Genomic DNA, 144179 nt, shown 5'->3' on the forward strand with positions numbered 1-144179 from the left:
ATAGGGGTAGTGATATGCCATGCTTGACCATGTTCATGACCTAGGTTTTATACCTCCTGTATACCTTTGGATTGTTTTGGATTCGTTGACCTTTGATGCATTTATATATATATGTGGATTAGGTCAGGATATTCTTGTGGTTAGTGCCATGCACCATTTGCATGATTGCATGCTGTGCGATAGTCCGCTCCATTATTGTTGAGCACATCATCAGTTACATGGATCTGCACACACCACCACTCATGGGTTAGTGGTCGATTTAGGCTGAGTGTGTTGCAGCAGGGACTCTGTTAGGCACCGTTGGTCCGCTCATGGGTAGTGTGACACAACGTGTTATCCGGCAGGGATTCCTCCCGTCTTCGAGTACCGGAGTTGAGAGCATTGCGCTCCCCATCTATGATTTGGGGTAGGAGGATAGGTGTACTCGACAAGATCCCGTCCACTCGGTCACTCATCGTGGAGTAGTGACGACAGAGTGCACGGTTGTCACACCCTACCCACTCGGCCTCACTTTTGTATGAGATGATCGACTGGCGTGGGTGACCAGGACGCATCATTGGCATCATACGCATGATGCATTTATTGCTTGTGTTTGTGTTCACTGCATTTATATGCTGCGTATTGTTGGATACCTATGTTTGACATGCATACTGAAATTCCTTATCCCTGACTGTTTGACCTTATACTCGGGACTGGTTAGTACAGATTCTCTGTTTATTTCAGATGCATTCTTATCTTTCTTATCGGGATATGCATGATTAGTGCTAGGTGTTGTTTCTTTACTTTGCATATCAACTGTACTGAGTGTTGGACTCACCCGCCTCCATTGTTGTTATTTTCGGTTGATCTTTGTCGAGGGAGTTCGGTCGCTAGTTGCGCCTACGTGACTCCTTTGGTGTTGTTTCATTTTATCTTTTCGCTATCGGACTTTGTTTTAGTTTTGTTTTGGACTTACGTATGGATATTGTATGGAATCTTTCCGTTGGATGGACTTTTAGTATGATTTGGATTTACTCTACTGCCTGGACGGCGGAAGAGGTAAGAAAAATCGGTTGGGCTTTCTGAGTGTAGTTGAGTAGGGTTGATTTAGTCGAGTATTACTATGTTGTTTATTTTATTAGCTGCGTGGTTGTGATGAGGTGAATACATATATAATGCGTGGTGATTGATTTTATTCTATCGTTATTATTCCACCACTTTGTGGTGAGGTATTTATGAGATGTAGAAAAGTTTCGATTGTCCATAGGGAGATGCTGCCGAAATTTTCTCGGACAGGGACTCCTCTGGGGCGTGACAATTTAGTGGTATCAGAGCACAGTTATACGATCTTTTGTTTTCGTATTTTGGATGTTTGGGATAACCTGATACCAATTTATTTACTTGGTATCAGAGCGCCAAGTTTGGCGATACTTGTTGGATTTTTATATTATGGATTTTCGAGATTTATCTGATACCAATTTATTTGGTATCAGAGCGGGTTATGATACCTGTTTTTGGTGTTCTGGAGATTTATCGGATACCTGTTGTTGGTATTCTGGGTATTTGGTTAGCCAGGTTTGCGAGTCAAACTGGGCATTTTCAGATTTTCGATATGGTTATGTTTCGGATTTCCGTTTCGGATTTATATGGGTTTCCGGCGATTTTCTCGTTCGGAATTTTGAGGTCAGAAGTTGGGGACTGGACAGCGATGGAACATCTCCAGACGGCAAATAGGTATGATGTTTATTTTATGATAGTTATGACATCTATTAGCACTTTATCTTTATTACCTGTCTGGTTGTTGTAGCCATATTACATATGATGGGTTAGCCACTGATCATGGTCAACCCTAATAGAGATCAAGGATTATAGTCTCTGGTGATTTTTCATATCATACCACCGGTAGTTTTAATTTCTGTTACTACTAGTAGGAGATGGAGGCATATACCAGCCTCTGCTATTGTTAGCTGGATAGTGGATGATACCCATATATTCCTGTGGACTTAGCCAGAAGAGTTTTATACTCATATCTTTTGGATATTAGGGTACCAGGTACGATGGAAATTGGTCATTGGGGGTTACCATGTTTGATCATTGTTGAGAATGGTTTGAGGTTGAGGGATATTTTGTGAGATAAGATATTATGATATGTTGATTTCTAATGATTTATGAGAGTAAATGTTATGTGGTTGTTCGATGATCTATTAGTGGATAACTATTTTGATGATTTATTATTTGGGTTGTCGTTGATGGTGACATAGTGAGTGTCATGTTTGATGTTCACAGGTTTGATGATTATAGTTGGTGATCAGGTGGAAAGGACTGATTTAGCCATATACCATTGTCGGCTTGGATAGTTTATAGAGGATCGATATATCCAATTCCATGAAAACTTTGATCATGGACTGTATATACCCGGTTGGATGACTCAGAAAGTGCATTGGGATATGTGACCCCGCTGATGTCAGGAAGTGTAGAGCTAATTGCTTAACACTTATGGGATACAATCGTTACTAGTGTAAACTGGGAGAGTACATTTGGATTTATGATGATAAAATTTTTCCCATTGGATATAGTTTTGGTAGTGTATGACATTGACTGGCAATGTTATACCACGATGTGTATATTTTTCTTGTCTGATACCAGTTCCTTTGAACCTAGAGCAGGGTTGTTACTGGATGATTAGGCTGCTTTATTTTGGGTTGCCTTTGATTGATGTATTCATGCTTGATACATATGCATGAATTTTGTTTAGATATACCGGTAACCCATGAGTGTTGGTAGCATAAGGTTGGTCTCTTTGATTGAGCTGGTATGCTGATTTTGCGTGTATATCATGATTGTTTTGGGTTGTAGGAGTCCTGTGGTAGACTGTCCATTTGCAAGTAGTATATGTATCCATGTTCTGATATGGTTTGAAGGTTCCTTGTGGATCATAGATTTGTAGTTGGGTGTATGTATCTGGAGGTATTATTGAAGATATCTTGTTGATTAAATCCGAGATGTAGTATAAGTACGTCGGTGGTGTTTTGATGGAGGCATTTTGTCGATTTAATCTGAGTTGTGATATGTATATATGTGTTTGGTGTGGTATCTGAGGTATCTTTTTGATTATGTTGATATGTGAGTGCACCTGGATTTAGTATGCTTTATTGGAAGTATATGATGGTTATACTCTTGGCATAGGTGTATATATGCCATGTGAGGTTGTTTGAGGTGTATTGTCGATTTTACCTATGTTGATTTTGCACACGGGTTCGATATGTATTGTTGGAGATATCACGATGATTTATACCTATGTTATGTGTATGTTTGATGTGTACTAATTGGAGGATTATGTCGATTATACATATGTTGTGTGAGCACGTGTGCCAGATATATATTGGTAGCAGCATGATGATTCTACTTATGCGGAATGCAGAATGTGGAGTGACTGCATTATGTCATTTGTTGGATTAACTCATCAACTAATTTTCCTATTAGTGGATGACCCACTAGGATGCTGATAGAGTTGATGATGGATTTGATTAGTTTACTAGGTTGTTATAGCCTAGGCTAACCACAGTGATTTGTGGTAGAGAGATCTTGTACAGTCTCTAGCTGGATAGTTAGGTTCCTTGGGGTACTTATGTATTATTTTGTGGTGGAGAGTTGCTCCCACATATTACAGATTGCTTGTAGTGGAGCATTGCCCCTATATTTATTGCGATACATGTTATAGATTATTTGTAGTGGAGTGTTACTCCTACATATTGAGGATTTCTTGTGGTAGAGCGTTGCTCCCACATATGTGGTATTTTCTGTGATGGAGCGTTTCTCTCACACTGGAGGATCTATGCTTAGATGATTTATATCATTGGTGATCATATTTCAGATTTATTGTCGATGATCTTATGGATTGGGAATGTCTGTGATACGGACATTATGTGTATTGGTTTTACCATTAGGGCTTGCGGAGCCTTAGATGTTTTCATGGACTAGATGATTTGGGTGTCTCTAGGATGTTTGGATCGGTTTCCATTGTCTTGTTGACGATGTTGTGATCTATTCCTGATCTGAGGTGTATCACGTACACTATCTTTGCATAGTTCTAGAGATGTTTCGACTGAAACGTCTAGATGTGAAGATCAGTAGTGCGTATTTTGGTTGTCTTCTGTGAGATGTTTGAGACACACGGTCATCAGTAGGAGTATACCGTGGTTCCACAGGAGATCGAGGTTGTTACCGTTGGGAGTAGACGGAGTCTATAGAAGAGGCTCGCAACTTCCTTTGTTTGGCTCGATATTTCCGGAGATACGTTGAGAGTTTTTCTCGGATAGCTATGTCACTGACACGTTTGACCTGGAAAGGCGTGAAGTTCACTTGGGTTAAGGTTGACAAGACCAACTTCTAGGAGTTGAAGCGGAGACTAGTGTCGGCTCCGATTTTGGTGTTACCTTCTGGAGAGGATGGATATGTCCTCTACACCGACGCATCTATTCAGGGTTGAGCGCTGTTCTGATGCAGCACAATATGGTAGTCTTCTATGCTTCTTGTCGATTGAAGGAACATGAGAAGAACTACCCTGTATATGATCTGGAGCTAGTCGCCATTATTTTTGCCATGAAGATTTGGCGACAATGTTTATATGACGTTACATTTGAGATTCTCACTGACCATAAGAGTCTCAAATATCGGTTTACTTAGAAGGAACTTAATCTCCAACAGAGGAGATGGATGGAGTTCCTGAAGGATTTTGAAGTACCATTAACTATCACCCAGGAAAAGCTAATGTGGTTGTAGATGCACTTAGCCAGAAGTCTAGAGGGACTTTGGCTTGCCACCGAGTTGTGGTTGCAGATTTGATTCAGGGTTTCTCCGAGTTAGACCTTGAAGAGCCGGGACAGACAGAGCAGGGTATTCTGGTTACCATGGTTGCTCAGTCGTCGATCAGGACGAGGATCCGAGAGGCTCAGGCTGGTGATAAGCATTTGTAGTTCATTGGCAGTCAAATAGCTTCCGGGCAGCAGACCGAGTTTCCCAGAGATGAAGTGGGTATTATATACTTCCGAGGCAGATTATGCGTACCTCAGTCTCATCCGGTCTTACAGGAGCTACTTCAGGAGGCTCATCGCTCTCGATTTGCGATCCATCCAGGCGAGACCCGCATGTATCGAGATTTGAGGCGTTCCTATTGGTGGAACGGTATGAAGAAAGACATCGCGGAATTTGTAGCTAGATGTCTTGTCTGTCAGCAGGTGAAGGCTGAGCACCAGAGACCTGCAGGATTACTTCAGCGGATTCCTATTCCTGAGTGGAAGTGGGATCACATTACCATGGACTTTGTGGTAGGGTTGTCGAGGACACGACGAGGCCATGACGCGATTTGGGTAATCGTTGATCGATTAACCAAATCCGCGCACTTCTTAGCGATTCGGAGGACTGATTCCCTGGATCGATTGGTAGATCTGTATTGCCGAGAGATTATCAGACTACATGGTGTTCCATTGAGTATCATTTCGGATAGAGATCCACGGTTCACGTCTCGTTTCTGGCAGAGTCTGCAGCAGGCCTTGGGCACACAGCTCCGTTTCAGTACAGCTTTCCATCCACAGACAGATGGACAGTCAGAGCGGACCATTCAGACTTTAGAGGACCTGCTGAGGTCATGTGTTATGGATTTCGGAGGCAGTTGGGAGGACCATCTGCCGTTAGTAGAGTTTGCCTACAACAACAGCTTCCATTCGGCTATCCAGATGGCACCGTTTGAGGCGTTGTATGGTAGACCTTGTCGGACACCCGTCCTTTGGGATGAGGTTGGAGAGGCTCAGTTGTTGGGACCTCATAGAGTTCAGCAGGATGCAGAGTTGGTCCGTACTATCAGACGGAGGATGTCAGAGGCGTAGGATCGTCAGAAGAATTATGCTGATCGGAGACGTAGACCACTAGAGTTCTCTGTGGGCGACCATGTATTTCTACGAGTTTCACCCACGAAAGGGGTGAAGAGATTTGGCCTCAGAGGTAAGCTAGCTCCGCGGTACATTGGTCCTTTCGAGATCTTGGAGAGGATCGGAGCTGTAGCTTACCGACTGGCGCTACCATCGTCCCTGTCAGGTGTTCACGATGTATTTCACGTATCCATGCTGAGGAGATACGTGCCTGATCCGACACATGTGCTGGCAGATATTCCAGTTCCAGTTCAGCCTGACATTACCTATGAGGAGGTTCCGGTACGGATTCTAGACCGGAAAGAGCGTCAGTTGCGGAACAAGACTATCCGGCTGGTTAAAGTCGGATGGCAGCATCATTCGGACGAGGAGGCTACTTGGGAGCTCGAGGATACGATCCGAGCTCGATATCCCCATCTTATCACTTGAGGTATGTGAGTTTATTTACTGTTCAGCATTTATTATTATTATCTGTTATTAGTACTTGCTGATGGTAGATACTGAAATTTGGGGACCAAATTTTTATTAGTGGGGGAGAATGTAAAATACCGGAAATAGGCGGACATGAATAAGGGAATTTTTCAGAATTTTTGGATATTTTTCGGGAATTTTTCGGAGCTCGTACGGATAAGTTCACGGGGATAAAAACTGGGCCCGGAAAAGCTTGTTTAAGCTACCCGAATTAAGCGAGGAAAAGTTTATATTTATATATCTTTTTCCTTTTATTTTTCTTTATTTCCTTTGCAATTGTCGCCGAACCCGATCCGTTCCCGCACCTCTTCTTCCTTCTTCTCCCCGACGTCGCCGCGCACCTTCACCTTTGGTGCCCTAACCGCCGGCTGGCGGTTGCTTCTTCCCGAACGCCGGCAGTCGATCCCTTGCCGAAGCCCTAGCCGCCGGCGACGCAATCGGCCACTTTCTCTTCTCCTTTTCTTCTTCCCGAGCCGCACCCCTCGGTGCCCTAGCTACCCGATGCCGCCCGACTGCCTTTTTCTCTTAGCCTCTCCTCCTTCGCACACCGTTGAGCGTCGCCCGACATCTATTGGCGCCGCCCTTTCCCCTCTTCGGACCTGCACGCCGACGCTGAACCACCGGTCACAGGACCACCAGAGGCGATCGCTCTTCCTCTAGCCGGCACTTGAGTCATCGCCGGTGCCCTAGCACCCTGGTTACTGTCGTCTCTCAGTCCGAGCAGAGCCGACCCTTTCCTTCTGCCATAGCCGAGCCTCACCCCTTGCATGAGTTGCTGCCTCGGGTTCTACCGAGCCTTTGGTTTATGGTAAGTTGTTGGTTTAAAGACTGTGAATTTAATGTTAGGGTTTGATTCACAGAGGTGAATGTATTGACTATGAATTTTGGGTGTTTGATGTATAGGTCAGTGGTTAAATCTAGTACCAGCCATAGTTTTGGCAACGGGTGCATCCTCGACAAATTAACGACAAAGTATACGGATTTGGGTGAGTTTTGGAATTTGGTAAATTGCAGGCTTGTGATACGTTTTGTGGTGAATTAGGATTTACATGGTTAAATGTTGTTCACCTTGATCATTAGGGTTAATCTGAACGAAGGAAATATTTAGGGTTTTGCTCTGAATTGTTGTTAAGGATTTTATTTAGCTATTCGTTTGGAGTGTAGCTAAATAAAAAGATTTATTCGTTTGACACAGGACTTTGATTCGAGACGAGTATTTCGATTTGTCGGACTGGACCATTTCGATTTGGAGGCGGGTACTTTTGACTTATGTCATTTGATATGCTTAGTAATTAAATTAACATGTTGCATTAATTGTGTTTCTTATCTGTTTCGGTTAATCACTACCCAAATCTTACATGCTTGATTGATTGATTGGTTTTGCATCTCGGGTATATTTTACCTGTTATACATGCTTATAGGGGTAGTGATATGCCATGCTTGACCATGTTCAGGACCTAGGTTTTATACCTCCTGTATACCTTTGGATTGTTTTGGATTCGTTGACCTTTGATGCATTTTTATATATATGTGGATTAGGTCAGGATATTCTTGTGGTTAGTGTCATGCACCATTTGCATGATTGCATGCTGTGCGATAGTCCGATCCATTATTGTTGAGCACATCGCCAGTTACATGGATCTGCACACACCACCACTCATGGGTTAGTGGTCGATTTAGGTTGAGTGTGTTGCAGCAGGGACTCTATTAGGCACCGTTGGTCCGCTCATGGGTAGTGTGACACAACGTGTTATCCGGCAGGGATTCCTCCCCGTCTTTGAGTACCGGGAGTTGAGAGCATTGCGCTCCCCCATCTATGATTTGGGGTAGGAGGATAGGTGTACTCCGACAGCATCCCGTCCACTCGGTCACTCATCAGGAGTAGTGACGACAGAGTGCACGGTTGTCACAGCCCTACCCACTCGGCCTCACTATTCTGTGAGATGATCGACTGGCGTCAGGGGTGACCAGGACGCATCATTGGCATCATATGCATGATGCATTTATTGCTTGTGTTTGTGTTTGCTGCATTTATATGCTGCATATTGTTTGGATACCTATGTTTGACATGCATACAGGAATTCCTTATCCCTCGGACTGTTTGACCTTATACTCAGGACCTGGTTAGTACAGTATTCTCCTGTTTATTTCAGATGCATTCTTATCTTTCTTATCAAGAGACTGTACGCATGATTAGTGCTAGGTGTTGTTTCTTTACTTTGCATATCAACTGTACCTGCTGAGTGTTGGACTCACCCCGCCTCCATTGTTGTTATTTTCAGGTTGATGCTGTCAGGAGGGAGTTCCAGTCGCTAGTCCCCACTGCACGTAGTGCTACTCCACTGCTGGTTTTTGAGCTGTTGTTTCATTTTATCTTTTCGCTATCAGACTTTGTTTTAGTTTTGTTTTGGACTTACGTATGGATATTGTATGGAATCTTTCCGTTGGATGGACTTTTAGTATGATTTGGATTTACTCTACTACATGCCTGCCTGGACGGCAGAAGAGGTAAGAAAAATCGGATTTGGGCTTTACGAGTGTAGTTGAGTAGGGTTGATTTCGAGTCAGAGTATTACTATGTTGTTTATTTTATTAACTGCGTGGTTGTGACAGCCAGAGGCTGAATACATATATAAACTGCGTGGTGATTGATTTTTATTTACTGTTATTATTCCAGCCGCCTGTGGCTGAGGTATTTGTGAGATGTAGAAAAGTTTCAGATTGTCCACCGTACAGGGGAGATGCTGCCGAAATTTTCTCGGACAGGGACTCCTCTGGGGCGTGACACTAGTTCCTTACCTTCTTCATCCTTCGGTGGTGTGAAACCTTCCTTGACCGAGAACCACATGGAGATGTCGATCTTAAGATAATACTCCATACGGCTCTTCCAATATTGGAAGTCCGCTCCATCGAAGTAGGGTGGGCGATTGGTACTAAAACCTTCCTTCATAGCCATCTTCTTGCTCTTTAGGGTGTTAATCCGGATGAAGAGCGCCTTGCTCTGATACCACTTGTTAGGACCTTCGGATGGCTAGAGAGGGGGGTGTGAATAGCCTCCACTAGAAAGTCAATCAATTTCCTCACAAAACTTTATTAGCACAGCGGAAATAAACAAAACAAAAACTGATGCAAGGAAAGAAAACCAACCCACAGCTTACACAAGTATATACGAGGTTCGGGGATAACTTGCCGTACTCCTCGGCGTGTCCGTAAGGTGGACGATCCCTTGATCTTTCGGTAGATCACACCCCGGACAAATTCTGGCTAAGTATTTCTCCTTCTCGGTGGAGTAACCTCTCCACAAAAATCACAGAATAGATTTGTAAAATAAAGCACAATGACTTACAGAGTTCAGTGGCTAAAGGATTGAGCAAATGAACTTACAGCCATGAAGTGAAAAATGCAAAGACAGAAGGAAGCTTCAGCCAAGAGCTCAACAACACAACCTCTTGCTTGATCGACAGAGAGTTTTTCAGAACCTTAGCAAACCTCTCTTCTTCCTTCTTCTTATTCTGCTTTCTCACTGTCCCGAATCACTATCACCTGTGTCGAATCACTGCAATCAACTCAGGCGTCGCCAATCACTCTTCCTTCTCATCTGGTTCTCTGAACTCACACCAATACCATCCATGGTCTTCACTACTGTCTCTGAGCTCGAACCAATGAGCAAGAGTCCAACTGATCGCGGCCAGTGAATGTTGAAGCTCGAATTGCATCACTTGCAGTGAAATACAGCATAAAGGCCACTTGTTCTTATTCTTCTGATAGAGCTTCATTTGAAATTAACCAATGGCACGGTACCTGCAACCTGTAACTTAAAAATCTCACAGCAGATGATTTGATCAGGTGAATCAGAAGTGAATCAGAAATATCAGAGAAGCAGCAGAAACAAACGACATGTTGTGGATCGGTCAACAGACCGATCCATAGCTCTCTGGACCGATCAGGACTCATCCTGATCGGTCTGGGAAGAGTCTGATCGGTCTGTGGACCGATCAGCCTATGGGTGGATCGGTCCACAGACCGATGCCCCCTCTCGCTTTGAGTCCCAGCGTCTTTCTGATCGCTTCTTTCTGATCAGTCTGTAGACCGATCAGATAACCCACAAAATGCTTCTGCGTGGTTACTGATCGGTCTACAGAGACTTTCTGTGTGGTCACTGATCGGTCACGAGACCGATCAGGTGACTAATGTATCACTGGATCGGTCTGCCGACCGATCCAGACAACAAGAGTATCACTGGATCGGTCAACAGACCGATCCAATTTCCTTGTGTTAGTTTTAGAGCCTCCCAACCCTAAACCCTAACGTCTTCCTGGTCTAGAGAACGAGCTACCAAGCCCTCTATGACCTAGTTCGGAGAACGAGCTACCGAGCCCTCTCCGACTTCGTCCGGTCCAGAGAAGGAGCTACCGAGCCCTCTCTGACCTAGTCTGAAGAACGAGCTGCCGAGCCCTCTCCGACTTCGTCCGGTCCAGAGAACGAGCTACCGAGCCCTCTCTGACCTAGTCCGGGGAACGAGCTGCCGAGCCCTCTCCGACTTCGTCCGGTCCAGAGAACGAGCTACCGAGTCCTCTCTGACCTAGCCCGGAGAACGAGCTGCCGAGCCCTCTCCGACTTCGTCCGGTCCAGAGAACGAGCTACCGAGCCCTCTCTGACCTAGTCCGGAGAACGAGCTGCCGAGCCCTCTCCGACTTCGTCCGGTCCAGAGAACGAGCTACCGAGCCCTCTCTGACCTAGTCCGGAGAACGAGCTGCCGAGCCCTCTCCGACTTCGTCCGGTCCAGAGAACGAGCTACCGAGCCCTCTCTGACCTAGTCCGGAGAACGAGCTGCCGAGCCCTCTCCGACTTCGCGTGCCAAGTATCCGTACTTGGACTTTTCCTCTCCTCATGATAAACCTTGATCATTAATCAGTCTGAGTTTAATTAATATCTGATAGAAACTTAAATCAGTGTCAACATCAAAATAGCAGCCAGGTCAGACTGTATCAACAACAATGTCCTTCTATCATAGACATCTAGATTGATCAATGTGAGGCATAGACCGTGTCATCCTCTAATCAATCTAAATCTTGAATCCTAAGTAGACTCACTCAATCAAATGAGCTCAACATCTCATATTGACTCATTTGGGCATGACCATGCACTTAATGGTCTCACTCTATCAAGAATAATGATGTCACTCCCATCATATAGGAGGGATAGATCTCATCTACATCACTCACATCCCTCCGCATAATTTGTTACATACCCAGTAATCGCCTTTATAGTCCACCCAGTTACGGGTGACGTTTGACGAAGCCAAAGTATGTAACTCCTTATGTAGGGAACCATGGTGAGTTCAGGTCCAAGGACTAATAGTCATACTAATAGCCATATGAGAAAGTATATGACACTCATATAACGATCCATGATACTTTCTCATGGCGGGTCATTCAGTATACATTCTCCAATGCATACCCATGTGTCAACTTGATATCTCCATATTCATGACTTGTGAGATCAAGTCATCGAGTTGACTTACATGCTAGTCTCGTCGCATTAACATTGTCCCTGAATGTTAATACTGGACTAGGAATGATTAATGTTGGGACCAAATATGTAGCTAGAAGGGGGGGGTGAATAGCTCGGCGCGCTCCTCGTGCTCTTCGTTGATTGTTTCTTCAATGATATGCAGCGAAAATACAAGAAACAAAATATACAATGCTAACACGAAGGATTTACTTGGTATCCACCTCAAAAAGAGGTGACTAATCCAAGGATCCACACACTCACACACCCTCCACTAATAAAAACCTTCCTTTACGGTAACTACCGAAGGCGGAGAAGCCTTACAAGCTCTCAGTACAAGAATAAGGAAAGGGAAAACAAGATACAAGCAAAAGCTTACAAGTTTGCACACGAAACCCTAACCTAACTTCTTCCTCGCCTCTTGACTTGGACGTGCACCAGCACAAGCCTCCAAGAACCTTCAAGAACTGGTGATCTGAACCTGAGAGAGATGTTGTGGAGATGCTGTGAGGATCAGAGATGGAAGTCGTGAGTTCTGCCGAGAGAAGCGCTCGCCAACGGTCGGATCCCGATCGATTGGATTGCTCCCAATCGATCGAGGAGGCTTTGGATCGATCGGTCGATCGATCCAGAGCGCCTTTGTGCTCTCGGGAAACGCCTGGATCGATTCATAGATCGATCCAGGGCTTATTGCGCAGAATCACACCTCCCAATCGATCGCCCGATCGATTGGGAGCTCTGGATTGATCGGTTGATCGATCCAGCGCTGTTCTGTGCGATTTCGAGCCTCTCCCAATCAATCCACCGATCGATTGGGAGGAAGCTTGTCGCGGGGACTCACGTAATCGATCGGTCGATCGATTGGGCATGAGCCAATCGATAGGCTGATCGATCCAGCTCCTGGATTTTGCCCAAAATCAAGCCCAAAGCCCCCCTAAACCAACATCCGGTCACCTATGACCTGTTGGTACATCATGCCTAGCATCCGGTCACCCTTGACCTGCTAGAACTCGCTCACCAAGTGTCCGGTCAATCCCTTTGACCCACTTGGACTTTTCTTTGTGCCAAGTATCCGGTCAATCCCTTTGACCTACTTGGACTTCCTAACACCAGATGTCTGATCAAACTTGATCCATCTGGATTTCCTGTGCCTGGCTTCACTCACCAGGACTTTCACCTAGTTTCACTTACTAGGATTTTCCTTCTGCCTAGCTTCACTCACTAGGACTTCTCATTTGTCTGGCTTCACTCACTAGGACTTTCACCTAGTTTCACTTATTAGGATTTTCCTTCTGCCTAGCTTCACTCACTAGGTCTTTCACCTGGCTTCACTCACCAGGATTTCCCATACTGCCTAGCTTCACTCACTAGGTCTTTCACCTGGCTTCACTCACCAGGATTTTCCAGTCAAGTATCCAGTCAACCTTGATCTACTTGACTCTTCTTCACAATCTCCCCACATGAACAATTGCCCCTGCAATCTCCATGTGTTATTTACATGTATTGTCAAACATCGAAACCCAAACATCAAGACTCGAGCTTGACTTAGTCCAAGCTCAGTCAACTTGGTCAACCTTGACCTGAGGAATATTGCACCAACAATTAAGAGTAGTGTTCCCTATATCATCTCAATATCGATTCAACCAATCGATTGATATAGGTAAGAACTTTCTACTCAAGGACGCTATTATATTTAGTTATTTGGCACAAATACAAGTAAGCATAATAACCATAAACAAATGCATTTATACACATAAGAATATGATACAACGAGCCCATGCAACAATCATCAAATGATTGACTCTAGGGCTCTAACTAAAAATCTTTGCTCATAAGTTTCTTGAGCAAGAATGTAAAGATGCGACATTCAAAAGATCACTTATAAGTACCCGTGTGCTTTTACCTTGGGATGATAATTATTGATGTTAGCAGTCTCTTTAAATATACTACCTCATTAAACCTTAAACAGGGAGTTTTCATGAGTAGAGTTTTGGTTTCATCATTTGTCGAATGAAATTAGCGCCTTCACAACTACTCAACACATCATCTAGCCTTCCTAACATGATCCTTTGTTAGTGAGTCCCTTAAATTATGACCCAATCTAAGAAAAAAAAGATACTCATACCATCTTGAATTGAACTTCTCAGTAGCTTTCTTAAGCTTCTATACCAACATAAACCTCAAACTTCCTCTTCCTCACTCATTGAAAAGGTTAGGGAACGTTTGGTTTGTGCGTTTTTTATTTTTATTTTTTAAAAAATACATATTTTTTCTTTTCATAGAAAATGACTTTTAGACATTCTTTACCTTTTCATAAAATGTCGTCTCTTTTTTTAGAAAATAAATGTAAAAAATGTAAACTAAACACTATTTTTCAGAAAATACGTGTTTATCAAAAAATAAAAATAAAAAAATACAAACCAAACACTCTCTTAAAATCCTACTTTTATTTTCCTTTACTAGATCAAAAAAGCCATATCTGAAGTCATAGCTATACTGACTTCCAATGCCAACATTGGCACCCTTGGTAATATCATACTATTGAGATGAGCCAACATATTAGGAACCATGACACCTGAGATAGTTGCTTCCGACGTAGTCGAATTGGTACTTAGATGATAGAATTGTTATACAGGAGCAAAGTCCAAATTCTCTACGGTTCATTCCCCTAGGGAATAAGTTCCTCCCACTTAGAAGGCGGTTTGGTTTCGTAATTTACCAAACTTCCATATACCTTGGGATGGATCATGGAGGGACTTATGAGATGAGACTATGGGAATTGTTGGGGTTGCAAGGTTGCAAACATAGTCCCATATTGAAAACACATGGAAAAGATTATGGGTTTATAAGAGAAAGATATCTCCATTGGCATGAGGCCTTTTGGGTAGAGCCCAAGAGCAAAACCATGAGGGCTTAAGGCCCAAAGTGGACAATATCATGTCATTGTGGAGATATCTAAATTCTTTTCGATCTTACAATTGGTATCAGAGCCCGGACTGCCAGAAGGTTTAATCGCCGACTGTGCACAAGAGCTATGGTCTGATTGAACCATGTGAGTACAATATTGACCTCGAACAAAGAAAGTGGGGGCTCCTATGTTCGGATCAAGAGGACCAGATACCAGGCAGGAAGTCCTAGTAGGTCGGGTGGACCGAGGGGCAGGAAGTCCTAGTTGCGGCTAGGCAAGGAAGTCCTAGTAGGTCGGGTGGACCGAGGGGCAGGAAGTCCTAGTAGGTCGGGTAGACCGAGGGGCAGGAAGACCTGGTGGGTCAAGGATCGGACATGGGAAGCCCATGGTCCTTTGTTTGAGGGGGGATTGTTGGGGTTGCAAGGTTGCAAACATAGTCCCATATTGAAAACACATGGAAAAGATCATGGGTTTATAAGAAAAAGATATCTCCATTGGCATGAGGCCTTTTGGGTAGAGCCCAAGAGCAAAACCATGAGAATTTAAAGCCCAAAGTGGACAATATCATGTCATTGTGGAGATATCTAAATTCTTTTCGATCTTACACATTATTACATTTTACCACACACGTGACAGCGGAGATAGTTCCAAATTAGCTAAGAACTTTGTGATGACTCTAAAAGAGAATCATTTAATATGATTATACCAAAATAAAATTATGACATATTAATTATTCCTTTTATTTATTACTCTATCAATTAACGGACTCTTATAATATTTTCTTTATTTACTACTCTGTCAATTGTTAATTGTCAATTGACGGAGTCTTATAATATATATAAATTATCCTTCATGGATAAACCTAAACAATCAATAATTTTATTATTTCAATTTATTTTTATCCAATCAATTTTATCTTTCATGGTATCTTCTTCTTCCTTTGCCGCACACAACACCATGACACATAAAATCTTCTCTCTGCTATGCGACTCTTTGCTATGCGACGTCGCTTCCTCATCAACGCGCTGCACCTCTCCTTTCGGTGTCGCCATCATCGCTCGAAAGAGGAGGCCAGCGTCTTCTACGATGTCTCCCTCTTCAGTACCTGCTGCATTCCCTTAGCCTCCACCCATGCAACCTCTCACTCGCCGCCATCACCTTCTTTAGTACCTATTGCATCCCTTCAGCTATCGTCAAATCCTCTGTTGCTTCCTTCGTAGTCTCTTGATCCCTTGACTTGGAAGCAAAGTCACTCTCCAATTCGGTGTTGGTCAGGGAGTAGGAGGTCGCTTCCTCTGTGGCATCCACCACGAAGCCTTCGTCTTCCATCGTCATTTTCTCCATCTCCTCTGTGATTGGTGTTGGTGCAATCGACCTCTAAAGTTTCGATGTTTGACAATATACTTAAGTCTGGTTAGTTTGACCAAGGATTGATCCAAACAAGACTTGATGTTTGGAAGAGAGAAGTCGAGTCAGGATTAGATGACTAGCAAATGTAAGTCCTAACCAAAGGATAGGCAGGTGAGAAGTCTACTAAGTGAATAGTCCTAACTGGAGGTTAGGCAAGGTAGAAGTCCTAGTGAATGAAGCCAGACCTTAGTGAGTAAAGTTAGGGGTGGTGGAAGTTCTGGTAAGTGAAGCCGGACCCTAGAGAGTGAAGCTAGGTGGTGGAAGTCCCGGTGAGTGAAGTCAAGCCCTAGTGAGTGAAGCTAGGTGGAGGAAGTTAAAATAAAATTAAATTAAATTAAATTAAATTAAATTAAATTAAAATTAATTTTTTTTAAAAAAATAAGTTAAATTAAAATCAAAATTAAATTAAAATTAAACTAAATTAAAATTAAATTGAAAATTCAATTTCAAATTATTTTAAAATTATTCTCCTAAAATTATTCTTAAAAAAATTTATTTTAACTTAAAAATTATTTTAAAATTTAAAACTTAAACTTTAAAATTTAACTTTAAAAATTAAAGTTAAAAATTAGATTAAAAATAAAACTTAAATTTAAAATTAAAATTAAAATTAAAATTAAGTTAAGTTAAACCTAAAAACTTAAAATTAAAATTAATTCTAATCTATGTTACTTAACTTAAAATTCAACTTAATTTAACAACTTGAAATTAACAACTTATTTAATCTAAATCTACTTAATTCTTAACCTTAATTAGAACACAATTAACCTAACCTACTTATCTCCTAACTTATTTAGCAGATTAATTAATCGATTTATACTCTCAATCAAAATCCTTTTAATTTTTTTTCTTTTAAATATTTTAAAATCTTTAAAAAATATTTTTAAACTCTAATAAAAAATAATTTTTACAAATTATTTTAAAAATAATTTTAAAAACTTTTTTTCTTTTATAAAATCTTTTTTAAAAATTATTTTCAAAATCTTTTTAAAAGTTAGACACTTAACTTAAAACTTAAATCTTAATTAAATTAATTAAAATGCAATTAGACTTTAAACTTAATAATTAATAAAAATTAATTATTCCGTCTAACTTTATTTAAGAACTAAGATTGATCTAATTAGTATCTTGATTTAACCTAACCAACTTTACTCTAAATCATTTTAAATCAAACTTGATTTTACATTAAAACATTAATTAAAATTTTAACTACTTTATCTTAATTAAAGAACCTCAAAATTACTCAACTTGGTTTAATAATTTTAACTCTGAATTACTACTTAAGTTAAATCTAAAAACAAAAAAAAGTGAAATAAATGAAAAATTATATTATAACTAAAACTTTCATTAATTAACTCAATCAATTAATATAAAATTTAAAGTTATTTTAATCAAATAAGTATTAAATTGAGTTACTTGTTATTGCATTAGTAACAAATCAATTCTTAACTTAATCCTAGAATAATTGATTATTGACCAATTTAAATAACCTTATTTTATTCAAACTTATATAAACAAATATATAGAAATTCTTATGTACACTTGATGAACATAAATGTTACTAACACTAAAATCCCCTAAAAATATTTAGTATAAAAATGTGTTGATACCTTGAAATTTAACATACCCAAACTCCAGTGTTAACTTAAGAAGGAGTGTTGACTTTAGGAGGAGTGTTGATTTCAAGAAGAGTAATAAATTCAAGGGGAGAATTATTTTTCAACATATTTTGGAAAACTATGTTTAAATTTTTAACCTTTTCAAAAGTTCTTTTAAAATTAAAATAATAAATTTTAAAAATAGTTTTAAAACACCAGTTTTTTTAAGATTTTAAAAACTTACTTAAAGTTTTACCATTCGATTTCTGAAAACTTTCTTTTATATCTTTTTCAAAAATTCATCTTCGAAAAGGTTTCTAAAATTCTTTGAAAAGTTATACTTCAAAATATTATCATCTTATTTATGAAAACTTAGATTTTTGAAAAGACATTTTTAAAACATCTCATATATCTTTTTCAATGTTTTTTCAAAATATTTTTGAAAGTTAGATTCAATTTTCAAAATGTTTTCCAAACTTTTTATTTTGAAAATGTTGTTTCTTTAATCTTCTCACTCTGTTCTAGCATTTTCAAAATTTTAGAAATCTAATAAAAAATTGTAAATTATGAGAAATTAGTAGACTTTGAAAATTATTTCTAACTTCTTTATTGAAAATCTTTATTTTTGAACAAGTTATTAACTTATTTTTTAAAATTTCCCTCGTTACCAAATATTATTGTTGGTGCAAAGTCTAATTAATAGAGAGTAACCTTTAAGTTCATACCCTTTTGATGTGTGTCAAAGGGGGAGAGTGATCTTAAATTAGAAAAGTTAAAAAAAAAAAAGTTATCTTAAGTTAGAAAAGTTTAACACATTTTTAATCTCTCAAACTTTTTGAACTTTTTGAAATTCTCAAACTTTAAGAATCAACCCTTAAAGACCCAAGCAACCAATCTCTCAAACTTTTTGAAACTCTCAAACTTTAAGAATCAACCCTTAAAGACCCAAGTCTAACTTAAGAAAATTGTCAAACATCAAAAAGGGGGAGATTGTTGGTGCAATCGATCTCTAGGATTTTGATGTTTGACAATATACCTAAGTCTGGTCAGTTTGACCAAGGGTTGATCCAAATAAGACTTGATATTTGGAAGAGAGAAGTCTAGTCAGGACTAGATGACTAGTAAATGTAAGTTCTAACCAAAGGATAGGCATGTGAGAAGTCTACTAAGTGACTAGTTCTAACTGGAGGTTAGGCAAGGTGGAAGTCTTGGTGAGTGAAGTCAAGCCTTAGTGAGTGAAGCTAGGTGGTGGAAGTCCTGGTGAGTAAAGACAGACTCTAGTGAGTGAAGCTAGGTAGTGGAAGTCTTGGTGAGTGAAGCTAGGTGGAGGAAGTCTTGGTGAGTGAAGCTAGGTGGAGGAAGTCTTGGTGAGTGAAGTCAGGTAATGGAAGTCCTAGTGAGTGAAGCTAGGCAATCCTAGGGGGAGATGACCCTAGGTTATACTTAAATTCTGTTAACACTATTTTTCCTTATCTATTGTGTTAACTCAGTGTTGTAGAGGAATTCAGCTAGGTTGATAGGCTAACTAGGTAGCTGGCACGAAGTCCAGACAAGTTGACAGACTGACCGGATGTCTGGCAGGGAGTGACTTGGTGAGGACGCGTTCCTCGTTCGAGGGAACAGTAGGCGTTGATCCAATTTAGAACCATTTCGAGATTCTAAGTTGATATCGTGACTAGATTCTAGGCTCAATGAGACAGAATCTAATTACTATTCTTTTTACTATAATTATGCTAACACTTTGTTTTATAGGGTAGTATAAATTGTATTTTGCCACGGACTAACATTTTCTTGCAGGAAAATGATTTGCTGGAAAACGGTGGTCCAGGCACCCGGAATGTAAAATTCTATCCCGACGCAACGTGGAGCGCGCTGATTGGCCGGGCCGACGTCATGCTCCAGGCGTCCGGAGCTTCCTATATAAGGTGTCACACCCCGAAGGAGTCTCTGCCGATGAAAATCCGACAACATCTCTCCTGTATTGGTGACAATATGAATCCTAAATACATAACACTCAGGGCCTCTCAATCCTCAGCCAATACAGCCGGAATAATACAATAAAGAAAATACACATTCCACGTAGTTTATAGAGGTACAACCTCTGATTGACTATACTTCAAATCACAACCACACAGTTTAATAAAGACAGCCTCTGGCTAACAACATAAAATGAAAAGAACGCAATGATATTTAAAGCATCGCAAATATATATAATACCTACTCCACTACATCGAGGGAAAAAACCAACCCACCTAGAAAATCTTGCCAACGGAAAACGAGGGTAGCATACCCAAAACTCGATATAAAAATCCACGAGTGTAAGAACTACACATCACCAGTTTGTAGGTCACATAGCAAGGAAACAAAAGATCAAACATAGAAACCATCGTGACATGGAGAAGGGGACTAGCAGTTGGAACCTCCTGACGGCTTTAACCTGAAATAAGAATAAATCAACGGAGTGAGTTTAATGAACTCAACGGGTATCGAGCAGACATGCATAGTAAAATATAACTATCATTAATAATCATGCAGTACATTCTCCTGAATAATAAAAGGTAATGCAAAATTGAACAACGGAGAAAACTGTACTTACCAGGACCTCCTATCCTGACATAAGGGTGAGAACCATATAAACAGATGCAGGATCATCAGACCAAATACATAATGTCTCCTGTATACATGTCAATCATATGCAACCACCAAAATGCAGCATCCAAAGTGCAACAATCACACACAAATAAATGCAATCCATGCATATGGTACAAATGACATGGTCACCCCTGACGCCAGTCAACCACTGTCATCGCGATGATGAGGTCGAGTGGGTAGAGCTATGACAACTGTGCACTCTGTCATCACTACTCCTGAGTGACCAAGTGGATAGGATGCTGTCGGAGTACACCTATCCTCCTACCCTAACTAAATGGAAGAGCCGAAGCTCTCATCTCCCTGTGTTATAGTCAAGAGGAGGGATCCCTGTCTGCTACCATGCTGCGTCACCACTACCCATGAGCAGCTGAGCGGAGCCCTAACAGAGCAACTACGCACTCTGCCTGATGTACCACTAACCCATGAGTGGTTGTGTGTACAGATCATATAACTGACGACGTGCTCAACTACAAAGGAGCCGATAATCGCTCAGCATGCAATCATGCAAGATGGTGCATGACACTAAAGCATGTAACACCTGACAATATGCACCTCCATCTAATATGTACCAAAAAGAACAGTGAATCCATAACAATAAACTATATATTAAATGTTTAGGTACACATGTCAAGTATAACTAGTAGCTAGACCTGTACCCAGTAATGCATTGTATGCCACTACTTCTATGAACATAAATATACAGGGCAAGAATCAAGATGATATAGACCTAATCGTATATCAAATAAAATAAAGGCATACCTCAGGTATCAAGTAGTGGCATACCAAGGCAGATATAAACATAACAATTACTACTAGCTATAACATACTATCCATATCATAATGACCATATCAAAAGAAGATAAGTCAAAGGTACCCACCTCGATATGTCTCGTATCTAACAGAACCCACCTATGTCACGCTGCTCGTCACGGATCAAGGTCCTGCGTCACATATACAATTTATGTGTGTGTGTATATATATATATATATATATATATATATATATATATATAGGCGAATTCACCTATAAATAAATAACTAACTCCAACGTAATAGCTAACCATGGTTACTATTCCCCTCTATTGATAAGATCAGATTCATTTTCCGACCTAGCTTAAACCATCTAAGGACTAAATTCTCATTAGATCCTTAATTATCCTTAAACCTTCCGTAATTACCTAACACAATGCAACCCTAAACATTCCATAATCAATTTAGATTAGGCTTATACACACCTAAAACTTCTAGTTACCCAACATAATTGTTAATATCCAAATCTGTTATCAATTCCTTTTCAACGATACACATATACTCCTACCGATTAACCACTTACTATGCATCCACTGATCAGATCAAGAAGAAAGAAAAGGAAAACAACCAAACAATTTGTTAGCAACTCATATACAGATAACAAATTGCTCTTATTACCTCTTCTTCTTTAATAGCCTGTGGTGACCACGGATCCGACGAAGATGGCTTTCCCCTATTAACGATGTGGTGGCCGAAACAAAATGTAGCCACTGTCTCCCAAACAATCACCTCAAATCAATATTAGGTAAGAGATCAAATGCTCAAATCCAATACTCGATTTAATCACTTACCTCCAAGATCTCCAAATCCAATACTCGATTTAATTAGGTTATCAAGGACTTTGGTCAAACTAATTCTAGAAGTGGATGACCTTCTCCTGATTTATCCATAGAATAAATTCAAAAATATAGTGCCCTAATCGTCCTATTTAGTAGGATAAATCAAAGGATGAATAACTAAATTTAATAAAAAAATAATTTTATTATAACTTTTACCATCTCTTCACTTTTATTTAGTGTAACTTAATTTTTACATGATAATTTATAATTTATAAAAAAATATAATTAATATGTAGGATTGTAAATGAATGACCTTCGTGAAAAGCTTAGTGCACTAACAAACTTATTTAGTTAACCTTCTTTATAAAAAAATTTATAAATAAATGTATTTATTAATTTTTGTAAATTTTAATTATAAATTTATTTCTCAATTTTTTATTCAAATACATAAAAATATAGAAATTTATAAATTTTTATATTTTTATGTTATTTATAATATTCTAAAATAAAAAAAATATAAGTTTCAGATATCAAATAAATATTTAACCTAATTTATAAAGAAAACAACATTATTAATTGAGCTAAAAAGACATCGATAAATTTTTTTAATAAAAAAGGTTAAGCAAGATCGATAATTAAATAAATAATCTCATAACATAATTAAACTCAACTCAACTCATTTACACCCGTAATCAAAGAACTAAATACTAATGATATATTTTTAACGTGACAAGGAGATTGAAAACTCATCATCAAAAAGTTAATAATCACATACTTTTAAGTTTTAATATAGCCATGATGATTTAGAGTGCATTAGATAATAGAGGACTTTCAAGTATGCTTGGATCACTAACATAATTTTTAAAAATTAATTAAGCACATAATTAAATTTTAATCAAAATTTAGTTAAGTGCTAAAAATAAAAAAGAAAAAATCTTTTAAAAAAATAATGAATTATTTAGAATCTCTAATCTGATTTTAAAGAATTATATATCTGATGAACACTTTATCGACTAACAAAATGAGAATAATAGTACTTAAATTTTTAATAAGAGCCCCAAGTTATTATAATAGACACTAACAAGGGGGTGTTATAACACTCTTGGGTGTTAACACCCATCGCGTTCAATTACAATGTGGGGTGGGGGCTGGCCCATCCCACATGTGTTTTTATTTTTTAATTTTATTTATTAAAGAATTAAAATTTTAAAAAATTAATAATTAAAAAACAGTAAAATATATTTAAACAGTAAAATGTAATAAATATATTTAATTATTAAATATATTTTATTTAATAAATATATTTTTTGAAAATTAATATTATTTGTAAAAAAAATAGTAAAATTATTTTTAAAAGTAAGATTATTATTTAAAATAATATTAATAATTTAAATATTTTAAAATATATTTATTTAATATGATATAATTTTAAGATGTTTGAGTGGACGGTGGGACCCATAAATAATAAATGTTAATTTTAAAATGAATGTGAGTAAAAGAAATATGTTGTTATAATGAGTATATAGCAATAGGGAGGTGGATCCTCTGGTCTGCAAAAGCTGGAACAACTCATGGTCCAACCTTTGCATTGGTGGGAGACAATGACCCCCTACCTGTTAATAGGTGGGGGTCATGACCTCCCACCAATCTCCTTATCCCGGTCTAAGAGCGAACCAGGATAAGGGGACCAGAGGATCCGGTCCCATAGTAATAGACCCCATGTGTTTTTGATGAGATAGTAAATATTATAACGAGTTAGCATTGCAGATGCTCTAAATGCACAAGAGACATCACATATTAAAATGACACAAAAATAAGTTTTCATTTGACTCGATAATAATATGAGTTAGATTTTATTTTTCATTTATGTGTTAATTAGACGTAACTTTTCCAAAATAAAATAAAATTGGTTGTTCCAAAAACATTTTGGAGGCGTTTGGTTTAGGAGAATAAAAGTGGGAAATAAAAATAATAATCATTGATTGTCATTGTTACTATTTGGATTACAAGAATGGAAATATAAATAAGGGAATTAATCTTTATAATTAGGTAATGACTCATTCCCATGTCCACTATTCAATGAGTCATTACTCTATTTTCAACAATCAAAATATTCCTTTATTTCTAAAATACCCTTAACCTAAAATTAAAATTTCCCCCTTAATATCAAATATCAAAATATATTTGTTTAATTTTTCTTTCATATCACTTTCTCTCTCATTGTTCTCTCTCATCATATTTTCTCTCTCCTCCGGAGGTACTGGAGGTGAGCGTATTTGTCTTTTGCCACCATATTTTAACTCTCCTCATTTTATCACATACTTTCTCACTTCTTAATCTCTTTCATCACACTCTCTTTTCTCTTTTTTTTTTCTCATTACACTTTTTTTCTCATCACATTTTTCTCTCCTCAATCTCTCCCATCACACTCTCTTCCCTCTTTTTTTCTTGCACTTTCTCTCTCATCATCCTTTCTCTCTCATCATACTTTTTCTCTTATCATACTTTCTATTTCCTCAATCTCTCCATCACACTCTTTTTTTTCCTTATCACACTTTCTCTCTCCTCAATCTCTCCCATCATACTTTTTTTTTTCTTATCATGCTTTTTCTCTAATTACACTTTCTCTCTCATCAGTCTCTCCCATCACACACTCTCTTTTTTCTCAACACACTTTCTCTCTCATCATACTTTATCTCTCCTCAATCTATTTCATCCTACTCACTTTCTTTTTTTTTCTCATCATACTTTTTTTCTCATCAATTTCTCCTATCACACTCTCTCTTCTCATTTTTTCTCATTACACTTTCTCTCTCTTCATTATCTCCCATTATACTTTCTCTCTAATCATATTTTTTCTCTTATCTTCTCTTATTATGCTCTTTCCCATCACACTCTCTTTACTCATTTTCTCTTATCACATTTTCTCTCTCATCATATTTTCTCTCTTATCATATTTTTCTCTCACATTCAACTTTTTCTTACATTTAATTTTTTCCTTTTATTTTTTTAAAGGTAAAAAAGAAATTTTGATTTATTTCAATATAAAATATTCAACTAACCAAACATTATTTTTAAGAGTGATATCCATACTCATAATACAATATTATAATTTTCATTCCGATTCCTATTCTTAGAAAAGAATCAAATGCACTCTTATATTTCTAGAAAGTTCATTATTATTATTATTTAATAATTTAGATATTCAGTCTTCTAGAAGAGTTCACTATCTATTCATGACCCGATAACAATAAGGGTGCGTTTGGTTCGGGGTTATTCTTGATAACCTTGGCTATCCATCCAAGGTTATCAACAAAAACCTTGTTTGGTTTAGGTATTCAATGATTCCCAAGTAATGTTCCATGCCCGACACATCAGCAAAAGGGTCATGCAGCCCGGAATCGGAAAACCTCAGAAAACTAAGGTTTTTGTTGATTCCGGGGTTAACGAATTTTTTTTACCAAAAATACCCTCCGATAAGAAAAAACATGAAAAAAAGAGAAAAAATGTAAAAAAATATTTAAAAATGTAAAAAAATAAAAAAATGTTTTAAAAAATTTTAAAATTTAATTTTTTAAAAAATAAATAATTTAAAAAAATAAAAATTTTAAAAGTAAAAAATAAAAATTTTAAAAATAAAAAATAAAAATTTTAAAAAAGTTAAAAATGTAAAAATTTAAAAAATTTAAAAATTTTAAAAATTAAAAAAATAAAAAAAATTATAAAAATTTAAAATTTTTTAAAAATTTAAAAAAATTTAAAATAAAATAAATAAATTAAAATTAAAATTTTAAAAATGTAAAAAAATATAAATATAAATAATATAAAAATATAAATAATATAAAAATATAAAAACATTAAAAAATAAAAAAACACATAAAAAAGTAAAAAAATATACAGGAAAAAGAAAAGTAAAAAAACATTAAAAAATAAATAAATAAATAATAATAATAATAATATTAGATATAGTTGGTTTTGTAACTGAGGGTAATACGGTAAAATATTAAATTAGGGTATTTATTAAAACCTTCAAACAAATAAGTTTTTGTTGCATTACCTAAGTTGAACCAAACAACATTTGGTTATGTTTTATTCTCTATAATCTTGGTTATGTGATTATCTGGTAATCACATAACCAAAGTTATACATGATGACTTGAACTAAACGTACCCTAAAGGTTAACAATAAATATAAAATATTATTTTACTCATTTTCTAAATTCAAATTCATCAACGAATCAACGGCCGCCGTTAAAGTTTCAACCGCTTCAAAATTTTAACTGAACCCAAACATATTTCTGAAATCTCGTATAAGAAATAGAAATAGTTGTATCAAGAGGTCCTCTGGAGTGGAAATGAAAAAAATAAAAAAATCAAGGGTTTTATAGTTTTTTTAATTTTATTTAGGTATGAAAATGAAAAATAACCGGTATTTTAGGGCGTTGGGCGGAGCCGGCAATCCACAGTGGCTATTCTGTAATTTGATGCCTTTAAACTTTGGCGACGATTCCGAGGAAGGGGCGAAGGTCTTCCTCCTCCACTTTCCCTTCCAACCCTACTCATCGTACAATGTCAATGATAGAAAGGCAGTGCAGACTCCGCCGCTCTACTGATCGAACGCTGGAAGCCAAGCCGTCGGTTTCCGAGGGCCGCCACCGCATTCCGTCGCCGCCTCTGCCTGCTGAGGCAGCCGACGGCGGCAATGTCGACCGAGTCCTTTTCAAGAACCTCGTTGAGATGGTACCCCTCGTTGAATCGCTGATGGTAGGTGCTGAATGAGCAAAAGATTTGATTTTTATACTTCTCTCTACCTCTTTTTTCTCCTCCGTGGTGGAGGAAGGTGCGATCACCCCCAGCTCCTTTGTTTTCCGGTGTAGGATAGGAGGGCGCGCTCGTCCTTCACGCGGAGGGCTTCTGTGATCTACACACCGGCACCATCCCACCCGAAGAAGGTGAGGAAGATCTGCTATATTTAAAGGTTGGACCTTGAAGAGCAGTTTCATGTTTTTGTGATGTTCAAATTTGTTTTTTTTTCTGTTCGCTTTCCTTCTGTTTTCTTACTTGTGGATTTAGGGAAATTACAGCGGATTCAGTTGGAAAAACTATACCTTCATTGTTTTTGATCGAGATTTGGTTTAGGTAGTAATACTACTTATTATGATTACTGATTTTGATTTGGATCTATCCATTTCCATTTTGTGATTAGAGTTTCTGGAGAGGCTTTTCTGATACGTTTCCCAGAACAGTTTGCTTTCTATACACGAGACCTTTAGCAGTTTTTTATGCTGCATTCTTAGTAGAAGAAATTTCTTAACGCGTGTCCATATAGTAATGAAGTCACTACTCCCTATAGCCTCCTCGATATAATATTCGTGGTTGATGTAAGAACCCAATCACATGTAAGTTCTTGTTGTTGGTTCGTTAGAAATTTGCCCTTGATTTTGTTTGGAATAAATGTGTCCATGCGAGTTTCATTAGTTTGTGAGTGCCACTTTCAGGCATCAGCTTGTGTGGAATGATCTTTATGTACTTGAAATTCTATTTTCTTATGTTATGACAGATTCCTAGGAAGAGAAAAAAGTAGGAGCTAGAATTTTATTCTCTCAAAAATTTAGGATTTGAAAATTGTGATTTTGAGCTGTTGGATTTATGTTATTTTATTATGAATCTAAATAAATATATAATACAATATCAAAAATAACTCTAACTTAAAGATTTTAATAATAAGAAATGAAATTCCAAATCTCATTTTCTTGTGTAACTTGAAACTTCTTTTCTAATATAGAATTAGATCTTTTCTATTAAGGATGAGTTAGAAACATCAATAGGATAGTTTTTCCTAGTAGATCTAGCAGTGCTATGAATCTCAATTCTTAAGCATCTTGGGTCCCAGAACTAATCTCTCTGTAGGTATATCTCTCCAAAAATTTTGGTGAACACTTGATCCATGCAAACTGTTGCTCTATCAGAATTGAACCTTGATATAATATGTTTGTTAAAGGCAGCGTGTATGATCAGTACTTTTAACAAATGAACAGAGTTAAATGAGAAACTTGCAATAAAAGTGAGGACTTTGCTAATTCATTGAATAACAGAATAGGAAATGCAAGTCTCTTCTCACCATTTCCCATTTTATTCTGAAATTTCAAACTCAGTTTCTAAATTGTAACATTATTTTGTTTACTTTCAGAATGAGCGTGATTAGCCAAAAGCTTCACCTTTTCTGTAAATGAGTTAAAAAGTGACTCATTTAATTCTTAATTACTTTGGATTCACAATTTGGAACTTTTAGAATAAGAGGGTTCATGTCATTCAGTATTTCTTTGTAATTCTGGATCTTCTTCTTTTTCCATTTATGAGCACAATCTTGTCTTTTTGATTGTCTTAAAAAGGAACTGATGACCATTTTTACATGTTATGAATTTCAGACCACTGAGGCAAAAGGTGCAAGAGAAACTCCAACTTTTTCTGCAAAGAAACAAAGGGATTTAGACAATACACAAAGAAACAAGCAAAGTGATTCGTGTAATGGGTTTACTATAGAAACTGAAAAAATCCTGAGAGCTCAGGAAGAGTTAAATGTATTAAGGGAACAGATTAATGATCTACAAAGGAAAATACTAGAGAAAGATGAAGCTCTGAAATCAGCTGAAAGTGAAATTAACCAAATGAAAGCAGCTTATATCTCTATTGATGAGTTGAGGATTCAGATTGCAGAGAAAGATTCTATGGTTAAATCAATTAACTCACAGTTAAGCAATGCCAAGGTAGAAACAAAGGTCAATAATGTTCTATAGTTTTTTGCTCGATGATTCAGTACTTATTTTGGTTCTTGTGGCCTAGTTAGTCTTTAAAAAACCTCATGTATTTCATGGTGCTACTTTGGTATTTTGATTGAATCCATATGCAAGTAGCTTTTACTACTTTAGCTTGGATTATAAGATCATCAGATCCTAATTATTCTAACTAGAAGGGAGCAGCTTGACATGGAAAGGTGGATATCTTATTGCTGAAACTGGAGGTCAGCATTTCAAAGTATTGACACAAAAATAGTAAAAAATTTTAGTTATTGGTCGTAATGATCTCAAATCCTCGACTAAATATCCTCTCCCACCTGTGATGTTCTCAAATCTCCAACTTCTCAACTTCTTTCACTTACAGTGCTAAGGGTGTGATGAAAGGTTATTGTGTTTAAAAGTAGAGTATAATGAGATAAGGGGAACCTCTTCTCTCTTGTTATTTCAATCTTCCATTCAAAAATTATGTTCATGGAAAAAGGGATAGCTATGGTTTGAGAAAAACAAAAACACGGCAAGAGTGTAAAATAGAGTACTCGTTATATTACTAAAAAGGAAAAGCGTAGATGTTATTGATGAAAAGAGGTAGGTTTCTTAAGAAAAGAACATGGGCTAATTTTGAAAAGGGCAAAAAAATATTCTAGTTCCAAAAAGAAAGTGGTGGTATCAAATAAAAAGAATAACAAAATCTGAAGCATTTATTTATTTTATCTTTTTCAACTTATGTGGCAAAAGGTAACTCGCTCATCCCAAGCGCCCCTCACTGTGGCCCCACAACGAGATGAAGGGAGTAAATCACGGTAACCGAGTGACCTTTCTAGGTAGAAGGGATTTTATTCCCCAAGGGATTGTTCCCCCGGGATCTTTTTCATCTTAATTCTTCCTCTCTCCTGGTATTTGCTTCTAATTGATGCACTGTTGATTTTTATTTCACCATCAACTTTTGTTTTCCCTTTGTCTTCCGATATATTGTTTGTGCGATTAAATATAAGATTAATCATTGTTTGTCTTTTTCTAGATGCCAAGACTTTTATGCATCTGTCCTACATCTTCTCCCTTTGAATAAAATGATTGAAAACTCAATTCTCTCCAGACATTTCTCCTATCCTAGAGTAGATTTTGGAATGTTAATGTCACTTTTGTCTACAGTACTTTGTCTATGTCAGCTGTATTGGCATGCTAATGTCAATCTCATCTTACAACTTCTCATTCTTTGACTAATATAGGATTTCATTCAAGCTTTTCTTGTATTAACTCCTTGTCATAGCATTAGATTTTTTTCTTTTTTTTTTACCATTAATATAGTTTTTTTTTGGTCAAACTTCAGTATCTTATAGTATTTTGTGTTTAAGGAGGGTTAAAAAGAAGAATATCAACTTTTTGGAATAACAAATTGACTTGGTTAAATCTTTGAAGATTATGACCAATGTGTCAGTCCAAAACATTGCTTTGCCAAAGTTCATAAACATTGATATTGTATCTTCGTCATCTTCATTACATGAATTATTGGTTTTTCTTTATTTGTGAACCTTTTCTATTCTGTGTATCAAGCCAACCTAGGTTAATATTTATGCTCCCAACTTTGAGGGGGGTGTTAACAGTTGTCTGTTAGAGTTCCTACATTGGTATCGTGTCATTAGGTGCACACAATACAATTGTATTCCACTGCTAAATTTTTCATGGGAGAGTTATGTATCTTGAAGTGCATGAACATAATGAGCACATTCTCATACATTTCTCATCTGAAATATTTAAAGTCAAAGCTTAATGTATATAATGATCATAGTCAAAGATCACAGTTCCTTGATAAGTCTGAGACCTTCACATTTGCTTTCAATCTTTTTGTGTTGTTGGAGTCGTGCACTTAGGTAATTGTTAATGCACTGAACAACAAGCTGTATTAGTTGCCAAGTAGGAATCATGCACACTATTATTTACAATTTCTTTATGCGACTTTTCTGGACAACAACAACAAGCTGTATTAGTTCTCAAATAGTAATTGCATACACTAGTATTGCAAAATTATCTTTATGACAACATCTATAGAACTAGATGAGGCTTGGAATTGTAGTTGGAAAGTCCATTATTGTTTTGTCATTATTCATAAAAAACCTTCTTTTCTTTTTTGATTCTTTGTTGCTTGCTATGATTTCTCCTACTGCAATTTCCACTCTTTTTTCCCTGGTTTATGGACATCTCTTGGGTCTCTATGATGCTATTGGTAGTTCCCCAGAACTTGACAAATTGACCTATAACTTCACTCTTCTAACATTTATTATGCAAACTTGGCTGGTGCATCTCTACTATCAGTTCCTGTGATTGCCAAATGCTAGTAGGAGCTTTCTCTTGAGATACTGTCGCATATTTTCTATTGCTTAATATCTTAAGAAATAGTCACTTGTTGAACTAGTATGAGGGCATTCTTCATTTAATCTACAGAACAGTCTGGCAGACAAGCAAGCAACTTTGGAGAGACTGACTTGGGAAGCTCAAATGTCTAACAAGAAAATTGAGGAACTTCAAGGAGAGAGAGTCTCTATGGACTATGAGATTACCAAATTGATGCAAATTTTTGAGGAATTATTTGCAAATCATTCATCTATACACCCTGATGCAAGTTTATATTCGTACAGTTTGGAACCTCTTCCAGTTTTAGTGAGTTTTCCTCTCCTTTAATTGATGGTTGTTTGGCTGTTTCCTTCTTGTGTCGTTATTAATTTATGTATGTTCCATGGAGCACAATTTGGTCTTACCAACTGAAGAAAGTAGAAAATGACTGTTTGGAATTTCATTTGCTAAACTTATGATAAGAAACTGTAAATTAGGGGTGAGCTCATAGGAATTATTTGTATAAAGCCGCACTTGCTTGTTGCTTATACACATAAACACATAGTATGGTTAAATTTAACTTGGTTTTCCTTCAGTAGTAGGTGACCATTCTATCCCCTGTTTAGGAGTGTCTTTGATTATCATTGTGATTATGTTCTTGGGAAGGTTGAGTCAAAGAAACAATTGAGAAAGGTGGTGCAATGGGCCATTTGCTACTTTTACCTGACGATTAGAGGGACTTCAATTTTAGTCACTTATCTTTCAGTTTTTTGGCTTGACAGTGAGACTTATGGGAATTTGCTCGAATAATTCTTTGTATGGTTTGCAAAGATCTGTTCATAAAATTTTCACATAAGGTTTCCTTTTCGAAGGTATAAAATAAACTAGTTATCTGTACACTTGAGAAACTATTGAACCGATTAGTTCAGAATAACAGTATAGCAAAGTTGTGACGTTTAAAATAAACAACGTAGTTTGTTCATTAATAAATTTTGTGACTGTTAATGTAGCTTGCAATAATCCGTATGGAAACACTTGCTTGCAACAGATAACAAATGAAATTTTGTAGCAGGCAAAAAATGAAATTGATAAATGCCTAAACGCTTTGCTTCACTATAACACTTTGTCTCTATTTGTCGGTTGTTGAATGACGATGAGCATAAATTTCATTGATGCACAAACAGAGTGACATGGATGATATCGCGTCGGAGAAACTGGAAGAGACGAGAGCAGCCTATGTTGCAGCAGTTGCTGCTGCAAAAGAGAACCCAACTGAGGAGTTGCTAGCTAGAGCAGCTGAGGCTAGACTACATCTTCAAGCCCTTGTAATCTAACAGTTTCATATTTGGATCAGTATGAATGTGATGGTGATTGATTGTAATGTCTTTTGCAGTAATTTATGACATGATCGATGCTTTAATGTTAATATCCAATCCACTAGTGAAAGGCATGTTTTCGTCTAGGTTTTCTTTACTCGAGCTCATGAAACACTGTCGATGTTTGCCTTACAACCCGATGTTTCACTTGAATATATATTTAGGAGAAGTTATGCAGTTTGCTGGTAACTCATTGATGTTTCATGTGTATTTTTTGGACTTGTCATTTTGTCCACAACACTAACTGTATGCAAGGATTTCAATTGTACTCTGGATTTGAATGGGCAGTTGAACTGATCAAGGAGTCAGTTGGTGTGTCGCAGGCCTCTAGGAATGGCTGGTGGAATAAGAACTCGAAGACATCATGTTGTCACTTTGCTTAAAGAATCCTGCTCTCTTCCAACTTCCAGTTATTGTGATTTGAGGTTCTTTAGCCATGCCTATCACAAGGAGAGCAGTCTCATTGCAAGTTTGGCCCTTGCTGGAAAATTGTGGATGTTGATGTAATCACTCATATGCATATTGCATATTTTAGTAGGTTATTGATATAATCCAAACTAAGAGCAGATGTGGCTTGAGGGAGGAACCTCCCTCTCATAGCGACGAGCGGTTCTGCAAACATGGAGCTGCTCCTTCGTCAATTTTTTATTTTTTATTTTTTTATTTATATTTGTTATTAAAAAAAAACAAGAGATAAGGAAAATATATGAAAAAAATGTGGGACCCCTACGTAGAAGTTTGTGAGAGTTTTTTTTTTTTATAGTGGAGAGAAATGGAGAGGTTTTTACTTTTGACGTGGTATTCAAAGAGCTTCTTGAGAGTATCCACGACTATGGATGCGCTAAGTATGTATGTTATATGATTTTGATGTTTGGATCATGTTTATGTATTTGTTATGATTTAATATTACATGTCAATAGGGGTGAGTATTTGGTTAAAACAGAATCGAACCAAACCGAATTAACTGAACTGCACCGATTTTTTTTTTCAAACAAACTGAACCGAATTGATTTTTGATAAAAACCGAACCGAACCGAATTTTCAATAAAACCAAACAAATCGAACCGAACAAACCGAATAAACCGATTTTTTCTAAAAATTTGATTTGACTTAATAAAATTTTGGTTCGATCTAAACTTTATGGTGTAAAAAACTGAATTGGTTAAAAAATTCGGTCTATTCGATCAATTCGGTTTAACCGAATAAAAAAATTTAAAATCGAACCTGAACCAAATTAGCCGATTTTTTGGAGAAAAAAAACCGAATTTCCGAATAAACCGAACCGAATTTTTAAATTCGGTCGGTTTGATCGGTTTATTCGGTTTAACCCAACTTTTGCTCACCCCTACATGTCAATTGATGAACATGGTAAAAATCCTAGTAAGTATGAGATGTAGTATTAAAATTCAGTCAGTTTGATCGGTTTATTCGGTTTAACCCAACTTTTGCTCATCCCTACATGTCAAATGATGAACATGGTAAAAATCCTAGTAAGTATGAGATGTTGAATACTAGATAGATGGACAAGTGCAAGTGATTTGATAGACGAATACATGGTAAAAGTTCTAGTAGGTATGGAATGTCAGATGTTAGATAAATGGTCGTGGTGAAAATCGGATATTAGATAGATGGGCATGGTAAAAGGTATGGAATGTCAGATGTTAGACAGATGGCTGTGGTGAAATCGAATATTAAATAGATGGACATGGTAAGATGATAGTCGGATATTAGATAGATGTATATGGTAAAAGTCCTAATGGGAACTTCATTATTTGACATAGAATGAAACATAAACTTAACAATTGACTGAGAAAGTCGACTAATGAATTTCAGAATGAAACAAAAGAAGCTTGGTAGTGATTGAGGGATTTGATGGATGAATTTTAAAATGGAACAAAATCTTCAACAGTCAACTCATAAATTTCAAAAAAAGCATAGAAGGATGAATAGTCGATTACTGATTAGCGAACATAGGAAGCCATGGTTGAGACAAAATTAGAAGATGATTTGATCGATCTTGAAGATTCATACATACTATAAATCAGACACGAGGTGATCAATTGATAAGAAGTTGCATTCACGCAGATACGATTCTGAGAAAAGAAAAAAGGAAATCTTATTGAAGGTAGAAAATTCCTCTGTGGGAAGATGTTCATCTAACTAGATCTCTGTCAAGTATTTCTTCATTTACATTTTTAGTCTTTGTATTTAAATTTATATATCTTTTAAACTAGTAAAATTACTATACTGCAAGAGGTTTCTTCTTCTACTACCTGACTGAGATTAGGACCGTGAAATAGCAGTCATCCAATTGTGATGTATTTGGATATGTGGTGCTTATTTTAAATTGCTTAATTTGTTTTTCGCTGCATTAACTCTAATAATAATGCATTAACAATGAAAATTGTTATCAGTGCTATTCATCCGTTCCCTCTAGGATACCTAAGATGATTTCGGTCGCCTTTGTGGGCATGGTTCAATTGTAAATACTTGGGATAAGACTATAGTGGTTCGAAGACCAAAACTCAGTAGAGAGTTTCATCATCTCTGTAGACCCCTTGCTCAAACACTTGCCACTTGGGTTTCCCTGCTTTATCTCCCTTCCAATAGTAGTGGGAGCTCAGGGGCCGCTAATGTGCCGGTTCCATATTTTTTCTAAAATGATTTTACTGACCCCAAGCTAGGGGTATCAATTCGGATAAGTTAGATTTAAGTAAGGATTTTATAAAAAAAAAATTCAACCCAAATCCAATCAAACATCCTAAACCCGGATAATCCAACCAATCTGAATAATTGATAACGAGTATTTCGACTCATTATTTTGACTCTTATACTTAGTTTTTTTTACTTTCTCGTATGTTAATTTCGTATTTATATTATGTTTTTCTAGTAGGAACCTAGTCTAGACTTAATTGTAATTTTTTTATAATTATACTGTTATTTCTTATATTTTGAATTTGATTTTTTTTTTAAAAATCCAAAAAGCCATGGATTGGAGTAAGTTCGGCTTGATTTGAAGGGAAAAAAGGAGGAGATTAATTTGGAGCATTTAAGCGGTTGATTAAGATCAAGGTTCATCCAAGAAGTAAAGCTTCAATTCAATTTGGATCAAAGGAAGCGAGGAGTCCAACCTTAAAACCCCTAATTCATCAACTCAATCTAAAACTCAATTTCAAACCAATAGTTCGTTTCCACTTAATGGATTCGGATCTCACACCACACAAAACCAAAAACCCAAAACCCAAAACCCATAAAGAAATCCTCTCATCTCTCACTCCACACAAAATCCAAAACCCAAAACCCCTGATGCTGTATCTCCTCATGCCAACTTCCTCTTCTTCTCTTCGCCACGACCAAGGGTCGGCAGCTTCCACCTCTCCACAGCCGCCGTTCGGCCAACCCCTCACCTTATCCTCATCCACCAAGGTCGGTCGTCTTCTCCTTGCCATCCAGCCACGCCGCACGTCACCGACGCCATCTCAACCCGACGCACGCCAACCTTCATTCAGACGCCATCTCTCCACCGCCGTCGCATCCTTCTTCGTCCAGTACCACTGTTGCTGCCGGAGGGAACATCTCCTCCACCTCCTCCCTTCGAGTTAGAAGGGAGGAGAGCTAGGGGTCTCTTCTTCGGGATTAGAAGGGGAGGCTCCACGTCTCCACAGATTGCAACAGCCTCCCTTCCACTCCGACAGCCTAATGATAATAATAAAAATATTCTCTAATTGATTTTAATCAATTGAGATTTATTATATTAGACACAATCAAGATCGACATGAATCAAATAGGAAACATAATATTTCCAAGTCTATTATATTACTATGTTTATAATTATTATGATTGTATGTCTTATTTAATCTTTCCATTATTATTTTGGGCAATTTATATAAATAAGTCTATTGATTTTAGTAATAAGATTATCAAAAAGCTTTATATTATTTCTTTCATCTACCTATTAATTTCTTCATGGTATCAGAATGAAAATCCTTCGCTTCTTTCTTATTTTTATCTCTTTCCCCACAACGGTTTTTTTCCTTCTCTGTTTTTTTTCCCATGCAACCAATCGCTTATCTCCCATGTTTGTTTCCCTCTCGTTTCTTAGAAGCACGAGAGGACTTCTTCTCTCCCTTCTTTGCTTTTTGTTTTTTTTGGAAACGAGACAACTTTTTCTCTCTCCATCTCTCCCTTTAGTTTTCATCCGCACAAAGTTTCTACCGAAGCTTCACGCCTCCTCCTCCTTGGTTTTTCTTCTTCCTCCCTGCGTCGCTGATCAGCCTTGTGCATCGGCCATGTTACCGCCTCCAGTGTCCCTCCGGCCTCCGAAGCCCTCAAGAGCTCTTCGCCGACCTCAACGAATTTGGGGCATCTTATTTCCCGCGATCGCCACCACCGATGGCTGCTTTCGACCACAGCAAGGAGTTGCTCACATAGGGAATCTGTTGTTTCTCCACCGCCGCTAGCTTTGCCGATGCCAGTCGTCGACAATAACTGCCTAACTACAAGAAAGCAACCTTGACAACCTAGAGTTCCCTCACATCTACTTTTCATCATTTTCGTTAGAGTCAATTATTTATTTTCAATGTCAGATACTCAACAATATCAAGGTTTAGACCGATGTCAAATTTGTCACATCGTTGGTCATACTGGTATTCATTGTTCTAGAAGATTTGATTGGTCTTATAGTCGGAGAAGATGTCAAATTTGTCTCAGAGTTGGACATATTAGTATTCAATGTCCTAAAAGATTTGACTCAAATTTTGCTGGTGGTCCTGCAGCATTGGGACAACCAACTATATCACAAGGAGAGCATGCATCTTCAAATCGATCACCATCTTCTTGGCATTCTACAGCTCGGTCATCTCATTCATCGACTCTTGAGAACCCAGGATGACATCCGGATTCTGGAGCAACTCATCATGTTACACCGAAATATAATATTCTCACAGAAACTTCGCCTTATGATGGACCCGATATGGTACAAATAGTTATGGCTCATGTTTACAAATTATTCACATTGGAAACACATCTTTTCACTCATGTGGCCGAACTTTTCGTATGCACAACATGCTTTATGTTCCTTCTATCATCAAAAATTTACTTTCGGTGCGTCAATTTGCTCTTGATAATAATGCGTTCTTTGAATTTCACCCTCATCATTGTCTTGTGAAGGATCCCACAATAGGAAATATTCTACTCCGAGGAAATATTAAAGATGGTCTTTATCATCTTCAACCCACCTATACTAATGCGTTTATTGGAGAACGCACTGATAAATTCTCTTGGTACGCACGTTTTGGTCATCCGTCTCTACGTGCTGTTCAGAATATCATTAACCAGTATAGCTTACCAATTTCTTTAGCCTCCTCTTCTCATTTATGTGAAGCTTGCATGAAAGCAAAATCTCATAAATTACCTTTTGTGTCTTCTTCTCACACTTCTAGTTTTCTTTTAAAAATTATTCACTCTGATGGGTGGGGTCCTACTCCTATTCTATCTAATTAAGGTTTTCTTTATTATGTTATTTTTATTGACAATTTTAGCAAGTTTACTTGGATTTTTCCTATAAAAAGAAAGTATGATCTCTTTGATATTTTTTGTTGCTTTCAAAAACAAGTTGAGCGTTATTTTGATCGTAAAATCCTCTCCCTTCATTCTAATTGGGGTGGAGAGTATCAAGCGCTTCATCGTCATCTTATTTCCTCTAGCATCATCCATCGAGTCTTTTGTCTCCACACTCCTGAACAAAATGGATCCGCTGAGAGAAAACATCGTCATATGGTTGAAATTGCCTTAGCTCTTCTTAATCATGCCTCGGTTCCACTTAAATTTTGGGATAATGTTATCTAAACCGCAATCTATCTTATTAATCGTTTACCCACTCTACTACTTCAAAATAAGTGTTCCTTGGAAAGACTTTATAATTGTCTTCCAGATTACTCCTTCTTTCGTATCTTTGGTTGCGCATGTTATCCTTGGCTACGACCTTACTCTAAGCACAAGTTAAACCCTCGCTCTTTACAATGTGTTTTCCTTGGTTATAGTAATTTGCATCATGGGTACCGTTGCCTCCATATTTCAACTGGTCGAATATATATTTCTCGACATGTTACTTTTGATGAATCTCTGTTTCCGTTTGCAGTTACTATCTCAGATCCTCCTTCAGATAATCAAGGCAACTATCTAATATCATCAAGCAATATACTAGAAGCCCCACATATTGATTCATCATGACATATTAAAAGTACAAGGGGGGATGATATCTTGGGTCCTGCTCCATCTCCACAAGTTCTTATAGACTCAGCGGCTAGTGGTGATCCACTCTCTAGTTCTGATTCTCATCCGTCTAACCACTCATCTCTGAGTAGCTCTGATGATGATATTTCTCGGTGGATGCTTCCTTTAAGCATCGTACTCTTCCACTCGCTATCCTCTTCCACGATGTCAACCAGTTTCCACTCGCTATCCTCTTCCACGTGCTCTTATTGCTTCTTTAAATTTTGTTGAACCTTCTAGTTTTACACAGACAGTCAAAGATCCAAATTGGCGTACTGCGATGACTATAGAATTTGATGTTCTTCTTCATAATACAACCTGGAGCTTAGTCCCTCGTACCCCATCTATGAATATTGTGGGCTCTAAATGAGTTTACCAAATTAAGTATCATGTAGATGGTTCTATTGAATGTTACAAAGCTCGCCTTGTTGCTAAAGGTTTTAATCAACAGTCAGGTATTGACTTCAATGATACTTTTAGTCTAGTTGTCAAAATTATAACTATCATATTGCTATTATCTATAGCTGTAAGCTCCAATTGGCCAATACGACAATTAGATGTTTCCAATATTTTTCTTCATAGACACCTTGGAGAAACTGTTTATATGAAGCAACCTCCTGGATTTATCCACCCGCAACTTTCAACACATGTGTGTCAACTTCAAAAATCTATATATGGTCTTCGACAAGAACCTCGTGCATGGTTTCATCGTCTATCTACCTGGCTTCATACTTAGGGATTTTCTGGCTCAAAAATAGACTCTTCCCTATTCTACAAATGTAATGAGGAATTTTCAATATTTATTCTGATTTATGTGGATGATATATTAATAACTGGTAGTGATCAAAACGACATTATTACTTTATTACATCTTCTCTGTCAAGAGTTTTCTATTCGGGATCTTGGCAATGCTTATTTTTTCCTTGGTATAGAGTTTCTCTCACATTCTGAAGGTTGTCTTCTCTCTCAGAGCAAATACATTACTAGGCTCCTACAACGAGCTAAAATGGATGGTGCACGTCCTATCTCCACACCAATCATTGAGGATGGTTTCACTGCACCTTCATCCTCCTCTTCGATATTTAACCCCCAGATCTACCGTAGTATTGTTGGTGTCCTACAATATGTCACAATTACATGACCCAATATTGCTTTCGTTGTGAATCGTGCCTGTCAATTTATGCATGCTCCTACTAAACATCATTGGGAGGTGTTAAGAGAATTCTTCGATATCTCAAAGGCACTATTCTACATGATCTTCTTTTATATCGCCAGTCTTCACGAGAGTTGATTGCCTACAGAGATAGACGTTCTACTAGTGGATATGCTATATTTCTTGGGCGAAATCTTATTTCCTGGCTTTCAAAGAAGCTGTTTGGACCAAAATGGAGCTAGAGGAGGGGGGAGGGGGGTGAATAGCTCGTCGTCGTGCTCGTGGCCGGCGTTGCTTGTTTCTTCAAAGATGTGTAGCGGAAATATACAAGAAATAACACACACAATGCTAACAAGTAGATTTACTTGGTATCCACTTCCAAAGGAGGTGACTAGTCCAAGGATCCACACACTCACACACACCTCCACTAAGAAAACCCTCCTTTATGGTAACTACCAAAGGCGGAGAAGCCCTACAAGTTCACACTACAAGAAGAAAAGGAAAGGGAAACAAAATATAGCATAAGCTTACAAGAAAACTCTAACCCTAGCTTTCTTCTTCAGCTGTAGATCCGCCTCTTGACTTGGAAAACCTCCAAGAACCTTCAAGAACTGGCGATCTGAACTTTTTGGAGAAGCTGTGGGAGCACAGTGAAGATCTGAGATGAATCGGTGAAGTTCTACTGAAGAAGACGCACGCCAACGACCTTTATCTGTGCCAACGGTCGGATCCCGATCGATTGGATTGCTCCCAATCGATCGGGGAGGCTTTGGATCGATCAACTGATCGATCCAGAGCGCCTCTGTGCTCTGGGAATTTGCCTGGATCGATCGGCCGATCGATCCAGGGCTTATCGTGACACATCGCAGCTTCCCAATCGATCCACTAATCGATTGGGACCTCTGGATCGATCAGCTGATCGATCCAACAGGCTTCTGTGCGCTCGCGACTGCCTCCCAATCGATCCACTGATCGATTGGGACGAAGGCTTCTCGCGGGGACTCCCCAATTGATCGGTCGATCGATTGGGCTCCAGTCAATCGATCGATTGATCGATCCAACTGCTGTTTTTTGCCCAAAATCAAGTCTCAAGCCCCCCAAATCAACATCCGGTCAACCTTAACCTGTTAGTACATTATGCCTAGCATCCGGTCACCCTTGACCTGCTAGGACTCCCTCACCAAGTGTCTGGTCAATCCCTTTGACCCACTTGGACTTTCCTCCTCGTGCCAAGTATCCGGTCAATCTCTTTGACCTACTTAGACTTTCCATTGCCCGACTTCACTCACCGGGACTTCCCTTCTGCCTAGCTTCACTCATCAGGTCTTTCACCTAGCTCCACTCACTAGGATTTTCACCTGGCTTCACTCACCAGGATTTTCCTCTGCCTGATTTCACTCACCAGGACTTTCACCTAGCTTCACTCACTAGGATTTCCTCACTGCCTAGCTTCATTCACTAGGTCTTTCACCTGGCTTCACTCACCAGGATTTTCCTCTGCCTGGCTTCACTCACCAGGACTTTCACATAGCTTCACTCACTAGGATTTCCTCACTGCCTAGCTTCACTCACTAGGTCTTTCACCTGGCTTCACTCACCAGGATTTTCGTCTGCCTGGCTTCACTCACCAGGACTTTCATCTAGCTTCACTCACCAGGACTTTCACCTAGCTTCACTCACTAGGATTTTCTCACTGCCTAGCTTCACTCACTAGGTCTTTCACCTGGCTTCACTCACCAGGATTTTCCTCTGCCTGGCTTCACTCACAAGGACTTTCACCTAGCTTCACTCACCAGGACCTTCCAGTCAAGTATCCGGTCAACCTTGACCTACTTGACTCTCCTTCACATCTCAACTGGTCAACCTTGACCAAACGGGAATTGTATCAACAATCTCCCCAAATGAACAACTGCACCTGCATTGTCCATATCATCTAAACCCAATATATTGTCAAACATCGAAATCCAAACCAAAACTCAAGCTTGGTTAACCAGGTCAACCTTGACCTAAGGGATATTGCACCAACAATCTCCCCCTTTTTGATGTTTGACAATACCTTTAAGTTAGGACACCTTTGAGTTAAGCTAATCTCATAGTCTTAACTCTCTTCATGCCAAAGTATGAATGATGGTTCCCTTCATTCTCCTCCTTTCCTAGAGGGTAACCTTCCTCTTCAGGAAATGAAGGTCTAACTTAAACCACACATTCTCCCCTTATTGGCACACATCAAACAGAACCTCTCCCCCTAAAGAGTTGCTTATCGCTGTTCACAACTTCACTCGTTGTGATCAACACGATAATGAAGATCTCATACCCTTCATTATCATCACTGCTCACCCTTGAGCATTAACTACGTGAATAATCCAAATGAAGGTCCCATACCCTTCATTTTTATCGAATGCGCATCCATGAGCAAACACCACTTAAACAATGAGGATATCCACTCCCCATTAATTTTAAATGCTCAACCTTGAGCATTTGCACGCTAGAAGGTTAACCACCTTCCAAGGTTTATGAAAAATAATTCTCATGTCCTTAAAGAGTAACTCCCCCTAAAGACATGGTCGGGAACTTCTATCATTGCACCAACAATGACTTGGAATCCCTAAACCTTTAGGAAACCCAAATTTTGAAGTTTTGAGGTTCAAAAATTCAAAATTGAAACCAAACCTCAACCTAAACTTCAATTTAGTCTTCCTCAACCAATCCATCCTTGTTTTCAACATGAAAACACCCCTTTTATGTATACACATGTATTTTGAGAGGTTAGGAATGGTTTCCTAGACTAAACTTGGTTTGGAATGCTGAAATCAGGCTTTCCCAGCCAAAATCAGCTTCCTCAATCGATTGGAGTTGGGTCCCAATCGATTGAACCAGTTTGAATCGATTCACTGATCGATTCAGGAGGGCTGGATCGATCGGTGGATCGATCTAGGAAGCTTCTGTTCGCAAGAAGCTTGCTCTCAATCGATCGCCTGATCGATTGAGACCCTTCAATCGATCGGGTGATCGATTGAATGCCTGATAGTTCTGAAATTCACTTGCAGTGAATTTCAGAAACTCCCCAAAAATTCTCTAAAATTCTAAAAATCATGAAAATTTGTGTAGACACTATTTAAGGCATATATTACCATGGAAAAATAGTTTTATAAGAAAATACTTCATATTTTCCAAGATTGATACAAACTTAAAAACTTGCAAAAATTTTAGTATTTTCTTCCAAGTTTGTGCTTAACTTTTTAATGGCGATTACTATCAAAAGATGACCTTCACCAAGGTTTCCAAAAATATTTTAAAAAGATTTTCAAAACGAATATCCCACCATGTTCCTTGGGCTTAATGCACATGATTTGTACATTAGTTTTTCCAATGATGGGAAAACACATAACTATGTGTTTTGATGAACTTAAAACTCAAAAGAATGCACTACATCAACATCTTGAGTTTTGTTCATCATCCTAACATCTCACTTGTATCTAATGTGCACTCAAGCACATACAAGTCACCTCATGGGTCTTTGTGAGATGTAAAGTTTGGTTTTACCCTAATCTAGGGATCATGCATATCTATCTAGGCATTTTTGAATTATAAACATTCACCAAGGATGTTACTTGTTAATTAATGTCATTAGTCCTTAATAAATAAGGAATTAAAATGATGCATGATGATGTTATGGCATACATCAACAAGAAATAATTCTCAAAAGAAAACTTCCTATAATTATATGATGTATGGATGACATGACATGATATTTTTGTGTTTTTCATAATAAGGCATGAGTGTAAACACAAATAAGTAAATATGATGTCATGGCATTTTATGGGCAAGCAAAGCATGGCAAGTTAGCATAGATAAAATACCTAGATTACCTACCTAAGTATCCTTACCCCTTAGCTAACTTAAAAACTTAAACCCTAGATTGCCCACTATTTCCCATGAAGATGTCAAAAACCAAATTTGACATTTTGTTTGCTTTTCCTAATTTGTGTCAATTTAAATTAAGCATATTCCTCAAATTTTGGCACAATTTACTCTTTTAAAGAGTAATCAATTGAGTTAAGGCTTAAATTTGTCTTTTACTTTCTAAGAATATACCAAAATCCCAACTTGATAGTTCTTATTATTTTCTTAAATTGTGTCATTTAAAATTTCATCCAATTTCTCAAAATATGACACATTTTACTCTTTCCAAGAGTAAACCCTTTATCCTTTCATTTTCAAAAGTTAATAATAATCTTGAAAATGCTCCTTGAGTGTCGACTTCATCATGATTGGGTTAACTACCCTTCCACTTAAAGTTGACACTCTCTAACCCATCTATGAGGTAGAGAAGATGCTCCTAGGAACCCAAAACCTATTGGTGCTCCTTAGATGCTCTAGGTACTCACTAGGGATAACTTCCCTAGATACCTTTCTAGTGACCTTGTTTGACTTCTTAGAAGCTTTGGTTACATTTTCTAGGTCAACCCTAGGGATTGCTTCCCTTGTGACATTCTTAGTGACTTTCTTAGACTTCTTAGAAGTCTTAGTCACATTTGTCGCAACAATACTCTTAGGGATGACCTCTCTAATATTTTTGGCTTGTCCACTAGGCCTAGGGTTGGTTCCATAACTATATGGAACCCTATGGTAAGAAATTACATCCTTCTTGGTTTTAGGTTTGTATCTCAAACCCTTATGACCATTGGATGACTTTGATACTTCTAGACCTAGGTTTTGACTCTTGGACCCTTGTGTCATATTTGTGATTTTTCTAAGAGTCCTCTCTAATTTGTCAAGTCTTGACCTTAAGACTTGATTTTCCTTGCATAATTATTCGACCTTAGGTTTGTCACTAACACCTTGATTTTTCTTCTTCTTAGGCAAATACCTAGAATCCTTAGGGTTCTTGTCTAAATTCCTATCTACCTTTCTAAACCTAGGTTGAGAGGTTTTAACATGATAAGCTACATGATTTTCCTTAACTTTATCATGTCTCCTATTTTCATGGTAAATAGCATTGAAATGATATAAATTAGAATTATCATGCTTTTTACCATTATTTAAGGAGATAGGTTCAATGAATGATACCTTCCTTTTTACCTTGGAGGCTCCCCCTTGAGTTGAGCTTCCTCCTTGAGCCTTGACTGCTTTCTTCCCCTTAGGACATTGACTCCGGTAATGTCCCTTTTGATTACACAAAAAGCACACAATGTGCTCCTTGCTCCTTTTTGTTCCGGGAGCGGTCTCCTTGGGCTTCTCCTTGCCCTTTTGTGCCACTTGACCCTTCTTCTTGGCCAATTTAGGACATTTACTTTTGTAATGCCCTTTTTCCCTACACTCAAAGTAAATGATATGATTTTTGTTATTTTCTATTGAAATTGTTATACCTTTGCTTGTAGGGGTGACATCTTCTCCTTTTGATCTGGAGGTAGAAGCTTCCTCTTGATCCGAACTTGATACTCCTCCAATAGATTTGTCTTGACTTGTGGAGGTGGAGGCTTCTTCATCCTCTTCTTCTCTTGACCCGGATGTGAGGACTTCTCCTTCTTCTTGATCCGGCGTCATCAAAAATTGCTCTCCCTCAATCCTAGAGGTGGAGGCTTCCTCATCCTCATCTTGTACATGAAATAAGGAGTATGCTCCCTCCTTGCCTTCTTCATTGCATTCTTTTAAAGATGAAGCTTCTTGGACTTCCTCTTCTTCGGAAGTTGAGCATTTCTCAACTTCGGAATTCTCCTCCTCTTGGTCTTGCTCTAATGAGTCACCCTCTTTGGATTCCTCTTGATTCGGTACAGTGGAGGGTTCTTCATGAAGCTTAGCCAACTTGTTCCAAAGCTCTTTGGCATCTTCATATTGTCCAATTTTGCATAGAATTGTGCTAGGCAATAAATTAACCAATAATTTGGTTACCTTGTCATTTGCTTCGCACCTTTGGACTTTCTCCGGGCTCCATTTGCTCCTCTTGAGAACTTTGTCCTTTGAATTCGTTGGAGATTCGAAGCCTTACATAAGAGCAAACCATTGCTCTATCTCCACCATTAAGAAGTTTTCGATCCTTGATTTCCAAAGATCGAAGCTTGTAGATGTGTACGGTGGAGCCACCCTTGTGTCAAATCCAAGTCCATCTTAGAATTACATCTTGAAGTTGAGCTTCTTGAATTCTTTGACTTTGATAATTTTGCTCCAACGTCTTCACCCTCTAGCTCTTCTTGTTATGTTTGCCCCTTCCGGCGATAATTCCGGTGAAGAGCGACCTCGCTCTGATACCACTTGTTTGGACCAAAATGTAGCTAGAGGGGGGGGGGGGGTGAATAGCTCGTCGTCGTGCTCGTGGTCGGCGTTGCTTGTTTCTTCAAAGATGTGCAGCGGAAATATACAAGAAACAACACACACAATGCTAACAAGTAGATTTACTTGGTATCCACCTCCAAAGGAGGTGACTAGTCCAAGGATCCACACACTCACACACACCTCCACTAAGAAAACCCTCCTTTATGGTAACTACCAAAGGCGGAGAAGCCCTACAAGTTCACACTACAAGAAGAAAAGGAAAGGGAAACAAAATATAGTATAAGCTTACAAGAAAACCCTAACCTTAGCTTTCTTCTTCAGTTGTAGATCCGCCTCTTGACTTGGAAAACCTCCAAGAACCTTCAAGAACTGGCGATCTGAACTTTTTGGAGAAGCTGTGGGAGCACAGTGAAGATCTGAGATGAATCAGTGAAGTTCTACCGAAGAAGACGCACGCCAACGACCTTTATCTGCGCCAACGGTCGGATCCCGATCGATTGGATTGCTCCCAATCGATCAGGGAGGCTTTGGATCGATCAACTGATCGATCCAGAGTGCCTCTGTGCTCTGGGAATTTGCCTGGATCGATCGGCCGATCGATCCAGGGCTTATCGTGACACATCGCAGCTTCCCAATCGATCCATTGATCGATTGGGACCTCTGGATCGATCAGCTGATCGATCAGCTGATCGATCCAGCAGGCTTCTGTGTGCTCGCGACTGCCTCCCAATCGATTCACTGATCGATTGGGACGAAGGCTTCTCGCGGGGACCCCCCAATTGATTGGTCGATCGATTGGGCTCCAGCCAATCGATCGGCTGATCGATCCAGCTGCTGGTTTTTGCCCAAAACCAAGTCCCAAGCCCCCCAAATCAACATCCGATCAACCTTGACCTGTTGGTACACTATGCCTAGCATTCGGTCACCCTTGACCTGCTAGGACTCCCTCACCAAGTGTCCGGTCAATCCCTTTGACCCACTTGGACTTTTCTCCTCATGCCAAGTATCCGGTCAATCCCTTTGACCTACTTAGACTTTCCATTGCCAAACTTCACTCACCGGGACTTCCCTTTTGCCTAGCTTCACTCACCAGGTCTTTCACCTAGCTCCACTCACTAGGATTTTCACCTGGCTTCACTCACCAGGATTTTCCTCTGCCTGACTTCACTCACCAGGACTTTCACCTAGCTTCACTCACTATGATTTCCTCACTGCCTAGCTTCACTCACTAGGTCTTTCACCTGGCTTCACTCACCAGGATTTTCCTCTGCCTGACTTCACTCACCAGGACTTTCACTTAGCTTCACTCACTAGGATTTCCTCACTGCCTAGCTTCACTCACTAGGTCTTTCACCTGGCTTCACTCACCAGGATTTTCGTCTTCCTGGCTTCACTCACGAGGACTTTCACCTAGCTTCACTCACCAAGACCTTCTAGTCAAGTATCCGGTCAACCTTGACCTACTTAACTCTCCTTCACATCTCAACTGGTCAACCTTGACCAAACGGGAATTGTATCAACAATCTCCCCAAATGAACAACTGCACCTGCATTGTCCATATCATCTAAACACAATATATTGTCAAACATCGAAACTCAAACCAAGATTCAAGCTTGGTCAACCAGGTCAACCTTGACCTAAGAGATATTGCACCAACAGAAGCAACCTACCGTCTCTTGCTCGAGTACTGAAGCTGAATATAAAGTTATCGCTAATGTAACGTCAGAAATTATTTGGCTACAATCTCTTCTTTCAGAATTACACTTTTTTCCAATTGCTACGCCTAAAATATGGTGTGATTATATTGGAGCAACTTATCTTATGGAAAATCCTGTTTTTCATGCTCGTACCAAACATGTAGAGATTGATTTTCATTTTGTTCGCGAGCGTGTGACGACTCGATAACTTTCAATTTCTTATATCTTTATGGAAGATCAAATTACTGATATATTTACCAAGTCATTATTTAGATAACGTTTCACCAAGTTAGCACTCAAACTCAACGTTTAGGCACTCCCGTTGAGTTTGTCGGGGATAATGACAATAATGAAAATAATCTCTAATTGATTTCAATCAATTGAGATTTATTATATTTGGCACGCAATCAAGATCGATATGAATCAAATAGGAAAAATAATATTTTCAAATATATTATATTACTATGTTTATAATTATTATGATTGTATGCCTTATTTAATCTTTCCATTATTATTTTGGATAATTTGTATAAATAAGTCTATTGGCTTTAGTAATAAGATTATCAAAAAGCTTTATATTATTTCTTTCCTCTACCTATTAATTTCTTCTCAACCCCTCTTTACTTCTGACAGTCCTCTTCCACTCTCCTCTTCGGATTATTTTGTGTTTATTGTTGGTTGGTTAGCGTTGATTATGATGTTGAATGCTCCTATCAAATTGACCTCCCAAATTTCAAATTGCATGCATTTGTTTCACTTTGATTTATCTTAGAATGTGTTTGATGAATTATCTCCTCTATTGAATAGATTTAGTTGATACAATTTCTTTAGCTTAATTTTTGCAATGCTTTGTTAGTAAGTTTTATGTTTCCATGATATTTATTCTTTGTTTGAATGTAATTAGATTAGGGTTTGTTAATTGTTTTAGGATTCTTTACATGCTTAGTTGTTTAATGCTGGTTTTGCGTTGTCTTTAATTCCTTTGCAATTATAATTTAAGTTAAGTTTTCATTACCTGTATTACTATTTTAATTCGTAGTTTTAACACTCAAATTCAAACTCCTCCATTTTCATGTCAAAAATCCAAAGCAACAATCAAGCCTAAGAACTATCATATATCATTACATTCGTTGAGAGATAACCCGAGTTATCCTTATTCTACGTAAAGATGTTCAATAATTTAATTGTAATTTGATACACCCGAATCATCCATATTCTACACATGTGTGCTCATATCAATAATCCAAATAAAAATATTTTTTTTATATTTTTCTATAATTCTTTATTTTTATTTCAATACTTTATTATTATCATATTAGTTTTAATTTATCATATTAGTCTTAATATTGATATAAAAAACATATTAATTTTAAAATAAATTTTTATTTAATTCTAAAAAATCTACTAACCCCTAAATTTAGGTCAACTAGGATCAACTTGGTCCTAACATAACCTAAATACTTCCCAATCTGCATTCGGCTTGAACTCAAAAACTCCTAATCTGAACTCAATATTTTTCGAACCCGTGCCCAAGGAAACAATTTTTCCTCCTGGGAACCAGCTGTACTACGCCCTAGGGGCTCCCTCTAGTACACCTAAGATCCAATAGTTGATGACTCTAATTAACTTGAATTTCTCACCCCCAATCATCATCTTCAACTCTCTTCCTCTCTTGCGAGCTAGTTTTGCCCTAGCAAACTTCTGCAATTTATTTTTGCTCTTAAATGCTCTAACCATTCAATTTAATAGTGTTAACTACTAAGCTAGTCCAGCTATTAGCTCTATCCGGAGCTCATTCTTGAATTAAGGCCGCATCAACTGTCTAAATACTTTGTGACCTCTCCTCAATCAGTTCTGCCCAGTTCCCTGCTTCAGCCTTTGTTGAAGCACTCGTCGATCAACTTCCCGTTCTTCACCCTTGTTCATCACATTGAAACCCTTGCCTATTGATTTGAGATTACATCTAGCAAATGCTTTCTTCCAAATGCTGGAGCACAGATCCTGCAACAAGCTCCTTAGTACAGTTCAATAAGTGGTAATTAACCCAAGTATCAAACAACAATCAAACATCTGCACATGACAAGTATTTCCAATGCACCATATCTCTAAATGATAGAAAAACAAAATCATCTTGTTTCTAAAATTCACCGCTCAAAAGGGCAAGGCACGCAATAGGCTATTGCGACAAGTACTCGATATCACATCATAAACATTACATCTCATCAGAACTCTGAAATGGAGCATTGAGAAACAAACACAGAATTTGGTGCTAGAGCACTCTCTAGCTTGACATCATCACTGAATCACAAGACTGAAGTGCTTGGTTGGCAAAATACCTCACATCGACGTCTGGGTCCTCGCTAAGTTCAACAAGACATGGGCGGACAGTCTGCTCCACCACCTGTGATCAGTTACCAGAATTGACTGATCAAAACATATTGAGAGATAACTGATACAGAAGCTCAGCTGACATTCTATTAATGCTTACAGAGTAGTCAAATATAGGTATGAGCAACTGGAGGATCTTCGCCACATTGAATTTAATGTTTGGAACCCTGGATTCGCCAAGGAATGGAACAAGTGATGATCAGTAAATTTTGAAAAATAAGAAATAAGCTACTTTATTTGTTAGTTTACCCGTCCTTTGAGGCAGTAATGATTACAGGCAAAAGCTTTTGCCAAGTTATACTAGAACCCAAGACAGGAGCTAGAAGAGAGATTGCTTGTAGAATGGTCATGCGATGCAGATAATGTTGGTTGTTTATTTTATCCAGCAACTAGTAAAAGCGACAGAGAATGTTAGATTCTTGAATAAATAAAATAATCAAATAAGAGCAACCAACCTTGAATTTTATATGAAAGTACTGTGTAAGATATTATTAATCATGAAACTAATTTGCATGACAAGTATCAACACCTTTTAGGGTAGAGAGAATGCCGAAGAGAAAAATCTCATCCCTTAAGAGGGCAAATTGATCAAAATGGTTAGTGTTGATACACCAAGATGAAATAGGGAAATGATACATAGGCATAGTGGTAAAATAGAATTGGGGATAGTGTTAAATTTTAGTGCTCGCTAAACAAAATCGCATAGGGAAATGGAAACGGTGCCAGGAGCATACTGTAGATACCAATTCTATGGTTCTTTTGCAGATTTACAGAAGACTGTAAATTCTATGGTGCCAGGAGAACTGGCAATTTTTTTGTGAGAAATAAGAGATGTCAGAAAAATAGGATGCAAATCTTGAACAAAGTTTTATGTGGTTGGTTCATGGAAAAGCAAAAAGATTTAAGCAATTTAACAAGAGGGCAGTAGAAAGCTTCTAATGACATCTAATGTGGTGTTTACTTGAATGAAAAGGAGAATAGATCAAAGGAATTAGACAAACAGGGAAATAGGAATATGAGATCCATTGACCATCTAGTATACATGACATAAGTCGCATTAATTTGCTTTCACCTTTGGTTCCATTAAAGTAAACAGGATAGGTAGATGGAATATGATACATTTTTTTCTTCTCTCATTAAATACTACTCCTATTGATATCAGAACTGATATGGAACAAGAAATTGGAGTAAATGATGGACACAAAGGAAGGACCAGCTGATGAACCTTTTTTCTGCCAGTACCAACATGTTGGACTAAATGCCAGGCATCGACATAGAGCAGCTTATACTAAATGCCAGGCATCGACATAGAGCAGCTTATACTAAATGCCAGGCATTGACAAACAGCAGCTTATAAGCCTTCTACTTCCACGCTATTGCATGTTACCCACAGCAGGAATGATAATTAACTATGCATTTTTTTTTTTCCTTCCTACAGGTTCAGAAGGACTAGAGATGGTACTAAAACAAAAGATGTGATTTGACAAGGATATTTTACAATTGCGTGCACAAGGCATGAAGACGGCATAAAAGCTCACGGCATTTATACACCCATCTTAGTTGTGTTGTCCAATGGATTGCCACTAGAACAAATTGATAAACCCTTGTCATATATACCAGTGCAACAAGGCCTCTACTGAACCAGTAGGATATAGTATGTCAATGTTTAAATTGTAAAAATAAACACTTATGAACTATGTGAACCTCTAAAAAATGCAAAAGCAGTGTACTTAACAAAATCTGTTAGGTTATATGCAGCAAATTGGTCAATGCTGCCATTTTACCATTATAGCCAATGACCAACTCCTCTATGAGTCACCAAGCTTGACAATCAGGAAGAAATTTATGATTGCACAGCTATAAGAATTGAGTTTACAGATTAGTTTAGAACAGATAACTGCAGCAATCATACACTTGGATAGGCGGAAGACAACAGAAACATGGAAGGAGGAAATGTATTGTGTAATTAAATACCTGTGGCACTATGTGTTGCATTGCCCATTCTGGGCCAAATTCCTCAGCGAGACGCTTTAAGTTATTAGCAGCTGCCTCTCGAATAGAGAAGACCTGTGAGAATTTAATGAAGTTACGAGGTGATTAAACAGAAGTCTATGAACACATGATGGCTCATCTGATACAAAAAAGAGGCATCGATAGATGATCTTCCATAGCACTTCTGTTCATTTTATTCCACAGTTTACAGGTTAAGTGTCACAGCAATCCATTTCCTTGATTAAGTAGGCAATCAAGTGTCTTGTGAGAAAAAAAGATTGCTTAGTTTTCCTGTAGTGCCTTGGTAAACAAGCATAAAGATAGTGGAACTAGAGATTGCAAGAGGTACCAAGACAAACCATACTCTGTGTAATGTTGAAAGCACACAGACTTGCAAATCAAATTCAGACGTATGTACAACACTTTAAACCCAATAAAAATAGACAGATAGATCATTTTGAAAAGTTAATTTAAATTACATGCACACTTCAACTTTATGAACATTTTGAAATTAATAAAACAAGAACGTCAACCCCAAAGCAAAAAAGGCAGTTTAGGATATCATATCAGCAACTTATAACCAAAATCTTTTATAGACATCAAATATGCAGAAATATCACATGCATATTATCATCAAATCATGTTTATGTGAATAATTTGGGATGAGTCTTATCCCTCCATTGGACTCTACAAGGCTAAATCACCATTAAGTGATCACATGCACATTTATCTATGGGATGGAATGTAGGAGCTCAGGGGCAATAGCGAAGATGAAACAATGTGAAACATGGCAATTTTCGAACAAGGGTATTTAGTCAAAACAAGAATAAAATCATTCCTACAAATAGACATGATACTGCCCATTGCCAGAAACAAAAGCAGAGAGTCAAAGGCCCAATGGAATTTGAGTCACATAAAATAGGATACCTTATCTTCAAGCCACTGCATGCAAAGAGCACCAAGTTTATCATTGAAAAAACCAATTCCCAACTGACTCGCCAACAGAGGGATATACTCAATTATGGCAAGCCGAACTCGCCAGTGTCTATCTTCTGCAAGCTCAACAATAGCTGGCAGCAAAGACTGGGAAAGCAGATCAATTCCAATTACCTGCATAACATACCTACCTAGTGGTCAGATGAAGTTTTCAGAAACAATTTTTTCAGCATTAAGCAGCCAAGCAATAGATACAGCATTTTCAAGCATAACTAGAAAGTAGTAAAAACTATCTTAACAATCATTTTAGTGGTTCAAATATAATAATCGTCCCATGGACCCATGGTTTATGTTAAATACATGGAATAATAGCCCCTTTGCCAACCAAAACTCATTACTAGATGAACTCCAAACTAGGGGGAAAAGCCAGTCTAACAATTACAATAAAGAAAAGAGTGCACCAGATGGAGTAGATTGAGTAGAGTGCTGTGCAGTGAAGGAGCAACAAGTGCTGGTTAAGATCCACCAACAACAGATGTAGGTCACAGAAGAGGACCTTATCTAAAAGATGATCCTGCAATTTGAATTGAAGAGACAAAATATTTAATAACTAATTAGGTGGAACTCAAATTTTACCCAACCCAAACAGCATCTAGACAAGTTTACATAGTATGAGTTGATAAATAATCCAAAGGTTTTGTTATCGCATAACTGCCTATGCTAGAACAGCAAATTCCACTTATTCACAAGTGTTGGACCAACTCTTTCCAAGCTTTTTTTTCTTATACACCATGAAGCAAGAAGCAATTCACACAGGATATCCACAAAAGCATGCAAACAATTCTGCAACTTGAAACAAGAAGAAACATAGAAGAAAAAATTTCCCAAAGATTATTTTGGGTTGAAAAATCGAAGAGATTAGCATTGAAGAAACATAGAAGAAAAAATTTCCCAAAGATTATTTTGGGTTGAAAAATCTGAAGGAAGAGATTAGCATTGAAGCCTAGATATCCTCAACACAAACAATAAAGCAATACAAATTAATTATCACATAGAAATTAATCAATTAATTATAAAGGGCAGCCAGTACACCAAACTCTCGTCAATGTGGTCCCGGGGAAGGATCGGACTACATTGAATCAATTGTACACAACGTTACCTTGCATTTTGCAAGAGACTGTTTTTGTGACTCGAACCCATGACCTCAGGTCATATGACAACAACTTTATCGTTGTGTCAAGACTCCCCTTCAAACAATCAATTAATTATCAATTTAATTAAGTTAAAAGTCCTAGAAATTGTAACTTGATAACTTTAGTACATTATATTTACAAGTCAAAAAAATTATAATTTAATAATTCATAAATTATAATTTAATAATTCATAAATTATAATTCAATCAAATAATAATATAACTAATAAAGTCAAGATTTTCAAATCCTGTTTAAAAGAAAAGCTCAATGTTGTCTAAGTCATTCAATTTTTTATAGATAATTTTATTTCTTAGAAAATAGTTGGAATTTTTTTAAAAGTTGTTTAATTTTTAGAAAAATTTAATAAGAGGTTTTATTCTGATGTTTTCTTTTATGAAGAATAAGTCTTAGTCAATCTATAAAGAGTTTAGGATTCCACATAAGAAGACAAATTTAGAATTAATAAATTCTGCTTTTGATTCTCTTGATGAGAGTTTTTCCTCTGGGTCTCTGGGTGAAATTTTATTTCTCTTCATGTTATGGGTGATTTAAGGGTTTAAATTTAGGTGGCATTTGGTTCTCTCCTAGGAATCAGAATGAGTATCATAGTATAGTGGAATGAGAATGGGTATGAGCTTGGGTATCATTCTTAAAAATAATGTTTGATTAGTTGAATATTTTCAATCGGAATGAATCTAAATTTCCTTTTTTACCCTTAGAGGAAAATAAGAAAAAAAATTAGATGGAAGAGAAAGTTGAATGTGAGAGAAACATATGATGAGAGAGAATGATGAGAGAGAAAGTGTGATGGGAAAAAATGGAGAGAGAGAAAGTGTGATGAGAGAAAATGAGGAGAGAGAATGCGATAGGAGAGATTGAGAAGAGAAAAAGTATGATGAGAGAGAAAGTGTGATGAGACAGAAAGAGTGATAGGAAAAAATGAAGAGAGAGAAAGTGTGATGAGAGAAAATGAGAGATTGAGAGAAAGTATGATGAGAAATGTGATGAGAGAGAAAGTGTGATGGGAAAAAATGAAGAGAGGGAAAGTGTGATGAGAGAAAATGAGGAGAGAGAGTGTGATGGAAGAGAGAGAAAGTGTGATGAGAGAAAATAGTAATAGAGATTGAGGAGAGAGAAAGTATGATGAAAAAATAAGGAGAGAATGAAGAGAGAGAAAATAATGAGAGTGTATGATGAGAGAGAATACAGAGAGAAAATCGTAGAGAATCTGTGATGAGAGAAAATGAGGAGAGAGTGTGATGAAAGAGAATGAAGAGAGAGAAAGTATGATGAGAGAAAATGAGGAGAGAGAGTGTGATGGAAGAGAATGAAGAGAGAGAAAGTGTGGTGAGAGAAAATGAGGAGAGAGAGTGTGATGGAAGAGAATGAAGAGAGAGAAAGTGTGGTGAGAGAAAATAGTAATAGAGATTGAGGAGAGAGAAAGTATGATGAAAAAATAAGGAGAGAATGAAGAGAGAGAAAATAATGAGAGAGTGTATGATGAGAGAGAATATAGAGAGAAAATCGTAGAGAATCTGTGATGAGAGAAAATGAGGAGAGAGTGTGATGAAAGAGAATGAAGAGAGAGAAAGTGTGATGAGAGGAAATATGGGGAGAGAGTATGGTATGAAAGATTGAGGAGAGAGAAAGTAAGATGAAAGAGAAAGTATGATGAGAAAATGAGAAGAGAATGAAGAGAGAAAATACTGAGAGAGTGGGTGATGAGAGAGAATATAAAGAGAAAATAATAGAGAATGCGTGATGAGAGAGAATGATGAGAGAGAAAGTATGATGAGAGAGAATGAGGAGAGAGAGTGAAATGAAAGAAAAATTGAACAAATATACTAAGGGTATTTTCGTCCAAACTTAATTCTTATTCTCATTCCATCAAAACCCAAGGGAGGAGGTGGGTTTCATCCATACCCAAATTTTTGGGATTCATTCCAAAATCTTGATTCCATTCCTATCAACCAAACACAAGATTTGGGAATGAATTCATTCCCTCATTCCCAAACCTCTAAACCAAACGCCACCTTAGTGATGCATCAATGGGTATAAGGGTTAATGTTGCATCAATAATACCCCACTCACCTTCACAGCAATTGATATGTCAAATCCTGTAGCAGTGAGAGTTATAGTTGATGTGGATACAAAGATAATGAAGTCAAATCTTAGTAAAAGGAAGAGGGTAGCAATGGTGGAGAAAATGGATGAGGTTGGGCTCTGATTTTAATGGGTATGAATCATGCACTTCGGTCACTGATCTTGCTGTGAGATTAGATAAGTATAGGAGAAAACTTATTATTTCATAGACTCCAAGAGCAATGTAAAGCAATCTCTTTTTAGGCTTTTACAATAGGCTTTTGGGCATAATATATTGTGTATTAAGAATAGTCAAATAGAAACAAAATAAAATTGTGTTACATACCAATGAACAAATTTATTTTTAAAAAGGTCATTTTGTTTATGCCATCCCATTCTCCACAGGCAAACTACCTTGAGGTATAAAACAGCCTATATATTTTGTCCTAATGAAGTCTTCGTGTTAAAAATGATTTCTCTAATCTAATAAAACCTCCTCTTTGTATGAATTTGTATTTTATATGCAGATCCACATAGGATATATGCAGATAAGAATACAAAATGGTAATGTGGAATACTATTGTTCCGATAGGAAATTCCATGCAGTAGTGAGGACTTCTTGCAAAGGGAATGCATATAAAACAGGAGGAAAGAATGCCAACCAAAATGTTCGCCCACCTGATTAACTTGCTCAAGTTTGCTAATGATATTGAGTCGAACATCTGGGAATTCGTCTTTGAGCATAGACAGAAAAATAGGAAGAAGTTGTTCAATAGTAGCATCCTACACAAATGCATCAAATGTTAGATATCTGAAACAATCATATTACAAGAACATATGACAAATGACACTAACACATAAATATCAAGTAAAAAAAGGAAACCATGAAATCATTCAACTGGCGCTATTCAAATTTTACATGATAGCCATCATATGAAAGTGTATATTGGTAGATATAGAGGTATGGAAGGCACAATTGGGCAAAAATACCAACATGAAGAGAAAAAGTTGGTCAAGAAATAGTTTGACAGAAGACTTATTCTACAGATGATGACAATAGAGCTTAATGTATTTGGTTATCATCAAACAAAAAGTTTGTCAGACAAAAGACAATCTACTATAAATGAGATTAAATTGTTAATTGATATATTCATATTAAAACATGCCAAAAGCCAGCAAGAAGAAGAAATAATAATCCCATCATTAAAACCTACATCTGGAAGGCAACAATGTGCACCATACGTGGAAAGCCTTGACCAAATTAACAATTCAATCCATTCAATTTCACAAATTTAAGCATAAGAGAAAAGACAAACATTTAAATATAGATTAACAATTCAATCCATTTGGTTTCACAAACATAGGCAGAACAGAAAAGCCAAACACTTAATGATAAATCAACAACCATATGATTACACAAACTTAAAGAGCAGAAGAACAGCCCAACACTTAGTTATGACTATATAAATGTGGTACTGAACCATAAAAGTAACATGAAACAAATTAAGACAAAGTACCAATCATGAAATAGCAAACACATGCATTCGAAAGGCTATTTGTGGCCTTTTTCAATTTAAACAAATAGTATCAATACCTTCCCCAAGACTGGAGCCATTCCCATAATAACCGAAGCCAAAGCCGAGCGTACATGCTGGGAAGAATCAGATGATAATTCCTGCAGAAGGCACACAGAAAGCTTACAAAACATAGCCAGCCGAACAAACAATAGTTTCTAGGCAGGTAACCATGAAACCTCACATAGATCAAATGAATCCACCATGCTAGGCATACCTTCACACAAGGGAGAATATGCTGGATTGCAAGTTGAGAGTTCAAGATCCAGCAAAATTTAGTCACATTTCCAGCAGCAGCTATACGCACTTCAGCCTCGTTATCTCGAAGAAGCCGTACATAAGCAGGCACCAAATAAGAGCTTCAATAGATAAGATATAATCTCAGATGGAGCATAAAAAAAAGGTAATCTTTTGATATACAAAATTCCCTTTACCTTGTAGGTTCAGATCCAACAGCTTCACAAAGTTCATATAACTGATTAGCAACCATATAGCGCACACGCCATGATTTATCCTATTCAAAAGGTGTACTTATTACAGTATCTGGAAATGTGCTAAAAAATAGCTAAGAACTATACAAAGAACATGCAATAAGAACAAGAACCACAAACCAAAACAGTCACCAAATTGCATAAGTTATAAAATGAAGCATATGTATAGGCATGCAACCATACGGCATATATCTTATCTATTTCGAGTTGGTTAAAAGGAATATCTACCTGGGAGAAATTAACAATGACTGGAAGAATGTGCGCAACACAATCTTGTGGTTCCAATAACTTCCCAAGGGCAGCACAGCCCTCAACAGCCAACAGGCGGACTGAATCTTGATCTGACACAAAATGTACTTGTTGGAATAAAGAGTTTTTTAATATTCATGATATTTCAGGAGAATTACATATGCTTATATAACCACACAACCCTAAGCATCAACTTATTAACAAAAGATAAAAAGACTTATCTACCCTTGCTTCTCACAACACTCCCCCTCAAGTTGAACATATATATCAAACATGTTTAACTTGCTAAGAGAAGAGTCAAACACAACTTGGGGTATAGCTTTTGTAAACATATCAGCAAGTTGATCCTCAGACTTAACATAAGGCAGACATAGCTCTCCAGAATCAAGTCTCTCCCGAATAAAGTGACGGTCAATCTCAATGTGTTTAGTCCGGTCATGTTGTACTGGATTATTTGCAATATTGATTGCTGCCTTGTTATCGCAATACAACCTGAGAGGTAATTCAACCTTTAATCCTATGTCTGTCAACAGAAAACTCAGCCACAACATCTCTGCAAGACCATGTGCCATGGCTCGATATTCAGCTTCAGCACTGGACCGTGCACAAACATTTTGTTTCTTACTCCTCCAAGTTACCAAGTTTCCTCCCAAAAAAGTGCAATAGCCAGAAGTGGACCTTCTATCATCTCGAGAACCAGCCCAGTCTGCATCAGAATAACATTCCACCTTCAAATCACCACCTCCTTTAAACAGCAAGCCTTTTCCAGGACATGATTTCAAGTACCTTAGAATCCTGTCAACAGCCTTCATGTGGATAGTTTTAGGAGCATGCATGTACTGGCTTACTACACTAACAGCATAGGTGATGTCAGGCCTAGTCATAGATAAATAGAGTAATTTTCCAACCAGCCTTTGATACGTTCCCTTTTCCAGACTTGTAAGATCTTCCCCACTAGAACTAGTAAGATCATGATTTACTTCTATAGGAGTAGACGCTGGCCGAGAACCCAGCTTCCCTGTCTCCTTGAGTAAGTCCAACACATATTTTCTCTGACATACATAGATTCCTTTCTTTGATCGAGCGACTTCAATACCCAGGAAGTACTTCAATGATCCAAGGTCTTTAATTTCAAATTCTGATGTTAACTTGGACTTAAGAGCTTGGATTTCTACCTCATCATCCCCTGTAACTATCATATCATCCACATAAACCAAAAGAATGGTAGTGCTGTCCTTTTTCCTTTTTATAAAGAGTGTATGATCAGCATTCCCTTGTTTAAAACCAAACAATATCATGACTTTGCAAAACCTATCAAACCATGCTCTGGGAGATTGTTTAAGCCCATACAAAGCTTTTCTTAGCTTGCAAACCTTTCCTTTTGTTTCAATTCCAGGCGGTGGCAACATGTATACTTCTTCATAAAGGTCACCATTCAAGAAGGCATTTTTAACATCTAACTGAAATAGAGGCCAATCATATTGAGCAGCAAGAGAAAGAATTACCCTGACCGAGTTCAGCTTTGCAACTGGTGCGAAAGTTTCCAAGTAATCTACCCCATATGTTTGGGTGAATCCCTTGGCAACAAGTCTGGCTTTATATCTAATCACTTCACCCTCTGAGTTATACTTGATAGCATAGACCCATTTAGAACCAACCAAGTTCTTCCCCTTTGGGGGATCAACTAATTCCCAAGTACCATTTCTGTTAAGAGCCTCCATTTCTTCGTTCATTGCTTCCTGCCACCTTAAATCCCTTACAGCTTCATAATAGGAAGAAGGTATAGCATGGTTTGATAATTGTGAAACAAATGCATGATATGAAGGAGACAAACGAGAGTATGAAACATGGTTGGAGATAGGATGTTGAGTACATGACCTGACACCTTTTCTAACAGCAACCGGAAGGTCCAGCTCGTTCATATTTAGAGGTGCGGTTGACTCAACTGATGAGGATAAATGCTTCACAGGATCAGGAGCCAGAGCATCCGATTCAGCCAGCCGATCAATAGTAGGGTCTTGCTTGTGTCTTCGTCGTTTATAAGTAATAATATTTGGTGAAGACTGTGCTCCCAGTGATGGAGCATCTTTTCCCAGTGATGGGGCATCTTTTCTATTTTCTATGACATCCAGTGGAATAGGAGAAGAAACCACTTGAGGAACGACCACTTGAGGCACAAAGGAAGAGGTAATATTCTCCCCCTGAGGATGTGACTGAGGAGAATAATAAGACTCAGACTCAAAGAAAGTAACATCCTTCAAGATATATCTCGTCCTAGTAATAGGATCAAAGCACTTGTAGCCTTTCTGACAAGTGGAATACCCTATAAAAACTCCTCGTATAGAACGAGGATCAAGTTTAGAAGATTTGGGACCAAGAACATGTATAAAACAAAGTGAACCAAAAACCCGAGGTGTAAGGGAGAACAACTCTACGCTAGGATGAAGAATAGTGAGAGGACACCGGTTCCCGAGACCTTTAGATGGCAATCGATTGATGAGATAAGCAGCGGCAAGAACAGCATCCGCCCAGAAATATTTGGGTAAGTGACGTTGAAATAAAAGTGCACGGGTTGTTTCAAGAATATGACGATTCTCTCTCGGCCACTCCATTTTGTTGTGGTGTGTAGGGACAAGATGACTCGTGAAGAATTCTTGAGTCTTCAGGAAAAGTATTTAGAGACTGTGCAAAGTACTCACGGGCATTGTCAGAACGAAGAATCTTCACCTTTGAGTTAAATTGGGTTTCAACCATTCTACAAAAATTTTGAATGAGACGAGGAAGTTCTTCCCTGGTTTTCATCAAATAAAGTCATGTACAATGGGTGTAATCATCAATAAAAGATAGAAAATATCGATAGTCATCCAAAGAAGTCACAGGAGAGGGCCCCCACACATCCGAATGAACAAGATCAAATGGAGACAAATTCTTCTTTAAAGACTCAGAAAAATGTGTTCTACAATGTTTGGATAACTGACAGATTTCACATTGAAATGACTGAAGAGAAACAGAAAGGAACAGACTAGGGAATAAAATTTTCAAAGACTGAAAAGACAAATGTCCCAACCGAGAATGCCATAAAAGAATTTCTTGATGCTTAGTTCCCAAACACTTGGCTGCAGATTTCAGAGCAGATGTTGTTTCAAGCTGATAATAATAAAGACCCCCTACTTCACGGCCAGTCCCAATCGTCTGCTTGGTCTCGAGATCCTGGAAGACACAATGATCAGGGAAAAAGGTTACGGAGCAGTGTAGTTGTTTAGTAATGCTACTAACAGAAAGTAAATTAATAGAGACGGAAGGAACGTGAAGTGCAGAGGATAGGAAAAAATGATCTGTAAGTTTTATGGAACCTTTGCCAGCAACAGTGGCTTTGGTTCCATCTGCAATGATCACTTTCTCCTGCCCAGAGGATAAAGAATAAGAAATAAAGGAGTTAGCAGCATTTGTCATGTGATCCGTAGCTCCTGAATCAATGACCCAGGGGCTGTAACACTTAATCCCAGGCCACGGATACCTGTGTGCGCTTGAAATGGAGTAGAATCTGCAGGAGTAGAGGCCGAAGATGAAGCCTGAAGCCAAGAGAGAAGATGCTGGAGGTTAACAATATCAGTAGAAGACAATCCCGTGATAGAGGACACAGAGGAACCAATAGTCTCTTCACTTTCTAACTTTTGGATAGCAATATTACTACTATTAGGAGTCTTCTTAGCATTGTGCTTAAATTTTTCAGGTTTCTTTTCTGGATATTTTTCCCAACAGAAATCTGAATCATGATTAGTTCTCTTGCAGTGCCGACAAAATCTGTCCCCTTGTCTTTTAGTTCCCCCAGGCCGAAACTTGTTTGCAGAACCAATAAAGACAGAGGTCTCCCCAATCGGAGGACCTCCCGTGGAAATCCCCTTGTTGTTCATGGTCCTTTTTCTACCTTCTTCACTTAGAATTTTGTAGTAAACCTGTTCTAGAGAAGGAGTAGGATCAAGACCAAGAATTTGCCCTTTTAAACTCTCAAACTCTGCAGTAAGTCCATCTAAAAATTTAATAATTCTATCTTTTTCCAGAAGCTTTAAATATCTCTGATGATCATCAGTGGAACTCCAATTTTCCATCCGGTAGTAGTCAAACTCATCCCACAGTCCCTTCAGAGTAGCAAAATAGTTGGTGACTGACATAGAACCTTGTTCAAGTTTGAAAATTTGACTACTGATCTGATAAGTACGCAACATATCATGTCGACGTCCATACATCTGCTCTAGTGTCTTCCACATGTCGTACGCTGTTTTGTTATGAAGAATGACTTGTTTGATGTCAGAATTAACAGAGTCAAGCATCCAAGTCATTAATTGAATATTGTCACGCCGCCAAGTGCGAAAACTAGGATCCTTTTCATCTGGTTTCACTTTAGTGCCATGAAGAATATCAAGTTTATCATGGCCTTCGACATAAAGTTCAACAGCAACTGCCCAAGATGCATAATTTGTCTCAGACAATTTTTCTGATACTATCTGAAGATCGGACCCTCCAGTGCCTGCCATTGTGAAAACCGGTTGTACCTGTCCTGAAGAAGACATAGGGTTCGCAGAAATCCCCGAGGTTTCGCTAGCGTTGTCCGCCATTAAAATTTTTCTAGAAGGGGCGGCGGCAATAGACTGGGCTGAAGAAAAAGAATTCGAGAGAAGGTGAAGTACAGGAATTCACAGTCGTTTGAAGAAGTTGCTGCTCTCCGGTGACCAGCAGATCACTACAGTTTGCCGGTGAAGTTGGGGCGGTGGCAACCTTGTGGGCACCTTCGGGAAGGAGATCTGCACGTGGCAGAGAGAAGGGAAGAAAGCTTGGTCGGCGCCAGGAGATCGCGATGAAGAAAGGAAGAGGAAAGCTTGGTCGGCGCTAGGGCAAAGAGGAAGAAGATGCGTCGACAGCTAGGGTTAGGGTTAGGGATCGGAACTTTGCTCTGATACCAGGTTGGAATAAAGAGTTTTTTAATATTCATGATATTTTAGGAGAATTACATATGCTTATATAACCACACAACCCTAAGCATCAACTTATTAACAAAAGATAAAAAGACTTATCTACCCTTGCTTCTCACAAGGGTACTCAACAAGCATTATACATACATGACATACAAGAAAAGGAAACCAACAGCACCAGGTAACATTAGTATGGTTTCCATTAAAGAAATTGGCCAATACTAAAGATAGCCACCAGAATCATGCAATTTACAAATAATCAACGAGGAGGGGTGTAAAAATCCAAGGCGCGGAGAGAAATCAACACCCAAAATCACAGGAACAGTGTCATAAATAAGCCTTCATTCTATCAAAGTTGAAGTTACTTTGTGATAAGCAAATAAGATACCCTAGGTTTACATTGCAAAGCATTAGGGAATAAGAAATCAGTTAGGATTACTTAAGTATGTCAGACCTTATTTAAAAGATATTGGTAAAATCAATGGCCCTTTATATAATAAAACATCTTAAACAAGACAGAGATATTTTAACCAACAAAATATAGGTCTAGTTAAACAAATCAAGAATATGGTCCAATACTTACCTATGTTAACACTCCCTCTAGACTCAGACTATTTAGTCATAGAAACTGATGGCTGTGAAATAGGATGGGGTGGAGCATTATTTAACCAATCTTCTAAGTACAACCCAAAAACTTCAGAATCTCTTTGTAGATATGCTTTTGGCAAATATAAGGAAAAGGGGCATCTTACTTCTTTAGATTATGAATTCTAGCAATAATCTATTGTCTAGAAGCTTTTATGTTATTCATCTATAGTAAACCTGAGATTACACTTAGAACAGACTGTGAAGCTATAGTAAAATATAGCCAGCAAACTAAAGAAACTCGAAAAGGACTTGGCTCTAAAAGATGGATAAAATTTATAGATGTTATTCTCAATAAAGGGTTAAAAATTAAATGGGAACATATAAAAGGAACTAATAATTCCTTAGCTTATACTTTATCCCGCTTGTTAACTTGATGTGTTTCATTTCAGGAATGGACAAACAAAAGAAAGTTCGAACTTATGGTATTAAAACCATGAAATTTGGTATACATGAACTTCCTCAATACTCCAGAAAAGAAGATACTTTTCAGTTCTCCATAAGAACTCAACTTGATCCAGTACAACAATGTCTGGAACATACTAACTTCTCCAGGAATAGCTAATCAGAAAATAGCTATTAGTAATGTCCTTTCTAATTACTTCTTGACTATCTTACAAAAACCTTTGGGCAAAAAATTTTCTTGTTATGCTATTCTTTCAAGTCCTTATGCCGGACTGTATGCCAACTGGGATGAAGTTAAGGTACTTTTACCTGAAGAAAATAAACCTTCATATAAAGGCTTCTACTCAGTCAATGAAGCCTATGACTTACTGAGAACTACTTTGGGCCTAAACTTTACCATTAGCCCAGTACTGTAGACCGATGGAAAGATACAAGAAGATAAGTCTTACTTAATGGCAACAACACTTCCTACCCCTACCCGACTTGGTACTGATTTATTATCGGTTCCACAAAAACCGATAATTTATCAATCACTTAAAATACTTCAAGCCAACAAAGGAAGAAAAGATACTTTATTTTCTGTCAATACTTTGCCAGAAGATATACGTACTTACATCCAAAGTATGGGTGATACTTCTACTTTCAAACACTTCCTAGAATCGGAAGAAGCACTTAACTGGTCCCATCAAAATCCTCCACCAGGAATCACTATTACTTACGGGAAAGAATATACTTACAAAATTACTTGTACCAAGGCTTTCCCTCGATGTTCTAAACCAGACATGACAGACTTTGGATTGTAGATGTCAGTTACTTTACTCTTTCAGAAAAGCTAATATCCATTATGAACAATTTAAATAGAAGAATTATAGAGGAAGACTTATTACTCCCTTTACTTTAATGACCTATAAACTTCTACAACAACTTTGGGTTCACAATTTGGACTCCATACAAATTTTTCCTAAACTACTTGGGAGAATTGTTCAACATATACTTGAAGAAAAAGAAGCTCTAGTTTTGTGCACTTTTGATAGTTCTCCGCCTGAATGGAGAAACTTACAAACTGAGCCAGCTAGACATTTAATCAAACTTGATGTACAAGGACTTAATATTCAATTACTGCCATTTGAAAGAGAATGGACTTCTCCAAAAGCACTTGAAGAACAACTTAAGCATTGGAGAGCTTCTATTCAAGGAAGTTCTTGGCTCTGGGATCCTTATCAAGATCCATTAGAGTATACTTTGGTCGGAGAAACCTTCACGGGAAAAAATTTATTGACCTAAAAACTTTAGCACGGTGTTTTTTTCGTTTGACTACTCCACTCAACATTCAATCCTTTGCCAATTTTACTAGAAGAAAAATACGGCATGGTTCGAAAAATAGAAAACAAAAACACCATCAGCTACAATTTCTACATCTACATTACCACCCTCCATGGGCTCTATTGAAGAAGTCAATCTAATCAATATGATCGAATTATGACGACATACAATAAACGTAAAATGTAAACCATGACGATCAAAAGCACTCCTAACCAGCATGAGTCAGCATCCAGAACCTTCTCATCCTCTCTATAAAAGCCCCTTTCTCCTCTCCTCCAAGCAAGCAAGAGACACATGAGAAGCAGACGCACCTCCAAAGCAAACTCTCTCCTCTAGTCTCTGTAAGCTTGTAATGCCCCACTAAACCTGTAAGTCTTCATATAATTTTCTTTCTGCAATTTGTACATTATGCTTGTATATTAGTATTGTATATTTTCATGGCTGAGCAAAAATGTTGTCTCTAAGCCTCAGGGCTTTGCTTTCTTCATCTCTAAGTCAAAAGTCCTCAGTCCTTATCGGAGTATATCTTTGTAGAAATGTAACTAGCTAAGAGAGACGACGGAATTATAGCCCTTCAGTTTTGTAAATCTTGTGTTGGCTAGGTAAGGCAATCAGCAAAGTGCTACCGTAAGACCTGAAGATAGCCAGGATAAGAAACCAAAGGACTACTAACCATTCTAGAGGCTCTCTACTAGGTGAGGTTGACTAGTGAGATTTAGAGAGAAGAAGCAAAAAAAAAAAAAACTAAGATTTAGAGCCATTATACAGTCAAGAAAAACCCAATAGCATCCCACAACAAAATTGAAGCTTAGCCGAAACCCAAATTGAAGCTTTAAACTTGGTATTAGAGCAACAAGAACTTGGACTGTCAGTGGTAGACCAGACTTTGTATGAATACAATTTCAAGTTAGACTATCTAGATCTTGCCTTAAAATACTGGTGCATACTTTACATTCTGATAAGGCACACTTAAACTCGTTAACTGATTTACTTTTAAATCTAGGATTGTCTTTAGAAACTCATTGTCAACTTTTAGAACAAAAGGTGGAAAACTTGGTTGCACACCAACTTCAACAACAAAATCTTTTATCAGAAGTATTAAAAAATCTTGATTACTTAAAAGTATCTCAAAATTTAGTAACACAAATGGTACAAACGAAATTATCTCCTTTACATAAGGAAACCCAAAACTTAGATACAGACTCGAAACAACTATTACTTCAATCAAAAGATTTGATTGTAAGCAACAAAATTCAACTTTATGAAAAACTCGATACTTTACAACATTTACTAGAATAAATCAAATATAAATGAACAAATTGAAATATGAAAATTCAAATTATGATGAAGTTGTAGACTACACAAACCAATTTTCTACTATAGTGTTATTTTGTTGTATTTGTATTTGATCCCCTTTTCCAGTAAGTTCTATTTGGCAATAACTGTCTTCCTTGGTAGTAGAAAATTGTTTTGTGTAGTTTACAGCTTCATCATAATGTGAATTTTCATATTTCAATTTGTTCATTTATATTTGATTTCTTCTAGTAGATGATGTAAAGTTTCGAGTTTTTCATAAAGTTGAGTTTTGTTGCTTACAATCAAATCTTTTGATTGAAGCAATAGTTGTTTTGAGTCTGTATCTATGTTTTGGGTTTTCTTATGTAAAGGAGATAGTTTCGTTTGTACCGTTTGTGTTACTAAATTTTGAGATACTTTTAAGTAATCAAGATTTCTTAATACTTCTGATAAAAGTTTTTGTTATTGAAGTTGATGTACAACTAGGTTTTCCACCTTTTGTTCTAAAAGTTGACAATGAATTTATAAAGACAGTCCTAGACTTAAAAGTAAATTAGTTAACGAGTTTAAGTGTGCCTAATCAAAATGTAAAGTATGCACCAGTATCTTAAGGCAAGATCTAGATAGTCTAACTTCCTTGAAATTGTATTCGTACAAAGTCTGGTCTACTACTGACAGTCCAAGTTCTTGTTGCTCTGATACCAAGTTTAAAGCTTCAATTTAGGTTTCGGCTAGAAAAGTTTAAGGCTTCAATTTGGGCTTCGGCTAGGTTTCAATTTTGTGGTTTTTGTGGTTTGCTATTGGATTTTTGTTGACTGTGTAATGGCTCTAAACCTTAGTTTTTTTTTTTGGCTTCTTCTCACTAAATCTCACCAGTGAGCCTCACCTAGTAGAGAGCCTCTAGAATGGTTAGTAGTCCTTTGGTTTCTTACCACGGCTATCTTCAAGTCTTACGATAGCACTATGCTAATTGCCTTAGCCAACACAGGATTTACAGAATTGAAGGGTTACAATTTCGTCTTCTCTCTTAGCTAGTTACGTTTCTATAAAGGTATACTCCGATAAGGACCGAGGGCTTTTGACTTAGAAATGAAGAAAGCAAAGCCCTAAGGCTTAGAGACAATATTTTACTCGGCCATGAAAATACAATACTAATATACAAGCATAATGTACAGATTGTGAAAAGAAAACTATATGAAGACTTACAGGTATAGTAGGGCATTACAAGCTTAGAGAGAGTAGTGAGGAGAGGAGAGGAAAGAAGAGGAGAGAGTTTGCTTTGGAGGTGTGTCTGCTTCTCTTGCGTCTCTTGCTTGCTTGGAGGAGAGGAGAAAGGGGCTTTTATAGAGAGGATGAGAGGGTTTTGGATGCTAACTCATGCTGGTTAGGAGTGCTTTTCATCGTCATGGCTGACGTTTCCAAAGCATAAGTGTTGATTGACGTCACTGCTTACATTTATTGTATGTCATCATGGCTGTCGTCATAATTCCATCATATTAATTAGATTGGCTTCTTCAATAGAGCCCATGGAGGGTGGTAATGTAGATGTAGAAATTGTAGTTGATGGTGTTTTTGTTTTTTATTTTTCGAACCATGCCATATTTTTCTTCTGGTAAAATTGGCAAAGGATTAAATGTTGAGTGGAGTAGTCAAACGAAAAAAACGTGCTGAAGTTTTTAGGCCAATAATTTTTTTCCGTGAAGGTTTCTCCGGCCAAAGTATACACTAATAGATCTTGATAAGGATCCCAGAGCCAAGAACTTCCTTGAATAGAAGCTCTCCAATGCTTAAGTTGTTCTTCAAGTGCTTTTGGAGAAGTCCATTCTCTTTCAAATGGCAGTAATTGAATATTAAGTCCTTGTACATCAAGTTTGATTAAATGTCTAGCTGGCTCAGTTTGTAAGTTTCTCCATTCAGGCGGAGAACTATCAAAAGTGCACAAAACTAGAGTTTCTTTTTCTTCAAGTATATGTTGAACAATTCTCCCAAGTAGTTTAGGAAAAGTTTGTATGGAGTCCAAATCTTGAATCCAAAATTGTTGTAGAAGTCCATAGTTCATTAAAGTAAAGGGAGTAATAAGTCTTCCTTTATAATTCTTCTGTTTAAATTGTTCATAATGGATATTAGCTTTTATGAAAGAGTAAAGTAACTGACATCTACAGCCCAAGTCTGTCATGTCTGGTTTAGAACATTGAGGGAAAGCCTTGGTACAAGTAATTTTGTAAGTATATTTTTTCCCATAAGTAATAGCGATTCCTGATGTAGGATTTTGATGAAACCAGTTAAGTGCTTCTTCCAGTTCTAGGAAGTGGTATCACCCATACTTTGGATGTAAGTACGTATATCTTCTAGCAAAGTATTGATAGAAAATAAAGTATCTTTTCTTCCTTTGTTGGCTTGAAGTATTTAAAGTGATTGATAAGTTATCGATTTTTGTGGAACCGATAATAAATCAGTATTAAGTCTGGCAGGAGTAGGAAGTGTTGCTGCCATTAAGTAAGACTTATCTTCTTACATCTTTCCATCGGTTTGCAGTAATGGGCTAATGATAAAGTTTGAGCCTAAAGTAGTTCTCAGTAAGTTATAGGCTTCATCTATTGAGTAGAAGCCTTTATATGAAGGTTTATTTTCTTCAGGTAAAAGTACCTTAACTTCCTCCCAGTTGGTATATAGTCCGACATAAGGACCTGAAAGAATAGCAAAACAAGAAAACTTTTTGCCCAAAGGTTTTTGTAAGATAGTCAAGAAGTAATTAGAAAGGGCATTAATAATAGCTATTTTCTGATTAGCTATTCCTGGTTAAGTTGGTATATTCCAGACATTGTCAATCAGACATTAATATACTGGATCAAGTTGAGTTCTTATAGAGAACTGAAAAGTATCTTCTTTTCTGGAGTATTGAGAAAGTTCATGTATACCAAATTTCATGGTTTTAAAACCATAAGTTCGAACTTTCTTTTGTTTGTCCATTCCTGAAATGAAACACATTAAGTTAAGAAGTGGAATAAAGTATCAGCTAAGGAATTATTAGTTCCTTTTATATGTTCCCATTTAATTTTAACCCTTTATTGAGAATAGCATCTGTAAATTTTATCCATCTTTTAGAGCCAAGTCCTTTTCGAGTTTCTTTAGTTTGCTGGCTATATTTACTATAGCTTCACAGTCTGTTCTGAGTGTAATCTCAGGTTTACTACATATGAATAGTACAAAAGCTTCTAGACAATAGATTACTGCTAGAATTTTATAATCTAAAGAAGTAAGATGCTCCTTTTCCTTATATTTGCCAAAAGCATATCTACAAAGAGATTTTGAAGTTTTTAGGTCGTACTTAGAAGGTTTGCTAAATAATGCTCTACTCCATCCGGTTTCACAGTCATCAGTTTCTATGACTAAATAGTCTGAGTCTAGGGGGTGTGTTAACATAGGTAAGTGTTGGACCATATTCTTGATTTGTTTAACTAGATATATATCTTGTTGGTTATAATATCTCTACCCTGTTTGAGATGTTTTATTATATAAAGGGCCACTGATTTTACCAATATCTTTTAAATAAGGTCTGACATAATTAAGTAATCCTAAAAATGATCTAAGTGTTTTAATGTATTCCATTTTATCTGGAAGAGTTAAAAGTTTACTAGTTATGTGAGCTTGGAGTGTTATTTTTCCTTGTCCAATAATGCTTCCTAAGAATTCAATGTGTGTGATGGCTAATTTCATTTTCTTTCTAGAAACAATTAAGCCATGTTTTTCAAATAAGTTGAAAACTCTATGTAAATGAGCATAATGTTCCTCTTTTGTTTTAGAGAAAACCATAATATCATCTATATATACACAAGTGAAAGTCGTTACTTCCCAAAAAAATATCATCCATTTTTCTTTGAAAAACCTGGGGAGCTATTTTTAGGCCAAATGACATAACTAGTCATTTAAAGTGTCCTTCAGGAAAGGAGAATGCAGTCCAACGAATAGAGTCTGGGTGCATTTTGACTTGTCAAAATCCAGATTTCATGTCAAATTTAGAATACCATTTTCACCTCTGAATTTTATTAAGTAGTTGCTCCTTATCAGAAATTTTGTATTCGTCTTCATGACAATTGTCATTAAGACATTTATAGTTAAACACCATTCGAGATTGTCCTCGTTTTTGTTTTGCTCCTTTGTTTACAATAAAAGCAGGACTTCTATATCTAGAATCTGATCTTTGTATAGCTTTTAGTGTTAGGAGTTGAGTAATACGCATTTTACGTTCTTCAACTTCCCAATTGGTGTATTTTAAGTCTTGTGCCTTAATGATTAAGTCGGGATTGATAATATTTAATTTACAATATATTTTATCTTTTTCCCCATATTTGATAGGATTTTCTCTTATGATTTATATTTTCTCAAGCCTAGAGATAACAGTGTCTAGATTGTCTTGTTGGCTTAGTAAAGTATATAAGTAAGAAGGCTTGAAACAATCTTGATAAAGTATCTGTGCCGGAGTCAAGATTTCTAAAATACTGAGTAACCAAGTCATCTAGTTCTTCAGGTCTGTTATCGCCAAGTATACTTAGTTTTCCTGTAAGGCAATATTAACGGTGGGTTTCTTTTTACGATTGTTGGGTATAAGACAAGGACAAGAACCGGAAGATGTAAGATTGCAAGTTTCAGCAGGAGGGGTGTCATCACGCTTACTAGCGCTAACTTTGGATGGGTAGGCGCATAGGATAGGCGAGAGAATAGGGGTGGACAAGAAAACAATATAGTCCTTGATCTATAAGAGGGCACACGATCGGGTGAAATAAGAAAATTAAGACCAAGAATGAGAGGAATAGATTTGTGAGGCATAGGACGAGTCCACGGTTGAGAAAGTGAAGGAGGGCTAAAAACGCCACAATTTATATAAAACCGGATGTGGACATTTTTCACAAATTTACTACAACTCAGTTGTTGTCCGTCAAATTGTGTACTCAACAGGGGAGTATAAGTAGTTTTAATAAGAGAAGTAGGGATAAAAGACGTGAGCAATGTTTCATCAATAGTGGAAGTAGTTGCACCACTATCCAAGAAAGCATGTAAAGTAAGTTCATGACCTTGAATATTCAAGGTGCACTGTACTCTAATATCAATAGTAAGACCAGTATTACAAATGCTCGGAATTTGAATAAAAACAAAGTCAGTGTTTGCTGGGTCTTCAGAAATAACAAGGTGTTTGCCTTTTTCATGAGTAATATCTTGAGTAAGAGGATGGACTAGGTTGAGTAAAAGACTGGGGAGTCCCTTCCCTAAGCATAGCAAGTTCGGTTTCTAATAAGTTCAGGCAGGTTTCTAGGATAGAAACTTGAAATTCCAATAAAGTATTTTGAGTATTACGTTTAACAGTATGGGTTTGTGGAATGGTAATTTGGAAGAGTGCATCAAGACATAAATTATAACATTGGCGTTTACAGAGTTTACAAATACCACGATTAATAATAGAAGAATAATAGCCACAGGTAAAACAAGGAATATTGTCCAAACCATCCTTTAAGATCCAGTCATGTGGACAAGTTCGTTGATCAGAACGTAAATCTGTTAAGTTTTGAGGGATAAACTGATGATACATTAAAGTCAAATGCTGAAAGTCATTTAGTGTGTCATCAAAAATAGGATCAGTCAGTGGATCTTTGTCATAAAGATCATCATAAGAAGGATCAAGAGGATTCTTGATCAAATGGAGTTGAATTGTCAAATTTCCAAGTGAATTTATAAAAAACATGTAAAAGCCATAAAGTTTCCAAGTGAATAAGATCCATATAGTCATTCCTAAAAGTGGAATTGAATTAGGCTTTGACAGCCAGTGTAAAAACCTATTAGTATAATTATTAATCATATCAAGGGATGAAACGCAAGTAGCCAACCAAAACAATTAAGACTAACTCGAGTTGATTACAATGATGATGAAGCAGTATGACTTACAAAGTTAAAGCAAACTTATCTACACCAAACACAGACATGGAAGGCATATAACTTCCTGCTGAATTAAACAACAGGGAGGGATCTGGGTTTCTCACGTCAGAAGGTATTGCATAAGCATAAAACATGGGCCAAAAATATAAGAGACTAATTTCTTGTTCAACCAGCTGGCTCAAAAGGAAGCTCAAATTAAGTATCAAGTAGCTATAAATCGAACAACACAGAGATGTTTACCATCTTGAGTTAGGTCATCGAATACACACATGATATCTGTCTTCAGATTGTTTGGTTCAACCATAGCAGCAAATTTTCCAAGATTTGATGCAGCAGATCTTCTAACCATAGGCATATCATCTTGACATAATTGCCCATATATAGACCGCAATTCTGCCTTGAGTAACTCAGTCGCACTTGGATAAGCAATGTGAAACAATCCACAACAAGAAACCCTGGCAGTGAACCACTCACCAGAAGCTAGTCTCTGGAAGAAAAAAATGGCATGATTAAGAAATCAAGAGAGAAACCTGTGTCAGATAAGGAGCTTATAAATGCTATGGAATACAAGTTATAAGCGTTGAGGATCAAATTGTAAATCGAATAAGGCTAATTGTAAATGTACCAATTTGCAGGGTATAAATGTAAAAGGAACAATAATAGTAATCTATATCAAGGTGGAGGGGACCACATAGGATAAGATGAACGCTAATATATATATATATATATACACACACACACATTACATATAGTAGCAAGTTATCATCAATTTGCTCTCTTCCCATTTGCCAAGTAATCTCATTCCATGTTCATCATCAGTGGATTCCTGGTTTGTGAGTTCTCTCTGTTTTGAGCTACCTGTGGAACCACACAAAAAAGTGCATGTGATCTTGATTGAAACCATCAAGTATGACTCCAGTGAGTAATAGTTCCACCTTTACTGGCTCCTGCAGACGATAGCCTCTGCCACTTGATAGCTGGTCTAGTGATTGAAATATCATTCCGTGCCGAGTGGCACGAATAGTTTTTACCCTTCCGACATGGCAGTGAAACCAGCACCATACTCATGACAATTTCTCGTGCGTCATAACGTGTGTCACACGCACACGTCATCTCATGCGTCACACGCGCGCATCGCGCGACAGAAGGTGGGTCGAAGGAATCCCAAAGGTGAAGCCGAAAGCGTCCCACAACACCTCCTGCGGCGAGGCGTCACAAGATGCCTCTGGCGCCGCTAACAGCATCCGGCGCTGCCAAGAGCGTCAAGCGACACGCGATGCCTCTTGTTCCGAAGAAAATTAAAACCGATTTAATTAATTCAAACAATTCTCACTCAAGTGTGATATTTTGAAGAGACTTTCATAAACTCTAATTAAATTATCCTAATAAAATATATATCTAAAATTTAAAAAAAATAAAATAAATTTTATTAATTGATATTCTGAATTTTTTTACTATTTTAAATTTTATTTAAAAATTCTAAAAAAATCTAATAAATTAAATTTACATTCTGATTTTTTTTACTTTTTAATGTTTAATTGATATTCTGAATTTTTTTACTATTTTAAATATATATTATTTAAATTAATAATTAATTAAATGAATAAATAGTTAATTTATATAATTATTATATATAAAACAACATCTTTGTATTAATTTATATAATTATAATTATTTAATCTGGGCGTTGGAGAACTATGGGTTGACCTAAGCAAAATGTTACAAGAATCAATGCTTCCATTTGATTCGCATCACTCTTTTTGGCATTAATAAGATAGTATATTATGATGTAGCAATTTTAATTTGAGTTATTGATAGATCAATTTTCTTTAAAGAAAATTATATTTAATTATTTTTTCTAACAATATTAAGTTGTTTAATAATGGAGAACTTATATAAAACAATATACAACTTTTTCTAACAATCACTATATATAAGAAAATGTATCGGCATAACACGATATGATACTGAAACCGTATCATTCCAGTTTAGAACCGAAACTTTGGCACGGGTTGAGATTTTAAACCTTGGGAAAACTATCCAATTAACAATATCAAGTATAAACACCACTTGAGTTTTCTACTCTTCTCTTCTAAACATAATATAAATAATAATTAAATTAATTGGTCTATGAAATTAATAGCAGATCCAATATTTGGTTCCTCTTTATAATTCATTGATCTAGCTGACTCTTCACAAAATTGTCATTGCATGCAAGATAGTAATCATAATGCTATTTTGTCCAGTTATAACCATAATAAACAGAAAGAACAAGTAGCTTGGGAACCAAAAATCAAACATACCAATTTTCCATAAAATGGATGTGCATAAAACAACATAAAATACAATGTAAGAAAACACAGAATCATCAATATGTAAGAAAAAGGTTCGAAATAGATTTGATGAATCCATACAAGGCTGTAATGGTCAAGTAAACAACAATGATAATAATAGTTAAACAATTGGAATAAAGAAAGGACCACTTTGGTTGACCTTTACTAAGGCAATGAACCACTCCACCACATCACTTTCCTTCATCTGAGCCCCAATCCTACAAAGAGATTTAATTGCTTTGTCTCTAACACAAGCTTCCTCCACCGTGCATAATGTTTCCAGAGGAGGGAGCAAAACATGAGCATATTCTATACCACCCACATATGGAATGAACACCCCCAACTCTTCAGCCATGGCAAGAAGCACCTCATCATCATCATCATTGTTTTCACTTAGAAAGGGTATCAGTTCTTTTCTAGTTCTTTCTTCCCCAAGTGCACGTGCAATGGTAGATAACCTGCGAATGGAATTTAAGCGCAGCTGTATGTCTTCATTTTTCAACTCATCTATCAAGATGGCAATTGGATACAATGGCTCCTCAATCATAGCCATTGTGATTGGATTTTGATGTGCTTAAAAGCTGCAAAACAAAAGAATTAACCGTAACAATGGTATTGCTGGACATGAACAAAAGGAACTTAGTTCATATACTTTCTTAAGAAAATTTTCATGGCAAGATTAGCTTATGATGCTTCCTGCTTGGTCTAAAATCATGTGCAAGTAAATAATATAAGATGCTTTAAAAAATATCTTTGAGTACTTATCATCTAAGAAAGAAATTTTATAGCTCAATATTCAAAGTAGAATACTCTTATCTGCAAGACATTTCTAATTTCCTTATCACATTAGGGTTCATATAAAACAACAAAGAATTCATATGTGATAACAATGATTTTTCTTCCGAGTATTTCATTCCATTACAATTCACAGGAAGCAAGCACCTGACATTAGTGTTTGAATAATTCCAATTTTACTTGAGGCATATGAAAATTTGTATTTTCAGCTTTTTGCAATAACAACTGAAGTTCATACTCACGAGGAAGTTTGCATGAGTTGATGCATTGTTTGTTTGTTTATAAACTTTTTCTTAAAGCAACAAAAGGTGGATAATCAAATCCTCATATCTGAAGGCTGAAGCACCCTGTCCTCTAACGCAGATCAAGCAAAGTTAGCTTTTCAGAAAAAAAAAAAAATCAATTTGCAGCCACTTATTAAGTAAAACACATTAACCAGTGTAAGTGTTGAACTTTCAAGGAGATTGGATGCTTTTCACAGCATTAATTAGTATATAACTTCTATTTCATAAGGGGAGGAGAGGAATAAACAAAAAAAATAAAGGAAGCTAAGAAAGAAAAACAACATTACAAGCTAAAATGATCTTCCTACCAATATTCTTAAAAGAACTGATCTCTTCATTCAGTGTTTCAGCTTGCTGGAATTAACAAGAATCTAATAAAACAATGAACTATCCTATAGAACCTCAATTTTTTACTGCAGAACAACCAAAAAAGGAAGAAAGTAGTGAAACGATTGCCATACTTCTCCTATAATACAATCCCCAAAATGCAACAAAAGGAGTGGGGAAAAAACAATCAGACACCTCTTTCTATGATTGGCCAACAGCTATAGCAACTCAACCGGATTTGAAATCTTATATAAACTACCTCGGATCATCCGTAGCTTCCCTCCCAAGAAATTGAATCAGAAATCGAGGTCTCAAATCCCTCAAATCATTGGGTGGAAACAGATTCTCTTTTCCACTTTGGCTTTATTTGCGAGTCATGACGAGAAATTGATCTATGTTGCAAAGTTATCTCAATGTTGGATCAGCACTACTGACATGGTATCATCTTGATTACCATTGTACAAAAGCTCAATTAAGGGTAGGACAACCCAATGGCTCAAGTACTACAAGAAATTGAAGAAATAATAAATAATTTAAGTGATGAAAAGAAATATATATATATATATATATATTATACTCCTATTCATTTTTATTATCTTATTTATTTGAATGAAATGGAAAGGAAGCAAATACTATTAAATAATTTAAGTGGGGAAAATAATATTTCACCATCTTATTACTTTAAAATAAAATTGAAACAAAATATACTATTAAATACTATTAGTTTCCAATTATAACTACATGTGCTACACTTACCATATTGATGAGGTTGGATTTTACTTTAAGAGATCATGAGTTAAATTCTCACTGAGTTTTAAGTCTTTAATAGACTTTGAACCTCAATGGTCAACTCTAACAAAGTTCAAGAGATTTTTTCCCTATAAAAGTCACTAAAATGGACTCTATTCATAGATTTTTGAAAGAAGAGACCTTGTTTGATTTTTGTTTTTCTGAGAAAAATAAGATCTTCTTGAGACTTTTGCTCAAAATTTTCTAGGGAAAAAATAAATGTATAAACTCTAATCACATTTAACAAATGTATTTAGCTTAAAAGTAACACAAAAACATTGTAAATGTATTCCATTGACTAGATAGAAAGATGTGAAATAGGAATGAGTTTGAAATTCGGTTTATTTTTTTATATTTTGTTTCCATTGAAATTAAGGTGACGTTTGGTTTAGGGGTTTGGGAATAGGGGAATGGATTCATTCCCAAACCTTGTGTTTGGTTGATGAGAATGGAATTAAAATTTTGGAATGAAACTCAAAAACTTGGGTATTGATGAAACTCACCTCATCCTTTGGACTTTGATGTGAATGAGAATGAAAATTAAGTTTTGGACGAAAATACCCTATATTTGTTCAATTTTCTTTCATATCACTTTCTCTCTCCTTATTCTCTCTCATAATACTTCCTCTCTCCTCATTTTATCATCACACTTTCTCTCTCATCGTATTTTCTCTCTCCTCATTTTTTCTCATCGCACTCTCTTTCTTTATTCTCTCCCATTACACTTTCTCTCTCCTCATCCTCTTTCATCATGCTTTCTCTCCCATCATACTCTTTTTCTTGATCTTTTCTCATCATATTTTCTCTCTCCTCAATCTCTCCCATCACACACTAGCTCTTCTCATTTTCTTTCATCACACTTTCTCTCTCCTCATCCTATCTCATCATGCTTTCTCTCTAATCACACTCTATTTCCTTTTTTTTCTCATTACACTTTCTCTCTCATCATACTTTCTCTTTCCTCAATCTCTCCTCAATCTCTCCCCTCGGGACAATCTAGTGGCTAGCACATGAGGTGTTGTCACCCTGAAGTCTGGGGTTCGAATCTCGGCAAAGCCGAGGTAAATGCCCCCTTTATGTGTTAGTTACCATTCCAAACGCTAGGACGGTCTAGTGGCTAGCACATGAGGTATTGTCATCATGAAGTCTGAGGTTCGAATCTCGGCGAAACTGAGGTAAATGTCTCCCTTATGTGTTAGTCACTATTCAAAAGGCTAGTAGCTGCTTGTGATTTACCTCCTCCGTGTTGACCCTGGGACGGGTTGGCGGGGGCGCTGGAAGCGAGCGTATACTATTCGCCTTTTTGCCACCATGTTTTCTCTCCAATCACACTCTCTTTCCTCTTTTTTTTTCTCATCACGCTTTCTCCCTCGTCATATTCTCTATCTCTTTATTCTCTCTCATCACATTCTCTCTCCTCACTTTCTCTATCTCTTTATTCTCTCTCATCACATTCTCTCTCTTCTCATTTTCTCTTATCACACTTTCTCTCTCTTCATTCTCTTCCATCACATTTTCTCTTTCATCATATTTTCTCTCTCCTCATCCTCTCTCATCATGGTCTCTCCCATCACACTCTCTTTCCTCATTTTCTTTCATCACACTTTCTCTCTTTTCATTCTTTCCCATCACATTTTCTCTCTCATCATATTTTTCTCTCACGTTCAACTTTCTCTCAAATCTAATTTTTTCTCTTATTTTCCTCTAAGTGTAAAAAAGAAAATTTTGGTTTATTCCAATAGAAAATATTCAACTAACCAAACATTATTTTCAAGAGTGATATCCATGCTCATACACATTCTCATTTCACAATACTATATTCCCATTCTCATTCCGATTCCTAGAAAAGAACCAAACGTTGCCTAAATGAAAAAGAAGTGAAAGAAAGTTTTGGCATATAATACAACAACAACCAAGCATTATTTCACTAGGTGGGGTCGGCTATATAGATCCTTCTACGCCATTAGGCTCTATGCCCTACGATATCATCATTTATATTTAAATAAATTTTATTGTGTTTTATTGTTACTAACCAAGTCTTTTTTGATTTTCCTCTTTCTTGTTTGATATGCACATTTATCATAGTTTCACATCGCTTAACCGGAGCATTTATTGGCCGTTTAAATATATGTCCGCACCATCTTAACGTGTCTTCCGAAGTTTTCCCTTAATAAGTGAAACCCTAACTTTCTCTTTAATATTTTCATTTCTTACCCTATCCATCTAGCATATAGAAAATTTTAAGTCATAAGTGATAACAATCGACACACTATGTTACACATTTCCGACCACCAAAACTTCCATGTAGGAGGCACAATTGCAACAACATGAGCTTCATCTAGTGCTACAATACAATCCTATTCATAGTGAAGCTAATATATCATTTTTCCAATAGTTTAAACTAATGCATGAAATATATAAATATATATATATAGTTTACCTTAAAATATGGATAAATCTTTCTTTTCTCGGTATTTGTACAAGTGTAGATTGGTTGGATTCTGTTTAACTTGCTTGTACAATTCAGAGTTGTTGCTAGAACAATCTTAAAGTAATGATGAACAATTTTAAATGATCTATAGAATATTCCACCAATAAGTCTAATCTTCTCCTTATGACCAACTATTATTATAAACATAAGTACTAGCTCTCTAACCAGACATGTTTACAGTTAGGTATATAAAGCCATCATTAATCAGTGTTTCACTTAATTTCTCAAAGACAATGGGTTTTCATCGAAATTTGTTGAACACAATATCACTTGCTTCTATTTGAAATATTCTTAATATAATCCCTCTCACTTGATGCTTCTATTTGTGAGACTCTGGCTAAAAAAGATTGCTTTTATATGTCTATCAAAGGATCCAAATAATAATGTGCATGTGTGAATAATAGTTGTTCAAGTTTTGTCATCCATCTACATTAAAATAGTTCGGTTGCCTTGCAAACTAATTGAAATCATTTATAGTTACAACAAACATAAAATCTAAGAAAAAAAGCACATGCCTGTAGAGGTTTGGTGTTCTCTTTACAATTATCACAATTCCTACAAAAAGAACATTCATGATCGACATCAAATCCTACTGAAACCCATGACTGTAGAGGTTTGGTGTTCTCTTTACAATTATCACAGTTCCTACAAAATAGAACATTCATGATCGACATCAAATCCTACTAAAACTATAATTAAATAACACAAATAATTGTATCATGAGTCACTGTTCAGTAAAATATACATTTGGAGTCTGCAACACCAAATCTGACCATCTTTAGCTAAGAAATGTACAAGATACCATAGTACAATAAGATCAAGAGGTTTTATTCCTTGTAGCTACTTGACCACAAAGAAATTATCAACTGAGCTAGATTCACAAAATATATCAATAAAAGGAAGAGGCACAAAAGGATCCTCCATCATAATCCCATTAGAGTTAGCAACAAAGATTTGTTGGAGCGTGCCCAATCGATGCCCGGTATAGTAGGAGGGGAATACTACTTTTCTACGATGTTAGGGTTCTAAAAATATATGCCGTAGAAATTAAAGAACACAAATAAAAAGCAAATCATACAACATGACTCTTTAACATGGTTCGGCAGCTTCCAAACTCCTAGTCCACAGCCTATGATCATTTAGGTGGATCACTAGAACACTACACTTTCTCCTTCATCCACAGTATATGATCCTTTAGGTGGATTACTCTCGAGGACACCTCTATGCTTTCTCCTTCTCAATAGCACTGAAGGTGGAAAAACCTCTTACAATTCAACACTCAAAAGAGTTACAAGATTGAGAAGAAGCATTACAATAAAGATTAAAGAAAATATAAAGTTTGGGCGTTAATAACACTTGATTGTTGTTGAATTTTTATAACCGCTCAGCTCTTTTTATAGCCTTAGCTTGAGTCTTGATGTTTAAGTTTCGATATTTGACAATACATGGAGATTGCAGATGCAATCGTCCTATTGGGAAGATTATTGATACAATTCCCCTCTGGTCAAGGGATGACCAGTTAGATGTGAAGAAGAGTCAAGTAGGTCAACGTTGACCGGATACTTGACTGGTAAAGTCCTAACTAGAGGTTAGGCAAGAGAAAACCTGGTGAGTGAAGTCAGGCGAAAGATCTAGTGAGTGAAGCTAGACAGTTGGAAAATCTTGGTGAGTGAAGCAGGTGAAAAACCTAGTAAGTGAAGCTAGGCAGGTGAAAGTCCCGATGAGTGAAGTCAGGTGAAAATCCTAGTGAGTGAAGCTAGGTGAAAGCCAGATGGAAAGCCTAGTGAGTGAAGTCAGACAGATGAAAAGTCCTAGTGAGTGAAGCTAGGTAGATAGAAAGACCTAGTGAGCGAAGCCAGACACGTAGAGATCAGGTGGGTCAAGGTTAACCGGATACCTGGTGTTGGGAAGCCCAAGTAGGTCAAAGGATTGATCGGATACTTGGCACAAGGAAATTAAGATGGGTTAAGGTTGACCGGACATCTAGTAGAAGTCCAAGTGGGTCATGGAGGACCGGACACTTGACCCAAGACGATAAGCCCAAGTAGGTCAAGGTTGACCGGATACTTGGCACGAGGAGAAAAGTCCAAATGGGTCAAAGGATTGACTGGACACTTGGTGAAAAAGTCCCGACAGGTTAAGGTTGACCGGATGCTAGGCATGAGTAGTTCCAACAGGTCACGATTGACCGGATGTTGGAATTTGGAACCTTGGACTTAAGTTTAGGCAAGTCAAGGTTGAGGCAATCGATCAGCTGATCGATTGACCTAAGCCCAATCGATCAGTCAATCGATTGGGAGAGTGCTGCGACAAACAGCAGCCTAATCGATCGGTCGATCAATTGAGAGCAATTGTCGCGAGCACAGAGAGCTGCCCAATCGATCAGCCGATCGATTGGGCAACGCTAATCGATCAGTCGATCGACTGGAGCTGATTTTCTCGCGCGATCGCGAGGAAGCTTGAATCGATTGGTCGATCGATTCAGGTTTCCAGCAGAACACAGAGGCACTCTGAATCGATCAGCCGATCGATTCAAACCTCCCCAATCGATTGGGATGTGACCGTTACGAAAGAAGCATCGGGATTAAAGCTTTCTTCCTCGCCGCAACTCGGCAGATCTCTCCACTGTTTTTCTCTCACGATTCTCACAGGTTCACGCCAGTTTCTTGAGTTTCTTAGAGCAAAGTGTTGCTGCACTTCCAAGGTCAAGAGGCGTTCCACACAAGAAGAAGAAGCTAGGGTTTCGGTTGTTTGTTGTAAATCTTGTAAGATTTTAATTGTATTTGTTTCGTTTTTCTTCTTGTTGTATTGTGAGCGTTGTACAAGTCTTCTCCGCCTTCGGTAGTTACCGAGAAGGAGTGTTTTTATAGTAGATGAGTGAGGGTCGGATCCTTGGATTAGTTACCTCTTCTTGAGGTGGATACCAAGTAAATCCTCATATTAGCGTTGTGAGTCTTGTTTCGAGTCTTTCCGCTGCATATCAACAATGAAGCAAACAAACGAAGTGCGACGAGCTATTCACCCTCCCCCCTCTACCTACAAATCGACCCTAACACGCATGCCGTCGCAACCGCTTCAATCGCTATGGTTGTTTTTGCCGCCGCCGCCACACCTAGGGCCGCGCCAACAATGTTGTCGCCGTCAACCCCCGCAAGAAACAAATGATAAAGAATCGTGAGTCGGCGCCCGATCCAGGACTTGGAAACAGGCACGCACTCTCCCCCTTCCCTCTCTTTGCCTTCCCTTGTTTCTTTTTGGCTTATTTAACAGGCTTACACAAACGAATTGGATAAGGAAGTGGATCATCTCGCAAAGGAACAGGAGGCTCAAGTTCAAGTATGAGATGATAAACAACTAACTATTCATGAAACTCCGTCACTTTTTGTTTCTAAACTACATAATGATCTACAACTGCTTAAGCAAACCCTCACTGCTGGACTTCCAAAGGTCAAGAAGAGGAAGATCCAAAGAACTGTATCTGCTCAATTCTGAAACAGAGACCTATGAGCAAAAGTTATCAAAGGTGAAGTCTACAAAAGTGCCTAGGATTGAACCAAGGGTAATACAGTAAAATGTTAAACTAGGTTATACACTAAAATCTCTAAACAAGCAAATTTCTGTTATATTACTTAGGATTGAACCAAACAACATTAAATTATGTTTTATTAGGTAATCACGTAACCAAAGTTATGTATGATAACTTGAACCAAACACGTGCTTTGATGTTCCTCGTTCTAGAGTCCCTCGAATGCCTGTAACCATTGTTCTATAACCTCTATTGGCCTTGAGCCATCAACCACCTTGTTCACGCGAGTTAATTTGTATATTTGGTAAATGCTACATAACTTCACACATACCAGATATAACAACTAACCTAACTTAAACGCTTTGCCCAACTCATCAAAACAACTATCTGCATAATTACAAATGTTCCACAATGATTTACACTTCTGTGATATTCCAAATAACCAAGAATAAGCTTATATGAACATGAGGCCAAAATTTTTTATGAGAACAGATACTGATTTTTATAATTAATCTGTTTCTTGATTGAAGTATCCAAGCAAAAAGTGGTCAAAGTTCCAAAGGCAGCAGTTGATTGAAGTCACAAACTTGATTTCCAAATTTTGGCTTAAAGCTTCTCTACAGATCCAGTCAATCCAGAAAAGGGAGAAGAGATATAAAGAAACAAACCTAATAATTCCAAAGAAGTGCACAAGCATAATCACACAAATAAATCTAGGTAGACAGATTGAAATGATTCGATCGTATACACTGATAGTTATTCGGGTGACACCGACAGATTGAAGACTGGAACTGAGAGGGGCCATAGAGGGGTCGAATGCAGATAGGAGGAAAGGGACCGAAAAAAAACTAGGCAACAGATGTTACCTAACAGGCGGATCAGACAACGAAGCAGCGGCAGAGGTCACTTAACAGGCGGATCAGGCAACGGAGCAGCGACGGCCGAAGGAGCAGGTGGCGGAGCAACAACCAAGCAGACGGCGGCGCGTTACGAAGAGAAACGGGAGAGGCGCGAGTCGGAGGGTTTGGGAGAGGAGCTCGGTCGCGTGGTCACCGGGAGAGAGAAGAGTTTCCTAGAAAACGTTTCCCTCCTCGTCCTTCGTTCTGTTTTTACCAAATTAAAACTTGGAAAATTTAGGAGGATGTATTCAATCCAGATATAGGATGATTTACTTTCTTTTAATGATAAATTTTTATGGAATTTGATTGATTTTTATTGATTTGTATAGAATCTTGTGTAGTTGTGAAGAAATTTTATGAAATTCTATAGACTTTTTTCTAACATTTATAAATTTTTTCATGAAAATTTATGAATTTATGAGAAAGAAAAATTCGTTTCGTTATTGTTAATATGATAAACATTGCTCCACATTCGATTTACTATTGTATCTCTCCATTCATTGATATATGCTCGTTGCTGTTCTTGAGTATCATATAATTGATCAAAACAATCGACACTATGAACTTGTTCTGGTAAGGATGATAAACTTTATTATCTGATTCAATTATAAATTCATCATAACGACATTCCTTGCAAAGAAAATTATATAATCCAGCACAAGCTAAATTTTTTATAATAAAAATTTTATTTTAAAAAAGACGGTAAACTTTATAAAAAATTTAAAAAAAAAAATAAAAATGGTAAACTAAAAAAATGATAAACTAAAAAAATCGTAAACTTTAGAAAAATTAAAGAAAAAAACATAAACTTTAAAAAAAACTTAAACTAAAAAAAACGTAAAGTAAAAAACGTAAAAGTTAAAAAAATCCATAAACTAAAAAAACGTAAAGTAAAAAAATTTTAAAAAAAACCTAAACTAAAAAAAACGTAAAATAAAAACATAAAAGTTAAAAAAACCATAAACTAAAAAAAAACGTAAAGTAAAATTTTTTAAAAAAACCCATAAATTTCAAAAAAAAAAAGTATACCGTAAAAACAAATATAAAAATTGAGAAAAGCATAAAATTCTAAAAAAAATAATAATAAAGTTCAAAAAAAACATGTATATTTTGTTTTATAACATAAAGTAACACACCCCTAAAGTAATCACTATGGTAGACCATCGATGTGATCAAAGTGGTGAAGGAATAACATCGAGAACAATGTTAAATTTGATCAATGTGATGAAGATTCTTTGTTGAATATGCGTCAAGTTGGATTGTGTACTATTATATTGGTAGGCTCTGGATGAGGCTCAAATAAATAATCAAAATCGAGGAGCGAAAAGAGAAAAGAGTTATTCATAAAAAATTAAAATGATTTGAAGTCTATAGAAATCTCAAGGTGAGGAGAAGACTTTTTATTTTATATTTAAACTTGTACCAAATATTTTGGAGAGCTCTCATTAGTTAAAATTTATATCCAAAGAATTTTAAAAGAATACATGAAAATCTATTAAAATTTTGGATACCAAAAGATTTTTATAGAGTTTTAAAAAGTCGAGTTTGAATACCACATGACTTTTTAAAACTCTATAAAAATCTAATTTGGATACCATTAGATTTCCATAGAGTTTATAAAAGTCTAGATTGAATACACCTAGACTTTTAAAATCCACAAAAATCATTCAAAGTAATTAAAAATCTAACATTAAATACACCCCCTTACAGTCCTCAATCATAAATCCAATTGTACACGTCGACTACTAAAAACCTTTATTTCCACAATTCCACTCCCTAATACTTTACCTAATTATTCCTAATATTTTTAGATAAAAAAATCAAAAAATAAATATAATTTTTTTAAATTCACCATATTAAATTAGAATTTAGTATATTTTCTATTAAATTAAGCACGACGTTTTTTTCCACTTCAATAAGATAGAAAATATACTAGATTTTCTTTAAATGATATTTAATTGAATATAAAATATACTAGATTTTCTTTAAATAGTATTGAATTTAAGAGAAACTATATTAAGTAGGAAAAAAGTTATGTTCAATTTGATAGAAAAAATACTGGAATCTAGTTTAAAGTGCTGAATTTAAGAGAAATTATACTTATTTTTAGACTTTTGTTATCTACAAATATGAGAGACAATTTTGATAGAAATATACTGAATTCTAGTTCAAAGTATTGAATTTATGAGAAATTATATTCATTTTTGGACTTTTTATATCTAAAACATTAGATAACGATATTTGTATGAGGGAGTTGAAACAAATAAAATTTTGCATACAAAAAGTGGAAATAAAATTTTTTCGACATGGAGATTACATGTAAAGTTAAAATTGTAATTTAGAATTTTTTTCTAATTTACAGTTAAAACTTTCTCTGGCAAAAGAAAGAAATGATACGCTACGTGAAACAAGAACATGAAAATTAACGTGAACGGCATGGACATCTATGTAAGCATATCTGGCTAGTCGATATGTTTCTTCTCTCTCCCATTTTTTTTTTCTTCGCCTTTCTTCTTTTCTTCGCCTTCAGCTTTCTTTCTTTCTTCTTTCTTCTTTCTTCTTTCTCCCTTTCTCCCTTTCTCCTCCCATCCGATATACAATCTCCACCCCAGCCCTGCCTCCCTTCCGACCTTTCTATCATGGATTTCAGTCTTGACCCAGCCCAGTCCAAGCTCCGTATCGTCAACCCAGCCCTCGTCTGAGCTTGGAAGCCTCGACCCAACCCCATCCTCCGTTCCTCTGAGGGGTTTTTTCTTCTTCTTGTTTTCTCCATTTTACTTTTGTCCCTCGTCTAATAAAAATCACAAGGTTTGTGCCCGGGTTTTCATTTTTTGTTCATTGATGGTCCTTCAAGAATGAGAGTATCTGATGTTTTTATACAAAATATAAAGGCAAAAAATCATAGACATCTATGCACTCAACTCACTGCTTATTTTCTAGTGTAGCTATTTTTGATTGGAATGAATTACAAGTAAATTATTGTTGGATTTGTTGAAGGTCGTCAATTGTATAGGACTCGAGAGTGTCTGTCAGAGTTGAATCATGAAAACATATGGTAAGTGCTTTCATTTCAGATCTTTTAAGAATTATGTGGTTGGATTGTTTATACATAATAGGATGATTCAAATTTTCAATTGTGTTTAGACCTAGAATTGTGTTATTGTTGTATCTATTTTTAATAAATTATGTGTTTTTTGTGAGGTATATATCTGAAATCAACCTGTTATATTGATTGGGTAAATTAGGAACCATTGTTGGTAAGAAAAGGACTAGGCCATTTATGTCACCAAAGTGTTTGATAAAATGACTGAACGAACTATAGTTCTTACTTGTGTCTTTTTTATGTGAATTGTACCCTTAATGATTTTGACCTAAGTGTTTGTTGCCCTAAACCCTAATGGTTTGATTGTTTCTTGAACTTGTATCATTGTCTTGGTCCAAGAACGTTCTACCTTACCTAATATTGGCATTAGATTTTGTATACAGAGGTTTTCAAAAGACTTAATAATGTCACTTAGATTTGTGTGATTTTAGCTTCTAAATTATACACCTAATGAAGCAAGAAAAAACCCTTTCATCTCCCAAAAAATAAGTAATATTGGCTTCTAGTCACACAGTATTTGATACTATGTCATTGTTTGCTAACAAATTCCATTTCAATTAGCAGGGCAGTATGAATGATTTGTGAAGTTGCAACAATTTTTAGAAGTGTTGCCTCTTAATTTATGGGGAATTTTCGTCCTTGCAGCTTAAAAAGGGAAGGTCGATCGGAGGAAGAGCACTGAAAAAAAGACTATGTTAAAAATGCCCAAGTACTACACCACCAATCTACTGAAATTTAGATGTGGATTAATGACGAAAATAATCACCTCATGGACTAATGATAACCCAGGGAGGAGATTTGCCATATGTTAGTTATTTGAGGTAGGGTAGGGTAGGGTAAACATAATTTGACACTTTTTTCGTGCATAACTTTAAACAACAAATCTCATAAATAACTTGGAATCACAGAGTTGAGGGTGTGATTTTCTGGGATTGGGTTGATGCTGAGATGTGCAGTAGATCGACACAAGTAATACCAGGATTGCGAAGAAGAATAAACAAGTTGGAGGTTGATGCTAGAAGTGCAAAGAATACTATGAAGGAGTTGAAGACCGACAATTGCAAGCTACTCCTTGAATCGAATACTACAAAGAGAAGAATTAGACAAATGCTCATGGTGGTGATTGGTTGGATAATATGGGTTGTCATGCGCGCGGCTTCCTCACCATCAAATAAGTAGTTAAGGAATGAACATCAAGCACTTGATAAGATGTGATGATAGTAATGTGTAGTATCTGTGTACTCTGTTTAGTACTTATAGAGCAATTTAGTGTTAATTGTGTGTTGGTGGGAAATTATAGAGCTTTTTCTATGAAACGTTGTTTGTCAAGGCTATGAATGTGTGTTGGCAAGGTACAATGAGTATGAATAGAATTGTAATGTTTTGTGTTTTTTTATCCCTAATTTAAAAAAAAAATGATAATCTCAGTTAGTTTCATTGACTATCTCTGGGATGACTGGCCCGATCCCACGGAAGTTTCCCACCGATCACCATGGTAAATCGAGAAGCGCACGCGGTGGTCAGCCCAGAAGTCCAGCATCCTTTGATTACGTCCCCCATTTGGAGGAAAAATTTCTACAAATACGCCGTAACTGGGGTTCGAACTGCGGGTGCTTGGGAAATAATCTAGATGTCCTACCGCGGCACCATGGCCCCGGGGACAATTCCTTCGGGGGTTTCTGATAAGGGATCATTTCGGCGATAGTGTCGATCACTATAAAAAATTTACCCATACAATTTTTAACCCTAATTCTAGAAGCACTTTCAGTTGGTGACAAAAGTGGCATTGTTCCGGTGTGGTTATTAGAGTGTGTTGAATTAGCCCCAAAATCTCAAGTTTTAAACTGCAACCCTTCCAAAGCAAGAGATACCAATTCATAAAAATGTATATTAAAGGTAAAGAGAGGTTACAATCATTCCATGAGGATGAAATGATAATATAAAAAATCATTCTTGCACATATCGTTGACAAACATCCATAACATAAAACATTACAATTCAGTTCTCAGGTTGCAGTATTGGCTTAAAATCATCCCTTTAGGGGCTGGTTTAGAACACTACAACCTGAGTTCTTAGGTTGCAGCGTTGGACATATCAACTTCTTGCAGGTAGTTATTGTTTAGATTGTCTCCTATTAGTACTATGCTATTGCTTGGATGTAATGTGTAATTGTCGACATATAAACACTTTCACTCTTTGTTCTCTCCTTATCAAGTTGGGCACTCTCTTAGGGAAACATAAAAAGTAAAAAAATGAAACAAGATCAACTCTTCAACTTGGATTAGATCATATCAAAGCACAAAAAGTGCACTCAAATAATGAACAATTTTCTCATTGGCAAGACTACATTAAAGTGTAAGGATGAGAAAAACATAACCAAGAATACATTCTATATACCATATTCAAAACAACGGAGTTAAATGAGAAAAATAGCTCATATCATTGTCACACATCATTGACAAACACACATCATTGTCACAAGTTTCTTTATGTGCCTCGTCAAAATGTTGAACATAATTCAGCTACAACCTAACCATAAAAAGGGAAATAAGGAGATTAGCAAAGAAAATAATAACTAAAATTCCATATCCATTATATGTAGACCGTAAAACTCGTAAACCGCAACTCTTAACAAAAGAGTACCAATTACATGTCAAAATTACCAACTCTTAAATACATATTCAAATGAAATTTAAAATGATAAATTATAAATTGAAAAAATTTAATGCATCAAACTCACATTTTGACTACATTGGTTAGTGATCATATTTGTATGCCCTAAATTTGGTAATTCTTCTTGCTTTCTACCAAACTCTCTCACCCTGTAGACAAAATAACTTACGTTCAATGTTAACAATAATAAAAAGTAAAATTAATTATATCCAAAACATAAAACAAAAGTATAATCAATTCAACCAAATCTTTTTTTCTACTCTTTACCGTTGTCTTTTTTCATAATTTACTCAATTTTGGATTGTTTTCTTTTCGTTGGTAGATGTCCATGAGATCTTATTTTCAGTGGAGTGTGAAACTTCTTGCTCTCAATTCTTGATTCCCCATGTATCCTGTTTCTATATTGATCACCATCCAACGAATCAACAATGTTAATATCCATAAGCTTTTGTTTTACTTCTTTCAATATCCCCATTAAAACAGAGAACCTCTCATTATCTTTAACCCAAGCTGATGCACTTCTTGTAACAAGGGTTGAAGATTATTATATCTTTGTCTTTCTTTTTTATGATAACAAAAATCATCATAAATATTGGTGATGCTTTGATATCCACATTTAATTTCTTTGCGTAATCGCTCCAAAATATAATTTTTTAGAACTCTAGTGACATTCTTTTTGACAAGAATAAAAATCAAATATCTACATAAAATTCCTCGAAACTCAAAGAGACGGCATAAACACTTCATCTCACATTCTACCTCACTATATTGTACCAATAATGAAATATTTTTTGGAGTTGCTCCCTCTTTTCCTAATATAGTTTCCACGACTTCATATAAGATAGTTGGCCCTTCTTGCTTCACAAACAAAGTGTTACAAATCATCAAACCTCTCATTTCATCCTGAAACAACTTGAATATCTTGCTATTATAGACACTTTGAAACTACTTTTCAATTGGATGACCACTAATGACAGGAATGATTGAATTGAAAGACGCAAAATCAGAATTATTTTTCTTTTCAATCTTGTTTTTCAAAGCGCTGTCATACTGTTCAACAAATTGCTTCAAAGTTGTTTTCAAATGAACATAAGCATAAAAAAAAGCATTCATACTCTCACTTCTTTGACTTGTCGACATCCCTGTCCAAAATTTATATTTCACATACATATGCATCCACTTATGACGACAATCCCATAAAGAACTCAACCAATCAATTTTCTCCAAATTAAAATCTTCAATCAATTTTTTCCAATTGCTATCACATTTTTCAGAAGTCAAAGAATTATAAACAATATTCTTCAAGTTTTTCTTAATCAACTTATAGTTGGCATGACTACCAAACTTGGCTGAATTTTTTTTTCATAATATGCCAAAGACATAAGCGATGATAAGAGTCTGAAAATACCTCAAGAATTATAATTTCCATGGCTTTACATTGATCCGTAATAATACCTCATGAAGCTCGTCCTTTCATGTATGCCAACCATGATTTAAATAGCCAAATGAAGGTTTCAAAGTCTTCTTTAGATATCAAACCACAACCAAGTAACACAGATTCATCATGATGATTTAATCCAACAAACGGAGCAAATAACATATCATAATTATTGGTTAGATATGTAGTATCAAATATAATGACATCAGAAAAATACTCATACGAAGCCCTACATCTTGCATCATCCCAAAATATATTTCTTATGCGACAATCTTCGCTACATCAATCGAATAAAAGAAAGTTGAATTTGTACTTTGCATACGACAAAAGTAATTATTGAAGGCTTCTGCATCACCATACCTAAGTCTTAATTTACATGCTTCAACCACATTATTTCTACACTTTCTCTCATCAAACGATAAATTTTCATAGCCACCAACTTTAATAACAAATGATTGAAAACTTTTACTCAAAGTTATTCCCGTTTGATCATTCAACTCTAATTTCTTCTTAGTTTGGGAATCTAACACTTTATTGCATCTAAAATATCTCGACTTTCTTGGACTTAATGCATGATTGTGTTCAAGGTGAATACTAGCAATGAAAAAATAATCCATCATTCCGAACTATAATATTTATCCTTGCTTTGCAATCTGTTTTGCTACAAGGTCTAGGATAAAAGGAATTTTTAACTTAGGAGCATTCTTACCATTTTTAGAGCATCCAAACGAAAAAATATTTCTACTAGCCATCATCTCCTTTTTTAGAACGTATTTTTGAAATATCAAAACCAAGACCTTGGACATAGGATTTGTAAAAATCACGAGCTTGATCCTCTTCAGATGAAAAATGCATCCCAACTTATGGAGTCTCATTTCACCGCGAGCTTGACAAATCACCCAATGCTTGCAAATCACTATCATTCAGTGGCACACATGATTCAATTATTTCTTCCTCCATGACAGTTTTAGGACCTAAATTCAAACAAAGAGAATTTTATTCATAAGGGTTATAACTTCCAATAATAATATAGTTCTGATAAATAAGTTGTCATTACACGTGAAGGAAGACCACTTCTCAAATTATTCATAATTGAGAACGAAGTCCCTTACGTTAACCCTTGGTATACTATAAAGACAACCATATATTATGTTATCAAAAGAAAGGGCATACTACATTAACGATTGGCCCACAATTGCACGTTATTAGTAATTGCCAAAACTGGTAAATGATCAAAAGAAAGGTCATTGGAGAAACAATCCATCACAAACAATAACTTTATTTATTGAGACATTTTATCAAACACCTTTGTCACCTAAGTGACCAAAGTTCATTCCTACCCAATTTTTATTTCAAACCGGCCAATCAACAAAACAGGTTGGGTTCACAATTTCTAAACCCATGGGCAACATTTTCAAACAACACACGACACATTTAAATTTGTTTGTACCATATTTTCAAACCACGGGCAGGGGGGTTATAACCTTGAGAGAAACCATAAGTCTATGATAAATAAAAACAACATCACTTACCGTGCGTGACGAACGGTGCAACAACAAAGCTGAGGGTCAGACGGTCGAATGGTGGAAGGCACGGATGGTCAGACCGAGTTGAAACTACATAGACGTCGGACGAGCACGAACACAATTGAAGGTCGGACGGACAGGAGAAAGGGAGGCAAAACGTAGGGCAAAAAGTAAGAGTAGAGGCCACGCGCGAGAGGGGAAGCTATGATCGTTGGGAAAATGGGAAAAAGGGAGAAGGGTCGTCGGGAAAAAGGTAGAAAGAAAGGAGGGAGGAGGAAGAAAGAAAGAAAGAAAGAAATCAATCTACGGGAAGAAGAAAAGAAAGAAGGAAATCAGCCAGCCAGCTATGCTTACATGGATATCCACGTCGTTCACGTTCCCATTTCACGGAAATATTTCACATAGCATATCATTTCTCATATAGACATCTTGTTTCTGATTAAAATCAAATGAACATCTTATTTAAAGTGATCTGTGCAAAATACTCTTACATTATCTAATTATTAAATCGTGTAGAAGCTAACAACTAATTTTTACAATTATAGAAACAAACATCTAGCTTCTGCAACATGTAGAAGTTGATAATTATCTTCTACAATACGTTATCTAATCATTCGATCGTATAAAAGCAGCAATTAGCTTATATAACAATGACTATATATCATTTTGATTTTATTTATTTGAGTGATAATCTAATTAAAACAATATTTCAATGAGTAAAATAAATACTTAGGACTACATGACATTTATTACATTTCAAACAAATATTATTTGTTCATGATCAATTGTGTAGAAGCTAGCATGTAGCTTCTACAACGTGCAAAAGCTAGTTGATAGCTTTTGCAACGTGTAGAAGATAGTTACTAGTTTTTACAATAGTCACTTTATATCATTTTGATTTTACTTTTTTGAATGATAACTTGATTAAAATTATATTTCAATGAGCAAACTAAACGATGAGAACTTCATAATACTCATTACATTTTAAATGAATATAATTTAATCATGGTTGAATATGTAGAAGCTCTATGCTAACTTCTACAATAAAACTAAATCTAAGGATATTTTCAGGATAAAATCATAAGAAAAACGTTTATTTGACTTTTTTTTAGGATAATATGATGTTTGTATTAAGTTGGAGCGTCATTCTAATTTTTGCCCATATAATTAAAGAAGTTATTTTTAAATTTAGATTATTTAATGTTATAGTCTCACTAAAATAATAATGAAAGAATTGAAAAATAATAAAAATGACAAGTATTATTAATTATAAAATATACAATTAGTTAATGATAATTAATCTTTGTTATATTATTCTTTCTAACTATGAGACTAATCTTAAGAATGACTAATGTAGAAATATTAGGAAGAATGCCACTCTTAAAGAAACTTTTGGTGAGCTTTGGAACCTCAAATACTCATTAGGTGAAACATTTATGCAATAAGATAAGTTTGGAGAAATTTTATAGATAATAATTTTCTTTTACATAAAAAAATGAGTATAGAGAGAAATTTAAAGTAAAAATAAAATCTAACTAAAGTGACATCACTTTATATTCGTAGAGCTAGTTTGTAAATAAAAAGTCAACTCAAATCACCTTGATCAATTGATTAAAGTATGCATCTAAAAATCTTATCTACAATAATTATTTCATATCACTTAAATAACATTTAGTCGACTTTAATATCAACTAAAAAAAATAATAAGAGATCAGGTAAGATTAAATTTAGGATGATCGATATGATTTTATGAAAGTTTTTTATTCGTTATTAGGATAAATCGAAAAATACTCATGATATGTAACTCAAAAGTCAGCATCTCTGGCTTATGAGTCTCATTTTGAGGAAAATTATTTATAAATGTGTCATATCTGAGAATCAAATTATAAGTGTCTGAGTGTCAACTGAGCGCCCTTCCACTGTATCATAGCCCTAGGGGCGACTTTAATATCAACTAGATATGGTAGCAAGATGAAATTTGCCACCTCAATAGCCTTACACGATCGACCCCACGATCATTTGTGAGGAGATAAATTAGGACGCTATAGTTGACCAGTGTGGGGAGAACTTTTTTTTCTCAACTTTGACAAGATTTGAACCATTGCCCTATGATAACAACTCTAATCCACACTAACCAACACAATTCAACCCTAAGGATTTTAATATCAACTAGATAGAAATTTGGTTCCGTCTTCTAATGATTATATCTTTAATTAACTGACATGCATCATTTTGTAACTTAGTCTATTTCCAATAGGTGTACATCTTAGGAAAAACTTCTTTCCACCTTTTAATCATTTAACGGTATGTTATAAACTGATTCCATAATTTAATCCTTATTTATAATATAGAGACAGACTGTGGGAATATAATTATTTTCCTTTTAATTTAATTATGGGCTCTAGGTATTATCAGTTGACTCATGTCTTATAACCGTGAACCTTATCATCATATACAAAATTAATAGGATTGTTTAGCCCGATCAAAGTTAAAATCATCCAATGGACGACTAAGTAATTGACTCATGCAACTTTAGTTGACTGATGTCTTATAGAAACTTTATGTTCATGAGCAGAATGCCAACAGTCAACCATGGAGTCACCTTGACTTTTCAAACAACTCAAAAATAGTTCAGTTGACCTAACTTGTTCGGCTTGAGCTATTTCATTAATTTTGACCTAAAGCACATGGTCTTAGGTGAAGTGCACTAGAAAAACTTCCTCCAAAGGATTTACTCATGAAGTTCTACGATGCCGTAGTAATAAATCTATTAAAGTTTATCTTATTCGATAATAACATGGGCTAGAAAGTGATAGTTTTATTATAATAGATTAAATCCATGATCTACTTCCTTTCACTTAATCTCGGAATGAATTCAAGGATTTTTAGGATGAGTGTCATATTTCGCTGCAATATATACATAATGATGGATAAAAAAAGAGCTATATATAGATCTACCCACGAGCTCGTAATCGGATCAACGGATTAGACTCATAACAAGATCAACTGATCGATTATCCATCGACCTGATTCATAGGGCCCAACTCATAATGACCCGTCTAGAGATGGACCAATTACAAGTTGGGTCCTCGGATTAACCGATGAACCGATGACTCATCTGTGGGTTTGAATCGACGATTAATTAAGTTTTTTAAAAATTTTATTTAGATATTTTTGTTTATATTTTTTCTTTAATATATTTATAATATTTTAATAATATTAATGATTAACTTAATATTAATTAACTGATTTTACCTATTTTAACTTGAATGAGACTAGTTTACCATTCTATTTAAATTAATGTTTTAACTAAATTTTTATGCAGCATTAATCTACTTTTCTATTAATATTAATTTTTACAACCTATTTACCATGAATTATTTAATGCGCAACTATTTTCCCTTTAACTTATTAAATTTATTAATCTTATTTATCTCTTAAGCTTACGTTATATATTTTATAAAAACTATCAATAACTTATGCCATATATATTATTTAACTTATAATAATTTGTATAAAAAAGGGAATATAATTTATTTAGTAAGAAAATTATACATATACAATTACTATATATATTTGATTGGGACTAGTAATCGGCTCAACAGATCGATTTTGGCCATTATTTTTTTTTATAAATTTAAAATATTTTTTAAAATTAATAATAAGCTTGAATCGTCGTGGACCATGAATCAAATCATGAATCGGTGGTTTCAAATCATGAACTGTAACTGTCTTCTATGGTTAAAGTTAAGGCACCCAAAATCAATTGTGTTAATCTTTGGAAGCTATAGCTCTCTATACCATGGTAGATCCAGAAATTCAATCATGGAGGGGTGGTCGCGATCTGAGCGTGACGAATTTTTTTTGAACAGTTAATAATTTCTATGTAATTAAAAAATATTTTTTAAATAACTTGGCATACAGGAGAAAAAAGTACAATATTATGAAAAAAACTCATACAATAATATTAAAATATTAAAGCAGTTTACTTACGTGACAATTGCATTCTTCGAGACTCCATGTTATGAAAATGGTGTAAAATTAGCTTATTGTCGACAGTATTAAAAACATCTTTCTCGATATAGACTACCAAACTATCATTCATCCATTAATCTCCAATCCTGTTTCGTAAATCTGTTTTGACAATATTCATTGCCGAAAACACTCTTTCAACAGTTGCAATAGTAACTGGAAGAAATAAGGCTAGCTCAATCATCCGATAAACCAAAAGAAACACACGGTTCTTCATTGTTTCGATCATTTTCTTTGCAAGAGCTCCCAAATCTAAAATGCTTTCAAACCGTTCATCTGATCTGACGTCATCAATATATGTTTCAAGCTCTTGTTCAACCAACATACGCTCATTCCAAGAAAAATCATCCTCATAAAAATGAGCCAAATGCACTAACTTCTGTACATCAATCTAGAGAACGAGTTCCTAGGATCAAGGCATGACATATAAATCAACAAATCTGTAATTGTTTCACAGGAACAACTATCTATCTCATGTAGAATAATATCGATAACCTACAATTTAAAAATCAAACAACAAAAGTAAAAATGAATAAATATGTTATTGTTTAAAAGAATTTAATTGACGGTAAACAAAAAAAGAATTATGAAGTTACCTCACAAAAGATTTCAACATGATAGTAGTGATAAAAATTAACATTTTTTCCATCTCTCTTCAAATGACTACGACTGTTGATGTTATTTGTCATATTAATTATTTCAATGGAATAAGTGTTACAAAACTTCTTCACATCCTCAAGTAAAATATCCTATCCAAAATCTCTCAACTTTTGCAATTTGCATTTCACATTATTGATCAAACGCATCGCATTCATAATATTTTGATCTTTCTATTGTAGAACGGTTGACAAATGAGTTGTGATTGCCAATATACATTTCATAAATAGTAGAATAAACACAAATTCATACCTCTCCATTCTTTCAACCAAAGTTCTACTTAAACCCTTAGAAGAATGATCACAATCATCAATCAAATTTTGAAGAACCTCTATAACAGATGGTCACATTTGTTCAATACGATATAAAGTTGAATGATGAGATCCCCATCGTGTATCTCCAGATCTAGCTAGACTAGTTTCTTGGTTTAGTCCTCTACCAGAACTAATCTCTCCTCTTTCAAGAAGTTTAACTTTTCTGTCATGTTCAAGTTGTCAAAATTTGTCGGCCATTTTGTAAGATGATGCAGATGTGTTCACAATCGAACCAACAATCCACATGAAATCACAAACATATTGATTTGCTTGAGCAACAACTACAACCACTAGCTGGAGTTAATGAGCAAAATAATGAACATACAATGCATATGAATTTTCTTTCATTATTAGTGACTTTAAGCCATTAAATTCTCCAGACATATTTGAAGTGTTAATACAGTCTGACCTGACTGTTGTTTTGATGTTGACATTGATTTAAGTTTGAATCAGCTATTAATTAAACTCAGACTGATTAATGATCAAGGTTGATCATGTGGAGAGGAAAAGTCCAAGTACGGATACTTGGCACGCGAAGTCGGAGAGGGCTCGGTAGCTCGTTCTCCGGACTAGGTCAAAGAGGGCTCGGTAGCTCGTTCTCTGGATCGGACGAAGTCAGAGAGGGCTCGGTAGCTCGTTCTCTGGACTGGACGAAGTCGGAGAGGGCTCGACAGCTCGTTCTCCGGACTAGGTCAGAGAGGGCTCGGTAGCTCGTTCTCTAGACCGGACGAAGTCGGAAAGGGCTCGGCAGCTCGTTCTCCAGACTAGGTCAGAGAGGGCTCGGTAGCTCGTTCTCCAGATTAGGTCAGAGAGGGCTCGGTAGCTCGTTCTCTGGACCAGGAAGACGTTAGGGTTTAGGGTCAGGAAATCAGAGGCTGGATCGATCCGTTGACCGATCCAGTATTGTACAGGCTTCTGGATCGGTCCGTCGACCGATCCAGACAGATACAGTATGCTACTGTATCCTCCTGGATCGGTCAGCCGACCGATCTAGCACGATACAGTAGCGATGTGATTAAGAATAGGGGATCGGTCCGTGGACCGATCCACCTATAGCCTGATCGGTTCACGGACCGATCAGAGCATCCCGCACCGATCGTGATGTGCCTGATCGGTCGAGCTATGGATCGGTCTGTTGACCGATCCACAACGATGTCGTTTGTCTTATGCTGTTTCTCTGCGATTTCTGATTCATCTGATCTAACCATCTGCTGTAAGCTTTTTGAGTTACAGGTTGCAGGTGTCGTGCCAATGCTTAAATTCAAATTAAGCTCCATTAAAAGAATAAGACCAAGTGCTCTTTCTGCTGTGTTTCGCTGCAAATGGTGCAATTGGAGCGTCAACGTTCACTGGTTGCGATCAGTTGGCAACAGCTTAACTCTTGCTTATTGGTTCGAGCTCAGAGACACCAGTGAAGACCATGGATGGTATTGGTGTAAGTTCAGAGAACCAGATGAGGAGGAAGAGTGATTGGCGACGCCTGATTTGGTCGCAGTGATTCGATACAGGTGACAGTGATTCGGCTCTGGCTGAAGACAGTGAGAAAGCAGAGGAATAAGAAGAAGGAAGAAGAGAGGTTTGAGGGAGGATTTTTCAAAAACTCTCTGTCGATCAAGCAAGAGTGCTGTGTTTTTGAGCTCTTGGCTGAGGAACTTCTTCTGTCTTTGCGCTTTGCTTTCATCGTGGCTGTAAGTTTATTGTTCATTCCTTTTAGCCACTAAACTCTGTAAGTCTTGTGCTTCATTTCAAATCTTTTCTGAGACTTTGTGGAGAGGTTACTCCACCGAGAAGGAGAAATACTTAGCCGGAATCTGTCTGGGGTGTGATCTACCGAAAGATCAAGGGATCGTCTACCTTACGGACACGCCGAGGAGTAGGGGCAAGTTATCCCCGAACCTCGTACACCCTTGTTGTGTTGGTGGTGGGTTGTTTCTTTTCCTTGCATCAGTTTTCCTTTTGCTTATTTCCGCTGTGCTAACAAACTTTTGGGAGGAGATTAATTGAGATTTTAGAGGAGGCTATTCACACCCCCCCTCTCTAGCCATCCGAAGATCCTAACAAGTGGTATCAGAGCTAGGCGCTCTTCATCCGGATTAACACCCTAAAGAGCAAGAAGATGGCTATGAAGGAAGGTTTTAGCACCAATCGTCCACCCTACTTCGACGGAGCGGACTTCCAATATTGGAAGAGCCGTATGGAGTATTATCTCAAGACCAACATCTCCATGTGGTTCTCGGTCAAGGAAGGGTTCACACCTCCGAAGGACGAAGAAGGTAAGGAACTAGAGTCGTCAAGGTGGTCCGCCGAGCAAACTCGCAAAGGACAAGCCGATGCCAAGGCGGTGGTCACTCTACAATGTGGGATAGCCAAAGATCAACTTATCAAGGTAGGTCCATTTGTGAGCGCAAAAGATTTGTGGAACAAGCTCATCGAGCTCCAAGAAGGAACCCGAGACTCTCGGATCGCCAAGAGAGACTTGTTCCTAAACCAACTACAAAATCTCACCGTGAAGGAGAACGAAACGGTAGGTGAACTACACGGAAGGTTCAAAGAGATCATCAATGGTCTTCATTCCGTAGATGAACGCGAAGAGAATCACGATCTTGTAAGGTACGCTCTCAAAGCCTTTTCGAGGAATGCCTTGTGGTCATCTATGGTAGATGCCTACAAGGTCTCCAAGGACCTTTCAATTGTTAAATTAGATGAATTCTTTTGTGAAATGGAACTTCATGAACTTGCTAACAAGGGTCAAAAAGAGAAAGGTATTGCCTTAGTTGCAGGAGAAAAGAGCAAGGATGGAAGAAGGAAGAAAGAAAAGAAGAAGGAGAAAGAGATTCCTACATCCTCATCCTCCTCCGAGTCCGATGATGAAGGTGGATCATCATCAAGCGAGATGGCCAACTTCGTAAGGAGAATCATGAGAAGGAGACGGAGATACAAAGGGAAAGGTAAGTCTATTGGAGCGAGTGTAGCAAGAAAGGACACTATCGGAGCGAGTGTCCAAAACTCAAGAAGAAGGAGGAAAGGGCCAAGAAGAAGAAAGCTCTCAAAGCTACTTGGGATGAATCCTCCTCAAGCTCATCGGAGGAAGAGAAGAAGGAGAAAAGCACTCTTCAATTAGCGCTCATGGCAAGGGAGGAATCGGATTCCGGAAGTGATACATCAGCCGCGGCTTCATCATCTTCGGATGATGAAGAGGTAACTTCTCCTCACTTAGAAAAATGCTATAAAACTATTGCACATTTATCTACTTTGCTTAAGAAATCAAAAACTGAAATCAAATCATTAAAAGATGAAGTAGAACACTTGAAGACTCTTAGGGAAGATGAGGTTGATGACCTACATCAAGAGCTTCTTGAGGATGAAAACAAAGCCTTAAAGAGTAAAGTTGAAAAACTCAAGAAAATGCTTGAGAAATTCTCAACTAGCTCTAAGACCTTAGATATGATTCTAAATGCCCAAAGGGCGGTCTACAACAAGGCTGGGTTAGGATATCAACCTAAGGAGTCTAGTTTCATTTCCCTAGTGTCTAGAACCCAATTTCATAGATCACATGCTTCTAGGGTTCATGAGACTAGGAAGGGTGTGACCAAGGCATGGGTTCCTAGGTCTTTCATTGTAGATGCATTAGGTCCCAAGATTTGGGTACCTAAAACATCTATCTTTCGTGTCTTGTAGGCATTTGTCAAGGGGGAGCATCTATCAACTTGGTTTGTTGATAGTGGATGCTCTAAGCACATGACCGGGGACAAGTCACTCTTTACTACCCTTCAAAACAAAAATAGAGGTAATGTGTCCTTTGGTAATAATGGTAGCCTTAAGGTTATAGGAGTTGGAGATATTCATATATCCGAATGTCTCCAAATCAAAAATGTCCTTCTAGTCGAGGGGATGACCTTTAATCTCCTAAGTGTCAGCCAATTGTGTGATACGGGTTACACAATTGAGTTTCATTCAAGTCAATGTCTGGTTAAACACATTGACACACTTGACACGGTACTAGTAGGCACAAGGGTAGAGAACATTTATCAAGTATTTTTTAAAAGTGCTACTAATGCCTCTGCTAAGTGTTTCATGTCAAAAGAAGAAGAATCATGGCTGTGGCATAGGAGGTTGGCCCATGTGAACATGAAGAATATTCGAAAGCTAGCCAACAAAGGATTAGTGCGAGGCCTACCAAGCATCAAGTACCAAAAGATAAAATTATGTGGTGCATGTCAAAAGGGTAAGCAAACAAAAGCGTCTCATAAAGGTAAAAGCGCTGTAAGTACCTCTACTGCTTTAGATTTATTGCATATGGACCTATTTGATTGTAGTAATGTCATTTCATTGAATGGAAGTAGATATTGCTTAGTGATCATTGATGACTTTACTAGATATACATGGACTTTCTTTTTGAAAAATAAGGATCAAACCATAGATATTTTTGTTTCCTTTTGTAGAAGAACTGAAAATGAAAAATCAACAACAATTAAAACAATTAGAAGTGATCATGGTGGAGAATTTCAAAATCATAGATTTTTAGAATTTTGTCAAGAAAAAGGATATAGGCATGAGTTCTCTACTCCAAGGACCCCACAACAAAATGGGGTTGTGGAGAGAAAGAATCGAGTCTTGCAAGAAGCTGCACGAAGCATGCTCAATGAATACTCACTACCGAGTTACTTATGGGCTGAAGCTGTAAATACAGTTTGCTATGTGCAAAACCGAGTCTTGATACATAGGTTTTTAGGAAAGACCCCCCATGAACTTTGGTTTGGAAAACCCCCTACAATTAAACATCTTAGGGTGTTTGGTTGTAAGGTGTTCATCTTGAACACCAATGATCATCTTGGAAAGTTCACGGCTAAGGCTGACGAAGGGATACTAGTCGGGTACTCTCTCATCAGCAAAGCCTATCAAGTCTACAACAATAAGACTAAATTGATTGAAGAGTCCTCGGATGTAGCATTTGAAGAAATTCCTAAATCAAATGATCAATCGAGGGATGTAGGAGAAATTCAATTTGAACTTAAAAGGCTAAATTTGAATGATCAAAACATAGAAAGAGTCGAATTTGACTCCGATGATGATGAGCAAAGGCAAGAGAGGGCTCAGTCTGATCCTTTGCCTGATACTGAGCCCTTGCCTGTGTCTAGTGCGACCACTCATGAGGCACCGCCAACACCAAGGCAATCTAGGATAGCCTCTAGTCATCCCCAAGACCAGATTGTGGGAGACATTCAACAAGGGGTTATGACTAGATCATTCTTTAGAAATGAGTCTAATGAGGTCGCCCTGATCTCAGAAATCGAACCAAAATTAGTTGATGAGGCATTGCACGATCCTGATTGGATCATAGCTATGCAAGATGAGTTAGGTTAATTTGAAAGGAGCCAAGTGTGGGACTTAGTTCCTAGACCTAAGAAGATCACCATTATTGGAGCCAAATGGGTCTTCAAAAATAAGTTAAACCAAAAGGGAGAAGTCGTAAGAAACAAGGCAAGACTTGTAGCCAAGGGCTATAGTCAAGTCGAAGGCCTCGATTATGATGAGACTTATGCTCCCGTGACCCGATTAGAGTCCATTCGTTTGATGCTAGCTTTTGCTGCACATAGAGGCTTCAAGCTCTATCAAATGGACGTTAAATCAGCCTTCTTAAACGGTTTCATTAAAGAAGAGGTCTATGTTGAACAACCACTGGGGTTTGTGAATACCGAAGCTCCAAACCACATGTACAAGCTCAAGAAAGCTCTTTATGGGCTTAAACAAGCACCTCGAGCATGGTACGAAAGGTTGTTAACTTACTTACTAGAAAAGGGTTTTGTAAGAGGTCAAATAGACCCAACACTATTTTTGCGTAGAGATGGTGAAAACATATTTGTAGCCGAGGTGTATGTCGATGACATAATTTGTGGCTCAAATAATAAGGACTATTTGAATGAATTTATCACTCACATGGAAAGTGAGTTTGAGATGAGTCTGGTGGGAGAATTGACATTCTTCCTTGGATTTGAAATCAAACAAACTCGAGATGACATTTATGTCCATCAAACAAAATACACTCAAGAGATGCTCAAGAAATTCAAAATGAGTGACTCTAAGGAAGTATCCACTCCAATGGCGACGAACACTCGCCTTGACAATGATGAGAATGGAAAACGAGTTGATCTAACGCAATATAGAAGCATGATCGGTAGTCTTCTGTATCTCACAGCTAGTCGACCGGACATACTTTTTGCTATGGGCATGTGCGCTAGATATCAAGTATGTGCCAAGGAATCTCATTTAATTGCAGTTAAGAGAATTCTGAGATACCTTAAGGGCACAATTAGAGTAGGTCTCTGGTACCCTCGTACTGAGTCTTTTGATTTGATAGGTTATACCGACTCCGATTATACTGGGTGCAATTTGGATTGGAAAAGCACTAGTGGGGGTTGCCAATTTTTAGGTTCATCATTGGTTAGTTGTTCAAGTCGGAAGCAACATTGCGTTGCTCTCTCCACAACCGAGGCCGAATACATTGCCATGTGAGAGAGTGTATCACAATTGTTGTGGATGATCCACACCCTAGAAGATTATGGGCTTTCGTATAAGGGAGTGCAAGTGCTGTGTGATAACATCAGCACAATAAACCTAACGAAAAATCCAGTCCATCATTCAAGGACCACACACATTGAAGTGCGTCATCACTTCATTAGAGATCACGTAGCTAGGGGAGACATTGCGCTCACATATGTTGAGTCAAAATCAAACTTAGCTGATATTTTTACCAAACCTCTTCCGGAAAATGAATTTAGTCATTTAAGGAGAGAATTGGGAATGTGTTTGGCTCAATAGGCCATTAGGACTTCATCATGATCGATAAGGACATTAAAACGACAAGAGGAATTGGGAAATTAACTTGGGCAACTTGGGGACATCTCACACAAACTATAAGGTTTAACAAATTATCTTTGTTTGCTAGAAATGGGGTGAGATGCTAGGATCAGCCGAATTATTCAAAATGTATCATGCATCCCTTGAATAATTAGGTTGAAGAGACATAAATTGAGTATGGGGAAGACTATTACATAATTCATGTGTATTTGGTTCCTAGATCTTACTCATATATTCCAACCAAGGAAACTTGGTTGGACCTTTACCTAGAATTTATCTAACTTTGGTTAATGTGTTGATTGATATCTTTGATCGATACCCTTCATGTTTTTGATTGAAACTAGGACAAGTCCTTGAAATAATGATAGCAATTTGGTTATATTTTGACAAACTTGAAACTGAACATAACAAGGTCGAAAATTTCAGTTTTCAAGCCTTGAGTTGTCTGTTTTTCTAAAATGTCTGAAACTTTCGGGCTATAAACAATTTCAGACAATAATCTTTAGGAAATAGTTATGCTTGTAGATTCTTCAGGTTCTAGGTACTGAATTTGGAAGTTTTACTGGAGAAACTTCTACGAATTATCGAACACCTCTACGAATTTCAGTTACTGAAATTGCTGGAGAAACTTCAGTATCAGACACTGATCGGTCTACAGCCCGATCAGGAGAAGGTGGATCGGTCTGTCGACCAATCCAAAAATCTCTCCAGACCTTCCTGTTTGTAATCTGATCGGTCCAGGGACCGATCAGGTTCGTTTTATACACCAGGAAGCCTACTGATCGGTCTACAGACCGATCAGGAGTTCCCTGATCGGTCCGGGGATCGATCAGGTCAGTCTGGCACGCAGAGAGGGCTATTGATCATTTTCTGATCGGTCTACAGACCGATCAGGAGGTTCCCTGATCGGACTGGTGACCGATCAGGAAGTTTCTGATATCTCCTGATCGGACAGCCGTCCGATCATTTCAACACCTGGACCCTAGCCGATCTCTCTTAAATCTTCCCGATCCTTTCTCCTAGCCGACACTTTCCTACACCTCAACTCTTCTCTTCTCTTTGCACGCCGAAGCCCTAGCCAAAGCCCTAGCCAAAGCCCTAGCTAAAAGATACTTCAATGGCACCAAGGTAACTCCATACTTCACTAGAACTACTCACCTTGGCATTTCAGTTTCATTTCTCACCGTATCTGTGCATTTTGTTTTGACTTTCGGTTGTTGGTGGCTCCGGTGCTCACTTATTTGCCCCATTGTATCACATTATTAAACCTTAGGAAGAAACAAGTGGGTGAAGGAACCTCTAAGTCATCTGAGAAATCTAAGACTAAGGCTCCCTCCCGACCTCAACCATCTGTCTCCGGGAGATTTCCAAACCACCATTTTGAACAAGCCTTTAAACAAAGAACCTTTAAACTGCTTCCTTGTAGGTCTGTGGATCGAAAATTCATGGACGAATTTTGTCCATCTGTGTCAGAAATCATTGCCTATTACAAACTTGATTCACTTGTCTATTTAGAACGAGATATCAATTATGACTTAGTATATGAGTTTTATAACAATCTTCATCAAACTAATGATGTAAGTTATAAAACAAAAGTTGCTAACCAGACTCTTGATTTCAGTTTCTCAGCCTTCTTTGATTATCTAGCTTGCCGTAGGTGTTCAGGAAATGTCTTTTCCATATATCTTGACTTACCAGACCCCTTACCTTCTCTTTTTGATGTCTCATCTGACTCCATTTATGAGTATTTCTTCGGACATCCTAGACCGGGTGGGCTAGATGAATTAGATGTTGATTTTCCTACTTTTGCAGCCTTGAGATTATCTGCCCCAGATTACATTCTCTTTAAGATTGTCACAAACTGCCTTTTGTCAATCACATCTAAACCCTTGTTTGAGATCCGACCATATCATTGCCTGATGCTTTATGGATTGAGTCGGCGTCTCGACTTTGACATCATGTCTAGCATCTATTCTTCGATCATCTCATATAGTGAGCCAAACAGCTTCACTGTTTATATGTCTTATGGGCATATAATTACAGATTGGCTCGAGACCCTTCAGATTGATGTCTCCAATGGTAGAATAGTCAAGATGGTCAGGCAGGACTGCAGACTTGGGAAACGGGCATTTTCCAAGTCTGGCATCATAGGACAGAATGGGAAGGTTCGGTGGAAGGATGGGAGAGCACTAGGTGAGTTACCACGGGCACCTCCACGACAGGTTCGGCTGTTCCTGTTGCTACTCCTGCTGCTGCTGCTGCTGACGATGGAGAGGTAGATCCTGATCTGCGCTGGCAGATCGCCGAGCTGGAGAGCCGCATTGATCAGCACGATGAGCTGCTGGTTGCTGAGCTCCACGGGCTGCGTGTTCGGATTGACCAGCGCTACGATGATCTACGCAATCAGCAGTTGGCGACACATCAGGCGATTATGGGATGGATGGCCAGATACCCACCTCCGCAGTATTTCCCGGGCTATCCATCCTCGAGCAGCGGCATGCCCCCTCAGGGACCCACTCCTCCAGCTGATGATGCTGATGCTCCTCATGATGAGGAGGTTGATTGATACACATTGTTCTATGCTGTCATTTTGATTACCTATGTTTTGGATGTTGTTTGTTGGATACTTATGTCTGATCTGGATACTTGCTGATTTCATATATTTATGCTGCTCATTTTCTTGTTTTTCTTTATGTTTCACTTCCTATTGGCTATTAATATGCTGTTCATATGCCATGTCTTGTATGTCTCTTATTTCTTTATCACTGTCTTATAATACACTTAGAGGGCATTCTAGGTGGATTAAGAAAAAGACAGTATGAGTTAAGAGAGAGTCCTTTAACGTTTTCTTACCTAATTCGCACCTTTTCGGTGTTTGACAAAGGGAGAGAAGATAACTAAATTTAGAGATAAATGAAAGTTTGGCTTTAGGGGGAGGATCTTGATTCCCCTATCCTTACATGGTGTTGTATCTGTCTTAGGGGGAGGATCTTGATTCCCCTAAAATTAGGGAAATATGAACATTTCTGATCTAAACTTAAATCATGTTGTCAAACAACAAAAATGGGGAGATTGTTAATACAGTCTGACCTGGCTGTTGTTTTGATGTTGACATTGATTTAAGTTTGAATCAGATATTAATTAAACTCAGACTGATTAATGATCAAGGTTGATCATGTGGAGAGGAAAAGTCCAAGTACGGATACTTGGCACGCGAAGTCGGAGAGGGCTCGGTAGCTCGTTCTCCGGACTAGGTCAGAGAGGGCTCGGTAGCTCGTTCTCTGGACCGGATGAAGTCGGAGAGGGCTCGGTAACTCGTTCTCTGGACCGGACGAAGTCGGAGAGGGCTCGACAGCTCGTTCTCCGGACTAGGTCAGAGAGGGCTCGGTAGCTCGTTCTCTGGACCAGGAAGACGTTAGGGTTTAGGGCTGGGAAGCTCTAAAACCAACAGAGGCATTGGATCGGTCTGTTGACCGATCCAGTGATACTTTGGCTGTCTGGATCAGTCTGTCGACCGATCCAGTGATACCTTAGTTATCTGATCGGTCTTGTGACCGATCAGTAACCACACAGTAGCTCTCTGTGGGTTATCTGATCGGTCTGGTGACCGATCAGTAAGAAGCGATGTGATTAAGAACAATAGGGGGATCGGTCTGTGGACCGATCCACCTATAGGCTGATCGGTCCACAGACCGATCAGCATCATCCCAGACCGATCAGGATGTGCCCTGATCGGTCCAGAGGGCTATGGATCGGTCTGTTGACCGATCCACAACGATGTCGTTTGTCTTCTGTTGTTTCTCTGCGATTTCTGATTCATCTGATCTAACCATCTGCTGTAAGCTTTTTGAGTTACAGGTTGCAGGTGTCGTGCCAATGCTTAAATTCAAATTAAGCTCCATCAGAAGAATAAGACCAAGTGCTCTTTCTGCTGTGTTTCGTTGCAAATGGTGCAATTGGAGCGTCAACGCTCACTGGCTGCGATCAGTTGGCAACAGCTTGACTCTTGCTTATTGGTTCGAGCTCAGAGACACCAGTGAAGACCATGGATGGTATTGGTGTGAGTTCAGAGAACCAGATGAGGAGGAAGAGTGATTGACGACGCCTGAGTTGGTCGCAGTGATTCGATACAGGTGACAGTGATTCAGCTATGGCTGAAGACAGTGAGAAAGCAGAGGAATAAGAAGAAGGAAGAAGAGAGGTTTGAGGGAGGATTTTTCAAAAACTCTTTGTCGATCAAGCAAGAGTGCTGTGTTTTTGAGCTCTTGGCTGAGGAACTTCTTCTGTCTTTGCGCTTTGCTTTCATCATGACTGTAAGTTTATTGTTCATTCCTTTTAGCCACTAAACTCTGTAAGTCTTGTGCTTCATTTCAAATCTTTTCTGAGACTTTGTGGAGAGGTTACTCCACCGAGAAGGAGAAATACTTAGCCAGAATCTGTCCGGGGTGTGATCTACTGAAAGATCAAGGGATCGTTCACCTTACGGACATGCCGAGGAGTAGGGGCAAGTTATCCCCGAACCTCGTACATCCTTGTTGTGTTGGTGGTGGGTTGTTTCTTTTCCTTGCATCAGTTTTCCTTTTGCTTATTTCCACTGTGCTAACAAACTTTTGGGAGGAGATTAATTAAGTTTTTAGAGGAGGCTATTCACACCCCCCCTCTCTAGCCATCCGAAGATCCTAACATGAAGCACCGTCATATCCTTGACCCCTCAATCTCGCCACCGACAAACCATACTTAGCAAATAAAGAGTCAATTGCCTCCTTCAAACAAGCAGCTGTAATTGTTGCAACATGAACTACAACCATAAATCGTTCAATCACTTCTCCATGCTTGTTCACATATCTAATAACAACTGTCATTTGCTCTTTCACTGAACAGTCATGAGCCTCATCAAGTAGTAAAGTGAACCACCTATCTCCAAGATCAGCTAGAATAGCATTTGTGGTCTCAACTGCACAAGCATTCACCAATTGCTTTTGAATTTTTGGGGCAATCATTTGATTATTTCCAGGTGCATTCATTCCAACAACTGCCACAACTTCTGAACACTCTGAGCTATATCATTTGAGCAATTCTAAAAAATTTCCTCTATTGGATGATGTCGAAGACTCATCATGTCCCCGAAAAGGCAATCCTTGTAACAATAAAAATCGAATTACTTTTAAAATGAATGTCAAGCGTTTACGATAAGCAACTTCAAGCTCATGTTTCCCCGATGAAAATGAATACTCCACACTTTGTCTTTGATTCTTGAAACCCTCAAACTGTATTCTTGCCTCATTGTGCGCACTACCAACTCCACCTACATGCTCATTGAATTTTTTAATTGTTTTTTTCCAATTTATGAAACCAGATCTCATAAACGCATCATCTCCTCCAAACCCTATATTACTAGGTCTAAAAAGATAACACTAGAAACAAAAGGCTGCATCCTTTGAAACACTATACTTCAACCAATCACGGTCTTTAAACCAAACCTCTGTAAAACATCTATTGTCTTTACCCATTTTTTTTCTTGGAAAATTATGGCCTCAAGGTTGACAAGGGCCCATAGCAACATATTCTTTTCGAATACGATCTCTAGCACCAATATCATACTCTTCAATCAATTTTCGTAAACCAGGATCAACAACAATTCCTACTTCACTACTCAAATTTTCAATATTTTCAAATAAAATTTGCGGAGGAGGAGGAGGAGGTGGTGGTGGTTGTGGTGCAGGAGTAGACTCTTCATCCGGAATACTAGACGATTCAATTGAATTCCTAGGCCTCTTTGCAAAATATTTCAACATTTTCTACAAATTATAATGTATGAGAAAAAATTATCAACATAAAGTAATGTGAACAATTTAACAATAACATAATTAAATTATTTAACATCATTCATTGACACAATTCTTTAAAAAAATAAAATTAATTTAGTACAAATTATCAACATTCACAAATTACAATTAACTAACATCTAATAAAAAAACTAATTACATATTCGAAGTTTATACAAAAACTAAATTACAAATTATCCAACCATTAAATATACAAAATCTAAATTTTCAATTATCCAACAATCAAATATAAAAAACAACTAAACATTTAAACAATTGAAATTTTAAATTGTTAATTGTATCATACATTGTAATCAAGAAACAATGAAACAATTATTAATAAAATAAATAAAATAAAATCCACTTACCTGAAGGCTGAAGGCTGAAGGCTGAAGGCTGAAGGTTGAAGGCTGAAGGCTGAAGGTTGAAGGCTAAAGGCTACACCTTTGGGCTTTGGCGCTTTGCCACTTTAATCGGCACTCGGCAAAGAGAAAAAAAGCCTTTGGGCGCAGGGCTTTGCCGCTTTGGTCGGCGCTCGGCAGAGAGGAAAAAACAAAGGGCAAGATCACAAGGTTTTCTCTTGCCCTTTGACCAAAAATAGAGGAGAGATAAATAAAAATATAAAAAATAAACATTTATATATGGAAACGTGTCACGTGGTTCACAATTAAAAAAATGAACTGGTCATCGTCTCTTCGACTCTTCGTTTTCTCCGCTTACCGCTTGTGTTTTTTCTTTGGCTGCTGTGAGTGCCTGTAAAGAGCTTCTTACCACCCCGAATTTTTTTTGTTCCGCCGGCAAGGGGGGGGGACCGCCGACACCGCCCCCGGTACATCCACCCCTGGCTATATACTCCCATCCTAGGCTCGTAATTGGGTCCATGGGTCAGGTACTCGTTGACCTAGTTCTAGGTTAGAAATCGTAACCAGCCCGCCCCTTGCCGAGCTAGTTATGATTTTAGCGTAAAAAGTTTACGAATCAACTATTAACTATCAGTTCGACCTATCGGTTAACCACTGGTTCAGGTTTTGTTTGTTTTTAAATTTTTTTTTACTCATTAGAACATTGGATATATGATTTTGACCTTTGGAAGCAACAGTTGGGGATAAAATGAGAGGGTTCTTTTGGTATATATTTTTTTCAATAGTTGAGATCAATTGATCATTTTTTGATCAACCGATTTAGTGTTTGTTACTCTTCAGACTCTATAAATAGAGAGTTCATCTCATTGTTCTCATATTTATCTTCTATACTCTCATTCTTAATTTCACAATTTCTACACGTTTTCGACTCCAATTCTGAGTTCCGACTATAATGGAAGTGTTATATTTAAGAGATGTTTTAAGTCAATTATCTTATAAATTGTATTATATATTTGATAAATAAATATATCATTTGAGTGTACATTCTCTATGTATATGATTTGATCTTAAACTCAATTAATGAAGTCCACAATACAATGCATAACATGAGAGAAATTATGATTGGATCATAATTAATGAGTATGTCATCATGTGTAATTATATATGTATTAAAATTTTCCCTGGTCAATGAATTGATGAGATTGAACATCATCGATTTTGTAAGACTAGCATATATTATCTTTTTTAGTTTATCCAAACAGTTGATCCTCATTGATTGAAAACATTGGGATGGTGAAAGTTAACATGTGGATGCTAGTTATGGATAACTAGTTCATTAGATGTGATATGCTATGAGATTTCATGTGGTTATATATATGTCAATGAAAATCTTATTGTAGCTCTAGTGTAAGTTTCCTTAAACTTGGGGTATTCAAGTCATCTTGGTCATGAAGGCTTATACTTTGACATTTAAGCAAATATCTCCTAGGAGGTATTAGTCTGGGATGATTGGGTGTACGTCAATATGCCCGAAGGTGTTTAAATAGTCTACAGAGGATTCACCACTTCTTTGATAAATGAGATGTATATCTTAAGGCCTCTTGTCAGAATTATTACTCATAAACCTTCGTCTAAAGCAAAACATATCAAGAGGATGATATTCTTAGACACATGTTTGAGTAATTTGAATCTACAGGATAAGAAAATATTACTTGGGCTAGGTGTGACGTAGTCAGCCTAGTAGAGATTGACATATAAATCATGTTCTAAACCAAGTGAGTATAAGATGCATGAAAAGAACAGATGCACGAATAACTGTAGCTGTTGAAGGATTCAAAATTTATTCTGCAATCAATTGTAATTTTTCAGTCAATTGGGGATCATGTTGTACTACTAGATGTCACTCATGATCGATTCATAATTAATGGTTAATTATAAATGACCAACAGAATCGGGAACTTATTGGGTCACACACACTATGAGAATATCCGAAAGACATAAAACAAGTTTTAGAATTGGATTCTCAAATTAAGAGAAATTAAGTCTGGTAGGACCAAACAAAGGGCAAATATGGAAAATATTTATTAGTCCGGAAGTGTTAGTGAGCTATGTCTCTTGTAGGTGAGTTGGATCCGTTTTGGTTTAATTATGAATAAAAAATGGTTTAGTTTAATAATGCACCAAAATTAGTTTGGTTTTAAACCAAACTTATTGCTAATGGATTATGTTGGCTTAATGGGTATGAGTTTGATCTTGCTTATCAAACCCCGATGGAGGTGTATAAATACCCCTATATGGGAGAAAAATAGTTGAACAACCTAATTGTGATTAGGGCTCTCTTCTTCCTCTCCCTGCCTTTTGTCGCCGCCAACCATAAAGAGGGGTTGCCCTTTTTATGTCATCGTCTTCAGTCCTTCGGCGATCACCCCAGTCATCGGACCTTCCAGTTGGCCCTCCCTGCTACCTCCCATCAGTTTTCCAGCCATTAGACAATAAGAAAGTTGTCGGATAGCAACTTGTGCCACCACACATCAACTCTAGTTGTTGTCGCTGACCTCCTTTGTCGTTGACAACCACCCGTGTGCTGTGGGACTTTTTGACAGTAGCCAAGGGGATGTTATGCTCTCAATTTGATGTCATCGGGTTGCCCTTGCCGCCGGGTATCAAATCGAGTAGGGGTTCTCTCTCAGATCATGTCATCTTCCTTCTTTGGCTAGTACAAAAACGAAGACGAAACTTGTGGCTTTGAGAAGTTGTCTCGAAGGTATATCAGCATGGATAAGAATAGAGACAATTCTTGTGAGGGTTGGTTGTTGATGCTATTTCCATTAAACATCATCTGTCTAGTATAACCTCTAAACGAATCTTTATTCTATGATTATGTCTACACAAGTTTATTCTTGTGGATGTGTGTGATGCATGTTATAATAATTTAAAAAATTATTATACTTCTACTATATGTTTTTTTTTCAAAACATAATTTTATACGTGCATAGACACCTAATAATGACATCTGAGCCCACTTGTGTTTCGACATAGATAGTAGATCTTTGTTTTGCATGTCCTAGGTTGTCATAAAATTTTAATTTGGAAATTAGGAAATTTTGGATATGAAAATTATTTTCTAATCCGATGTAAAATTTTTAATTTTAAAAATTATTTCCTAATTTTTTAGGAAAATCTAATTTAGTAAATTGTTTCCTAATTTAATAAGAAACTTTCTTATTAGAATTATCTAATACAATATGGAATTAGATTTAGAAATTATTTCCTAATCTATTAATAAATTATAGTTTATGAAACTAAATTATTTAACATATTTATTTTCTAATTAATTTATGACAACGATGTCATGACTTATGTCATTATTTATGTCATGATTGATACCATGATTTATGTCGTGATTGATGCTAAGATTTATGTCATGTTATTACATGTAGATAGTTTACAATTTAGTGTTTACCTTCTTTGCATGTGATTGATGAGACCTAAATTAAATAAAACCCTTATTCAAATATTCAAGTTGCCACCTTTCATTAATATGGTAAGAACTAGAGTATGATTTCATGTTTGAGTGTTGGACACACTCTAAGCCTAACTTGAAATTAGACAAGTTCAGATCATTGAGATACGATCTCATGATTAATATGTTGGCTTTAAATTGAAATATTAATTTGTTAGACTCACTCTAAGGTTAATATAGAAAAAGGTGAAGTTGGATAATATGCATATAATGTATATATGTTAATGAGTTAACAACTCGACATTTATGAAAATATTGATTGTTGATAGCATAATGTGATATACAATTAGTATATGTGACACCTACCATGAGAATTAAAAATGATTTGTTGGACTTACTTCAAGGATATGGCAAAAGACGATTCGCTCGCCCCTAGCGCCTCCTCTAACCCGTCCCTAGGCCAACACGAAGAAGATAAATCAGGGTGGTTACTGGCCATTAGTAGTGGATATCAACTTACTTAGAGAAAACCTATTATCTCTCGAATTCAAAGTAAGGACTCTTGAATTTGATAAGCAAGTCTTATCTCCTTTTATGTATGTGAATGATTTGCATTACATACTTAATTCACCTCTCTTATATACTCAATTTTATATTTCTAGGTTAATAGAATAAGAATATCTTCTGTTAATTTGTGCTCGATTTTGAAAACAAACAAACTGACCGGGCTGAATTTCTTGGATTAACTTCGAAACTTGAGAATTATTCTCAAGAGTGAAAAGATTTCCTATGTCCTTGAAGAGCCTCTTCCCACGAGTCTGGCTAATGATGCAACTTCTAACCAATTGTTGCTCATTAGAAGCATACGACTGATTCTAAACTTGCAAGTTGCATCATGCTAGTCTCGATGTCTCTTGAACTACAAAGACAACATGAGTATATGGATGCTTATACTATTATTTTTCATCTTCATGAGTTATTCGATAAGCAAGCGAGATCCGAATGGTTCGAGGTCTCTAAGTTCCTCTTTCACTCAAAGATGCAGGAGGGTTCATCTGCAGTGCAATTTATACTGAAGATGAATGACTACATTGAGCGGTTGGGACCACTTGGATTTGTGATGGATCATGAGTTTAGTATTAACTTAATTCTTCATAGTTTGTCTGATAGCTATTAACAGTTTGTGATGAAATATCGTATGAACCAACTTGAATCCACAATTCCTTGATTAATATGCTTAAGACAATGGAGCCATAAGTTAAGAAAGAATTGAAAGTTGTGATGTTATCAATTCTTCAAAAAAAGTTTCTAAGTCAAAAAACTCAATCTAAAGGGAGGAAGAAGGCTAAGCAAGAATAACCCACACCAAAGGGCCCATGTCACCATTATAACAAGATGTGACGTTAGAGAAGAAACAACAAGATTTATCTTGAGTTCGTGAAGAAGAATAAGACATCCAATGCCTAATCTACTTCAAGTATCTTCGTTATTAAATGTCATACTATTTCTCAAACATTTGGGTATTGAATAAAGGGCGTGTCTCACATATATGTAATGACATACATGAGATAAGGAATAGTAGAAGACTGGTCAAGGGAGATTCAAAATTATGAGTTGGCAATGGAGCAAAGGTTGTAGCTATAGCCATAGGAACTTATTTATTGAAATTCCCTAGTGGATTAGTTTTGAAGTTGGATAATTATTATTATGTTCCATCTTTAAAAAAAAGATTATTTCTATTTCTTTTTTAAATAGAAAGGGTTTTCATTTGACTCTTAATTATAATTATTGTTATAAAATTTTGAATGATATTCTTTATGGAATTGAAATATTATGCAATAATATTTACATGTTAGATATATCTAATGACGTATTCAATATCAAAATGAGTAGCAAACACGCTAAACAATATGATCAATTAATTACCTACACATGTCATTGTCACCTTGACCATATAAGTAAGAAATATATATCCGAATTGCACAAGTGTGGAATTTTGAAATCAATTGAATTAGATTCATTTGATACATGTGTTTCATGCTTAAAAGACAAGATGACTAAATTACCTTTTAAGGGAAAAGGTGAACGAGAAAATGATATACTAACCCTCATACATATCGATGTATTTGGACCTTTGTCTACTTATGCACGTGGAGATTTTAGCTACTTCATTACCTTCATTGATGATCACTTACGATTTGGATATATGTATCTGTTAAGATCAAGCCTGAGGTCTTTGAAAAGTTCAAAGGATACAAACATAAAGTAGAGAAGCAATTTGACAAAAGTATTAAAATACTTCAATCGGATCGAGGTGACGAATACTTAATCTAAGAGTTTTAAGATTATCTTAGAGATAATGACATATTGTCTTAATGGATTCCGTTTTATACGCCATAACACAATGATGTGTTAGAGAGATGCAACTGAACCTTGTTGGACATGATTAGGTCAATGATGAATCATGCAAAATTTTCCAAAACCTTTTGGGGTTACACACTTGAGATAGCTGTTTACTTGTTAAATAAAGTCCCAATTAAAGTAGTCTCTATTACTTCATATGAGATATTTACTGTAAGAAATTCCATCTGCCTTATTTGAAGACATGAGGTTGCTATGCTTATATAAAGAGGATTGTATTAGACAAGCTAGATGCTAAGTCTGATAAGTGTACCTATTTATTGAATATCCTAATAAAATAAGGGATTACCAATTCTATGATCCCTTGGAACAAAAGGTATTTGTTTCAGGTATGTTGTATTCCTAGAGAAAGAGTTTCTCTTATAGGAAAATAGTGGGAGTGAGGTTGAACTTAGGGCAGATCAAAAGACTCTAATAAACACTGAAGAGATACTTAATCAGTAACCATAACCGATTACCCATAATGATAAGGTAACAACTGAACCTATTATTACACTACCTCTTCATAGATCTAGCAAGACAAGTCTAATTACTGAGAAATATATATTTCTCATAAGTGAATCGAAAGATTTATTACTCATTGAGGATGACAAGCCTACTAGTTATGAAAAAGTTCTGAATAGTTCAGAAAGAAACTCATGGTTAGAAGTCATGAAATCAGAAATGAAGTTCATGTATGAAAACTAAGTTTAAAACTTAGAGGATCCACCTAAAAGTATAACATCTATTGGGTGCAAGTGGATTTTCAAGAAGAAAACTAACATGGATGGTAATTTGATTACTTACACAACAAGGTTGGTGGCGAAAGACTATCGTCAAAAATATGATATTGACTATGAAAAAATCTTCTCACAAGTAGCTATGCTTAAATACATTCGGATACTCTTGGTCATAGCAACTCATCATGATTATGAGATATGATAAATGGATGTGAAATAGTTTTCCTTAATGGAAATCTATTCGAGGATATGTATATGATGATACAATGCAAGAGTTTCAAGTATGTTGACAAAAAAAAGTATGCAAACTTCAACGGTCCATTTATGGACTGAAGCAAGTATCCAGGAGTTGGAATATCTATTTTGATGAGGTAATCAAAGAGTTTGATTTCTCGTAAAATTTGAATGAACCCTACGTGTACATGAAGGTTAGTGACAGCATGGTTGTGTTCCTAGTATTATATATTGATGACATATTGTTCATAGGAAATGATGTGTCTATTCTACAGTCAGTTAAAGTTTAGTTATCCAAAACATTCTCCATGAAAGATATGAGAGAAACAACCCATATCCTTGGGATCAAGATTTATAGAGATAGGTAAGACGATTGCTTGGTCTTTCATAGTCTGCATACATAGATAAAGTGCTAAAACATTTTAACATGGATAAATCCAAGAAAGGTTTTCTTCTCATGAGACATGAGATTTACCTTTCGAAGTCTATGTGCCCGACCACACAAGATTAGAGAATGTGCATGAGCTAGACCTCATATGTGTCAATTATAAGATCGATCATGTATGTTATGTACCGGGCCTTATGTATCATACACTTTGAGTGTTATGATCAGATATCAGTCGGATCTAGACATGGATCATTGGTTGGCTATTAAGGAAATTCTTAAGTACTTAAGAAGAACTAAGAATTTATTCTTGGTTTATGGAGAAGGTGATATGATTATATGCGGTTATACTAATGCCAACTTCTAATAAGCAAGGATGACTCTAAGTCGTAGTATTTGTTGGATATACTGGGGGGGGGGGGGGTGAATCACATGATTTTAGAAAACTTTTTTTTTTTTACAAAATAAGTACGCAACGGAAAACACGAAAGTAAAATAAGCAAGAACTTGATCAGTTACTTGGTTTAGAGTCTTCGGCGATTCCTACTCTAAGACCCATGATCTTGTGGATTGTATCAATGAGAAATTTACTATAATCCTCTTCCAGAACCGTTAGAAGAGGGAAATGAGTATAATCGAAAAGATAGGATAAGTGTAACATGCTACACTTTCCTTTTAAGCAATAATTAAGTACACAAAGAAAACTTCGTTACCCAACACTTGTAGATGATCAAATCAGGCTCGATGTTGGATGAATTCTCAGTAGTAGTCGAGTGTAGCAGCGTCATAGTGGAGAAATAGTATGAAGTCAGAGAGATCGAAGCGTCGAACAGATGCATAAAAGCTTGTAGAAGAGTTGGATATTAGTTATATGCAAGCCTTGGGCGAGACCTCCTTTTATTGAGTGTTGAAGGCACCTTCCATAACACTAAAGGCGCCTTCAACCCCAAATTTTATCCCGTAAAAGAAGTGCCTTATCTTTGCCAAGGTCTTCTGCGTTATCCAACTAAAGGCGTCTTCCAAACTCTTGAAGGCGCCTTCCATCGCTTAGCTCAAGGTGCCTTCCTTCGAATGGAAGGCGGCTCGAGTACTATTCACCCGAGGTATTTTGTGCTCCTTTTGTTCTACAAAATGTGTTAGTCCAACAAAATAAAATATACCCTACAAGACAAAGTTAACACAATAAAAATAAGTAGTTTAGTAATTAGATCCTGTCTCCCCGAGATTAGGATCTAGTCAGGGTCTCAATTTAGGTTTCTGAAATGGACCTAATTGGACCTACACCTAAAGTTCCCAAATGAGACCTGTCTTCACCGGAACACTCTCCTTCAGTGACTTACCTTACTTACCATGCAGAATCGCTTTACTCTTTACGGTCCACCAGGTGTTCCTGCCAGTTATCAGGTTTACAGATCCAATTGGGCTTCGGCCTACTGTCAGATCCCACGGACCCAACCAGACTTTCCGCCAGATATCGTGTTACACCTCAAAGGAGTCCCTGCCTAATAAACAAACAGTATCTCCCTTGTAACCGTGACAATATAAAGCATATATACATTGTTATAAGGCTATTCACAAGCAATAATCAATAGCCCACACGGCCGGAACATACACAACTACGCAGTTATATACACAACCAACTCAGCTGGATAAAATGATCATAACCACACAGTTGTATAATAAACAGCTCACACAGCTGTACTAAAAACATAGAGAAAAATGAAAGGAAAGCCCGCACAAACAAAAAAGATACAATGCTTACCGACATGACTTAAACACAATAACATATCAAAAATGGTAAAATAGCCACATGGCTAAACACCAATACAATGCCAATACATAAGGAAATCATATAATAAAGCAAGAGCTAAATAAAAATCGCCTTCCGATGTGACTTGGGACCGATAGACAAGATACTCTAAGCGACATGACACATCCTCTACCTTCTAACATGGAAATAAAGGAAAAGTAAGGGTAGTGAGTACAATACTCAGCGGATATAAGAAGATAGTGCATGATACTATATGCAAGTAAGGAGATCAAAGGAAGCAGTCTTAGAAGAAATACTTACCATAAAAGTAAGAGTATCCATATAAACATATGCTAAGCAAAAACATACCTCATAATATAACCTCCACTAATACCTACTCAACCAGGTGTAACCATTAAATCAAGAATACGTACAGTACATCCAAACCCTGCACAAACAAATGCATAACTAGTATATAATAAGTCCTGACTATCTCAACAATATGCTACCACGGATGGTCTCATGGACAGTCAAAATATGTAAATAGTCATTATTCGTGGGAGAACGCTCTACCACGGATAGTTCCATGGGCGGACAGGATGAGGTAGCTCTCTAGCACCTCAACTACTGACTGCGGGAGAACACTCTACCACGGATGGTCCCGTGGGCAGTCAGGGTATGCAAACAGTCACTGTCTGCGGGAGAACGCACTACCACAGATGGTCCCGTAGGCAGACAGGATGTATAAGTGGTTGTTGTCTACGGGAGAAGACTCTAGCACTGATGGTCCCGTGGGCAGACAAGGTATATATGTGGCTATCTAACTGTTGACTATGACAAACACACTACCACAGATAGTCACGTGGATAGTCATATGCATCATGATTTCTGATGACTCTCTCTCAACCATGAATGGGAGACATTTGTTGGACCTCAGTAGGCCGGCTAGAAGGGGAGTTGAATAACCCTACACAATATAAAAATAAATACCCTTCTCGGACTTTTAAAAGAATACTTACATAAATTGAAATAAAGAAATAAGCTAAAAGAAGAGGCTCACAACTTTTACTTGGTTACAACCAGGGAGATTGTTAATCCAAGAAAGTTAATGCACTAATGATCTACTTCAGGTAGAGAAGCCTCTTACAGCAGTGACAATACAAAAAATGAGAAGCTAAACTAACAATGAAGTTATTATTCTTTTAAAGCTTCTGGACCAAGGTTGTATTTATAGCCTTGGTCGGGGCGCCTGGAAGGGTTCTAGGCGCCTGGAGTGAGATAAAATCTTATCCCTGAGGTAATGGTCAACATCCACGTCGAGTGGATAGAAACTCGATTCCGGGCGCTCGGAAGGGTTCGGGGCATTTAGACTCCGGACGCCCGAAATGGGTTCGAGCGCCTGGAATGGGTTCAAGCGCCCGGAATGGGTCCGGGCGCTCGGACCCTTAAAGTCAACCTAGTTGATTTTTTTAGGCTGGACCCTCTGCTCCGGTTCAGCTCGCCTTGGTCCGGGTCTTTCGCTCCGGTTCCGCTTGCTTGGGTGATTTCGGCCAACCGAAATAAGGCTCACCCGAACCCAATTTCGGCCTTCTCCTCGAGCAGGCTTTTGCTTCGGCTCCTCATCCCTCGAACATCAGGTACGTTCTTCTTATCCACCAGTGTACTCTTCCGCGGCTCTTCTGTTGGTGCGGTTATCACTAACGATCTAATCCAGGTTTTGATGAATGACAAAATAGGTTAAGTTAGTTTTGTTGTTGATTTGATACTCTGACCGAGTGTGCAAGAGAAGCCTAGACAGGTCGACGGGCTGACCGGATGTCTGGCACGAAGCCCAACTAGGTTAACGGGCCGACCGGATAGTTGGTACGAAGTCCAAACAGGTCACGGGCTGACCGGACGTTTGACACGAAGTCCAGCTAGGTCGACGAGCTGACCGGATAGCTGGCGCGAAGTCCAGACGGGTCAAAGGGCTGACCGAACGTCTGGCAGGTAAGTGAAGGTAAGTCACTGGAGGGGAGTGACTGTGAGGACGCATTCCCGGGAAGGGAACTTAGGCGCCGATTTGACTTAGAACCATTTCGGAACTCTAAGTCGAGATCGTGACTAGATTCTGGTCTCGGAAAGACAGAATCTAAGTCATACTCTATTTGTTGAACTTAAACTGTGTTAACACTTTGTTTTACAGGACATATATAATATATATTTACCTCCGGACTAAAGTTTTCTTATAGGAAGGAAGATGCTGGAAAACTAGGGTTCGAGCGCCCAGGATGGTTCCAGGCGCCCGGAGGCGAAGTTTTATCCCCAACGTCGCTGTGCCACGTGGAGTTCGCTGGTTGGCTTGGTTACATCATGGTCAGGGCACCCTGAAGGTTCCAGGCGCCCCGAACCTCCTATATAAGGAGGGTCAAGGCTGAAGCTCCCACACACAACTCTCAATTCGATCTCTAGTGCTCCTGTGACGTTGCGAAAGCTCTTCGACAAAGTTTTAGTTTGTTTCTTTCTTTTCTAATTGTTGGCTTTTGTCTTACTAATTAATTCCTGTACCTCAATTCTGTAACTACTATTCGAATTATTAGTAATTGCCCACCGAAAACACCCTTGTGTGCGGGCCTTGGAGTAGGAGTCGCCAAAGGCTCTGAACCAAGTAAATCTCTGTGTCGTCTTTGGCTCGTTTCTTTTTCCGCTGTGCTTAACTCTCTATCGGTAAATTTTAATTCGATATTCACCCCCCTCTATCGAACGATCACGATCCAACAAGTGGTATCAGAGCCAGTACCGCTCTGATTTGGTGCAACCACCAATCAGACAGGGGGTGAAGCTATTTTTTTCTCTTCTTTCCTTGTCGGTTTTCAATTTTTCGCATTATTCCAAACTGGTATTATTACCTTTTTGGGAATTTTTTTTCGTTGCATTTTATCTGAATTGGTGCAACACCAATTCAGCTTTTATATTATTTACTACCACACTGCTAATCCAAGACCAAGTCTTGGGACCTATCTTCAATGGACGGTCCAAATCACTCCAAGGCTTGATCACCTCGTTTAGCCCTAGATATAATCCCAAGTATGGTCTGATCTGATCGGGTCCATGACCATTTTGATACCTACAAAATAATAATCGAATATTAGCATCAAATACCATAATAATATGCTAATTTGCAATTATGTCCAAGATCACATGCAATTTGTAAAATGTAATGTAAATGTGAGTTTAAGCTATAAATAAACCAATTAAAATATGCATTATGAATCAAAATAATATAGCAAAATCATGGTTATCAACCTCTCTTGTCTATTTGTTTGATTGTGTGCAGGTTAAAATGTCTCAGCTTGAAGGCTTCAGCATAGTACGCCCTCCTCTGTTCAACGGGGACGACTTTCCGTACTGGAAGAAAAGGATGGAGATATACCTGAAGACACACTTTGACCAATGGTTCAACGTCACCAGAGGCTACAAGGCGCCGGTCGACAACTCCGGGAATCCACTAGACCCGGAACAGTGGACTCCAGACATGAAGAAGAAAGAATCGACGGAGTACAAGGCAGTCAACACGCTACAATGCGGACTGACAAGGGAAGAGCTGAACCGGGTAGGACCGCACTAGAACATAAAAGAACTTTGGGATAAGTTGATCGAACTACATGAAGGAACAAGCGACGCAAAGGTAACGAAACACGATCTTTTATTAAATAAATTATTTAACATAAGAATGTAAGAAGGAGAAACGGCGAGTCAGCTTCACGCGAGGATCAAGGATATCCTCAACAGACTCCACGTGATAGGTCATCAGATGGAAAACCGAAATCTGATAAGGTACGCGTTAAATGCTTTTCCACGTAACTCTCTGTGGACATCCATCGTGGATGCCTATAAAATTTCAAAAATCTGTCTAAATTAAAACTTGACGAACTATTTTGTGAATTAGAGTTACATGAACAAACTAACACTAGATCCGAGAAAGGTATTGCTCTGTTTGCAGGCTCCTCCAAGGAAAGAACGGAGAACAAGCTTGAACCCAAAGACGAATCTGACCAGGATTCTGAAGACGAAGAGTGCCTGGTGAATCTGGTAAGGAAAATGTTCACCAGGAGGAAGAAGAGCTTCAGTAAGAAGGACCTGCAGAAGATCAACACTCTAACCGAACCAAGAAATGTGACATGCTTCGGGTGCAACAAGAAGGGGCACTACAAGAACGAGTGCCCGAGATCAAAGAATGATAAAATGAAGATGACCAAAAAGGCCCTCAAAGCAACGTGGGACGACTCATCTTCGGAAGAATCGGAGGACGAAGATAAGAAGAACCAGAGTTACCTCGCGCTGATGGCCCGCGAAGCAGAGTTGGAGGATGAATCGGAAGACGGGTCCGAACCTGAATCAAGCCACGAGTCCGTACTCTTTTCCGAAGGTCCCGAAGAGGTATATCTAAATTTAAATAGAAAGTTCTTTAAAATTATTTCTTGTTTAAATAGGAAATTAGTTAAATTAGAAGTTGAAAACAAATTTCTCTTAGAGGAAAACCAAAACCTCAAGGAATAAATTACAAAAAATAATCCAACTCAAGATCTAACACTTGAGGAGGAGAATTTATCACTAAAAATTGAAATAAATAAATTAAAAGAGATGTTAGAAAAATTTACTACAAGATCTAAAAATTTAGATTTAATCTTAAATAATCAAAAAGCAATTTACAACAAAATCGGACTTGACTATAAGTCAAGTTCAAATAAAATATTTAAATCATCAATAACCCAATATAAACCAACAAGTAAAGCTTGGGTTCCGAAAGCGTACTTAACCACGCAAGTAGGACTTAACCAATACTACATACCTAAAGAAAAAATATACTATATAAAATCAGATAATTCAAATAAAAAATCTAAATCAACAAATTCAAAAACTAAACATTTTAAAACCCACCAAAATTTAGAATATCATGAAGTTAAATATAACTATAAAAGAAATAGACATAAACCTAGAACGAAAAATTAAATTAAAGGGCAATAATTCAAGGGGGGATCTAGAATAGCTGGCACCTCCAAAACTAACATACCGATAGGGTAACCCAAACTAATCTACCCGGCAGGGCACTTAGGACTAATTAGAAAGGGGTTCAAGTTTAACTTGAACTATGGTACCGGTAAAGTTTTGGATGATAGTACGTCAGGGAAGCTTAGTCTATGCATGTCTAGGAAGATATGGCTTCGACCTGGTGCATTTGGTTAAATGGAACTGACCGAAGCTACCCTTTATGGATCATAACCAGTTAGACCAAGGTTTTGTACTAAGTCGAGTGGATAGGATTATTTGGAAAACCTCGAAGGCATGGTTACTCTAATGATGTCCAAGTGACTCACCATAGTCTAGAAGTTTATCCAGAGAATACCTATTTGTTGAATCCAAAGCTAAACCTGAATCTAACACAAAGTTAAACCAAACCCTAAAATTGAACCTAATTCATCTCACAAAATTATAGGATCCCCTGATTGAAAACGTAGATCGGGTGAGATGACTAAGGACACAAGTAAAATTTTAAATTAAAATTAAAATATTAAATAAAATAAAATAAAATTAAAATTAAGAAAAAAATAAAATTATTTTTTTTAAACTTAAATTTTTTTTAAACTTACTTTTTTTAAACTTAAAAATTCTTTAAACTTAATTTTTTAACTTAAAAATTTATATTTAAACTTAATTTTTTATACTTAAAAATTTATTTTAAAAATTAAACTAAATTTTTTTAACTTAAAAATTTATTTTTAAACTTAATTTTTTTACTTAAAATTTATTTTAAAAATTAAACTTATTTTTTTTTAAACTTAAAAATTTTTTAAACTTAAATTTTTTTTAAACTTACTTTTTTTAAACTTAAAAATTCTTTAAACTTAATTTTTTTTAACTTAAAAATTTATTTTAAACTTAATTTTTTTCTTAAAAATTTATTTTTAAGTTAAACTGAATTTTTTCCTAAAAATTTATTTTAAAATTAAACTTAATTTTTTTCTTAAAAAATTTATTTTAAAATTAAATATATTTTTTTAAAACTTAAAAATTTATTTTAAAATTAAACTTATTTTTTTTCTTAAAAAATTATTTTAAAATTAAACTTAATTTGTTTACTTAAAAATTTATTTTAAAATTAAACTTATTTTTTTTAACTTAAAATTTTATTTTAAAATTAAATTAAATTTTTTTCTTAAAAATGTATTTTGAAATTAAACTTAATTATTTTTTCTTAAAAATATATTTTAAAATTAAATTTATTTTTTTTAAAACTTAAAAATTTATTTTAAAATTAAACTTAATTTTTTTCTTTAAAATTTATTTTAAAATTAAACTTAATTTTTTTAATTAAAAATTTATTTTAAAATTAATTTTTTTTTAAACTTAAAAATTTATTTTAAAATTAAACTTGAATTTTTTTAAACTTAATTTAAAAAAAAACTTAAAAAATTATTTAAAATAAACTTAAATTTTATTATTTTAAAATCAAACTTAAATTTTACACTTAAAAATTCATTAAACTTAAATTCTATTTGCTTGAAAATTAACTTAAATTCTTACATCAAATAATCAACCTTGAAAATGATCTTAAAAGACTAAACTTAAACTAACTTTCCTACCTGTTGTAGGAAACCAGGTGGATTTTGGACAGTGATTGCTCTAAACATATGACTGAAGATCACACCAAGTTCACCCAACTTACTTACAAAAGTCTAGGAACAATTTCCTTTGGAAACAATGACAAACTCAAGGTAATTAGTATATGTAATATTGACTAAAAACTGACTTTATCATTACAAATGTGCTACTGGTTGAAAATTTCAAGTATAATCTTCTTAATATCAGCCAATTGTGTGACACAGGATATAAAGTTAAGTTCTTAGCTTCAAATTGTTTAATCAAGTACCTAGAAAATCCTAAAATAAACCTAAAAGGATTTAGGAAAGACAATATCTATGTAATTAACTTAACCACTTCTTTAATAAGTGTTATTTAACATAAAAAGAAGAAACTTGGTTATGACATAGAAGATTGTCACACACGAATTTCAGAAACATAAGCAAATTAAATGGATTAGTTAGAGGCTTACCAAAATTACCCAACTTAGACTCAACCATATGTAATGCTTGTCAACAAGGCAAACAAACAAAATCTATCTACAAACCAATTAATTAATCTCAAACTAATTCAATACTAGAACTTTTACATCTAGACCTGTTTGACTCCCATGGGGTCAAATCGATAAATGGTAGTTTATATTGTCTAGTAATAATAGATGACTACTCTAGGTTCACTTGGGTAAAATTCTTAAAAAAATAAGGATGAAACCTTTGAAATCTTTACAAACTTTTGTAAACAAGTTGAAAATGAAAAAGACCTTAAAATCAATAGAATTAGAAGTGACAATGGGGGAGAATTTAAAAATCATAGCTTTAATAAATTTTGTCTTAAAAACGGCTATCATCACGAATTCTCGTGCCCTAAAACTCTCCAACAAAATGAAATTGTAGAAAGAAAAAATAGAACTATGTTTGAAGCATCTAGAACAATGCTGAATGAATACAACCTATCTAAGTACTTTTGGACAGAAGCTGTTAGTACAGCTTGCTACGTGTAAAATAGAACAACATTAAATAAAACACATAATAAAACCTGTTTTGAACTCTATTATAATAAACAACCCAATATAAAATACTTTAAAGTATTTGGGTGCCCAGCCTTCATTTTAAATACAAGAGAATACTTAGGAAAATTCACATCTAAAATAGAGAATGTAATTTTTGTAGGATACTCCCTAAATAGTAGAGGTTACAGAGTTTATAATAAGGTTACCTTAAGAATTAAAGAAACTACTAATGTAAAATTTGAAGGATCCAAACAAAACCAAGAACAAACCCAACTTCAACCAATTGAATTTGTTCAAAAAAATATTAATTCTGAAGGAACCAATCAATTTCTAAATCACGAAGAGGAAGAAGAATCTCAAGAAAGTCAACCTCCTAGAACTATTAGAGTCAACCCAAATCATCCAACTAGTCAAATAATTGGTGATCCAGACCTAAGGGTTCAGACTAGCTCATCCTTTAGAAACCTAAGTCAAATTTAATTAATTTCAAAAATTAAACCTAAAACAGTGGCTGAATCGTTACTTGACCCAGACTGGCCGGTAATTGCTATGCATGAAGAACTAACTTAATTTGAAAGAAATGAAGTTTGGGATTTAGTGCCACCACCCAAAAATAAAAAGATAATAGAAACAAAATGGGTATTTAGAAATAAATTAAGTGAAACTGGGGAAATCACAAGAAATAAAGCTAGACTAGTTGCTAAAGGGTTCAGTCAAGTAGAAGGACTTGACTATGATGAAACATATGCCCCAATGGCTAGACTAGAGTCCATTAGAATGTTACTTAGTTATGCAACCCACAAAGGGTTTAGACTGTACCAAATGGACGTTAAGTCAACCTTCCTAAATGGACTAATAAAAGAAGAAGTCTATGTAGGACAACCACCTGGGTTTGAAAAATCTAGAACACCCTGATTATGTCTTTAAATTAAAGAAGGCTTTATATAGACTTAAGCAAGCCCCTAGGGCATGGTATGAAAGACTAACTTCTTACATAATTTCTAAAGGGTTCAACCAAGGTCAAATTGACCCAACCCTATTAATTAAGTTAATACAAAAGGATATTTTCATAGCCCAAATCTATGTAGATGATATCATCTTTGGGTCAACAAATTTAGAATTTCTACATCAATTCACAAGTCTAATGGAACAAGAATTTGAAATGAGTCTAGTAGAAAAACTAACTTATTTTTTAGGATTACAAATCAAACAAACAAATGAAGGAAACTATATTTATCAACAAAAATACACTAAAGAATTACTTAAAAAATTCAGAATGAAACATACTAAAGAAATAAAAACGCCTATGGCCGTGAACACAATCCTAGATAATGACCCAAATGGAAAACCGGTTGACTTAAAATATTATAGGAGTGCCATAGGTAGCCTACTGTACTTAACTGCAAATCGACTCGATATTCTATTTGCAGTTAGTATGTGTGCTAGATACCAGACCTGCGCTAAGGAATCACATTTGACTCAAGTTAAAAGAATCTTTAGATACCTTAAAGGAACAACAAATATAGGTATTTAGATCCTAGAACTAATAATTTTGAATTAATAGGGTATTCTGACTCAGATTATGTTGGGTGCAAATTAGACCACAAAAGCAGGTGTCAATTACTAGGTCCATCACTTGTTAGCTGGTTTAGTAGAAAGCAACACTATGTTGTGTTATCTACAACTGAGTCAGAATATATAGCCATAGGAGAATGTGTTGCACAATTATTATGGATGATGCACATTTTAAAAGATTTTAACTTAAATCTTACAAATGTAAAAGTATTAATTGACAACATTAGTTCAATTAATTTAGAAAAAAATCCAGTGCATCATTCTAGAACCAAATACATTGAAATTATGCATCACTTTATCAGGGATCATGTCACTAAAAGAGACATTGAACTCAAGTACGTTGAGTCAAAGTCTAATTTAGCTGACATATTTACTAAACCCCTCCCTGAAAGTGAATTTAGCAATCTACGTAGAAAATTAGGGATGTGCCTAATAGATTATAAATTTTAAAATTGTTTTAAAAAAAGAAGCATTTTCAAATTCTAAGGTAAAATGCTTGTATGCTTCCAAAATTTTCTATTTATAGAATTTCAAAACAGTTTTAGCCTTAGACTAGAACAATTCCCTAGTAATCATGTTCCCCTAGGGCTAGTACTTGAGCATCTCACCAACACCCTAGGATTCCTCTGTTTGTGATTGTCAAACTTAGAAAGGGGTGAGATGCATAGGCAGATTGTCTGGACTTAAGATGCTTATTGCAGTGCATCGACATAAGTCTGGGCATTAAATACTAAACAGATATTAATCAGATTAAGTTATTCAATTTAGTTAAACACCAACTGATTCTAATTAACTTAATCTGACTAACCAAGTGAAAGCTGCTATCTTTTGATAGTTGGTAAGTAGCTAACCGGTTAGACAGATGTTGGAATGTCAGGCTCAGGGGGAGCAATAACTATTTCCACATCTATTCTTTTAAAAAATAATTTTTGAAATTCGGTTTTGGAAAATATTCGTCTAAAAATATTTTAGAAATGTGTTTATGAAACCTAACCTTTGTAAAACTAAGTCTAATGTTAAAACTTGGTTTAAAAAATTGTATAAACTTGGTTTGAAAACTGGTCTTGAAAAATTATATTAACTTTGAAAAATTAGATTTTGAACGTTGAATTTTACCTGATTTTTGAAAATTTTACTTTTGTAAAATTATCTTTACAGAATTTATGTTTGAAAAATGTTTCAAGTTCAAATTTATTTTAAAAAAAATTTGGAACATATACAAGTTTGTTTGAAAATTTGAATTTCTAAACTTGGCTTTTATAAAATTGGTTTTAATAAATTTATGATTGCAATAATTATCTTTTGAAAATTAATCTGCAAGCTTACTACTAAGAGATGTTGCTAAATTAGTTATCTTTCTAACTTCGTCATTGTTCAAAACTTAGCTATTTTGGAAAAGTTATTAAAAATTACTCTTTCTAAGTTATGTTTCTTATAACTTAGCTATTTTGAAAAGGATAAGAGATACCTTTTAAAGAAAATTATTTAACTCCCCTGAGTCGATCTGATTTGTGTGTGCATTCATTTTGCAATGTTTTTCTATTTATGATTATTTAATCCATGCTTATGTTTGATGAATGTCAAAGGGGTTAGGAGGTTAAGTTAGCTAAAACAAATGGAAAATAAAAACTAACTTTAAAAACTATTAATGCTTGTTTTACTTGCATTTGTCACTAACTTAATCAAATTGTCATTCCATCAAAAAGGAGGAGATTGTTGGTGAGGTTAGCACTAACGGTCTAACCTAGGTTTTGATGAATGATAAAATAAGTTAAGTTAGTTTTGTTGTTGATCTGACACTCTGACCGAATGTGCAGGAGAAGCCCAGACAGGTCGACGGGCTGATCGGATGTCTGGCACGAAGCCCAGCTAGGTCAACGGGTCGACCGAATAATTGGTACGAAGTCCAAACGGGTCGACAGACTGACCGGGTTGTAATACCCACTAAGCTTGTAAGATAAATATATGAATATGGGATTTTTGCCTTAGAAAAATAATAAGAAGTGAGTTGAAGCAAAAAAAGAAATAAAATGAAATAAAAAGAAGAGGAAGTCAAGGATTGAACCTTGAACCTCTTATATGATAAATCATAGAATTAACTAGTAGAAACCAATTGGGATAGAGAGAAGATATTGATAGCAAGGAAAGGGAATGCATGATAAAAATAGGAGTAAAGATCTAAGAAGAGAAAGCAAGAAAAGAACAAGAGAAAGACAACTTGCCTTCCTTTCTCTCCCTCTTCCTCTTTGATTTTTGCCGAAAACTTAAAGAGGAATTAAGGAGATTCAATCCCCCTTAGTTTATCATGAATGGTGAGAATAAATAGAAAATAAAATAAATGTAATAAAAATATAAAATGGGTTAAGGGAGAAGGAAAGCAAAAATCAATTTTGCTACTTCTTCCCCCTTAACATAAAAGGGAGCAAGAAAAGAGAAATTATTTTTCTCTCATTTTCTCTCATTCATCCTCTCCCTCACCGAGAACACCACAGTCCCCTCTCCTCCATCTTAGGCCCCAAAACCAAGTTTGTTCCCTAAGAAAGCCTAAGATACAAGGAGGACTTAGTAAAGGAATCAAGGGAAAGGAACTAGAAGAAGAGGCTACTTCTTCTTCACCATACCTTAGATCCACAAGCGAAAAGGATGTAAGCTTCCCCTCACCTGTGGTACAAGGCTTTTATGTTATTTTCAGATTCTATAAGGATTAGAAAACCTAGAAAAGAATTTAAGAAAATTCGGCTAAAGAAAGGGTTTTCAAATCTAGGATGGTTTAAACAAGTCCTTATTTCATGATATTCTTTCTATGCTATGTAGGAAGGATTTTCTTCATGTTTTTATACTTAAATGATGCTTGATCAGAGGAGTACCTAACCCTAGAATTTCAGTCAAAAATATGTTAAGGAGGTTAGGGAAAAATATTGTTTAACTAAACTAGTACAAAATTTCTCCCATGAACTACTAAGGGTTTTTATTGGTTTTCTTGCTTGAAGGTTACTTAGAACCAAAGAAATCCATTTATATGTTGCGGCCAAGAAAAGGGCTTAGGGTTAGGAAGACCTTTAAATTTAAATAACCATGTTTGTATGATAGAATATAGAGTTCTCTTAAAGAATTACATGTTGTACATTGCTAGAAATTCATGAACTCTTGTTTTAGATTTTCGGCCATGATAAGATGGATAGTTTAGAAAAGCTTGAACAAAATTCTAATATGCTCAAGACCTCTGTGATATTATGATATGAAAGTTGTTTAATGCTCTTATGTTTAAATTGAGTATAGAAAATTAGTTACATGATATATGACATGTAAGTTCACAAGGGTCCTAGCTTGTTTATGAACCAACTTTGTATATGATGTTCTTAGTAATTTTTGCCATGAAACTTACTTAGGTTTTCCATGCTTTAGGCCACTTAAAACCTAGTTTAGAGATTGGTAGGTTTCGGCCATAAGGAAAAATAAAAGAAAAAGGGAAAGAAACCTAGGAAGCCTAAGACACAATTCACATGTATGTTTATTATGCTTGTCTTTATATACATGCTATGAAACTTGTATAATTTCTCATGCTTTTAGGCTATTTGAAGCAAGTTTATATTCTGTGAGTTTCGGCCAAGTAGGGTTTAAAAGACCTAGAGGCCTTAGAAATGAAACCAAATGTGTTAAAAGTGCTTCTTATGAAAATATGATAATGTGTTGATTGTGTCACATATTTGTATAATTTTTCCATGACCTAAATGGATCATTGTGTGTTTCGGCCATGAAGGGATAAATGCCCTAGAAACCCTAGAACAAAAATTAAATATGCTTATGTCACTCTACATGAAATATGATAAGTAGAAAACCAAAGTTCTCATACTATATGTTGTTTAGTGACCTAAATGAGGCTAGGGTAAGTTTCGGCCATACCTATTGTATGATGTCTTGTTATGAATTTATACATGATGTTAGTTCAAGTTCACATGCTTGTATGTTTGTTTTTAGCCCTAATGAATACTTGTTAAAAGATTGACCAAGACATACGTTAAGGGCTTGAAGGACTTAGGAACTAGCTCAATATGCTTACTATGCTATTTGGAAAAAAATGCTATAAATATGGTTTAAGGTTTCCATGCTTTCATGACATTTGGGACCTTGTTTATATACTGATAGGGTTCGGCCACATGAGTTTAAGGACTTGGAGAACTTAGAAACCAAGTTAATCATGCTTATAATGCTTCCTATGAAATTTATGTGATGATGATTTAGGGTTCACATGCTTGGAGGTTGTTTTTACCTAAATTGAGACCTAAGGGGGTTCGGCCATGATAGGAACCCAAGGGTTTAGGAAGCTTAGAACCCAAGTTAACTATGTTACCATGTTTCTTATGATAGTATAATCACATGATATACCCTTATGCTTAACCATGTATGCTTGTGATTTATACCTTTTTATGATATGATATGTGGATAGGGATATGCATGTTTTAATAATATGCTATGTGCTTAGAATATGCATGCTTTTATGATATGCTATGTGAGTAGAAATATGCATGCTTTAATGATATGCTATGTACTTAGAATATGCATGTTTTTTTATGATGTGCTATGTGTTTAAAATATGCCTACTTTTTCTTATGACATGATGTATGCCTAAGTGATGCATACTTTTTATGATATGATGTATGCCTAAGTGATGCATACTTTCTTATGACCTGATGTATGCCTAAGTGATGCATACTTTTTATGATATGATATATGCCTAAGTGATGCATACTTTCTTATGACATGATGTATGCCTAAGTGATGCATACTTTTTATGATATGATGTATGCCTAAGTGATGCATACTTTTATGACATAATGTATGCCTAAGTGATGCATACTTTTATGCTATGCTATGTGACTAAATGATGCATTTTTATACATGCTATTTTACTTTGTAAGGCTTGTACCAAGGGTGGACTCCTAATCAGTCTCTAGGCCTTGCTTTGTGATCTAGGCTAAGCCTTGCTTTGTGATCTAGGCTAATAAGGGATGGGCTCCTTAGTACACCCCTAGGCCTTGCTTTGTGATCTAGGCCAAGCCTTGCTTTGTGATCTCGGCTAATAAGGGATGGACTCTTCAAATACGCCCCTAGGCCACGCTTTGTGATCTTGACCTAGTTCCTAGTATGATTCAAGACTTGCTACCTTGGATATACTTAGGACGCGCGCATCTATGTTATGTATGTATGGTACAAGCCGGGACCCTAAATATGTTGATATTATGTTCAAGTATATATATGTAAGAAGAAAATGGTTTTAAAAGATCATGAGACATACACATGTTTTTCGGATACATGTTTTTAAAATCATGATGCATATAATCTATGATTATGTTGTGTTGAGGCTATGATTTAAGATATGCCATGATAAGATTATGTTATGTTTCATGCTATGTTTTAAGAGATGATATGCCATGATAAGATTATGTTATGTTTCATGCTATGTTTTAAGAGATGATATGCCATGACTAGTTATAATGTTTGTTATGTTGCATGATATGCTTAAAGAGTATGATATGTTATGCCATGACTAGTTGAGATCATGTTAAGTTGAGACATTATTTGATTATGTACTGATTGTTGGTTTTAGTGAGTAGGAAAGGAACTTACTGAGCCATGAGTGCTCATAGCTTACTTTCCTTGTACCACAGATAAAGGAAAAAGCTGGATGAGTTAAAGGAGCAACAGGAGGGGCAACAAAGATGTGTGTGACGGTGGCTAGACAACTAATTAAGAACCTGCTTTAAAACCTTTAAGAACTATGCTTTGGTTTTGTGAAATGTAATACAATATGGGTGACTTGATGTTAAGTTTTTATTTATTTTGTTATCATGTTATGAAACCATGTTAGTGTAGTTCAGTTTTAATTAAGTTAAGAAAAATAATTTTAAGTCTTCCGCTGTAATATGTACGTAGAGTATCGTAGCCCCGTCTCTTGTTGATAGCAGGGAGGGCGGGCGTTACAGGTTGGTATCAGAGCCAAAGTTTATTGCCAGCTCACTACACACACATCAAGCCTCCTACCTGCCGCTCCAAGTAAGAATGTTTATGCTTAATTTACTTGTTATATGCTTATGTTTAATTTTCTTGTTACATGCTTATGTTTAGTTTCATGTTATATAACTTATGCTTTATTTTTCTTTCTTGTTATATTGCCTATGTTTTATTTCTTTACTACATTGCTTATGCTTTATGTCCTTATGTTACATTGTTTGTCATTATATTCCTTATTTTTCCTTATGTTGTTTATGCTTTGGATTCATGTTTTACTTGCTTATATTTGATGCTTTATTCTATGCTTTTAGTTATAAATTAGATTAGGAGTACATATTGGTAGGTTATGAATAATACCATAACAAATAGATAGAAACAAACCAGTACGTTAGATTGGCTAAAATTGATTACCACTTACACTAGTCTATTTCTTTTAGATAAACATGGTTAGGACACGCAATGCCCGAATCGGAGGGACAGTGACTCCACCAGATCTGACGCAGGTAGTCGCAGACCTCCAGCATCAGATCGCAGAACAACAACAGCTGATCACTACCTTAATGGGTCAGCAAGGCAACCCAGTTACTCCACCGGTGAATCCACTACCTGTTGTACCTACAGCCGCACCAGTGCCCCCGGCAGCTCCTACTCCGATGGTCCGACAAGAGGCCTATCTAATTCAGTGGCAAAGGCTTAAGCCGGAAGCATTCTCGGGAAATTGTGAACCATGGGATGCGCAAGCCTGGCTCAAAACCGTGGAGAACATAATGGAACTATTGGATTGTCCTGAACACGAGAAGGTCAAATGCACGTCGTTCTGTCTTACCGGAGATGCACGGATGTGGTGGGACAGAGTAAAGGCGAAAAGGCAAATAAACCAAATGTAGTGGACAGATTTTGAGACAGAGTTCTTAGAGGAATTTTTCCATATGCAAGTGACCAACAAGCACTATGACGAGTTCACTGAGTTTCGGCAAGGTGATCTGTCAGTCAATGAAGCCGTCAAGAGGTTCAACCGCCTGGCCCGACTGTGCCCAGAACTGGTCCGAACTGAAAAAGAAAGGGTCCGGTTAATGTTAAAAATGCTCCGACCCGAGATAGCTCTGAACGTAGCCGGCGGAGTTAATAGACCGCAGACTGCAGAGGAGCTGGTCAGCAGCGCCCTGATTACCGAGCACTATCAGGAAGCAATGAATAAGGGCAAGAAACAAGTACTGACCAGAGGACAAAAATCGCACAGTACCAGAACTGACTGGAAAGGAAACTCAAGTGGAAAGAGGAAACAGTGGAATAAAACAAAAGGTGGTCCAGCCAATAAGCAGACCAAGTACCCTCAGTGTGCCACATGTGGGAAGATGCATTCTGGAGTATGTCGTCTGAGCACCAGAAAGTGCTACAATTGCGGAAAGGAAGGTCATTTGATAAGAGATTGCCCTACTCAGCTTCAAGCACCACCTTCGCAGAACTTCCAGAACAGGAGTGCCCCCGCACAGCTTCACCAGATGCAAGCTGCCATAGAAGGGACTTCAATCAGCCAAGGAAGATTGGAGGCCCCTCCCACTATGACCGATGCCAGAATCTACTCACTTACCCAGGAAGACGTGGCGAACGCCTCTACTATTATCACAGGTCAGCTACTTATTTACAATCAGTATGCTGTAGTATTATTTGATACCGGGGCAACACACTCGTTCGTCTCAACACCTTTTATGAAGAAGCTAGATATACCACTCCGAACTCTAGAGGACACGTTCTTAACAACCTTACCATCCGGGGAGATTATGCCATCGGACCATATGCTGCAAGCAGTACTCATTCGGATCGCAAACAGAGAACTCTACTGCAATCTGATAGTACTTGATATGCAGGATTATGACATAATTTTGGGCATGGATTTCCTTAGTAAGTACGGCGCTTCAATCGAGTGTCGCAAAAGAAAAGTGATTTTCCGACCCGAAAATGAACCAGAGTTTGAATTTTACGGGGAATCAAAAGGAACGGAGAAGTTATTGTCATCCATTAAAGCACAAAAGATGTTAGATAAAGGATGTATGGGGTTTCTAGCACACGTGGTTGATACCAATCAAGTCCAAGACCCGAAGTTAGAAGACATCAGAATAGTATGCAACTATCCAAAAGTATTTCCAGATGAACTACCAGGGTTGACCCCTGACAGAGAGATAGAATTCGGAATCGAATTGATTCCTGGTACTCAACCGATTTCAAAAGCACCTTATCGTATGACTCCGGCTGAATTAAAGGAACTTCAGGAACAGTTATCCGAATTACTCGACAAGGGACTTATTCGTCCTAGTCACTCTCTATGGGGAGCTCCAGTGCTATTCGTAAAGAAGAAGGATGGGTCTATGCGAATGTGTATAGACTACCGAGCGCTGAATAATGTGACGATCAAGAATCGGTACCCACTCCCACGGATCGATGACCTGTTCGATCAACTGAAGGGTGCGACTGTTTTCTCAAAGATAGATCTACGATCCGGTTATCATCAAGTGAAGGTGAAACCAGATGATATACCAAAAACAACATTTCGAACCCGATATGGACACTATGAGTTCATAGTTATGCCTTTCGGAGTAACCAACGCTCCTGCAGTATTTATGGACCTGATGAATCAAGTATTTACGGCATATCTTGATAAATTTGTAATCGTCTTCATTGATGATATACTTATCTACTCGAGAACCCCAGAAGAACATGTTGAACACCTGAATACTGTACTACAGATCCTTCAAGAGAAACAACTATATGCAAAATTCTCCAAATGCGAGTTTTGGCTTGACCGGGTAATATTCCTAGGTCATGTCATCTCCAAAGATGGAGTTATGGTGGATCCAAGTAAAATCGAAGCTGTAAATAACTGGAACCGACCAAAGAATGCCAGCGAAGTCAGGAGTTTTCTCGGACTAGCAGGTTATTACAGGAAATTCGTAGAGAATTTCTCCAAAATCGTAGCCCCTATGACAGCCCTCACCAAGAAAAATACAAAGTATGAATGGACAGAAGCTTGCGAGAAGAGTTTCGCAGAATTAAAAAGGAGATTGACCAGTGCTCCGATTCTTACTCTTCCGGAAACCAACAGAGGCTTCGATATGTACAGCGATGCTTCCATCACAGGACTTGGAGCTGTACTCATGCAAGATGGCAAAGTCATTGCCTACGCTTCTAGACAACTTAAAGAACATGAGAAGAATTATCCCATTCACGACTTAGAACTAGCAGTCGTGGTCTTCGCTCAAAATATGGAGACATTATTTATATGGAGCTCAGTGTAAGATTTATACCGACCATCAGAGTCTGAAATATTTCTTCACGCAAAAAGACATGAATATGAGGAAACGCCGATGGCTCGAATTAGTCAAAGATTATGACTGCGAGATTCTTTATCACCCAGGAAAGGCGAACAAAGTGGCCGATGCACTCAGCCGAAGGTTCAGTGCCACCTGATGCAACTATTTTAAAGTTCGAGGACGAACTTTTTATGAGGTACGGGGTACTGTAATACCCACTAAGCTTGTAAGATAAATATATGAATATGGGATTTTTGCCTTAGAAAAATAATAAGAAGTGAGTTGAAGCAAAAAAAGAAATAAAATGAAATAAAAAGAAGAGGAAGTCAAGGATTGAACCTTGAACCTCTTATATGATAAATCATAGAATTAACTAGTAGAAACCAATTGGGATAGAGAGAAGATATTGATAGCAAGGAAAGGGAATGCATGATAAAGATAGGAGTAAAGATCTAAGAAGAGAAAGCAAGAAAAGAACAAGAGAAAGGCAACTTGCCTTCTTCCCTTTCTCTCCCTCTTCCTCTTTGATTTTTGCCGAAAACTTAAAGAGGAATTAAGGGGATTCATTCCCCCTTAGTTTATCATGAATGGTGAGAATAAATAGAAAATAAAATAAATGTAAGAAAAATAGAAAATGGGTTAAGGGAGAAGGAAAGCAAAAATCAATTTTGCTACTTCTTCCCCCTTAACATAAAAGGGAGCAAGAAAAGAGAAAATTATTTTTCTCTCATTTTCTCTCATTCATCCTCTCCCTCACCGAGAACACCACAGTCCCCTCTCCTCCATCTTCGGCCCCAAAACCAAGTTTGTTCCCTAAGAAAGCCTAAGATACAAGGAGGACTTAGCAAAGGAATCAAGGGAAAGGAACTAGAAGAAGAGGCTACTTCTTCTTCACCATACCTTAGATCCACAAGCGAAAAGGATGTAAGCTTCCCCTCACCTGTGGTACAAGGATTTTATGTGATTTTCGGATTCTATAAGGATTAGAAAACCTAGAAAAGAATTTAAGAAAATTCGGCTAAAGAAAGGGTTTTCAAATCTAGGATGGTTTAAACAAGTCCTTATTTCATGATATTCTTTCTATGCTATGTAGGAAGGATTTTCTTCATGTTTTTATACTTAAATGATGCTTGATCAGAGGAGTACCTAACCCTAGAATTTCAGGCAAAAATATGTTAAGGAGGTTAGGGAAAAATATCGTTTAACTAAACTAGTACAAAATTTCTCCCATGAACTACTAAGGGTTTTTATTGGTTTTCTTGCTTGAAGGTTACTTAGAACCAAAGAAATCCATTTATATGTTGCGGCCAAGAAAAGGGCTTAGGGTTAGGAAGACCTTTAAATTTAAATAACTATGTTTGTATGATAGAATATAGAGTTCTCTTAAAGAATTGCATGTTGTACATTGCTAGAAATTCATGAACTCTTGTTTTAGATTTTCGGCCATGATAAGATGGATAGTTTAGAAAAGCTTGAACAAAATTCTAATATGCTCAAGACCTCTGTGATATTATGATATGAAAGTTGTTTAATGCTCTTATGTTTAAATTGAGTATAGAAAATTAGTTACATGATATATGACATGTAAGTTCACAAGGGTCCTAGCTTGTTTATGAACCAACTTTGTATATGATGTTCTTAGTAATTTTTGCCATGAAACTTACTTAGGTTTTCCATGCTTTAGGCCACTTAAAACCTAGTTTAGAGATTGGTAGGTTTCGGCCATAAGGAAAAATAAAAGAAAAAGGGAAAGAAACCTAGGAAGCCTAAGACACAATTCACATGTATGTTTATTATGCTTGTCTTTATATACATGCTATGAAACTTGTATAATTTCTCATGCTTTTAGGCTATTTGAAGCAAGTTTATATTCTATGAGTTTCGGCCAAGTAGGGTTTAAAAGACCTAGAGGCCTTAGAAATGAAACCAAATGTGTTAAAAGTGCTTCTTATGAAAATATGATAATGTGTTGATTGTGTCACATATTTGTATAATTTTTCCATGACCTAAATGGATCATTGTGTGTTTCGGCCATGAAGGGATAAATGCCCTAGAAACCCTAGAACAAAAATTAAATATGCTTATGTCACTCTACATGAAATATGATAAGTAGAAAACCAAAGTTCTCATACTATATGTTGTTTAGTGACCTAAATGAGGCTAGGGTAAGTTTCGGCCATACCCATTGTATGATGTCTTGTTATGAATTTATACATGATGTTAGTTCAAGTTCACATGCTTGTATGTTTGTTTTTATCCCTAATGAATACTTGTTAAAAGATTGACCAAGACATACGTTAAGGGCTTGAAGGACTTAGGAACTAGCTCAATATGCTTACTATGCTATTTGGAAAAAAATGCTATAAATATGGTTTAAGGTTTCCATGCTTTCATGACATTTGGGACCTTGTTTATATACTGATAGGGTTCGGCCACATGAGTTTAAGGACTTGGAGAACTTAGAAATCAAGTTAATCATGCTTATAATGCTTCCTATGAAAGTTATGTGATGATGATTTAGGGTTCACATGCTTGGAGGTTGTTTTTACCTAAATTGAGACCTAAGGGGGTTCGGCCATGATAGGAACCCAAGGGTTTAGGAAGCTTAGAACCCAAGTTAACTATGTTACCATGTTTCTTATGATAGTATAATCACATGATATACCCTTATGCTTAACCATGTATGCTTGTGATTTCAACCTTTTTATGATATGATATGTGGATAGGGATATGCATGTTTTAATAATATGCTATGTGCTTAGAATATGCATGCTTTTATGATATGCTATGTGAGTAGAAATATGCATGCTTTAATGATATGCTATGTACTTAGAATATGCATGTTTTTTTTATGATGTGCTATGTGTTTAAAATATGCCTACTTTTTCTTATGACATGATGTATGCCTAAGTGATGCATACTTTCTTATGACATGATGTATGCCTAAGTGATGCATACTTTTTATGATATGATGTATGCCTAAGTGATGCATACTTTTATGACATAATGTATGCCTAAGTGATGCATACTTTTATGCTATGCTATGTGACTAAATGATGCATTTTTATACATGCTATTTTACTTTGTAAGGCTTGTACCAAGGGTGGACTCCTAATCAGTCCCTAGGCCTTGCTTTGTGATCTAGGCTAAGCCTTGCTTTGTGATCTAGGCTAATAAGGGATGGGCTCCTTAGTACACCCCTAGGCCTTGCTTTGTGATCTAGGCCAAGCCTTGCTTTGTGATCTAGGCCAAGCCTTGCTTTGTGATCTAGGCTAATAAGGGATGGACTCTTCAAATACGCCCCTAGGCCATGCTTTGTGATCTTGACCTAGTTCCTAGTATGATTCAAGACTTACTACCTTGGATATACTTAGGACGCACGCATCTATGTTATGTATGTATGGTACAAGCCGGGGCCCTAAATATGTTGATATTATGTTCAAGTATATATATGTAAGAAGAAAATGGTTTTAAAAGATCATGAGACATACACATGTTTTTCGGATACATGTTTTTAAAATCATGATGCATATAATCTATGATTATGTTGTGTTGAGGCTATGATTTAAGATATGCCATGATATGATTATGTTATGTTTCATGCTATGTTTTAAGAGATGATATGCCATGATAAGATTATGTTATGTTTCATGCTATGTTTTAAGAGATGATATGCCATGATAAGATTATGTTATGTTTCATGCTATGTTTTAAGAGATGATATGCCATGATATGATTATGTTATGTTTCATGCTATGCTTTAAGAGATGATATGCCATGACTAGTTATAATGTTTGTTATGTTGCATGATATGCTTAAAGAGTATGATATGTTATGCCATGACTAGTTGAGATCATGTTAAGTTGAGACATTATTTGATTATGTACTGATTGTTGGTTTTAGTGAGTAGGAAAGGAACTTACTGAGCCATGAGTGATCATAGCTTACTTTCCTTGTACCACAGATAAAGGAAAACGCTGGATGAGTTAAAGGAGCAGCAAGAGGGGCAACGAAAATGTGTGTGGCGGTGGCTAGGCAACTAATTAAGAACCTGCTTTAAAACCTTTAAGAACTATGCTTTGGTTTTGTGAAATGTAATACAATATGGGTGACTTGATGTTAAGTTTTTATTTATTTTGTTATCATGTTATGAAACCATGTTAGTGTAGTTCGGTTTTAATTAAGTTAAGAAAAATAATTTTAAGTCTTCCGCTGTAATACGTACGTAGAGTATCGTAGCCCCGTCCCTTGTTGATAGCAGGGAGGGCGGGCGTTACACGGGTGTTTGGCACAAAGTCCATCTAGGTCGATGGGCTGACCGGATAGCTGGCGCGAAGTCCAGTCGGGTCGAAGGGCTGACCGGACGTCTGGCAACTGTGAAGGTAAGTCACTGGAGGGGAGTGACTGTGAGGACGTGTTTCCGGGAAGTGAACTTAGGTGTCGATCCGACTTAGAACCATTTCAGAACTCTAAGTCGAGATCGTGACTAGATTCCGGTCTCGGAAAGACGGAATCTAAGTCATACTCTACTTGTTGAACTTAAACTGTGCTAACACTTTGTTTTGCAGGATATATGTATTATATATTTGCCTCCGGACTGACGTTTTCTTGCAGGAATGAAGTGTTGGTTAGTCCTAGGAAAACGTACCGGTTCCACTATAGAAAAAATTTTGTGCAAGTGTCAAACCTTTCCTTAAATAACCTATTGTGTTCTTTAGAAGTTAAATTAGGAATCGCAGACGAAACTTAACATCATTGATTCCAAATTTAATTTATCTGTTCTTAATGATTTAGATTTGAATCACAAGCGGAACTTAACACTATTGATTCAAATCCACCTATGTTATTAATTCCATTAAATATTAATTTCCTAAATTGGCTTACATGACTGCATGGCGAGGCACATGACCTTCTTGGATATGGGAGCAACCACCACCGCCTAGACAAAGCCTTTTAAAGAAAGCTAATATTTAATTTCCTTAAATAACTCTAGGTTAACCAAAAAGAACAATCGAATCACAAATTCGAAAAAGAAGAA

General features: G+C 36.7%; 3 protein-coding genes and 2 long non-coding RNA genes across 8 annotated transcripts; 2 read left to right on the forward strand and 3 right to left on the reverse strand.

The window, feature by feature from the left end:
* The first annotated feature begins 26511 nt into the window (after positions 1 to 26511).
* On the forward strand, positions 26512 to 32594 carry LOC122030468 (protein MICROTUBULE BINDING PROTEIN 2C-like). Of its 4 annotated transcripts, none has more exons than XM_042589679.1 (5): positions 26512 to 26807; positions 26921 to 26995; positions 28472 to 28822; positions 31280 to 31495; positions 32353 to 32594. In XM_042589679.1, exons 1-5 carry the CDS (start codon positions 26613 to 26615, stop codon positions 32500 to 32502), a joined length of 987 nt encoding a protein of 328 aa, XP_042445613.1. In that variant the 5' UTR covers positions 26512 to 26612; the 3' UTR covers positions 32503 to 32594. The 4 variants fall into 4 exon arrangements, with proteins under 4 accessions (XP_042445613.1, XP_042445614.1, XP_042445611.1 ...); XM_042589680.1 differs by having other exon boundaries at positions 28472 to 28810; XM_042589677.1 differs by having other exon boundaries at positions 26926 to 27021.
* A 17423-nt stretch (positions 32595 to 50017) lies between these two features.
* On the reverse strand, positions 50018 to 85081 carry LOC122028588 (serine/threonine-protein phosphatase 2A 65 kDa regulatory subunit A beta isoform-like). The gene is made up of 13 exons (XM_042587430.1): positions 84824 to 85081; positions 75906 to 76326; positions 73653 to 73899; positions 58825 to 58937; positions 58540 to 58619; positions 58323 to 58464; positions 58126 to 58206; positions 57210 to 57314; positions 53248 to 53430; positions 52303 to 52395; positions 50578 to 50717; positions 50429 to 50495; positions 50018 to 50341 (listed from the first exon to the last, which is right to left on the reverse strand). Exons 2-13 carry the CDS (start codon positions 76296 to 76298, stop codon positions 50222 to 50224), a joined length of 1764 nt encoding a protein of 587 aa, XP_042443364.1. The 5' UTR covers positions 76299 to 76326; positions 84824 to 85081; the 3' UTR covers positions 50018 to 50221.
* A 2238-nt stretch (positions 85082 to 87319) lies between these two features.
* LOC122028550 lies at positions 87320 to 89288 on the forward strand. Its single transcript, XR_006124852.1, has 4 exons — positions 87320 to 87664; positions 87854 to 87911; positions 88605 to 88780; positions 88868 to 89288. It is a non-coding gene; the product is annotated as an uncharacterized LOC122028550 (long non-coding RNA).
* A 1013-nt stretch (positions 89289 to 90301) lies between these two features.
* Positions 90302 to 94009, reverse strand: LOC122030051. The gene is made up of 3 exons (XR_006125296.1): positions 93603 to 94009; positions 90700 to 93044; positions 90302 to 90488 (listed from the first exon to the last, which is right to left on the reverse strand). It is a non-coding gene; the product is annotated as an uncharacterized LOC122030051 (long non-coding RNA).
* Positions 94010 to 110136: 16127 nt separating this feature from the next.
* LOC122029218 lies at positions 110137 to 110820 on the reverse strand. Its single transcript, XM_042588157.1, has 2 exons — positions 110646 to 110820; positions 110137 to 110510 (listed from the first exon to the last, which is right to left on the reverse strand). The coding sequence occupies exons 1-2, from the start codon at positions 110818 to 110820 to the stop codon at positions 110137 to 110139; spliced, it is 549 nt and encodes a 182-aa protein (XP_042444091.1).
* Between the last annotated feature and the right edge of the window lie 33359 nt (positions 110821 to 144179).

Source organism: Zingiber officinale, chromosome 10B (assembly GCF_018446385.1).
Source record: "Zingiber officinale cultivar Zhangliang chromosome 10B, Zo_v1.1, whole genome shotgun sequence".
Classification (NCBI taxonomy): domain Eukaryota; kingdom Viridiplantae; phylum Streptophyta; class Magnoliopsida; order Zingiberales; family Zingiberaceae; genus Zingiber; species Zingiber officinale.

Coding starts and splice junctions, on each gene's coding strand:
- LOC122030468 (XM_042589677.1), top strand. CDS start 26,613: ATGTCAATGATAGAAAGGCAGTGCAGACTCCGCCGCTCTACTGATCGA. Junction 26,808..26,925: donor CCCTCGTTGAATCGCTGATG/GTAGGTGCTGAA, acceptor GGTGTAGGATAG/GAGGGCGCGCTCGTCCTTCA. Junction 28,823..31,279: donor ATGCCAAGGTAGAAACAAAG/GTCAATAATGTT, acceptor TTTAATCTACAG/AACAGTCTGGCAGACAAGCA.
- LOC122028588 (XM_042587430.1), bottom strand. CDS start 76,298: ATGGCTATGATTGAGGAGCCATTGTATCCAATTGCCATCTTGATAGAT. Junction 57,315..58,125: donor TGGCTCCAGTCTTGGGGAAG/GTATTGATACTA, acceptor GCATTTGTGTAG/GATGCTACTATTGAACAACT. Junction 53,431..57,209: donor AACTTGAGCAAGTTAATCAG/GTGGGCGAACAT, acceptor TATGTTATGCAG/GTAATTGGAATTGATCTGCT.
- LOC122029218 (XM_042588157.1), bottom strand. CDS start 110,820: ATGAGATCTGGTTTCATAAATTGGAAAAAAACAATTAAAAAATTCAAT. Junction 110,511..110,645: donor TGAGCTTGAAGTTGCTTATC/GTAAACGCTTGA, acceptor GATATAGCTCAG/AGTGTTCAGAAGTTGTGGCA.